Source organism: Sciurus carolinensis, chromosome 1 (assembly GCF_902686445.1).
Source record: "Sciurus carolinensis chromosome 1, mSciCar1.2, whole genome shotgun sequence".
Classification (NCBI taxonomy): Eukaryota; Metazoa; Chordata; class Mammalia; order Rodentia; family Sciuridae; genus Sciurus; species Sciurus carolinensis.
In genome coordinates this window covers 75545397-75689575 of record NC_062213.1, presented here as the reverse complement: position 1 = coordinate 75689575, position 144179 = coordinate 75545397, and the positions used below count along the sequence as shown (strand labels likewise).

The 144179-nt window shown below is 39.3% G+C and overlaps 2 protein-coding genes and 1 non-coding gene across 6 annotated transcripts; 1 reads left to right on the top strand and 2 right to left on the bottom strand.

Moving 5' to 3' along the window:
- Window positions 1–28443: 28443 nt before the first annotated feature.
- LOC124968979 (U6 spliceosomal RNA) lies at window positions 28444–28550 on the bottom strand. The gene has a single exon (XR_007105903.1). It is a non-coding gene; the product is annotated as a U6 spliceosomal RNA (small nuclear RNA).
- Window positions 28551–51069: 22519 nt separating this feature from the next.
- Sdcbp (syndecan binding protein) lies at window positions 51070–83999 on the top strand. Of its 2 annotated transcripts, none has more exons than XM_047561284.1 (9): window positions 51070–51164; window positions 68021–68086; window positions 72509–72587; window positions 74439–74548; window positions 76581–76739; window positions 78979–79154; window positions 80608–80779; window positions 81541–81632; window positions 82823–83999. In XM_047561284.1, the coding sequence occupies exons 2-9, from the start codon at window positions 68036–68038 to the stop codon at window positions 82875–82877; spliced, it is 894 nt and encodes a 297-aa protein (XP_047417240.1). In that variant the 5' UTR covers window positions 51070–51164; window positions 68021–68035; the 3' UTR covers window positions 82878–83999. The 2 variants fall into 2 exon arrangements, with proteins under 2 accessions (XP_047417240.1, XP_047417230.1); XM_047561274.1 differs by having other exon boundaries at window positions 76578–76739.
- Window positions 84000–84665: 666 nt separating this feature from the next.
- Window positions 84666–136945, bottom strand: Nsmaf (neutral sphingomyelinase activation associated factor). 3 transcript variants are annotated; one of them, XM_047516260.1, is made up of 31 exons: window positions 136620–136945; window positions 122754–122843; window positions 119131–119209; window positions 118969–119036; window positions 118851–118887; window positions 114734–114784; window positions 112699–112770; window positions 112342–112389; window positions 112191–112243; window positions 109439–109568; window positions 107695–107766; window positions 106081–106189; window positions 103955–104131; window positions 102848–102927; window positions 102249–102339; window positions 102093–102156; window positions 101158–101209; window positions 100945–101065; window positions 100418–100549; window positions 99326–99368; window positions 98861–99024; window positions 97368–97467; window positions 95740–95798; window positions 90788–90855; window positions 89944–90011; window positions 89421–89544; window positions 88210–88293; window positions 87081–87231; window positions 86565–86667; window positions 86335–86444; window positions 84666–85349 (listed from the first exon to the last, which is right to left on the bottom strand). In XM_047516260.1, the coding sequence occupies exons 1-31, from the start codon at window positions 136676–136678 to the stop codon at window positions 85255–85257; spliced, it is 2754 nt and encodes a 917-aa protein (XP_047372216.1). In that variant the 5' UTR covers window positions 136679–136945; the 3' UTR covers window positions 84666–85254. The 3 variants fall into 3 exon arrangements, with proteins under 3 accessions (XP_047372216.1, XP_047372206.1, XP_047372224.1); XM_047516250.1 differs by having other exon boundaries at window positions 97368–97476; window positions 136620–136944; XM_047516268.1 differs by lacking the exons at window positions 119131–119209; window positions 122754–122843; window positions 136620–136945 and adding an exon at window positions 117168–117261 and having other exon boundaries at window positions 97368–97476; window positions 118969–119031.
- Window positions 136946–144179: the final 7234 nt, after the last annotated feature.

Below are 144179 nucleotides of genomic sequence, written 5' to 3'. Positions count from 1 at the left end.
GATTTTCCCACCTTGGTCTATAAATAGAATCACTTGGCTGTTGTGGTACTTGCCTGGACCTTTTTCCTGCGTTGCCGATCCACTTTTGATCCTCTTTGAATCGTGGATCCTTCATCAGCCTCGTGGATAGTAGTTTCTGCGTGCACTCAAAAGAACGCAACAGAAGGCAGCGGGGTGTGTCTTCTCCCAAGACGAGGGTACCATGACCCCTAGTTGGTGCATGGAGCCCCAAGTTAGTTGGGTGCCAAAATTGTTAGAAAAACCAAGATGCTGCAAGAAATCAAAGACGTGCTTGAAAGCGGGTGGGCAAGGCAACCTTTACTTCTGCACAAGGGCTGCTGGGAAACGTGGCCAGCAAGAGCTTGCTGCCAGTCCACTGGTTTCTGTATCTCTAACCTAAAGCAGCTCCGCTCTTCACTCTGATTGGAGGAGTTCCGGGTGGCCCTCTACGCGATTGGCTAATTTTCGAATTAAGGCAGGGAAAAAGGAAGGGCTACGATTGGATTCAATTAAGGCTAAATACTAGATTTTCAAAAAGAACCACCAGATTTTCTATTTTGCACACTCAGGCCATCTTTCCTGGGAACACCGTGCCACATCCTCCTGGGGCTGGGGCTAGAGGCTGCCAGGATCCCTGTCACAGAAGATTTAGAGTCTTCAATGTGGTCCCACACAGTGACTCTGGGGAGATGAAAGGCAAAGCTCTGACAGTGGCTGGCAGGGCAGGGGTAGCTGGGTTTTTCCTGCTCCCTGTGGATTGGATAATGTGAACAACTTTGGTGGACAAAGGGGCATAGGACTGTCCCAGTCAGTTGTCCTTCACCAGAACCTGAGGCTACTAGGGTGGGAGTGTAGTGCCTGGAGAGGGAGCAGGAGGAGGGAAGTGGTTGGGGGCTGAACTTAACTGGCTGCTCAAGGAGGGCACTGGCCAGCTCCAGCTGGGGCCTCAAGATTAGACTGAGATGACACACAAACAATAATAAAAACCAAGGCCTGTCTCCCCACTCAGGCCAGGGCACAGAGTGCATGGTGAGGGTTGAGGCGACTGATACACAGATGCTGCTGCAGCCAGTGGGGCAGGAGTCTGAGCTTGGAATGTTCTGCAGTCCCTCAGGCACCCAGTGTCCCCACCCCATGTTCCAGGCTCCCTGCAGTGCCTGCCCTGCAGCCACATTGACCTTTAGGCTGTGTGCCCCTTTGTTGGGAGTACCCTGTGCTGAAAGAATTGAGGCATGTGCTCAAGTTATTCCACAAAGCAAACATTATTTCTGCAGAAGGATGTGCTGTGAACAGTCTAGAGAGCAAGCACCCTTTCAGGGGGCAGGCTGCCCCTTTTATGCCCCAGACAGCACTGCCCCTTGGTCTGATAGGAAGTTCTGGGAAGGGGGGAGGGGACTACAGTCTAAACAATTGGCCAAATTTTAAACAGGGGCAGATAAAGGGAAGGGCTGTAGTCTAAATGACTGCAATTGGCTCTGACACTAGGCTAGCTAAGCAATATGTTCTGAAAATGGACCTCCATACTTTGTTTCTCACACCTTCACACTCCTCCTACCTGCCCATCAACCCCTGAACAGTCTCACTCTCCCTCTGGAGGGTGGTACAACTTAGGGACCACTGGCTAGGTGGCTGTCCTCTTAGGCATTGCACCACACTTTCTAAGTTTCTGAACCTCCACATGGGCAAAGGTGTCCCTCATTAGGCCGCTTGCTGGGGTCACTGCCAATGATTCCCTAGCAACGCCAGCGCCACCTGGCGGTACAGTCCCTGTTCACATTCCACGCTAGTGGGGGCTTCCTAGTCAGGCAGTGGGGACAGACCAATCTCAAACCCCATTGAAGGCGAGTTTTCTGTCTGCTGTAGGGGAGCAGGTTCCCGGATGGAAATGGACGGATCAGGTGTGTCCTGAGGCCTGGAGAGCACCTCCCTACAGGGGCGCTCTACCACTGAGCGGCAGCCCCAGTCTCCATAAGTTGCTGGGGCTGGCCTGAACTTGCGATCCTCCTGCCTCAGCCTCCAGGGTGGCTGGGATCAGAGGCGTGGCCTGAAGGAAGTCCTCAGCCCTCCGGGAGCCTCAAGCTATCCTGTGTTCATCCCTTGCTGGTGTAACCCGACTCTTTGCACCCTCGCTTATTTGTGAAACCGCCCGCGAACCCTCAGTCACCCCTCGGCTGCCTATCGGGTGGAAACGGGTCCCCGCGCTGTGCGGAAGGTGCCTGCGCGCGCGCAACCAACGGTTCAGGAAGGAAACCTAGCTGGCCAGCGAGGCATCGCCAAGGCAGGTTGGGGGTTTAAGTTACTAATATGTAGTATATTGCAGTGGGAAATAAGAGAATTTTAAGAGACCCTTGTTTTGGAGAACCCTTGAGCTGTAAGTCTCTTTGAGAACCCTTGAGCTCTAAATCAGTACAAGATTCTGAGAATTCTTTAAAAAGCCATCAGGGGGCCTGTGGCACCTAGGGAGGCTGAGGCAGGAGGATGGTAAGTGTGAGGACAGCCTCCGCAACTTCAACCCTGTCGCAAAATAAAATAGGAATAGGGCTATAGGGCTGTAACTCGGTGGTAAAGTGGCCCTGGGTTCAATTCTCAGTATGTATGTATAAATAGATAGATAGATAGATAGATAGATAGATAGATAGATAGATAGATAAAAAGGGAAAGAACTTCTGGAGCTGAGTTGGTGGCACTGCTGCCATAACAAAGAGGATTGTGAGCCCCACAGGTGGCTGCAGGGATCCTGTGGACCCAGAAGGTCCTCAGGGGCACCTCTGACACCCAGGCCTTTGGGCAGATCGGGTAGAAGCAGGCCCCACTTCAGATGCCTCGCCAGAGCCTGGCAACACGAATCGGTCCTTTGGGCTGCAGACCAGATGCTGGCTGCACCCCTGTTTCAGGGTTTTGAGTGAAAGCAGCAGCAGCAGGTAGCAGTCCCTGGGGAGCGAGAGGGACAGGCACAGAACAGCAGAGCTGGCCCACAGGACTAGAGAGAGATAGGGCTGGAGAGGCATGACGTGGGGCTAGCCTTAGGAATCTGCAGATGTAAAGAGCAAGCTGCCTTAAACAAGGCTCTCGGGTGTAGTGCAGGAAGATTTGGATAAAGGAAACAGAACTGCAGGCGGTTTTAGTTTCTGTGACAGGCAGAGAGCAGGGGGTGGGCATTCAGGACGGACCATTCAGCACTTTCTCAGTCCATCAAAAAGGCATCCTCCCCCACACCTCCCAGTGCTCCTCCAGGAAGGGAAGGGGGTGTGTTTCTCTGTGGCTGCTGGAGGTTCACAGGAACCATGCTGTGGTTTGGGTGTGGTAGGAGTGCCCCCCACAAGGGTCCACTGTCAGAGAAGGTTTGGTCTGCATGGTGGCACTGTGTGGAGGTGGGGAAATCTTTGAACTTGACCTGGGGGTCAGTCCCTGGGTCAGTGCAGTGAAGCCCAGAAGGTGGTTCTCTGGGGACTCCGGGGTGGTTCTCAGGGAGGGTCGTTAGAGAGGCCAGAGCCTTTCCTCCACCCCAGAGGTGATGCTTGCTCCATCACACCCCTGCTCTGTCGGTTCACATCACCAGGTGATGAGGCCCTCACCAGAACTGGGCTGAGGCAGGTGCCATGGCTTTGAATTGCCAAAACTGAGCTAAATCAGCCTCTTCTCTTTATGAAGTTAGCTGCCTTGGGCATTTCCTTGCAGTGATGCAAGACTGACCAACACACAGCCGGCATGCATGCTCAGTTCTGCAGGCTCATAGTCCAGATCACGACACTGGTATCTGAAGAGTGCCACGGTTTGGTTCATGGACATCACCTCTGTTATGCTTGCACACTGCAGAACCTGTGCTCCTTGGGCCCCTTCTATGACAGCACTGATGCCACCCATAGGGGCTCTGCCCTTCTGACCTAATCCATCTCCAGTGCTGCCTGGGTTTGGACATTAAACTTCGGGGAAGTGGTCACCAAGCATTAAGGCCATGTTGTTCCTCCCAAAATATACATCTGAATACACATGTCAAATACCTTCATTCCCTTCCAGTAGCCCCCAAAGTCCAACATGGTATGTCTAAGTCCAGAGTCTCGGGTGAACATGTCCATCACAGCAGGTGAGACTCAGGCACGATTCATCCTGAGTCTAACTGCTCTTCCTGCATGGCTGGAGGGTCCCAAGAGTTATGTGCTTCCAAAGCCAATGGGGGAGAGGCATAGGCAGTAACTCCCATTCCACATGGAGAAGCAAGAAAACAGGGAAGTGTAATGTCACAAGCAAACCCAGAGCCCAATGAGATACTGAAGCTTAAGGCTCCAGAACAAATTTTTGCTGGGCCTGGTGGTGCTCACCTGCAATTCCAGAGACTTTGGAGGCTGAGGTAGGAGGATTGCAAGTTTGAGACTAACCTCAGCCATTTAGTGAAACCCTGTCTCAAATTAAAAACAAAAAGGATTGGGGATGTAGCTTAGTGGGAAAGCATCTTTGGGTTTAATCCCCATTAACAACAAAAACGACAAGAGCAAACCAACAAAACCCCTGCAACTGTTTGACTTAATGCTCAGAAGCAGAGGTGGCAGCCCTGGCCCTATTGCTGTGTGGCAGAGCAATGCCCTGGGTGTCGTGCAGTGCCTCAGTGCCTGAGTCATGCGCTGTCCCACCCCAGGCTGGAATTGTATGCCAGTGTCCACACTGGCGTGAGGAGTTGGGGACGGCTCTACCTCTGTGACTCAGGCCCCTGTGCATTGCCTCTGTGAGCCTCTGCGGTGTCCTTGACCATGGTGGTTCTATGACTGGACCACACAAATTGCAGTCCAGGTGGGGTGGCCGTGTGCACAGAGCGCTGAGAAAGGAGTGTGGCGTGGAGCTACCATGTGTCAGGCACCAGGAAGCAGCCCCTCGTTGGGCTCACTGTCCTCAAGGCGTGTGATGGAGGGGCAGCCCACATCGCTCCAGTGCCCTGGGGGCCACTGTTGTATTGTCTCAGGGTGAATCTGTCCTCATCTCCTTCAGTAGGCGTGGACCACACTCTCCTCCTTTCCTAAACTCACTCCTAACCCTCTGATGAGTAGACTAGAACTTTACAGATTTTTAAGTCATGCTTCTTTGTTGACTAAAATTCTCGCCTTTGACTCTCTCTTCTCCTGTTTTATGAGAAGCATTCAAAAGCACACCAAGCTCCATCTTCAGCACAGAGCTGAGAAATGTGTTCAGTCAACATGTCTCTCTTTGCTCCCAGGTCCTCTGTGCCATGAAACACTGGGGCAGAGCAGTTAGGTCAGTTCTTGGCTGTCCTGTAGCAAGGCTGGCCCCTCCTCCTGTGTCCAGTCATGCTCCTCACTCCTGTCTGACACTGACCAGAGTGGCCTCACTGCCCATATTTCATAGGCAGCCTGCAACAGCCTGAGGCTTTCTGCAAGTTTTTCCTTCCTGAGCATGTGCAGAGTCACCCTTGAAGGTGACAAAGGTGCTTTGATGGCCCCCACTGCAGTCCGGTACCAGGAACCCCTCTTGTGCCCTGCTGTGTGCTTCCTTTGGAGTCTGGTTTTAGCAATGGCTCTGCCAAGTCAGTTAAGAAGACCCCACCCTCAATATCTGATCACCCTGGTTATTTGATGAAGTCTGTTCTCTCCCAGTACCCCCAGGTGACTTGTGGTCACCCTGGCCTGCCTTTGTCAGACTCCTATTGGTTCAGTTTAGCCAGAGTTCCCCTCATTTCTGCTGTTTCAGGTCATTGTGCTAGTCAACTTCTTGTTGCTGTGACCAAAATATCTGTCATGAACAATGTAGAGGAAGAAATGGTTTTTGTCTCACTGTTTTGGAGATTCAGTCTGTACTTGGCCAACTCAATGCTGTGGACTCAAGGTGAGAAGGTTGTAGCAGGAGCATATGGCCAAGGAAAGCTGCTCTGTTAATGGCAGTCAGGAAGGAGGGAGAGTAGGTGGAGGGCAGGCCAAGGGGCCAAGGTGTAGTCCCCACAGGTGCACCTCCAGTGACCCTCTTCCTCCAGCCACCCCCTCTGCCTGCATTGACTGCCTAGTAGCCCATTTAAGTAATTAATCCAGCAATGGATGATGACACTGATTAGGTCACACCCACAGCTCCCATGATCTGACCACTCCACCTTTGAAGGTCCCTGCACTGTCTCACATGTGAGCTTTGGTGGACATCTCATGTCCACACCATTCATCCATTTTGCATTCATGGATTCTACCTGCCCCTTGGCTGCAAAGCCCCCTGTCCTTGCAGTATTAAGGGCTGAGCCCAATCTTTTTTGCCACTGCAAAACCTAGTGACTGTGGTCCCTGTACCTGTCATGTCCTGAGTAGTTCACCTTGTGATACTTTAGTATGTATCATTGATTCCTTTATCTTCTTTCCCTTTCCCCACTTTCTTTTGCTACTGGAGTCAGAATCCAAGGGTGCTCATCCACTAAGCCACATCCCCGATCCTGTTTATTTTTCATTTTGAGAGAGGGCCTTGCTACGTTGCTAGGGATGGCCTGGAATTTGTGATCCTCTTGCCTCAGCCTGCAGAGTTACTGTACCTTTGCACCTGCTTTTTTCTTTAGCAAAGGTCTGTGTGTGGCAATGTGGGCTTTCTCCAGCACGCACCTCTCAACTCCTTGGGTCTCTAACCTTCACTCATCTCCAAAACACACTTTACATGTTTTTTACAGTCAGTCCACTCCCACTACTACTTGTCTTGGTGCATTCGGGTTTCTGCAACAAAACCCACACGGGGCAGCTCTTAGACAACAGAAATTCACATCCAGGCTTCTGGTGCTGGTAATCTAAGATCAAGACACTGCAGATTTGGAGTCTGGTCTCCCCATTGTTCCTCACCTGGTGGATGGGGCAGGGAGCCCTCTGGGCCTGCGTGTATGGCATTTCTGAAGCGTCCATTCTCCTGACCTAGGATCTCCCAAAGGTGCTTTGATGGCCCGCACTGCAGTAAGGTACCAGGAACCCCTCTTGTGCCCTGCTGTGTGCTTCCTTTGGAGTCTGGTTTTAGCAATGGCTCTGCCAAGTCTGTTAAGAAGAACCCCACCCTCAATATCTGATTACCCTGGTTATTTGATGAAGTCTATTCTGTCCCAGTACCCCCAGGTGACTTGTGGTCACCCTGGCCTGCCTTTGTCAGACTCCTATTGGTTCAGTTTAGCCAGAGTTTCCCTCATTTGATAACATGGCATTGGGGTTGAGGAGTCAACATGAATTTGGGGCAGGCAAACATTCAGACTATAAAAAGGTGGGAGATCGTTCATTTGGGGTGGCGCCACTCCGAGGCCAGTGTCTGCTGGAGTTGTGCTGGGAAATCTCTCAGGACAGGGATAGCTGACCCTATGATCCAGGTCAGAGACCAGTGCCTGCCCAGCACACGCGTTGACCATGACTGAGCCCTGCACTTGCACACCCTCCTTCTGCAGGCTGCCTGTGCCCTGCTGTGGTATAGATGAGTGTCCACCCAGAGGCCCATGTATTGAAGTTGGTCCCCAGTTGGTGATGCTATTGGGAGGCAGGCCTGGAGGGAAGAGGTGAGGGCTTTGGGGACCTGGCCCTTCCTGTCTCTTTTCATCCCAGCTGCCATGAGGTGCTCAGGCCTCCTCTGCCACACACTTCCACCATGATGTGCTGTGTGCCACAGGCCAGAGCTTCATGGTCAGATAACCATGGACTGAAACCTCTGAAACCTTTCCTCCTTTTGAGCTGTTAATCTCAGGTATTTTGTCACAGAAATGGAAAGCTGACTTTTATGCATTTCTTGCACAGTACGCTGAGCTCTAATAAGTGTGTTTTTCAATTGTTTTTTATAAAACACTGTAAGGAATATATTTTGCATCATTACTGGTGCATATAAATCCTGCCTGTATGTGCTATGCTCTATATTTCTATCCAGTTCAGTGTTACCTTATTTTGTCTTTTTTCTCATTTTAAAAGTCTAATTGAAAGTCACTACACTTTTCCAATCTAGTTAGGAAAACAATGCAGAAGGCTCAGGGACTGATAAGACTTTCTGCAAAGTCCCCACTGCACCTGCTCCTGGAAGGTTAGGTGAGGTTCTGCATGGGGCTTTATAAGGAAATGCAAATCAAAACCAAGAAAAAGCTTGAATCCTCCCTGAGTATAGAAGGAAAGAGGAGGCCTACCTCCTGTGAGCCCAGCCTCCCCTCTTTGAGGTCTGGAGCCTGCAAAAGCTCAGGGCTTCCTGATGTGTTCACAGCCCAGACCAGTTTGCTGGGCCCTGGAGCCTCAGAGGAAGTGCAGGCACAGAGTGGGGAGGCCTGGATCCCAGGGGCTGAGGCCTGACTTCCTCAGGGACAGGGAGCAAACCTACCTTGTTGGTAAGAGTGTTGGTGGCACACAGAGGTCACAGCAGCCACTCAGGATGCTGAGGCAGGAGGATCACAAGCTTGAGTCAGCCTGGGCAAATTAGTGAGACCTTGTCTTAAAAGAAAAATAGAACAAAGAGAAGAACTGGGTGTGGGGCTCTGTAGGTGGAGCACCCAGGTTGGTAACCAGCACCTGAAAACAACGACTGCACAAGGGAGGCTGCTTTTCCCTTTGAAGGAGGGCACTCAACAAACACAGTGGCCCAACTGCCAGGACAATTCGGGAACTGACAGTGAGGCCTTAGAGGCCTCCTGCCCCAGGTGTTGCTGCAGTACCTCCACAAAGTGTGTGCCCTGGGTGGAGGTGCTGGGGCAGGGGACGGTGAGTGGGAGTCTCCTGTGCAGCCTCCTGGCAGATGGCTGTGAGGTACGTCTTGTCCTGGTTCAGTGCTTATTTGAGGCTAAACTGTCTTCTTCGCCTTCTTTTGTGAAGAATGTTTCTGGGTTGGCAGGAGATTTTGTTTTAACTCTTCTTTCCCAGCAGAGATGTTTCTGTCAGCTTTGTGTAGGATTAGGAAGGGGCCTAGCTGCCTCCCTGCCACTCACTCCCTCAGACTCCCCCACTCCTGCCTGGACACCAGGTCCCCACAGCCCAGATGTGCTTTCTCTTCCCCTGTGGCCCCCTTCAACTTTCCTGGAGTCCCTGCTGCAGGGGATTTCCCCCTGTCTGAGGCTCCTCTCTCATCTCCCCACCTCCATCCTCCTAGAATGCTCAGAGGACCTGGGGCTGTGATTCACTGCAAAGGGAAGAGGCAGTCCCAAAATGGTGTGGCAAACGCCCAGGCGCCCCTCCAGCCTAACTAAGCTAGATATTGTTTTCTAGAAAACTCTTTCCCTTCCCACAGAGATTGCCTCTCCTTTTCCTCTTCTGAGTGCTGTTTGAAAACCCCACTTTGGTGAAGTGTACAACAGGTTCAGTGTGGAGAGCTCAAGTGCTGTGAGCTCTCTCCATTCTCCTTAGGCCACAGCAGCTCAGCCTGGACTCCCAGCACCTGGATCAAGAGGTTTACCACACTTCTCCAGGGAGTCCTGCTGCCATGTCAACCAAGACTCCCCTGGTGCACGAATCACAGAGGAATCAGACATCTGGGGATCACATGGGATCCCCATAGATGGCTGCCATCTTCCAGGGAGTGTAGGTGGGTCTGGCAGGTCCTGGAACCCTGGGGAGGATGGCATTCCTCGATCATCAGCTGAGAGCAGGCAGTGGGTCCATCAGTCTGCACGTCACAGTGGCCCTGGGTCCCCAGTGTCTGCCTCCACACAGGACCAGTGCTCTGGCCACCCTGGATCCCTGGACAGGTTCCTTCCCCCAAGGCATATCAGGGCACCCAAGGGGAGGGGAACCCAAGACTTTGGGAGGATGTTTGGGAGGATTTTGGATTTCTGAATGCCAGAGGAAGAGGAGTACTGCTGGCCAGGGCTAGACCAGAGTCCTGAACCTGGGATCCCCAGGGACTCGACTTGGTGGTCAGAATGCATCAGGGACGAGAGAAAATCAACATGAAAAGGAACACCAAATTGAAGTCAGCTTGATCTTCTTGGGAACACAGCAAATCTGCCCCCCAACTCCTAGGAGGGGCCTTTCAGGTGGAGGCTTGTCTGGGGCTAAGCAGAACAGAGCTGGGGTTGCAGTCCCCTGAGTTCTGTTGCACCTCTTGGCCTCAGAGCCAGTGCTCCCCTCCTCAGCATGAGGGCATTGCCTCTCCCAAGACCTAGCAGAGACAAGAAGGAACAGGTCAGTGAGACCCTGGTTAGGGCTAGGAAAAAGAAATTTGAGGCTTCTTAAGAAATCCTAGTTTTAAGGAATCCAGTTACAAGAGGAGCCTAGACCAATTGGTCAAGGCAGAATCTTGTCAGATGTGACCTGAAAAAACAGGAATCTGTGGACAAGGATCCCAGGTGCTCGGGCCTCCCTGTGACCTGACAGGGTCAAAAGCAGGAGTACTCTGAACAGTGCAGGCACCTGGCACCACAGCCTTTCCAGGAGAACCCTGGCCTTTGCCAGGAGAGCTGTGTTGAGTTCTTCAGTGTCAGAACTGCAATAAGACCTCTGTGTCTCTCCTAGTTGCAGGAGGTCACATGGGCTGGGAGAGCCTCTGAGTTTTAAGTTTCCAGACTCCTGAAGGTAAGTCACCCTGGGGGCTGGCTCTGGAAGGGAAAGAACCAGGCCAGGGTTGTGTCCCCATCGGCTACTAGCTCCGTCCTCTTCTGAAGTGGGAGGTAAGGTCCCCTGCTCAGGGTTCCCAAGGACAACAGGAAATCCATCAAGTGGTCAGAGTCCTTAGGAGTGGAGATGGCAGCCCCCCTGGGAGCCTCCAGCTGTGGTCCCTCATGCCAAAAGCCTAGTTAGTGATGCATGTTAAGACAGAGAGAAAAGTGATGGTCTGAGAACCCAGACAGGAAAGCATTTCTTATCTATCAAAGTTCTCCAGCTGCAGATAAGGACCTTCAGTGGGAGATGTTGTGGGGAGCCCACACCAGGGGACCCCTCACTGGGACGTGGTGGGCCTGCCTCCTTTCTGGGGCCCAGAGACCACTGCTGGGAATTTTGTGAGACCAGCCCTATGAGGTGGCCCCAGCCTGGAGCTCCCTCAGGTGGGGGCTGGAAGGTGGGGTGGTAGTCACAGGAGACCCTGGAGCCCTGTGCTTCGCCCTACTCAAAGTGGGGACGAGCAAGCTTCAGCCTGACATGCACGTGTGAGCACTAGTATGTGTCTGTGACTTTAGACCTACTGTGCTTCCTGGCTGGCATCAGTGTGGATCTGACTCTTCCACCTTGCCCGACATTAGGCCATTATGAAGGAAGGTCTCCTGTTTAACAAGAGAGCTGAAGGTGGGCTCAGGGTCCCACACCTATAATTCCTATAATACTCAGGAGGCTGAGGTAAGAGGGTCAAATCTGAAGCCACCTTGGGCAACTTAGAGGGACCTGGTCTCAAAATAAAAAACAGAGAAGGCTGGGGTTTAGCTCAAGAGTAGCACAACCCCAAGTCCAAGCCCCAGGACCCCTCCCCGCCATGACCACAGAGATGCACTGAAGGAGAGAGGGACTCACGGCAGGGTCCAGGCTCTGAACTGCCCCTGTGAAGTGAGCACATCATCAGTTTGATCTTTTCAGGGCTTTGGGGATTGAGAACACTGCCCTCTGAATCATCGCCAGGCTCCTTGCAGTTCTTGGTAAATCCCACAAACTCTGAGGGAGGAGGAAGAGGGAAGTGAGGAGGAGAGAGAACCTGGGCCCCCCTGCACCCAAGGCAACACCCGTAGGTGGTGCTGCTATCCTGCAACCACACCAGGATCCCTTCCCATCCCCAGGGGCCCCAGACAGCTCAGCCTCCTCTAACACCACAGCTCCCTGGGAAAGTTGGTCGGGGAAGGCATGTGGGTACCAAGGACACACCCCTGCTCTGTAGCCCTGGGGACACTGTGTGGGCCACTGGCCGTGGGTCTAAAACAGATCATGGCCCTGTGGTGGGACTTATTTCTCACCGTTCGATGAGAGCCACACAGGAGTCTGTGGGAAACCTGCTGTCGGGGTCAGAAGACCCATTCAGCCCGTCTGGATGGGGTTCCCAGCAGTGCCAGGCACCAAGCAGTAGGCATGGGACAGGTAATGGCTGAAGAAGTGGAGGGAAGAGGAGGGGAGACCCAGGGGTCTCAGAACTGAGTACAGAGGAAACAAGTTTTACAGACCATGCCTGGGGGTCCTATTGAAAGCGGGGGCAAAGAGACGTCTCAATTCAGCAGAAGCTAGAAGGGAAACTGAGGCTCTCATACCCAATCTCCACAGTCACATTTTGAGCCCCAAACCCTGATCCCCAGGACACCACCAACAAAATCATTCACAGAAATCAAGTCACAACAGTGTCAAACAATTTGACTAAGACTCTAAGGCCTCTGAGTACAACCAGTAGAGGGAGAGGGCATAAGGTCCAAGGAAGGTTAGACTGGGGGACACAGTCAGTCGTGAGGACCCCCACCACACACTCTCCAAGACCACAGTGGCATCAGCAACAGAGCCTGCCCCTCCCCCGAGGACATAATGACATCACAAACATAATGACTAGAAAGGAGAGCGGGTGGACACAGCCTAACACGCTTCCTGGAGACTGTTTCTAAAGCACCAAAGGAGAAGACACTGTGAGGCAGACATTCAGAGAGATTCCCAGGAGATCTACACAGTAGTACCAACCTCACTTCAGAAGATGGGTGAGTCTTCTCTGAGCCCTGTCCTTCATCTCCTCTCCTCCGACATTCCTCAGGTTCCTCTGAGACCTGTGATTGAGGGCCACTCTCCCAGCAGCACTCAGGCTACTGTGGCTCCTGTGGAGGGCTGCCCCTCACATAACAGGGCTCAGTCTTCTGTGCTCCTTTCCTGAAATCTCCCTTCACCCAACCTTGGTGTGGGTCCTCTGAGTCCTGTGTCTGAGCGACACTCCCCCACCAGTGCTCAGCCTCACCTGTATCTTAGGGTAGAGTGCCCCTTACCCTCCAGTCCTCTGTGTCTGGGTCCTGCACCTGAGCACCCCTTCCCCACAGCGCCCGATATCCTCTGGGTCCTCTGGGTGAGCATCCCTTGCCCAGCAGTGCTCAGACATCTCTGATTCCTGTGGGCCACTGCCCCACTTCCCGCACTGCTCCGTCTTCTCATGGTACTTTTGGTTAAAGAAGCTCGCAAAACACACTTCATTCTCCTCCCTGTCTTTGCTCTCTTCCCTGCCTTCGCCACTCACTGCTTAGTCATCACTTGGTCCTCTGGGTTAGCACCCCTAATCCAGCAGTGCTGACTGTCTCCAGGGTCCTGTGGGTGAGCACCCTTCACCTTACAGAGCTCAGCCATTTCTGTGTCCTGGGCTACATGGCCCTAGCACAAGCTTTCCTCAATCTCCTTTGACCACTTGGTGAGCGCCCCTTGCCCAGCAGTGCTCAGTCTTTTCTGGCTCCTTGGGTGAGTGTCCAGGGCCTGTCTTCAGTCTTCTCCATTTTATGTGCTCGGTTCCCCAAGGCAAATATTACTCCTCGGTCTCCTCTGGGCCCTCTGGTTGCGGGACCCAAGCCTAAGAAGGCTGAGTCTTTTCCTGGTCCTGTCCTGAATGTCCCATCCCTGACCACTGTCCTATGGGTGGGCAGCCCTCGCCCTGGAGCAGATCTCAGTCTCCTCAGGGTATTGGGGCTGGGCCCACTTCACCCAGCAGTGAGCTGTCTGCTCTGAGCCCTATGCCACCTATTGTATTCCTGAACTCTGTGGGTCAGACACCGTCTCCATATGGTTTCTACAACAATCCTGGACTTCTGTGAGTGACAAAGTCAACACTAGGGTGGAATCCTGGAGAAAGGTGGACGCTTCCTCTTTGTAACTGACCTTGTCCTTGGCTGCTGCCATGGCCAAGCGCCTATGACCTATGACTGACTCCAGGAGACACCTCTCACTGGATCACAATCCGACTGACCTCAGGTTCTGCTTCACTCATAATTTGGCCACTATTTGCGCACGTTTACTCAAATACCTATGTTCTCAGGGATGATTTGACCTTGCCTGGATTTCTGAGGTCCCTCGGACCAGTGGATGAACATCGAATCACCAACCGCAGTTGGATCTTCCCTGACATACCAATGGATGCCCTCTTTTACCAGAGGAACAACCTTCTGGGTCCTGTGGATCAAGTGCACCAGACACCTTGATGCACAATGCGAAGCTGGCTTAGGACACTCTCCCAGCACCCTGGAGAAGTTCCTCTGCCTGTGCAAAAGCCCCACTGTCCCACCATCTCTGAGGTAAGTGAGATTGTGCTCAGGGATACTCTGGAAAGGTTTCATGGGTGCTGAGAGCTGTGGATGAGCGTCCCTCACCCACCAGAACTCAGTGTCTTGTGATCCTGTGGAAGAATGTCCCCAGGGAACCGTGGGGGAGACTTCTGTGAGTCCTATCCTTCATCTCCCTAACCCCACCATTCCCAGGGTCCTCTGAGTGCTGTGGGTGAGCGCCCCTCGCCCAGCAGTGCTCAGTCTCCACACACTCCTGTGACGGAGTGCCACGTCACGTGACATTGCTCAGTCTCCTGTGCTCCTTTTCTAAAATCTCCCCTCACCCATCCTTGGTGCGGGTCCTCTGAGTCCCGTGAGTGTGCACCCCTCACCCAACAGTTCTCAATGTCTCCTGCATCATCGGAGGGGGTGCCCCTTAACCTCCGGTCCTCTGTCTCTGTTTCTTCCATTCACCAACATTTCTGTACCAGTGGTTTGTGTCCTCTGGTTCTTCTGGGTGAGTGGCCCTGGCCCAGGTGTGCTTAGCGCTCTCTGGTTCCTCTGGGGAACTGCCATTATTCTGGCACTGCTCATTGTCCTCCGGGTGCTCTGGGTTAAAGAACCTCACCAAACAGTCTTCCTTCTCCTCCCGTCATTTGCTCTGTTCCCCTTCCTTAGCCACTCCCGGCTCAGCCACCACTGGGACTCTGGCTTAGCGCCCCTAACTCAGCAATGCCCAGTGTGCTCAGGGTCTTATGGGTGAGCTGCCCTCCCAGGACACAGCTTAGTCTTTTCTGTGCCCTGTGCTATGTTCCTCTAGCAGCGTCCTTGCTCAGTCTCCTCTGGGACATCTGCCTAAGCACCCCTCACCCAGCAGTGCTCTGTCTTTTCTGTCTTCCCTGAGTGATTGCACTGGACCCAACTCTCCTCAACTTCTCTGTCTTTTGTGCTGCGTTTCCCAAGTCAATGATGTCTGCCCAGGCATTTCTGGGTCCTCTGGGTGAGTACCCTCAGCCTAAGAGGACTTAGTCTTCTCTGGGTCCTGCCCTCAATCTCCTCTCGCCCACCATTGCTCAAGGTCTTCTGAGCCCTGGGGGTGAGCGCCTCTCTTCCAGCATTTCTCAGGCTCCTCTGGGTGTGTGACTGGGCCCACTTCACCCAGCAGTGACTTGGCTGTTCTGAGCCCTAGGCCACCTGTTTCATTCCTGAATTCTTTGCCTTGAGACCCTGTCTCCATATTGTTTCTTCAACACTCCTGGACTTCTCTGAGTGACAAGGTCAACACTAGAGTGAATTTCTGAAGAAATGGGGATGCTTCTTTCCTCCAACAACTGAACTTGGCCTTTGCTTGTGCCAAGCCCTCGGGCCTAGCATTCATGGTTGAAGGCAGGAGATACCTGTCAGTGGATGTCAATCCAACTGTACACAGGACCAGGTTCAGAAACTCTTTATACACTATTTACACACCTTTCCTCAAATGGCTGTGTTCTCATGGATGATTTAAGAAGCCCTAGATTTCTGCGGTCCCTTGGACCAGTGGATTAACACCACATCGCCCACCGCAGTGTGGATCTTCCCTAAATTGCCAATGGATGCCCTCCATTACCTGAGAAACATACTTCTAGTACCGGGGATCAATTGTATCAGACACCTTGACAGAGATTGTAAACTCTGACTGAGGACAATCTACCATCAATCTGATGGAGTTCCTCTGACCTGTTCAAAAGCCCCACTCTCACACCATCTCTGAGGAAACTGAGATTTGGCTTCACAGATACTCTGTAAAGGTTGCAGGGATGCTGAGAGCTGTGGATGAGCGCCCCTCACCCACCAGAACTCAGTGTCTTCTGATCCTGTGGGAGAGTGTTCCTGAGGTAGCTTTGCTGAGTCTTCTCTGAGTCCTGTCCTTCTTCCTCCCTCTGCCATCATTCCTCAGGTTCCTATGAGAACTGTGGTTGAGCACAGCTCAGTCTCCTGTGGTTCCTCTTCCCTCCCTGACACGGCTCAGTCTTTTGTGTTCCTTTCCTGAAATCTCCCTTCACCCAACCTTGGTGCGGGTCCTCTGAGTCCTGTTTCTGAGCAACCCTCACCCACCAGTGCTCAATCTGCCCTGCATCTTAGCATGAAGTGCCCCTTGCCCAGCAGTCCTCTGTGTCTGGGTGCCCCTTCTCCATCAGTGTCCTCTCTCCTCTGTGTCCTCTGGTGAGTTTCCCAGTCCCAGCACCCCTTCCCCAGTATTTCTCAGGCTTCTGTGACCTGGGCTAGCCAATTTGTCTTCATTGCCATTGGTCCTTTTTCACCTGCTCGTGTGTACCACATTTCTCTAGTGCCATTTCTTTATGAAAATATGTTCAGTGTTGTTCCTTCAGTTTCCTGTGCAGCCTTGATCTTTGTTGAGGGAGTCTTTCCCGTTCTTCCTGTTCGTCATACAGCTTGTGGTTTCGGTTCTGGGCTCCTGTTTGAATATCTTGGCTTCCTTGTTCATGTGTAATTCCTGAGTGCTTCTAAATCCATGGTGACCCTTAATCACATTTGGGGAAATGTGATGATTCTGGAGACATTAGCTGTCCTACCTGGGTTGTCTGGACTCTCACTGTGTGTAGGTCTGGGGCTGCTGAGACTTCTGCTGGGCACCTTTCTGCCATGTGCTAGAGCTGGCTGTGCTGAAAGAAGCCCTGAGGCTGAGATTTTCTGCATCCATCCCTGAGCCTCCTACTGCATACACTGGTTTCCACCAGTGCCTCCCTGGGACAGACTGGGAGCAGGGGCTCCTTCCTGGTCCTCCTCTTTTCCCTCCTGGGCTCTCATTCACACTGATGAGAGTCACTGTCAGCCTCATGGCCTGCCTCTTCACCTGGACTCTTTCCAGCTTGGTGAGCTACTCCCTGGAGAAAGTGCTGGGGATTCAAGTTCTTTTGGGGTCATACCTGTCATGTTCTGCTCTGTATCCTGTGGGAGGAACAGCACTGAGGAGAGGAAGAAAAGCTCCAGTCCTAGTGGTGTATGGGGAAAGGATGTGAGTGGGATGGGCCAGGGCCCTGCTTGAGTCCTGGGCCTTCCCCAGCAGGACACCATGCCCCATAGCTCTCCTGGTTCTTCAGAGGTCCACAGTGGCCCTCACCGTGCACTCTACCTGGGGTGCCACTGGATGTCTGACTCAGGCTCTTTAAAGAACTTATTAACTTCACTGGAACAAAGGATTGGGACTCGAGCTTTAGAAATAATCTTAAAGCACACCTCTTTCAATTGTGGATTCCACAGATCAAGCGCTATTCACTGAATGCTTCCATGTTGCCTGGACTCTTCTGTATGTACCAAATGAAGGTTGCCTTGGAACTACCAGAGATAAGATCAGGCTCATAGTAAGTGCTTCACTGTTATCTGTTTCAACAGAGAGTTCACTCACAGCATTCACTGGCTTATACTTGAGTACAGTTATATATATATTACTTGTGGGTGGACACAAGAACTTTATTTTATTTTTATGTGATTCTCAGGATCAAACCCAGGCCCCACGCTTGCTAGGCGAGAGTGAGACCCCTGAGCCACAACCCCAGCCTTGAGTACAGTTTGGACAAAAATATTGCTTGATAATTTTATTTATAAATCAGACAAAAGCAAAGCAAGGAGAACATTTGTGGGCACTCAGCTTCTTTGAGGAGGACAAACAGGTGATCTGGGTGCAATGGACACTAGTTTCAAGTACTAGAAGGTACTTCCACACATTTTTGTAGTTATTCACAATGGAACAGCTGTATACACAAACATTCCTGTATCCTGCATTCCTTTTCCCCATTGCTTCATTAAATGGAGACAATGCACAAAAAAACCAGCAAGCCCACAACTGGCAGTGGTTGTTTGTTGTAGATGCCTCATGCAAACATAGTGTGCATGGCCAGGAAGGGATCTGAAGTAGAACAGCACCATGTTTGCAACTAAACATGACTCAGGGGAGTCCTGAGCAGGGGTGTTAGCAAGACACTGTAGAGAGATCCTCACGTTTCAGGGTGTGAGAGCAGAGGCACAGGGAAGCCTCAGTCCCTGGCTCCAGGTGACTCAGGGTGGGCTCACCGGTTCAACAGCCAAGCCATGCCCATGGCCATGCCTGGCTACTACCCACATTCCCATGCACATAGACACAAGTACACAGCACCAAGGGAGAGTTCAGCAGATTGGCAGGGTTTTGGGCACAGGGCCTACTCTTTCCCGAATCCCATCTGTGGAGGTTCATCCAGCTAACTGCCTCCCTTGCTCCCGTCCAGTATCCAGCTGCTCTCCTCCTGTGGCCTCCCTCTCGCATCCCTTTTGAGGAGTCCAAACCCATGGTCAATTCTGGGCTTGGCTCTACAAGGCTCCTCTGAACCTGAAGTCAGACCTTAAGAAAATCACACTTACCTTCATTCAGAGCAATCCGCAGGAGAAAAAGAATCCACTAAAGCTAAGAGGCTGGGCAAACACATCCACCCTTGTGAGGCTTTGGATACGGCACTTGGAAACTTAAATAAAAGTCAAACCTGGAGATCAGATCTCACCATCCTAATTAGAAAAGATCTTTCTTAAAATGAAATATCAAGAGCCAGTGAAGATGAGTTAGAAAGGGCATTTCCAAATACACCACAAACCCAAAAGCCAGTAGGAAGAACTTGGAAAGCATGTTGGTAATGGGACAAGCACATGACCTAGCCTCATGCTCCGTTCCTTGGGCTCACTAACACAGACACAGCAATCAGGAAGCTCTGCCCACTTGACCCTTTCTAGAAATTGCAAAGCACTTGAAAGGGGGAGGAGAAGGGTGTTTATCCAGCTAGGCAGGATGTGCCCCTAAACATGTGGTGCAATGTGATACAGAAATTTCTTTTCAGACCAAGGGAGGTAAAGTTTGTGTGATGAAGACTGAAGAGGAAGAAGCAGGGAAGTTGGACAAACTGTGCAGGGCCACAGTGCAGCTGCAGAGAACACTACAGGGAGCAGGAACAGACCACCCGTGGGATGGACTCAGGCCGAGGCACCTCTGGCTCTGCAGATTTCTGGTTCTGCAGCTTTCCCCGTAGAGTTGTGTGCCTTTGTCAATAGGTAGGTGTTCGTGGAAGATTCATTAGCTGGATGAACCTCGCCCACATGGGTGGGGTCTCTTCTCTGGCCCTTTGCCCTCTACTTCAAGAGGCCTGAACTGCTGCCTGCCAGTCCCTGGCCACTCTCCCAGCAGCCCCTTAGCATTCTTCTGCAAGGTTCCATCCCTAAGCACTGCCCTGGTCAGACCTGCATGCCAATATCAAGCAGGGAATGGCCAAAGGACGGACACCATCACCCTCCTGACCAGGCTGGGCTCTCCCTGAGCTGCAGGACTGTCCTCCACCCTACAACCAGCCAAAGGAGTGGGACCGAGTCTCCTTTTGGGTATTCTACAAGGTAGAGGAAGCCAGGGAGTTAAAGTTGGAGGGGGAGAGGGAGATTATATGAACAAAGAGCAAGTGAGGAGTGTGTGGGCAGGAACTGCAGGGAGCTGGGAGGGGAGGAACCCAATGTGGGAAGCAACTCTAGGGATTGAGGGCAGGAGGAGCTCCCAGTTCCCTCCAGCATGTAAGACTGGGGAAGGCAGAGCTTTCGCTGGTTGAGAGCACCATTTCTGCCCTGACACTGGCGTGATGCTCCACATACCTGATGTCATGGTCCATCGGCCTCAAGTGTATAAGGGAGCAGTGAGATCCTTGGTCTCCAAATGGCAAAGGATGCTCAGGGGGTTGATGGGACTTCAACCCTGGTAACCAAGCAATGAGGGGCAGAGCAGTACCAGAACCCAGACGCATCTGGCTCCAGGGCCATATGTGGTACTACCAGCCACCTACAGGGGTAGATGCAGACAGGAGTCGGTCAAGAAGGGAGCGGGTCCTGTCCTGTTACCTGCAAGGCTGTTCTTCCTGGGTGTTCCAGTGAGATGACAGGCACAGCCTGCCAAGCAGTTGTCCCTGAAGGAGCTCCATACGTTGGTGGGCTTATTCAGAGTCCTGGACTTTCCTGGCTATACGTGAAATTCAGGAGCACCTGTACACCCATGTGTACAGAGCAGGATAAGGCACAAGGCTGGGGTCAGCTCCCGACCATGTTCAGAGCTGAGCTGAGACAGGTGAAGACAAGGCTGAAAGCCAAGATAAAGACCGTCCTAGACACACCTAGACAAGCCCAGCAGACATCTGTGACAGGCAGGAGAGCCAAGCGCGTTGTAGCAGGGCAAGGCATGGTGCTGCTGGGAACTCACTTCCTCCACAGGCAGATCTGGGATCATCTTTGGTCCTGGTGCTGGCTCTTGCCACATTAGTCTATGGATGTTTAAGATGCATACATGTATTTGTTGAATTGTGATACTGGGTATGAAACCCAGGAGCACTTTCTAGATTGTTTTTTACTTTATTTCAACATGTTCTCACTAAGTCATAAGGCTGGCCTCAAATGTGTGATCCTCCTGCCTCAGCCTCCCAGTAGCTGCCATCACAGGCATGGTCACTGCACCAGGCTCTACAGATGTTTTAACCCAGGTACCAAACTCAGTGGAAGTCTCATGCACACTGCAGGGAGCTCTGAGGTCTCTTCTAGCAAGTTCTGGGAGTCTCCTGAGTCTTTAGAGGACACTGGGGCCTGCAGTAGTTTTTGTCTTTAGCTGGGAATGTAGCTGCAGATTGTGCTCCTGACCAGGGCTGCGAGTGGGTCCAGTCCACAGATGAAAGGGACAGAGTGATGGAGACCTAGCTGAAAAAAGGATCTGACCCCTGTGGTTTGAGGAATGACAGTGACCTGAGGGCACTTGTGCCTCTGCAGGGAAGAAGTGGTTGTAGTGAAAGGTAAATCAAATATATGCCGTCCTCCAGATGCAAAGGCAAAGTTTCAAAGGCCTCCAGACCTCGGATGTTCCCTCCCTCCATGATGATGACCCCTGGAGCCCTGCCAAGTGGAGAGGAGGCGAGGGGAACGTCCAGCCCTGTTCAGAGTTGAAGTGGTGATGTCCGCCAAGTGTGTTCCTGGTCATCTTGGGCAGCAGAATGTGCAAGGCTTGGCTGCTTCTACTGGCCTCCATCTCCCTGCTCACAGACCACAGAGATGCCCACATGGCTTGGGCAAAGGTCTCATGTGCACTTCCTTGCAGGCCATTGGTTCCACCTGCTCTGACCTCCTACACCTTCCACAAGGTTTCCACAGCAATCTGTGCTGTTTCTGTAACACAATAAAAAATAATAATTTAATTGGAGGTAGAATGCAATTAAAGACCTAGAGTCTGAGTTGGGAGGCAGAGTCACTGGTCACTTTGCTGACATCACATTGACCCCAGAACTGGGACCACAGGAGCCTGCCACCATCATACATGGACTCCCAGCTACGACTGCAGGATCCACACTTTTGAAGAGAGAGGATGAGGAAAAGCAGATGTGGGAAGTCTTAGCTCTAGCAGTAGAGAAATGGTCTGGGTTTGGGGACTGCATGTACCCCAAGGGTGAATGAGGAGAGGGTCCACAGCTCAGTTAGCACATGGGATTGAGAGGATGGGGAGTGAGATGGGAGGTAGATCTGAGCACCTGCTGGGTGCTCCGCAACCTCACAGTTGTCCCCTGTGCCCTTCATGGTGGACACCCACAAAGCCCTGGAGAGAAATGTAGCCATGAGGTGAAAGAGAGTCCTGGGAACTTGGACAGGGCAGTGACTGCAGAGAGGGAACCTGGAGTGTGGGCTGGGCAGGAGATACAGTGCCAATCCTCCACTGCAAGCCCACTGCTGCTGCACCTGTAATACCCCAGGGCAGGTGCATCAGGAATCCAGTTAGAAGATTAGCCTACGAACCACTCTTCATAAGTCTGTGTTGTTGCTCAAATTTGGCTAAAATGGATCTTTTGACACTGACTCCTTCAGTCTTTCACTTCCCCTCTGTTGAGGGCCAGATCAGACCAAAGGATGGGACAAGTCCATCCCAGCAATATGAGCCCAGACCACTCAGTGGACAACCAGTAATGTCTTCAGGAAAACTCATGGGGTGGGGGTATTGTCAGAGTGAAGCTGGCCACATGCCACCTACCCTACCCACTCCAGGTGCTGCACAAGCGTCGGAGCAGGGTTCCAAAGTCTCCACTAGGTGGAGCTGCAGGGCATCTTTGCATGTGGACTCCTTTCACTCAAAAGCTCTGGGCACCCTTCAGTGATGTCTGCACCAACCCTGTAATAAAGGGTCAGATGACATGCAGCTCCACATCCCTCAAGACTGTGGGATGAACAAAAATGAGGGGACTGTGCCGGAGCCCAGTTAAAACAAAAAAATTTTCAAAGAAGCTCCAAATTGAATTTTTCTAAGTTCCTGTCATTTCCTGCCAAAGTCCCATGCCTAGGCAGGCCAAAGCCCTGGCCCAGGAAGGAAAGGAGGGCTACAGGGAACTGACCTGCTCCCTAGCAGGGACCATCAGGTCTACACATGTGTGTTTCCTGGCTTCGTTCCTGTGGATCACAGTGGAACACTGGAGACAGATCACTTTCTTCCTTGCTTTCTCCAAAGTGTGGTTAAATTCATTTTTCCTTTTTATTTTGTCTTCTCATTTCTGACACTGGCAAATGCCCCAATGCAATCCACAGTGACTCCAGATTCTTGGGTCACTGAAATAGAAAGTCTTACCCCATGCCTGCTTTTCTGCTGGGACTCCCAAGAGTCCCCAGCCTTCAGATCCTGGAACCCTCACTGAGGTGATGTCCATGTCCTCTGCACAGTCAGTGACCATAGGCAGCTTGGGCCTATGGTGTCCCAGCTTCCAGGGTCTCCTCATCCCCTCCTGAACTTCCCACCATTCTTTCCTTCTCCCCCTGTGCCAAGCCCCCACTGAAAGTACTCCTAAGGGCATGGAAGCCCCACCTGCCTAGACCACCGAGAACTGCTCCTGGGTTTTGGGCAGGGTCCCTGGAGGCACAGTCAGAGCTGAAGGGGAGAGTTCAGACAGGAGGCCTCTGAACCCCACCCTGTCGGCCCACCCCATGGTTACTCTCCCCCTGCCCAATTCTGCATTCTGGGAGGCAGCAGCTGGAGTCCAACCCACTGGAGAAATTTGAAGGACATGGGGCAGAGTCCTTGGTAGGAAGCCACTGGCATCTGGGTCAGCAAATGCAAAGGGTGAGGGGTGCAGCGAGCCCACAGCTCTAGGGCATGGGAATGCTGAGTTGTGTGGTGTGATTGCTGTCCTGTGGATACCGAGGTGTGGCCAGGGCTCAGGGGCATCACGAGGGCTGAACCCTGATCCCTCAGCATATTGCCAGAGGCAACTGTGGCAGGGGAGGAGGGCAAACCTCAAGGGAAAGTGAGCCCCTCCAGCAGGACCCAATGTCTCCCACAAATATCCCACATATGGCTGATCGTATGTGGCTTCTCTTGGAAGCATCAAGGACATTTCCATCTCCAATGACCCTGTCCCCTTTGCAAAATGTGCACTGATTAGCTTCCTGTGGGGTCTTCTTGATCTCCCTGATCAACAGATTGGTAACCCCCAAGTGTTGCCAGGACCAGAGAGGGGTCCGTCATTCTCTCATCCTGGCTGACTTTTGAGAGCAAGGGCCAAAATGATGGCTGCTTTGTCCTTGGCGCCTTTACTTCCTTGACTTTGGTCTCCAAGTTTTTGGTTTTAAATATCCAGCAAGTTAGTTTCACTAGTCTTAAAGAGGGAATAATAGGTTATAAGTTCAATATCTCTAATTTTACAGATACTCCTTTCATTTAACTGGGGTTAATATTAGTACTGGAAGTCAGCATGTAGTTAATGCTGTAGTAAATGGCTTATTTTCTCAAATTCACCCAGGTTGGTTTTTGTATGTTTGTATTGTTTTGTTTTTTGAAGCAGTTCCTATGCAAAACACTAACAGGCAACTGTTACAAAGCTTACAAGGAAAATACAAAATACAATTAAAAGAGCAAACACATATTCAGTTTGTGTAATAACTACAAACCATGAAAAATGACTTCTATAATCTTGAACTTTTACTTATACATTGTACCCTCTGTTTGAGATCACAGTTACCTTTACAACAAATAACGGTCTTTTGAATACAACTTTATATGAGCTGAAGTCTAGCCTATTTAGGAGCCATTTTAACATGGAGTTAAGGTGGGCGGTAAACCCTTATCTCAGATAACATGGGGCTCTTCACAATAACACAATGCAACAATACATCTGAAACATGAATTAAAGAAAGGCTAAGAGAACTTTTAACTTTTCTTTATGTGGAAAAAGTGGCAAAATGTCTCCATGTTTTACAATGTCATCTTTCAACACATCAGGCTCTCATTATCTTCTTAAAAATTCATTTAAATTCCAATTCCAGTGTGAACAGTAACACAAAATTGTATATAGAACTTATTGAAAACAGGTTACTTTATTCAGCTATAAAACAACAAAAAAAGAATAAATACCAACCAAATTTATTATTTCCATACAAATCCAAGACTTTTGCTACAGATAATTTGGATAACCAACTTGGCAAAGTGCTCTCCTAAGCTTTACACTTAAGTAAATTTATGTTTTTAAGTACAATTTAGAATCCAAGATATGATAACTATAAATAAAGGTCTGCAACAATAAAGGTCTGCATGGGTTAACAAAAATCAAAGGATAGAGTTAAATCTCTTATACATTTAGGAAAGTGTTAATGATCAGATATTGACTTAGTTGAAGACAGGTCTTCAAATAATAGTGTGGCCCTTCTATGTCAGACACAATGTATAAAAGAGAGCACTTATGGGTTATCTTGCCTGTAAACTTACATAAGCTTTCAATTTATAAGTTTTTATATAAAACTTAGACAACACTTAGATGTAGTTTTCAGATGCATACATATACCTAGTCTCATATATTTAGGGTGTCAACAATACTGCTTTATCCTAACAGGTGGTTGTTTCACCAGTTACAAAGAAATCATTTAAGACTTTAAGACAGGTACAAACCCTATTGTCTTTAAGAAATAGTTTCCCCAAGTAATAAAACTCAACAAACACAAAATGATCAACAGATAAGAGCAGATCAATGTTTCAGACATTGCTTCATATCAGTACATTAAAGTTTAAATAATTTTACTGAGTGCTAATAACAGCCAATTTAATTGCAAACACAAACTTTTTTTCAGATTTTTCTTCCACCAACCTTCTGTGACTCACTTAGACATTCACAACTTTACATGCAATTTTTGTCCTCTTTCATCTTGGACTTTACACAAGAATATTACTTTACCAGACAAAATACTTTCTCATCCAGAAACATTTCTTTTACCTTCCAATTTTCCATACCAATACCTTTTATCTTTTCTAATTTTGGACCCTTGCTTAAATTCATATTCTGAAACAGAACTTATGAGTGTTTTCTGTGCATTTAATGTACACAACAAATTTCATCCCAGGAGAGGATTGGACAATCTAGCATATACAAAACAAAACAGAACCCCCACCCAAAAAGAAAAAAAAAAACCTGATGATGGATATATATATATAGATTGCTATTTTAACAAGGTCAACCCTTTAAAGCTTTAAAAAAAAATCTATGTCTTTTGTATACTGTTTACATAAAGCTATCTCATCTCAAGTCTATTCTTCTGTACTTTGTTCTAGAAGTTTTAGCATTTGGAGTAGTGATTTTTATCTGTTTTAGTTACTGATAAAAGTGTATCTCAAATGCCTAGAATAGTTTTGGCATTTAACAGTAAATAACCGATGAGAGGTTGAAAGGAGGGAGATGCTCAGGGGCAAAATAAGGTGAAAATAGAAAATAGAAATGGCTAGGGGTACTTGGATGAGTTCTTTTATTTGTGTAATGTGGAGCATTGCAACGAAGGCAAACAGCGTTAAGAACTTCATTGTCCTTAAGAGGCTTTTAAGATCTTAAGAAATAGAGTAGACAAGAAACATTGCTTACCTGGACATTTAGAAGGAGATCTGTGGAATTTTATCTAGTAAGTTAGGTGGCATGTAAAGGAGAAGTTTTAAGTTCATTTAGTTAGTGTATATTAAGAAATTTACCAGTTAATGTTTGAACCACATTAATAGATTTTTAAATTTTAACGCATGCCTGGGGTAAACAATTCTTGAAATAGTATTGGATTTTATTTGCTAAAATAAACTTTCAGGACTTTTGCATTTTATGATATTTGTTACCATAATGTTTTGCTATGATTTTCTTAGTGGCATCCAGCCTGGAACCACTATCTGGATTGTTAACCATATAGAACAAGTCAGGAAGTTTTTTGGGAAATTTTAATATAGAATTATCTCTTAAATATTTATAAAGCTTACACACAAAATACTATCACTTTTTTTCTTTTTTAGGGATAAATCTTTGACTCTCTTTTCAACTTAGTCTTTTTGGTTTTCAAGTTTTGAATCAATTTTGGTTTATTTGTGTAAGGAAAGAAGTGAATGAAGGAAATAAAGAGTAGAGGTGGCTCAATAGTAACACAGGTTTATTTTGGACACACCTGAGTAGGGGGCTCAGTGGAGACTAGCACTGTCTTCCCCTTATAGCCTGGGGTAGATGTAGGGGAAATGAGGGAGGGGGTTATTAGACCTTTGTTAGGGAGTAGTCAGGGAAGTGTCCTTACATGTTACCTTCATGAGGAACCAGGTGTTTTCAGAATTTCAGTCCAAGATGACAATTTCCTTTCATATGATGATGGAGGGTTTGGGGGTTTCTTTCTATGTATTGTCTGGGGTTTAAGGTCAGGCTGAGTCAGAATGACCTTGAGGGGACTCTGGTTCTAAAATGGAGGATGGAGGATTATGTTTCAAAATGGTGTTGCCTAGATCAAGTTCTGCCTAATAATTTGTATGTAAGAATATCTAAATGACACTTTTCCTATTGTCTCAGATTTCCTGCAGAGAAATTTAGGACCAAGAAACACAGGTACCAGACCTTCTGTGCCAAACATTCCAAGAGATTGTGAAACCTCAGCTCATTGGGGTACTGTGGGTTTGTAAGCAGAAGTGAGGAAATTCTTCCTGAAAGGTCAGCAGTGAGGCTATTCCTGATGATGACACTTATAGCAGAAGGGTGAGAAGCTTTCTACCCTCAGCTCAGACCAAATGAAGGGTTTTCAAATATCTCTAGGTATTAGATATGAAAAATGACAAACCCCAAATAGTGCATCTTGGGGAAAGGGAGTGAAAAAGAAAGCCATATGTTGATAGGTTGCTCCTTTCCCAATGCATTCTTTCCCAGGGACAAAACAAGCCCTGGGGAGAAGGTGTCCATCAAACTTAGAATGACGGTCTCTGGGAAGAGACTTAAGCATTGATCTCTCCCAGAATAAATACTTTCCAGATGCTGGTACTGACCCCTGACCCTCCACCTTGCCCAGTAAAAACAAATCCCAAAAACTGACCTCTAACCTCAGACCCTCCATTGCTCACTAAATTCCAGAGTGCTCAAACTGACATGCTCATTAATTAGTAAACAGACCCCAAAATCTTGAATGCCCAAATTGACATGCTCCATTAAGTCACCTCTCAGTATAATCTATATAAGCCCAGACTCCTCATTTGACCTCATTTTCCACCAGGAAAGGGGAGTCCATCAGAGGCATCACTCTGTTCCTGAATAAAGACTTTTGATGATCCATGAAGTTTGCCTCTGGCCGGTCCTTTTGTGCTAACACTAGGAGTTATGTGCCCTCTTGGCATTTGGATGGTACAGCTAAGAGGCTTGCTGGAGTCACTGGGGTGACAAAGGAGAGAAAGGCTTCATATGATGCAGCCAGTAACTCTGAATTTGGTCAGATACCAGGGCATCCGTAGAGAAAATCTTTGGTATTGAGTCAGCTTGGAAAGATTTGAATATTGTGGTCATCATTATATAATGTATATGTATATGAAATTAGTATGTTGAATACTTTGGATATATTTAATCTTTTATTTAAATTTTTATTTTTACAGACAGCATTTTGATTCATATACAAATGGGGTACAATTTTTCATTTCTATGGTTGTGCACAATATAGATTCACCCCATTCATGTAATCATACATATACATAGGGTAATACTGTCTGTCTCATTCTACTATCTTTCCTTCCCCCATGCCGTCCTGCCCCATTTTCCTCTACACCATCCAAAGTTCCTTCATTCTTCTCTTCCTCCCCTTCAGCACCCCTCCACACCATTATGTATGATCATCCACTTATCAGAGAAAATATTCAGTCTTTGATTTTTTGGACTTGGCCTATTTCACTTAGCATGATATTCTCCAACTCCATCCATTTACCAGCAAATGCCATAATTTTATTTTTCTTTATGACTGAGTAATATTCCATTGTGTATATATACCACAGTTTCTTTATCCATAAAAATATGGAATGCTTCACAAATTTGCATGTCATCCTTGTGCAGGGGCCATGCTAATCTTCTCTGTATCGTTCCAATTTTAATGTAGGTGCTGCCAAAGCGAGCACTATATTTAATCTTTATTTGACAAATATTTGAAAATAAAAAGAAGAGTTCAGAATAGGGTTAAGATAAAAATGAACTATGATATTATAATAGTAGTCCATTTTATGCTTTGAATATAGCCCTTGCTGCTCTGTCACTGCAACTCGTTTTTAAAACAGACATGTTTCTTTCTCTTCCTCTCTCCCTGCTTCTCCCTAATCTCTCCCTCTCCCTAATCTCAGGGGGAACAGGATTACCTTTCTTCCCCATCCTAGGCAGATTTCTCTGTCTTTGAGTACACATCCACCATAGGAACAAAGTAATTCAGACTTTGAGGATGGCACCAGAAGATCTCAGAAATGACTATCTCCCAAATTATCAAGTGAATTACAACTCCAGCAGAGAAGGTGTGGAATGTAGCATTTGAATCACCTCTTTAAAAACCCCCTGTTCCTGCTCATGGGCAGAATCACAGCCTTCAGGACAGGAGTCCCCTGTGTTTCCTTTGCTAGCAAGGCAATAAACCTTCTTTTTCCTTTTTCTCAAAACCATGTACTTATTATTGGATTGGCATTAAGGTTTTCTATTATTGTCTAGCCCATGTTGGCTTATTAACAGTATTGATAATGATAGTATTTGGTTTCATTAAACCAACATTCATTGTTCTTTGAATCCATGTAAGAATTGCACAATATTTTCCCCACTAGTAGTGGTGTGCTTCCACTATCCCCTACGCTTAGAGCAAAAACAGATATTTTTCAGTTCTCATGACACAATTCTAGAGTTTCCAAAATGAGATGATAAAAATCTCCTAAAGGATCATCAGAATAGAAAGGTAGGAAATGAATCACCAGGAGAAGATAAAAATTGAGAATTTGGTTGGAAGAAAAACAGAGAATTGATACCTGTATAGGTGTGAGAACTGCCTAGGACTCTCTAGAATTGAGGCACATTTTTGATCTCTTATTAACTACACTGTTTTTATCAATTTTGCCTGCTGGGTGACATACATATATAGTGTACCATGATTTAGGGCTAGTGGTTTTCAATTTTTTTGAAGTTGTTTTGTTTTCCACCAGTTGTCTATACTGAGCCAACAATGTTTGCTGATTGAATAGAGGGCTTTTTTAGGTTTCCCCCAGGAACATAAAGACTCCATCTCTTGGAATGCTGTTAATAAACACTTATTAAAACATTTGCCTTGCTGGTAAAAATATATATATTTGAATATTAATGGACATTTTCTGAGATACTTTCTCCCTTGGTCCACACAGCAATAATCGAGACATTATTTTAAAGTCTCATGTATGGGCACATATGATATGAGATAGCCCAGTGTTAGAGCATCCCTGGGTTCAATCTCCAGTAGTGGAAAAAAAAAAATCAAGCCCACTGATTGGATTAGAAATGGTTAGAAACTCCTGATATTTTTTATATATTTGGTTTTTAAATGTAATATAAAATTAACTCTCTAAGACAGTTCATTTAGAACTTTGTTTCTATTTTATCTTTAACAAAAAGCTATTTTAAAGAATGATTATAAACTTCCAAGTGGAAGGTATTTGTTTTGTTTTGATTTTTTTATTATTTTATTGTGAATTTCCACAATTAAAATATTGTGATCAGAGAATGAGGCTTCATGTGAATTCTGCTTTTTTTGACAACTGTTATTTTTCAATATGACCCAATACACCATCAAGTTTGGTGAATGTTCCATTTAGATTTTAAAATGAAGTCTACATTTCTGCCTGTATAGAATTCTACATCTTTTTGTTATATTGGTTATTACTTATGTTTAAGTTTTTGATATTTTTAGTATTCTTAGATTAATATTTGGATTTCTGAGCTATAATAAACTTCTCTAATTTTGTTGGGGATTTGTCAATTTCTCCTAGTCATGTGATCAGTTTTGATCTCTTTTTATTTGAAGTTGTGTGGATAGGTGCATATAGGTTCTTGATTAGGGAATTACCATCTTTATCAATAATACTTCTTGCCATAGAGTTGAATTAGCTTTACTTTTGTTTTGCTACACTTATGTCTTTTTATTAGTGTTTGCCTTAAATATCTTTTATATTATCTCTTTTTTTTTATTTTAAAAGTGTGTAGGTTTTTGTACGTGTGTACCAGAGATTGAACTCAGGGGCATCTGACCACTGAGTCACAACCCCAGCCCTATTTTGTATTTTATTTAGAGACAGGGTCTCACTGAGTTGTTTAGTGCCTCACTTTTGCTGAGCCTGGCTTTGAACTCGAAATCCTCCTGAGTCAGCCTCCTAAACCCTGGGATTACAGGCGTGTGCCACCATGCCTGGTTTAACGTGTATAGTTTTTAAATGGTAAAAAGGTGTAATCTGCCCATCCAATTTAAAAATATATATATATTTTATTTGTAATTAGTTGTACATGACAGTAGAATGCACTTATACATTTTGATAGATCATACATAAATGGAGGTCAATCTCTCATTTTTCTGATTATACATAATGTAGGATCAAATCAATCATGAAGTCTGCCCATCCAATTTTTGTTTTCCAATAATCATTCTTATTCCTGCTTTTGTTAAATTGAGAATTCTCCACCCTCATATTTCATTTTCATTCTCTCTCTTGTGACATAGAAGTTATATATACCTTAGTTACATGCATTTAACTATATTCTTCCAGCAGCAACCAGAAATATTCAATGTCCTTTTGTTTTCTCTAACATGAGAAAAATTGAGCAGGATTTTATTTTTCTTATTCTTCATTCCAAGTCATTATGGAGAGAAAATTTACAATTTAAGTTCTAGGTTATTATTTTAAAGTTTTGTGTCTTTTCATATCATATACAATTAGACTTAACTACATTGTTTTTCTCATTATTACTCCCAACTATGCGTTGTATTCCACATATACCCCCCTTTCTTAGAGATACAGTTTAATTTGCTAGCACATATCCTCAAGTAATCCTTTCATAAAGGAATGTGTGGCTAAACCTTTAAGTTGCTTGTCTTTTAGTTCTCTTCAGTTTTGTCAGAAATCAGTCACCTGATGGAATTGTCTGGCTTATCTGGCTCCGGTTTCCTCACTGGGTGTTTTATCTGTTAAGTGGTTGCTATTGCCCCTTGTCCACATGGGAGGGAGGAAGAGGAAAGGGTGAGTAGGTGTACCTACTCTGCATCTAGTTCCTCATGAATGATTATGCTGAATACTCTGATGACTCTCTTACTTCTTGCATTTACTGATTTGATCTTAGAGTTGCTATAAAATATATTTCATCAAATTAGAGCTCTTCTGCATATGTTTAGGGTAAAAATTTCCTTCATCTCAGCACCTCTTTCAGTTACCTGAGTGCTTCTGAGTGTTTCAGGGGAGTCTGTTTAACAGGTACCTATCTCAGTGTGCTCACAGCAGCAGTGGGGCTGCCAGTGGAGTAGAATGTAGTTTGGGTAGATTGTGTCCAAAGCAGAGGCTCAGCAGTCTTATTGTTTTCATAACGGACAATACATGGTAGGGTGGTGTGGTAGACAAAATAATGGTTTTCCAAAGATATCCTTATACTAATCTCCCAAGTTTTAAAATATATTAATTTACATGGCAAAAGAGACTTTGGCCAATGTGAATAAGTGAAGGATTATGAGATAGGGAGATTATTCTGGATTATCAAATTTGGCTCACTGTAATCTCAAGGCTCCTTAGAAAGAAAAAGGCAAGGGAAGTCGTTGTGGTCACAAAAGCACAGCTTGGAGTGGTATAGTTTGAAGATAAGGGGTCAGGAGCCAAGGAATGCAGGAAGCTTCTAGAAGTGGAAAAAAATAAAGAAACAAATTCTCCCCTAGAGTCCTCAGAAGAGAGACAGCTCTCTAACACCTTGGTTTTAGATTTCTGACATCCAGAACTATTGTTTTAAGTCATTAAATCTGTGGCAAGTTGTGACAACAACAATAGGAATTTAATACAGGTGGCATCTTTCTTCAGCAATAGTGACTCTTCAGGTGTGGGTTATCTTATCAATCATGTCATCTTCAATGAAGCACACTCCCAGCAAAACAGCCATAGTGCTCCAGATATTTATCCCTGACAGAGCCAAAAGAATGGACAGGTATTATGCTGGGCACTGCACATACAAGGAGCCATGACAGTTCACACATTAGTGAGATGTTGGGTCTCCTTGGCTGTTGGAATGGCAAATGACTCAGAAAAGCAATTGGGATTAGACAAGGATGAAATATTGTTCAGAAAGGTTGGGGGAGAAAGAGGCAAGCAAAAGAAGAGCTACGAGCCCTAATGAAACTATTCCTGTACTCCAAAGCATGAGTCTACTGACTAAGTTCTTGACTCAGGTTACTCAAGAGACTCGGCTCCAGTTCTATTAGGGAAGGAAATCTGCCTTTATAGTTCTCAACTCCAGTTTTTACATTTGGAAGCAAGCAGCTGTTTGAGATGGGTAAGTACTCCCGAAGCACAAGTTGACTTCAGGAACCTGGGTGGAGTCCAGTGTCAGTATGCACCCTCCCAGGACTCAGATACCGCATTCCTCACTTCCTCTTTTCTGACTCAACATCAGAGCCAGCTCCACTTCCAATGCTACAGTAACTCTATTTGAGGGACCCATTTGCCGTGTGTACACTGAAAATGTATCTAGGTCATCCGGGTTGATTCTTGTTCATCTCCATTACTTCAAATCGTAGTGAACACACACTAGGGTATATGCTCCTTTCCTCCAAGCAGCGCCTAGCTTTTTGTTCAAATTGTTCTTGTTCCTCCCACATAAAAAAAAATCTGCTTCAAGGTAACTGTGCTCTCCCTGGCTGTAAGTGGAAGCCAGCCACAGTCAGTTAAGCAAATATAATTTGGGATGATGTATTCTTTGAGTAAGGCACTCTGCCAAGATTGAATCCTTATCCTGTGACTTCCTGTGAATTCATATGACAAAATTTGTACATTATATTGAAGTGTATCTTTAATAAAAGTCAAACTTTACATAACTTTGAATTTCCCAACACTTAACACATTTTTTGGTATCTAACGAATGTTCAATTTATATTCAACACATTGAATAACATAGTGGAGCAGAGAATGCTGATTGCCTCACAATAGCCATTCTCCTTTCTTTCTTAATAATGAAAAGTTGGGAAATGTACATGGCTAAAAAGTGACGTGTCTTAGAACCTTTGTAATGAGATGCAATTTAAGTGTTTTGAAACTTCAGTTTCATAAAAGCAGGAGGGACTTTGTCCTTTGGACCACCCGCTTTGGCTCCTTCCTGCTATCTGAAATATGGGTGAGGTGACTGGAGCAAAGCAGGAATTTTTGCATCAAGAGGTGATTTCAAGTTGAGATTTCTTTTATGTGAGAAAAATTAATATTTTAATTTAAAATGTTTAAGTCTCACTTTATTTTGGGTTTCTGTGTGCGAGGATTGCAGGAAAAAAAATGTGTTTTAAAGGCAATCCAAAATGCTTTTAGGTACTTTAGGATTCCAGGGATAGTGTAGTCTCTAAAGTATTTCAAAGAACAAAACAGTGTGTTCTGCTGCCACATGTGTTTAAGTAATGTGAATTAACTCGTACAAAATTGATAAATGGGGGAATGAGAGCCATGAAATAATGTCAAAATTGCTTTAGTCTTATGCAAGTGATTTCCCAGTATGTGATTTCCATGAAATCAGGGATAGACAGTCTCCATAATTAAAGAGAAAGCCTTAGCAATATACAGACACCTTAAGAAAAAAATCCTACAGTAGTACCTCCAGTTAGCAAAGGCAAAGCCTGAGTTAGCAGATTCAGGAACTACTGTGTGTTTCAGGATGTGAAGCTATCAGCTAAAGTATGAAGACAGACAAGTGGCCAAATCAAGAAGGCAGGAAGGAAACTAGGAAGAAAGCAAATTAGGAAGGCAAGAGCAGAAAAAAAAAAAAAGAAAATCTCTTTGATCTCTTCATTAAAAAAAAAAGATGATGAAGGCCCTTAAATAAGATTTATTTTTATATTTATTTTTTATTTTTTGGTACTGGGGATTGAACTCAGAGGCACTCAATCACCAAGACACACTCCCAGTCCTATTTTGTATTTCATTTAGAGACAGGGTCTCACTGAATTACTTAGCGCCTCGCTTTTGCTGAGGCTGACTTTGAATTTGAGATCCTCCTGACTCAGCCTCTTGAGTTGCTGGGATTACAGGCATGCGCCACCTCACCCAGCTCTTAAATAGGATTTTTAATTTTGATAAAAATGGACTCTTGAAACAAATGCCCCTACATCTGCAGAGAGAATGTGCAAACCCCTGAGTTCATAAGCTGCTAAGGATGGGTTGCCAACGAATATTGACTGACTGAGCCAGTACTTTGTATGTGTGTGTGGTGCTGGGATTTAACCCAGGGCCTTGTGCATGTGAGTCAAGCACTCTACCAATTGAGCTATACCCCCAATCCCAGAGCCAGTACTTTTTAAATAGTTTTTTTATTTGTTTTGGCTGGTGCTTCTGTTATAAAATTGGAGGTGTGTCTGTTTTTAACCTATTTATGCCATATGTCATATGTTATGACCATATGTAAGAAAATAAGAACAGCTTCCAAGCAAACTACAACTGATAAAATGCTCCCTTTTCACATCTTAACAGTCATTCTTCACTCCAGCTTGGCTTTCTAACCTGCTTCATTCTAAAATTTTGCTTTGTTTGACATCTGGAATCAAATCTTTGAAAACTGCAAAGCATTTGAAAACTGCAAAACATTTTACCTTTCATGCTCCCTTTCTAAGGAACCTCTTGGAGGATGTGCTTTTCCAAAACGGGAGTGTGAATGAAGGGCTGCAGGAATCTGGAACTCAGCAAAAGAGAAGAGGGAGTTTCCAGGGGAACTAGAACCAAGGGACTACATCAGCTCCCCCTTATCCACAGGATATATTCTAAGACGGATGTCTGAAACCATGGATAGTATGGGCACCTATGTGTGTATATATATGTGTGTGTGTATGTATGTGTACTGAATAAAAAAAGAAATTAACAGCAATAACTAATAATTAAGTAGAACAATTATAACAAGTTACTGTAATAAAAGTTATGGGAATATGGTCTTTCTTCTACCTGTCTCAAAATATCTCGTTGTGTTGTATTCACCCTTCTTGAGATGATGTTAGATGGATGCAATGTTTGTGTGATGACATGCAATGAAATGAGTGATGTAAGCAGTGTGATACAGCATTAGGTTGCTCTGAAAGGGTTACATGAATGCAAACACTACAATACTTGGACAGGGAATCTGATAATCCAGATGACTATTAAGTGACTAGTGGATAGATAATATGCTCTGGACAAAGGAATGATTTGTGTCTTCAGCAAGATAGAATGGTATGGCACAGATGGCATGAGACTTTATCTTGTGCGCAGAAGAGTAATTTAAAACATGACTAGTTTATTTCTGAAATTATCTATTAATATTTTTGGACTGCAATTGACCATAGCTAATATAGGAAGCAAAGTCACAAAAAAATGGAAGACTATCTGATAGGTTTGAGCATATTGAAAAGTACGGTGTAAGGTGTTTCACAGATCTTCTGGGGATACTGAGAAAAATTATATGAGACTATGAAGATCCAACTCTAAATTGATTTGTGAAAAAGACATATGACAGTACCTATAAAACCCCACTACATATAATAGTCTTCAGTTGGCTCTCAGGATTTAAATAATAAACGTGGATGTCATCTCAAGTCTTGATAGTCCCAGTAACAGTTTTATATTTTTAATAGATTTACTTATGCTACACACATGGAATGGTATCCCACTTCTGTGCTGGTGGCCTAACTTGGAAGGTTAATCTACTTCCCAAAACCATGGTCAGGACCCCATCTCTGTACCTCCTTCACAGGCCCAACACAGAACCAACTATATGATTGTTCATGTTGCTACTCCTAAGTATCTTTATGTAGACATGTTGCCTTAAATAATGATGGAACATTCTTCCTCTCAGTTCTTTATGTCCAGTCAGATCTGCCACTGAAAGATTTGCCTGCTCATTTTCTATGCCTCTTACACAGACATCAGGTTTATTGGGATGGAGAATTTGCATATCCCAATGTCAAGGTTGGAGCTTCATAGGGTCAATTGTTGGAGAAGAGTTTAATCCTCAGAAAGGAAACTAGGACTCCTTAAATATGTGCAGGATGACATAGTGAAATTCCATCTCCTTCTGGCTTTAGTTTTATGCCTATAATTGCATGGGCCATCTTTTTAGCTAGTAATCTTGAGTTACCTCATTGAATGATCTTTTAGAAGGCCTTTTCAGTGACAACAAGGGACCCTTACTATGTTAGTCAGCTTTTCACTGCTGTGACTAAAATACCTGACAAGAACAATTTAGAGGAGGGAAAGTTATTTTGGCTCATGATTCTAGAGCTTTAGTCCGTGGTCTGCTGAATTCATTGCAGCATGATGCAGCACATCAAGGAGGAAGCTTCATGACAGGGGAGTGCTATTTCATTTATGGCAGCCAGGAAGGGGGCATGGCGCAGGGCAGATGAACCCTTCCAGGGCACTGCCCCAGTGACCCACCTCCTCCAGTCACATCCACCTACATAAGAGTTACCACCCAGTCACAGTCCCTTTAAACTAGGATGGTCTAATTAGGTCACAGCTCTCACAATCCAATCATTTCACCTCAGAACATTCCTGCATTAACACAGAAGCTTTTGGGGGACACCTCATATCCAAACCATAACACCCACTTTGAGTTTAAAATTTACCTATGCTATGAATGTGAGTAATGCAAATGACGTGATGGTCTGTTGTAGAGATACCTTTGGAGCATGGCTAAAGGTCATACATGAGCAGGGAAAGAAAACAGTTTTCAACTTACTTTTCAGCCTGACACATGGAATATTCTTTTAATGTCAATGATTTCAGAAACCTTAAATTATGAACTGTTAAAATGTGAAGAAATAATGTGGCTCTTAGAAATGAGAAGATACGGTAATTCTAGAATCAAATAGTTTTAGTTCCTCAGGCATTGTGCCAGATCAAAGACCACTTAAAGTATAGCCAGCCCCAGTCCTCGGGAAATTCCCATCAGATGAAGGAATGATTAATACTCGAGAAACAAGAGGAAAGAAAAGTCAAGTAAGACCACTTCTGATCACATGTAACATTATACAGTAGGGATTATAACAAGAGCTGAAAGAAAAGGGTGAGATCCAAAGGTCGAATTCATGCAAATTGGTTGATTATCCATATACAGGAAACAAAATAAATGAAAGAAACTGTAGTGATTTTCCATATGAATACAGTTCAGAAATCATGCATTCTCCTGACTATGTAAATATAACTAGTGTGGTTGATGTTGAACATCTGGAACACTTTTGGCTACACATAACTTGGAACTAAGCATTTAGCATCCCCTTTACGGGTGTGTATTTTCACAACTGAGGGAGGAATCCCATAGCAAATTCCACAGTTATAAGCAAAAACAACTTTTACACATTGAACAGTACTGCTCAGTGTAGTAGTGAAATACCAGGCAATATGTAATGGCGCCCAGGGCAATTCAAATGTTAAGATGGTACATCAGCTGCAGAGTGTGGATGCACTCAAAGACATTAATGATTTTAACTCCTTAACAGAATGCAGAAATCCTGAAATATTCCAGATATTTTAAAATCTCAACTGAATATGAAGAGCCACAATATATTATAAGTTGGTAATTCTATAAAAATTATCTTGAACACTGATGTAGAAAGAGCTGCATCCTTTTTACCAACATGGCTACTTCAAACCTACTGTAATACATTCTTGCACATCATTGATCACCTCTTTATATATTCATTATAGGAATCTGGTATCAACTGGGCTAATAGAGTTTTGAATTTCTCTCCACATAAATATTATTCATGACAGCCAGTTTGAGAAGGTAAAAAATAGGATCTTGGAACAAAACAAAAAAGCAAAGCAAGTGAAACATCTTTGGGAGAAAAAAAGAAGTTACAGGTTACTAACTGCTTTAAAATATAAAAAGACTTAAATATGTCTATTTTGCAAAGGACAAGTAATCCTAAATACAGTTAAATTTATTTTAAATCTTTAGGAAAGCAGAATTCAACATACATCTTTGAAGAGGGATCCAAATGTCCTAAAAGTACTTATACTTACAAATTGTGTTTAACTTATTGATATGTCAATTAATAGTATTTTTACTATCTGTTAAAGGTCTGAAGATTCAGCTGTTATATAAGTTGATTTAACTTACAATACAAATTATGTTCAATCTATTCTCATGTCAGTCAACAATGTTTTTACCACTTATAAAACACATACATCATAGCCCGGGTGCAGTGGTGCACTCCTGTAATTCCAGTGACTTGGGAGGCTGAGGCAGGAGGATTGAGAGTTCAAAGCCAGCCTCAGCAAAAGCGAGATGCTAAGCAACTCAGTGAAACCCAATCTCTAAATAAAATACAAAATCGGGGGTGTAGCTCAATGATCAAGTGACACTGAGTTCAGTCCCTGGTACTCCTTTCCCCCCCAAAAAAAAAGTATAGGTCATGACTGTAATTGAGTATGGAGTCTCTAGAATAGATAATATTTTCACTGTGTCAAATAACCTATGAGGGAAGAATTTTAAAAATGACCTTAAAACAACAGTACCTGGAAAAGTGTTTAATTTACCAAAGAGATTATTATAATTTACCCAGGAATATTCTCTACTAAATCCAAACTTAAAAATCATATTAACTGAGCTGGGTGTGGTGGTGCACACCTGTAATCCCAGTAGATTGGAAGGGTGAGGCAGGAGGATCGCCAAGTTCAAAACCAGGTTCAGCAACTTAGTGACACCCTGTCTCAAAATAAAAAATGAAAAGAACTGGGGGTGTGACCTGGGGGTTGAGTGCTCCTGGGTTCAATTCCCAGGTCCAAACAAATTTTAAAAATCATATTAACTTAAGGAATAATTATGCACCCTTCACAATGTCTGGGTTCTATCCAATGATTTGTTTCAATGTTCTTTTAAAATAGGGAACATTTAGAAGGTGATTGAATAGACAATATGACTTAAATACTTCTTTTCAGGAACATATTCTTTCTCAAGTGGGATTCTCTAGGATGTACATAAATAAATTTGTTCCAAGAACATCAGCTGAGGAGTGTTTTAAGTGGTGGTTTCACTGTTAAACAAAACACTGTTTGTAGTCCTGCTGATATTACATAAAACCCTCATGGGGAAATGTGTTCTGGAACAAAGGCTTATACAAGGAGTTTGGGGCCAGTTGGTTGGTCATGTGGCTGAGATTTTTCAAATGAAGAGGAAGTTACATAATTCAACAGAGTAAATGACCTCAGATGATTGACTCTCTTTTGAGGTTTATGGAGAAATAAAAGCTTTTAGAAAGAGCAATAAACAGTTCTGATTTGATAGTACTATACTAATATTTTAGGGATCTTAAGAAGACCATATTCCCAGTTCTGAGAATTGAATAAAAATTTATGGTAATTATTTCTATCTTTTCTCCTTCCCTTGAGCACCATTATGAACCAGGAAGAAACTAGAGGCATTCTTTTGAATTAAGAGTGCTATACCTTATGCACAGCATGGAAAATTAAAGAGATTTTATATGCAGTAATATCATTTATTAGTCATACTCTACCATGGTAATTACTAGAGTATATTCATGTTTGTGTATTTATTTTTGTATCACACTACTGAAAATCCTGAATAAAGAAACATGTTCTGGATAATAGCTTAAATTAGTATCTGTAGTTAACTTACAATCATGGTTTGGACCTAAACTAATAACATGGTGATCTCTTTATGCTTACATAAATATTATATAAAAATATTATAGAGTGGTATGATTACCTTTCTTGGTTTATTTGCCTCATTAACTTTTTTACTGTTTTGAATTCTAAGTTCTCACAATTAATTTATCGTCCTACTTTATACTAGAAAAAGGAATCCCCCAGTATGTTCAAATATATTACTTTTTTTTGGAGACAGTCTGCCTGGAGCCTTCTATCATCCAAATCCAACTAGGATTTCTGCTTTCCATGCCTCCAGTATAATAGTCACCCAGGCTCTCCCTTCAACAATACCTTTTGCCTCTCTCTTGAGCCCCAGTGTTGTAGAAACTGTCTCATCCTCTTTTCCTTTTTCTTATCGTAGTTTAATTTTGTACAGCAGATGCTCGGTTAACTTCCTGACAAAGGGAGTGTGAGACTGAAACTTTCTAATTCCTCATATGGATTATGTATCTTCAGTCTATTGTTCTTGATTAATGTAGATTGTCTTAGTATAGACCTGTAGATTAGAAATCATGTTCCAATATAATTATGAATGTGTTACACCATCGTCCTCTATCGTCAAACACTCTGTGGAGAAGTCCAATGTCATTCTGATTCCCATTCATGTAACTTGTCCTCCTATCTGGAAACTTTCAGAATCTTTTTTTTTTCCTCTAATGTTCTAAAATACCATAATGATGTGTTACAGTATAGTCTTTCTTTAATTATTCTGGGCAATCAAGCCATTCTATCAAACTGGCGATACCTATTCTCCAGTGCTGATACTATTCTTGCAATAGTTTGATATTTAGTCTAATATTTATTCCTCCTCTTCATTTCCCCTTTCTGATACCTAGTATTTGGATGCTGTACATCCTGGATGAATTCTATGATTTTATTTTTTCTCTACTACTTATCATCTTAAATTTAGGTCTCATTTGTGGAAAATTGAATTGACTTTATATTTCAAGCTGTCTACGATTTTTTTTATATTTTGAAATAGTACTTTTTAATTTCAAAGATTTCTTGTTTTTGTAAGGAAATCCCACGAAACCATGCCGGACACGAGAAATCACATAAGGGAATTTATTAAGCAAACAGTGTCTCCCGCAGGGTAAGAGAGAAAATAAGAGGAAAAGAGAAAGGAAAGAGAAAGGGCGCGCACTAGAGAGAGTGGAAAGCGAGGAGGAGGAAAAGCAAGTGAGTAGGAGAGAGAAGCCAAAGAGGAAAGATGGTGGTTGAATTCCACCGGGCTAACAGGGCACCAATATCGGAGAAGGATACTTGCAAGCTGAATTATGAAACAATAGCTAGCTAGGATGTTCACAGATTGACAAGTGGTTGGGAGGTGGGGAAAATGGCTGCACCAGAAAGGGTGGGGGAGCAGCTTTATACATTACAGGTTTTTTTTTTTGGGGGGGAGGGGGCGGCACTGGGGATCAAACCCAGGGCCTTGTGCTTGCAAGGCAAGCACCCTACCGACTGAGTTATCTCCCCAGTCCCTATACCTTACAGTTTTAAGCATAGCATTTTGTGTGAATGTACCTTCGAAATTTCTTCCTGTTCTTCTTTTATGAATTCACTATCTTCTTTATCTTGTTGGAAAAGATTAATGGCACATTTTTAATAATTTCTTAACTTTATCCCACTTTTTTCTGTTTCTTTTGACTTCTGTCTTTAATGCTCCTGTCTTTAAGCTTACCACTACTGGTAAGTTATACACAACTTCAAATGTAATAAATCCCAAAACAATCTTCTAATCTTCTATATCTTAGTGTACGTTACCTCAATACATGTACCAAAATCCACCTGTTTATTGTTGTTTTGTATTGTGTTTTTGGCAGGGCTGGGGTTTGAACCCAGCACTTTAGGCATGCCAGGCAAATACTCTACCAATGAGCCACATGCACAGCCTTCTACCTCCTTGTTCATGTCAGAAAACTGATATGCATTTTAGATAACTTCCTATAAATCAATCCATATCTGAACAACTTCCAAGTCTTCCTGATTCTTTATCCTAATATTTTAAATTTTTTTGTTTTTCTTCATCTCTACTATAATGGACACATCAGGACTATGCAGTAGTTTCCTAATATGTAGCTTCAAATCCCAGACTATGTTAGTACATTTTCTGTTTCTATAACAAAATATCTGAGGATGGATACTTTATAACATAAAGAGCTTAATTTAGCTCACAATGTTGGAGACTGAAAGTCCAAGATCAGAAGGCCCTACGGGCTAAGCCTCTGGTGAGTCTTCCCTTGCCTGGGATATAAAATAGCATAAAAATGGAATGGGAACCAGTAGGGAAGTGGGGAGATCACAGGTCAGACAGAAAGTCAGATAGGGAATGAGAGGCTTGCTCCTTAATATCACCTTGCTCTTGCCAGAACCCATGAATTCTATAAGACCAACATGAATATCTTCTGAAGGCCACCAATTACCTAACTACCTTCCCCTTCCCAGGGGTGAAGATTAAGCATTGGAGAAGCACGGAGGCAAGCGTAGAAAGCAAGTTTTATTTAAAAATTAGTGACACAGACTTCTCTCAGGAGGGAGAAGGGGCCATAGCTGGTATCGTGGTGTCCCAAAAAGTGGGAGCATCCTCCCCCTTTTATACATTTTAAATTTTCTTGGCTCTCCTGCCCTGAAACCCTTATTTCGTCCCATCCTGCACACGTGACTAGGCCCAAGAGAGGCCTGTGTGAAGGCCAAAAGGTGAGAAGCAGATGAACTGAAAGGGCCAAAGGTAGAGTGACCCGGGGCAGGAAGGGAACAGCAGCCCAGGGGGCATTAATGAACAACTTTTTACAACTCCCTGCAGGGAGGAACAATTCCTGGGACCAGTTACTTTAGCAACAGATTGGAGCAGGAGCAGGGGGAAGGGATTGGGAAGGAGGAGGTGAAAGGGCAGCATTTGATTTTCTTTCCAACAAGCTCCCACCTTCCTGATCAGACCCCATTATTTATTATCTATATTGACTGTCCTTTTGTACCCCAGATTCACTACTGTTAGAACAAAAGGACCGGACAAGATGCAAATTTCACAGATCATCTCAGCTTTTTATTCAGGAACAGGATTACACCTCCAATGGACCCACTTTCCTGTTGGAAAATAAGCACTTGCCTAAGGAGGAGTTTGGGCTTATATAGGTTATACTGAGAGAAAATTTAGTGAGCATGTTAGTTTGGGCACTTAGGAATTTGGGTTTTTGGGTTGGGGGTTTGTGGCCAGCACCTGGAGAGGATTTATCTTGGAAAAGATTAGTGTATCCTAGAGACTATTATTCTAGGTTTGATGAAACACTTTCTCCCCACCAGTGGTCAGCATCTGAAAAGAATTTATCTTGAAAGAGAGGAAAGCTAACAATGTATGGCTTTCTTTTTCATTCCCCTTTCCCAGGTCACACTATCTTGGTTTTTTTTTTTTTTTTTTTTTCCCCATATCTAAACACTACCATCTCTTCATACCAACATTCTAGGGACCAACACATCCAAACCATAACATAGACTTCTCTTCATGTCCAATCCATCCTCTAGGCAGCAATAGTTATAAATGTAAATCTAATCATGTTACTCTTTTTCAGTAGCTTCAGTACAGGACTCCCTGAGGGATATGTAGAAGGGCCTAAGCAGCCAGGGCAAGATGGCAAGTGAGGAGGTCAGGGGCAGGGCCAGAACAAAGGAGCATGGAGAGGGTCTTCTGATGAGGTCAGCTTCCTGGATGACAAAAGTGCTTGTGGACACAAGCAGGGGACCCAATCAGACACTCAGTACTTGTGTTCCTTGTAAGGAATTTCCATGGAACCCCGCCGGACACGGGAAATCACATAAGGGAATTTATTAAACAAACAGTGTCTCCCTGCAGGTTAAGAGAGAAAATGAGAGGAAAAGAGAAAGGAAAAAAAAAGGGCGCGCACTAGAGTGGAAAGCCAGGAGGATAGAGAAAAGTGTGTAGGACAGACAGAAGAAAAATAGAAAAAGATGGCGGGGAAACTAGAGTAAAACAGTTGAATTCTGCCGGGTTAACAGGGGACCAACATCGGAGAAGAATACTTGCAAGCTAGTATTCTTGCAAGCTAGACTAGCCAGGATGTTCACAGATTGACAAGTGGTTGGGAGGCGGGCAAAATGGCTGTGCCTGGTGGGCGGGGGAGCAGCTTTATACATTACATTCCTAAGTGGGGAATCCAATAGAAAAACTAAAAGACACATGGACAGAGGGGGCACCAATTAATAATAGTGATACCGCTGTTTACTGGAGACGAGTTGTGCTCCCTCTAATGTTGAAGATTGAACACTAGAGAAGCATGCCAAGGCAAGCATATTAAGCAGGTTTTATTTAAAGGTAATAATACAGACTTCTCCCAGCAGGAAGAAGGGGGCCATGGCTGATGTTCTAAAGTCCCAAGAAGTGAGCGCACCCTACATCTTTTATAGGTTAAAGTCTCTTTTGTTCTCTAGTTCTCTCCCTGCTATCTCTCCTTCCTGCCTATGTGACTAGGCCTGGTTTTGCATTAAGTGAGAAGCCATGGGCAGGGGGAGGGCCAAGGTGATTCAGGCAGGTAAGGGCCCAGGGGGCATTAATTAGCAGCTCCATGCTTGCAGTCCTTGATAAAGGCAGGTAAATTTGGTAATCAATGGGCCCTGGAGATCCTTGACATTCCATTCTCCCAGGGCAGTCTCCAACTTCCAGAGGCAGATGTCTTTCATGGCCTTCGTTTCCTCGATTTGACCCGATCACCTATTTCTACACTAACTGCCTATCCTTAATTCTGGTTTCAATAGTGAGGTGAGTGTGAACAGGGGAGGCGATAAGAAAAGGAGGAAATTCCAGACACCATGAAAAGAACAAGCCAAAACTCCCCTACCAGATTCCTAGCTCTGGGGCCCTTTCTCTTTCTGTCTATCACTTTTGCAATAAACCTGCTGCTTGCTTGCTATCTCTGTGTCCATTTCTTCAATTCTTTGCCAAATGAACCCAGCACTCAAAGATGGTAATGTTATGGGAAACAGACTGGTTGAGAAGCAGTAAGCAGCACTCAGAGCACAGGAGAATTCCCAACTTTATTTTACACCCAAAACTCCAAATTCTGAGCCCTGAGCCATAGCTTCTCACAACAATTACAGGTTATTTGGTGTGTCTTAGACCCATCCTATCATTGGGGCTTTTATCCTCTTTTTTTAAAAATTTTTTTTTAAAAAATTCCTAACCTAAGCAACTGAAGGCCTTGTGCAGGCCAGATCTTTAACATAAAGCATGCTTACAGAAACCGTAAGAAGAAACTCTTTTCACATTCAAAAAGGGAGTTGTCAGACTCCTAGGGCAGTTTTTTACAATCCCAAAGATAGGGACCCCTGGTTAATTAGGCTTCCTGGAGAAGGACTGAAAGAGGGGAGGAGAACTGACCCTTTCCTCAGGTATTGGTTTCTTACCATAATGTTTTCACAATTTCCTTTCACAACCAGGTCTGGTTTCTCCATCACGGTTTACTTCCCCAGCTTCAACTTAAGCCATTCCTTCTCCTCCCAGGTCTTCTATCCACAATGGCCTTTCAGCTCTGGGAAGGCATCAAGGGTCAATTCAACTCCAATGCTTTTGCATTTGCTGTTCTCTTTGCCTGGAGTCCTTTTCCACCATCACTTGGCTAATTGTACTCTTCAACTTAAAAGCTACATCTTCAAGGAAGCATTCTTTGATCTGCTAGAATAATTTGATTCCATTATAATGTCTTTTCATAGTTCCCCGATGTAGCTTTTAAGCTGAAGAGTAGAATTAGGTAAGTGATGGATGGAGAAAAAGGACTCCAGGCAAAGAGAACAGCAAATGCAAAAGCACTGGAGTTGAATTGACCCTTGATGCCTTCCAGGAGCTGAAAGGCCATTGTGGATAGAAGATGGGGGGTGGGGTGGTGGAAAGGCTTAAGTTGAAGCTGGGGCAGTAGTGGGGATTGAAAAAGAGTAACATGATTATATTTGAATTTGAATTGCTCTGGTTACTGCCTAGAGAATGGATTGGATATGAAGAGAAGTCTATGTCATGGTTTGGATGTGTTGGTCCCTAGTGTGTTAAGTTGGTAGAACTCTCAAAAGGAGGTAGCTAGGGGAAGGTGGCTAGGTCACGGTGGCACTGCTGTCAGAAGATATTAATGTTGGTCTTGTAGAATTCATGAGTTCTGGCAAGAGCAAGTTGATATAAAAGAGCAAGCCTCTCATTCCCTATCTGACTTTCTGTCTCACCTGTGATCTCCCCACTTCCCTACTGGTTCTCCTTCCATATTTATGCTATTCTTATAGCCCAGGCAAGGGAAGACTCACCAGAGGCTTAGCAGGTGGGGCCTTCTGCTTTTGGACTTTAACCTTTAATTCATATATCCACTACTTTGTGTAATTACTTCATCCCCCCACCCCCACCTTTTTTCTTTTATCTTATGGTACTGAGAGGACTGTACCAGGGTGCTTTACCATTGAGCTCCATCCCCAACCCTTTTCATGTTTTATTTTGAGATAGGGTCTCAATAAGTTGCCTGCAGTCTTGCTAAATTTCTGCGGCTGGCCTGGGATTTGGGATCTGCTTGCCTCAGCCTCTGGAGTCACTGGAATTACAGCCATTCCCCTACTACACCCCTCCTAAATACTTCTTTCAAATGTTTATTATCTTTATTCTTTAGAATAGTTTTAGGTTGAAGTAGGGGTTTGGGAACCTTCAAATTTATAGCTGAGTTGAACCACAGTGTGGGCAGCATGAGGATGTCACTTGCAGCTGGAAGTGAGGGCAGTTTTGTTGGGGATGTAGTTTTAGATTCACAGAAAAATAGACCGTGTAGTACAATGAGATTCCATACACTCCTCGTACTCAACACATGATTTCGCCTATTATAATTATATATATGAGTTACGTTTGTTATAATTGATGAACCAATATTTATATAATATTTACTAAAGCTCATAGTTTACATCAGTTTACAGTGTGTTCTGTTCTGTAAACAACTCTCTGATACCAAGTGTTCTAGAATTCAATTCAATATTCAATCCTGACACTGATGACCCAGAGTTCACATCAGATCCCACAAAGTAAAGGATAAGTTCTCCCACAAAACTGCCCTCATGAGGTCTCCATTGCGATCCAATTTGACTACAAATTTGAAGGCTCCACAACCCCCATTTTCAAGTTCAACAATTAGCTTGAATGACTCACTGAACCCGTTGAAAGCATATACTTAGGATTACAGTTTTATTGTAAAGGAAACAAACAGATGATGAGGTACCTAGGGAACGGTCTGAAAAGTTTCACCGTTCTCTGTGGTATATTGTTACATCCACCAACTAGAAAGCTCCCCTGAACCTTAGCATTCAGAATTTTTATGTGGGCTTTCCTTACAGGGGCAGGCTGATTGAATCATTTTTGAAGTATATAAATTCAAACTCAGAGCTCCCTCTCCAGAGGTCAGGGGATGGTGCTAAGAGTTTTAGCTCTAACACATACTTGTTTCTGGTGACTGGCTTCCACCTTGATACTTTCTAAAGCCCCTTTATCTCACTTGCCTGACGTGAACAAGCTCATTTACATAGTGTCTTATAACTCAGGAAACTCCAATGGTTTTTGAGGATCTGTGCTAGAAATTTGGGACAAAGACCATATAACTTTATCTAATACCCTTTGGTTTTCACAAATGCATAATGTCATATGTCCACCATTATAGTATCATACAGAATAGTCAAAAGTCTCTTGTGTGTCACCTACTTATCCCTCTCCACCTCCCGCAAGCTCCTGGCAACTGCTGACCTTTTTACCGTGTCTATAATTTTGTGCTTTCTGGAATTCATATTGTTGAAATCATACAGCATGTAACCAGACTGGCTTCTTTCACTTGGCAAAATGCATTTAGTATTCTCCTACATCTTTTTGTGTCTCAAAGACATTTTTATAGCTGAATCCATTGCATGGATGAACTACAGTTTGTTATTCCATCACCTACTGAAGGACATCTTGATTGTTTCCAATTTTTTTTGCAATTATGAATAAAGCTACTATAAATATTCATGTATAGTCTTTGTAGATATAACTTTTCAACTAATTTGAATAAATGCTCAGGAACATGATTAATAATTCATATGACAAAATTATGGTTAGCTTTGTAAGAAACTTTTAAATCGTCTTCCAAAGTGGCTAGATCATTTTGCATTCCAAACAGCAATGAATGAGTTTCTGTTGCTCCAAACCCTAGTTGGCATTTGGTGTTGTCATTGTTTTGGATTTTAACCATTCTAATAACTGTGTAGTGTGCTCTCATTATTTTAATTGGCAATTATGTAATGTTATATGATATTGAACATTTTTTCATAAACTTTTTTTTGCCATCCATATCTTCTTTGGTGAGATATTTGTTCAAGTCTTTTGTCCAATTTTTAACTGACTTGTTTTCTTATTGTTGAGTTTTACTGTGATATGTATATTTTGAATATAAATCCTTTATCAAATGTTTTTTGCAAATTTTTTTTAATTTTTAAATTTAATTAGTTATACATGACAGTAGAATGCATTTTGATGCATCTATATAATGGAGTATAATTTCTCATTCTTCTGATTATACATGATGTTGAATATCACTGGTCGTATAGTTGTATATGTACACAGGGTAATAATGTCTGATTCATTCTATCCTTCCTATCCCCATACCCCAGCCCCGCCCTTCAATCCCCTCTACCTAAAGTAACTATATTTCCCTAGCCACCCCCTATTGTGAATTAGCTTTTGCATATCAGAGAAAACATTTACTTTTGGTTTTTGGCTTATTTAGTTTAGCATTATATTCTCTAGTTCCATCCATTTACCGGCAAATGGCATAATTTCATTCTTCTTTAAGGCTGAGTAATATTCTATCATATATATACATACCACATTTTTTATCTATTAATCTGTTGAAGGGCACCTAGGTTGGTTACAAAATTTACCTATTTTGAATTGAACTGCTATAAACATTGATGTGGCTGCATCACTGCAAATATTTTCTTTTGCTTTGTAGCTTATCTTCTCTTAACAATGTTTTTCACAGAGCAAAATTTTTCATTTGAATGAAGTCCAACTTTGATCACATTTTCTTCCACGGATTGTGCTTTTGCCAAACTGAGGTCATTTTCTCCTTTGTTATCTTCTAGATAGTTTTACATTTTAAATTTAGACCTAAGATACATTTCAAGGTAATTTTATAAAGGGTCTTGTCTAAATTCACTTTTACATGCAGAAGTCCAATTATTCCAGCACCGTTTGTTGAGGAGATTTTTCCTTTTCTTTCCCTCCCTGCCTTCCTGGGGCGCCCATGCCTGCTAAACGTGTTCTCTACCTCTGAGCTACATCCCCAGCAAGAAGAATTTTTTTCCTTTAAGTGCTTTTGCTCCTTTGTCAAAGACCCATTGAAAGTATCGGTCGGGTCTATTTCAGGGCTTTGTATTGTGTTCTATTGATGCATTTGTATTTTTCTTTTGCCAAAATCACTTTCTCTTGATTACTACAGCTTTATAGTAAGTTTTGAAGCTGAGTACTGCTATGAACAGAATGTTTATATCCCTCTACCTAAATTCATATGTTGAAGTGATGATATTTGGAGAGAGGACCTTTGGGAGATAATTATGTCAAGAGGTGGAGCCCTCATGGCAGTGTTGGTGCCTTTATAAGAATAGACAGTAGAGAACATACTATCTCTTTCCCTGTTCTCCACTATGTGAGGATACAATGTAAGGTGGCTATCTTCCCACCAGGAAGTGGACCCTAACAGACCCCAAGTTGCTGAGGCTGGCCTCCAACTGGCAAACCTCCTGCCTTAGTTTCCACGGTTACTGGGATTACAGGCATGCACCACTATGCCTGGCTATTGTGTAATTGTTTTTAAATGTTTACTTCATCAGTTAAGGCATGATTTCCCTGGGGGCAGAGTTTTCATTTTATTTGCCACGTCTTTTATGCTTAGATTTTTACTAATCTTACCACAGATTAAGTTATTATGACACTAAGCAATTTAGCTAGAAATAAACTGCTTGTATGTTAATGCTGTTTTGTCAAGGACACTTCAGTATTCCATCATAAGTATGAATATGCTCAGGTAATATTCATTTTCTTTGTAATAGTATGTTGTATCTCTTATAGATTAACGTAAAGACTAGCTCTTATAACAATTCCTGGCACATAATTAACACTCAAGAAATCACAGTTCTTATGTTTTTATGTTAGGATTCACCTATTATTTTTGCACAATACCACGCATAACCCTCAACAGTCAATGACCATTAGCTCAGGTGAACAAAAGAGTAGCAAAAGTCAAAGAAAAAACTGTAGGAGAAAAATAGGACAAGAACGGAGAAAGGATAGTAGGATGAATGTTTCTTGAGTCCCAGGTGAAGAAGTCAAGCAAGAGGACAGTGATAGGACAGCAGTGGTGGAAGGCAAAGGCTGTGTGAGGAAACCTCCAAAGAGGAAGCACGGGTTGTTGGGACCTCTTTGTGTTGAAGGTGACGGGAACTGTCATCACAAGCGGAAACAGAACAGGGAGCCAGCGACATGCCATCCTAGGGCACGAACCATCGTGGGGCAGAGAAGGTCCTGAGCAAACCGCAAAGCAGCGCGGCGTCGGGGGCAACACGCAGAGGACGCTAGAGGTCCAGACTCCAGAGCCGCCGCCAGGACCCCGCTCCCCGCCCCTTCCTCGCCGCCCGTTACCATGGGGACGGGAGCGCCCCGGCGCCGCGCGCCTGCGCGGGCGGAAGGCGGGGGCGGCGCGGTGACGCTCCTCGCGGGCGGTCTCGGGCGCGCGCCGAGCTCCTTCCCCCGGGTCTCGGAAGTCGGTGCCAGTGACCGGAGGCGGCGGCGGCCAACGGGTGCTTGTGTCCTAGGTGAGCTGCTCTGACCGAAAGAAGGTACCTCCGTTGCACGTCCCGGGCGTAGGGACAAGGCACGGAGGCCTGAGGACCCGGGGACCCTGAGCTACTTAACGGAGAAGGTCTGGGTCACAGCGGTGTTTGGATGGCCACGGCGGCGGCCGCGACGCCCCTCCTGGGGCGGGGGCGGGGGTGTTCCGCGCCTCTCCCTGCGCCCTGCCGGATCTGGGGGGAAGTTTTACCCAGCGGAAGCTCTGCCTGCCAGTGAGCCCCCTGCCTTGGGGTCCCGCTCGGCCTGGGGTTGCGGGGTGGGTGGGTGAGCAGCCTCGAGGCCCGGCCTGGGGCGAAGCCAGCAGCCCCTGCCCTAGTCCCGCGACTTCTCTGGGACGGGTCTCTCTCTGCCCTCCTTGCCCCTGCTGGATAAGATCTTCAGAGGTTGGTAGAAAAAGAGCTGCTGACCACGGTGTACCCCTGAGATCCGCATTCCTCGGGCTGTCCTTAATCACCTTCCTTGGCGCCGTAGGCGGAATGTCCGGGATTTGGAAGGAGGAAGGAGGTGTTTGTTCAGTGGGCGAAGCCTCGACTTTTGAAGGGGGTGGGGGAGAGGCAGTTTGCTGTGCGCTTATTTATGGAGAAGTTGGAGCCAAGGGAGAAACGTTGTTCCAGTAGGGTGTGTTCAGAAGGAAATATCCCTCGAGATCTGGTGACTCAGAGCTTTCACGTCAGGATTTCCTTTTAATAATGGGAAAGTGAAGGCATAGGCATATGGAAAGATTTCAGTTTCATCAAAACAAAATTATCGAATCGTGTAATATTCTAATATGTCAATTTTCGAAAGGCATTTCAAGGATTTTTATTCTATATAGATTATCTGCATATACATGTGCTGTTTTAATCCCCCCAATGTGTTCATTATTTGGAAAGTACACTTGCCTTACCAAATTTTTGTCCACTTGTTTAAGAGAGAACAATTGTTTAAAAACGAAACTTACTTTAACAACAGCTGCAGGCCTTGTAAATTACCTTGAATTTTAAATGTAAACGTGATCGGTTAAAACTTCAATTTGTTCCTTGTTTTCATTTTCCTATTTGTGGTTGAGGGCAACTGTAAAAGATGTTTTTTCAACTTTTCAGTTACCAACTAAGGTCTGTAAATTTTTGTGCCTTTCATCGTAGATGAATTGGTTTCTGCCACAGAAATAAAAATAAGGAAGTGGAATGATTTAAAAGGTTTGGTAAATAGTCACTCTATTTTAAAGTAGTAAATGCAAAGAGATTTCTAAAAAGAAAAACTCCCCTAAACAACTTTAAAATACTTCCTATGTCTAGTAATAGTTATATTGGCATTTATTAATTTCTTTCCAAGTGTTGCCAGTGCTTTTTGGAATTGTATTTAGTTTTTGAGGAGGTAAACTCAAAATTTAAGCAATAATGCCTACAATATATAATCTTCCATCTGCTAGATACATTATAAAACCTTTCTTTGTGTCTTCTAGCCAACCGTATTCCTTTTGGTAAGCAGCCAACTGTTTTAAGCTTCCTAGGTGCCCATTGAGGGATATTTTATGTCTGTACAGTCAGATGTATGAATATATTTCCATCCTTTTAACACAAATGTAGTCATGCTTTTTATGTTGCTCTACAGTGCTTTTATTTTTTTCAGTTAGTGACAATATTTTGGAGCTTTTAAAATATCTATATGTAGAACTTGTAAATATTTGCTGTTAGTTAATGGAGCAGTAAAATTTTCATGTTTCTTCCTCTGCAAATTATATTTGTAATGCTGATATTAAAAGCATATTTGTAGATTTAAAGATCTGAAGTAACGTTGCTGAGTCAGAGAGTATCATACTTTATAATCTTGGTAGATGCTGCGAACTCACCCACCTAAATTGTGTTGGTTTACACTCCTACTAGTAATGTGTAGCTGTTTCTCAAACCCTTGCCTTAAGAGTATTGTCAGACTTTTGATTTTTTTTTTTTTTTGCTGGCTCAGTAAGAGAAATGTAATCCCATTGGTAAGAAAAAATTAATCTACTTGGAGTAGACTTTATATTGCTACATTTTTCAATGACCGATCTTCAAACTAAAGAACAGTTTCAAAGATGTTTCATGAAATCTGTGTCAGTCTGGGGAACTATTTTTAATTAGTGCCCCAGGTAATTTTGATTTAATGATTAGTTGAGTTTGAGAAACATTGCTCTGGGAGACTGCTTAAAGGACTTTCTCAAAGTGTGTTCCTTGACATCATGTATGAACAACCCGTAATACTTACTAATCCTCAATTTACTAGAAAACTTGGTTGTCATTATTTTACCATGCGAGTCCAGCAGACACTTTCCATTTACATTTTTAGATCATCTTATGAATAAATTACAAAATGAAAATTAAGAGATAAACAACTTTACTAGAAATTTTAAGAACAATTTCAATAAAATCCACATCGTTAGAAATTTTCCTGGTTTTTTTTAAATTTATTTTTATTTTATTTTTTTAATTTTCCTGGTTTTGAAGATACATATTGCTAAAATAGCAACTTTTTAAATTGAACTAATTGCACATAGTTAATGAATTTCTATTGTTATGATTAATGAATGTGTATTAAGATTATATCAGATTTCAAATTTATCTCCAATATGTTCTAGCATATCATTTCTTCTGGTTCTTCTTGCACTTATGTACACTTATGACACTTTGTGCACATTGTGTCAAAATATAATATGGATTCCAGTTTTGAAATATATCTCTAATAAGAGTTCATTTGGTAATTTTTGGTAATTTTTGCACTTTTTTCATGATAAAATGCAGTACTTTTGAAAACATTAATGGATCATGATTTTGTAGAGAAGTTGACCATGTTTGCTCTGTACTTAAAGAATTTTTACATATACATTTATAAACACCAGTGAGAATAATCGTGCCATATTTTTTGAATTTCTACATTACTGTTTCTACCTATTCACCTTTGTTTATATACCTATCTTCACTTGACCCTCTTAGAAATCATCAAGTAAATTTTGATGTACAGATTCAAAAGATGAAAGATTATAAGATCCTTTCAGTAAAACAGGATAGTTCAGTCCTTACCTCAGAGGTATTACATGATAATATCCTTCCTGCTGAATAACTGAAAGAAAAGTGTTTCTTTTACTAATTAGAGATATATTGTTTGCTTATTGATTCTTAAGTTTGAGGAATTTCAATTAGAATATCGTCATCTAAAATTGGTAATCTGAGATTTTGTTTATATGGTCGGTTTTCTTATTAAGAGTCTAAAAGGTAGCTATTTCTTTTTGCATTCATTTTCTCATTTGTTCAGTAAATGTCTTCATCTTTCTCTTTTAGCTTTTTTCTGACATTGAATGAAAAAGAAAAAACTTTTAATTTTCTACTATGTTCACTGAAGACTAACACAAAAAGACACTACAGAAGTGCTATTTCTAGACTTTATCCCTTCTTGCAAAGGTTACTTTCTCTGGGCAACACAAACTGATAGATGTGTAATGTGATAATTTATTTTACTGTTGCATCATCGTGCAACAATTGTCACTTTAGTCTTTTATAGCATAGTTTGGAATAACTAATGAATAATGATAAATTTTTAGATTAATAATATGTTTCAAGATGTAGGAAAAAATAAGTTCACAGATTTCATCATGTATAGATTCAGCAAAACTGGATGGTATTTGTAAGATAATGATTTTATTTTATCGAAAAATTTTTCCCATTTTTCTTTGAAAAAGTTTCTAAGGAAAAATAAAAGTCATGGGAAAAAGGTTAAAATTGGGTCCATTAGACCCTGATTGTATACAAAGAATTAAAGTGCAAATTCCTGGATCCCACCTGGGGCTTCCTATTTCAGTTTCTGCTGTATGGAGTTAGAAATCTGTTATTAACAAGATTTCCAGATTATTCTTTTTCACTCTGAAGTTGAAGAACTGCTGTTTCAGGACCTTAAGTTCTGTTTTATTTTGATACCATATGATAGTACTTGAGGCTACTGCTTTGTGTGTTGTAGTTGTTTTCTGTGCCAATGTAAATGATTTTGTATTATTTTTCATTTCACAATAATTAAAGCTAATGGTTACTTGTTTAATTAAGGAAATAGTTTGATATGTTGCATCCATATAAAAATGATTTATGGGACTAGAATGTTCAAACCTTTTGTTGTTATAGTTAGGGGAATAGAGCTTGCAGTAGTAGATATTTAAAGACTTTCTGCCTCAGAGAAAGTATTTTTTGTTGTTGATTAAATGTATCAAACTTTAAGATCCTGGAAAGCAGCTTAAGTTGATGGCAGACCTGGGACTAGAACTCAGATCTTTTGAGTCTTGCCATTGTATTTTTTCTTTTTTTAAAGTTAGTGATTCTGCAGTCCTGAATTTGCATCATCACAAGTATTTTAAAATAGCCTCAGATTAAAACAAACAGGCAAACAAATATTATTATAACTCGGTCACATAGTTTTTATAGGAAGCCAGTTGTAGTAGGTGGTTTGAGAAGGGGTGAAGTCAGTGAGTATTGCCATTACAGGTATATCATTACAGGTATACCAATGTGTTTGCAGATAAAAAGGAAATTAACTAGGTATTCCAAAATACCTTATACTTTGTTTGAATTATGGAGGCCTTTGTTCTGTGTTTTGGCATCAGGCCTCCATTATTCTCCCTCTCCACACCCTTTTACATTGTTAGCCTTCAAACCTCCTTGCTGCCATTGGTCCATTGTTATTTGCCCATGAAATTCCACTACTTAAGAATAGCTCCCCCACCATTCTCTCTCTCTCTCTTCGCTTTCACTGCCTCTCTCCCTTGCTCTCTCTCTTGCACGTGCTCTCTCTCTCATTTTCTCTCTTTCTCACACCCTGCATGCATACACTCTGCCTGTCCACTTAGTAAAATCTCTTGCATGAGTTCCCGAATCTGGAGTGGTTTCTGGGTGCTTTCACTGTGTACAAATTTAAAGACTCCACACTACCCTGAGGGGGTTGAGGGACAAATCAGAAACTTCATATTGGGACAAAAAAGGTACTTTGCAGATACCTTGAAAAAGCCTTGGTACTAACCCAATCCCTGAGAAATACCTCAGAAGAAACTAATTTGGGGATTATTTTCCAAGGCCCAGGGATACAAGGGGTTCAGTGGCCTTTCATAAGGCATGAAGAGTGTCAAGAAGGTTGCATAGTGTAGAGTGGGCCAAACCTGGCTTAAGAATAGGATGAGAGGAGAGCACCAGTTCTTTCCAGGGAATTAGGCCACTAAAAAACAGCTTTTTTGATTGGGCAAAGTTGTGAGCAAACCTTGGTAGAGTAGATGGCCTCTGTGACTTGCCTGATAATTTCAGGTGCAGTGGGAGCTATATTGTATTGGCCAGCTGAAAGAAAGGCCTAGAAACAAAATTCTGTAGTTTAGGCAGTGCAGTAATGGTGCTTGATAGAGTTGTGAGGTAAAATGAGAATCTTCCTTGTTGTAATAGTTATTTTCAGAATCTTCTTAAATCTCATTGATCATCGTGACATTCCAGTCATAATTGAAAGGATTTCCCAAGAATAGCTTTGTGGTTCTTCAAGAAGGCCTAAGTATTTCTGACACTTTGATTTAGATCAAAGATTTAAATGTAATTTACAGGCTCTGCTCCAGTCTCTGTAATATACAAGTACTGTAGGAAGCTGGGAAATGGCTTGACAGGGGACAACTCTGTTCTCTATCCTGTTTTCTGAACTTAAGAGTTTACTTCTAATTCCCATGGGGTGATACAAGATTCACATGTGATCAGTTGTTTAATAAACTATTTGTTATCATGAAAATATTAATTAAATGATGTTTATTGTTTGAATGGGATAGACACTTTTGCTTTTCCAGTCAAGGTATTGCCTTACAGTAAATGCCTTAAACAATTTTCTTCCTAGAAACATAAATACTTAATTTGCGTGGTTTTTCAGAACACTAATTTCTCATTTAAAACTAAGTGAATAACATTGGTAGGCAGAGTTGCAGAGCCTTGTGACTCAAGACCTATTTTGAGTTTGCAAAAGGAGGTTGTTGATGGTTTGGTTAGTTCTTCCTGGCTAGCCTCCCCAGCAAGTTAAGTATTCTAGCCTTCTCACTCTGGCCATGGAAGGAGTTTTTACAAGGAGAGATTACAGAGTTTTGGAAAGGTGAGTATGCACAGGTAGATGTGGCTGGAATTGTAATGGAAGGAAAAAGTGCTGCCCTTTCTGGGATGGTAATTGTTCTTGTCCTGGGCTATTTTAGACTGTCAAAACAAATTCAGATTTAGGTAAAAAGTGGATTTATTGTAAAGGATGGGGGGAGCACCAAGTCAAAGATCTGCAAGCATCTGGGCAGAAAAGGACTGCCTTTCATAGGAAGGAGCAAAAATTAGAAAAGAAGTATGGGGGAAGGGCAGGTTGGAGAGTGGCAAAGTCCGATGAAGGTCAGATAAAGTTTCACCCCTACCGACAGCCCTAATCTTAGGAGGCATCTTAGGGACTATATATTGGCTTAGACTGAGGGTAGATCAAAGTTAAGGATCCTGAAGGAAAGAGAAATACAAGCAAAGTTTAGATAATGAGTATTTTTTGAACACTGAGGAGAAAACTATTCAACTAATTGAGGCAAAAAAATGGGAATTTGTGAATTCATTGTCTGACTTCCTCATAGGTAAAAAAGGGGACATTAAGTCTCAATCAGGGAAGTTCTTCAAGCTAAACTAGGAAAACACAGAGTATGAGGGTGAGGGGGAGGATTTCTTTAAATCATAGTTGTTTGTCAGGATTATTTATTTACCTATCCCATCATCCCCTGCCCCTTCCTTTGATTACATTTGTTCCATTTGTTCTTGATTTATATCCTTTTTAATAAACTGCTAAATATAAGTTTTATTGAACTCTGTGAGTAGTTTTGTGAAAGTATTGAATTTGAGGGGATTATAGAATCCTTTAGTTTGTAGGCAGGGCTTGTGATTGGCACCTGTGAAGTGGGGGCATTGTTGTGGAACTGAGCCCTGAACTTGTGGAGTCTGTACTAATTGTGGCTGGTATTAGAGTTGAATTGTTAAATATTAGTTCTTGTTGGATTATTGGTTGGTGTTCAGCAGACTCCACACATTAGGTGTTAAAAGTGGTTTCACAAAAAAGACATCATAGGTCAGTAATCTAAAACCGACTCCGGATGAATCTTTGATGATGAGAATTGAGACCCTGGAGGAGAGAGCATTTCCACACTGAAAGGGAGGGGGCAGTGGGGGGCTTATAAAAGCTTCCAAAATTAAATTTCCCAGCCGCCTAGGTTTTTCTCACTGTCTTCCTGGCAGTAAGCCACCCTGGGCTACATCTACACAGTGAGAGTGGTCTCCAGGCTTGGTGAATGTGTTTAACCTATTGAGAGAAGATTCCTTGTGAACTGTGTAGGTAAACAGACTGCCTTTCTGAGCTATTTCCCTTCTATTTCCTTTTAAAATCTTGCTGCCATGTGATTCCAGCTTGCCCAAGTATTTTAAGAACTGTATTACATGATTTAAGTGTATGATTTTTATTTTCTTAGATGAAAATCTGAGCGGATTAAGTGATACGGTGTGAAGAAGCTATTTTTTAAAATTGTTTTATGCTAAATTTAAATAATAAGAATCTAAATGCCCCTCCGAATGAAGGAATAGGCACTGGGCAATTCAGGTGTGTCTTCCTGACCTCATCTGCCTTATGCACTCAGAGTGACCATAGTCCTGGAACTTTTTCTTATTCTTTATAGATTTACCATCTATTTCTCACCAAGCAGATTTTGCTTGCTTTTGCTTTTTTTTTTTTTTTGGTTTTCAGTAACTTAATGTTACAATTAATATGCCATGAATATTATGCTGAAAAGTTTGATTTTTGTGGTTTTTATACCTCTGTCTGTCCTACACTTGCTCTGTTCTCTGAGTTTGTGGGTCACCCAGTTTACTCTCAAATTCCACTCCTTATGGGACTTCAGTTGTTTTAAATTTATTTTGTGAAGTTGAAAATGTTCTTGTTTTTGTCCCTGAGTGCTGACCCTTCAGCAATTTCTACACATTGGGGGGGAATATTGCAGGATTAGAGATTATAAGTAAAATTCAAATTTTCTGTGAAATGCCAGTGTAGTATATTAATTAACCATCTGACCATTCATGTGTATGTGTGCTTATTCTTTTTGTCTTTATTTTCATGTAATTATATATTGCTTTTTACTGGTTACCATGTTATTGAGCATGTTTTCTATGTGATCATTTTATGTGAAATAGTTTTCATATGTTTAATTCATGTGAATGTTTATTTTTAAAACCTCTTCCCTTTTTTCTAACATATTCTGCCCACTAACCCCTTTTCATTTGTCAGAACCGAAAATAATTTCCCCCAGGTTGTGTTTTTTCTTTATTACTCCATTTCTACAGTTTGATGAGCACTATTTAATTTTAATATAAGTTGAATTTATCAATATTTTAAGAATATCTAAATACAGTATACACGTGAGTTAATGGAACTCTTCAGAAAAATAATACAAGCATTAATTATTCCCTTGCAAGGTTTTTTACAGTTAGCTTCAAAATTACAGACTTGCTTTAACAGTATTTTGACCTTTTCAATAATTATTTAAAGATATATTATTTGCTGATAATAGTAAACAAACATTTGATGTCTTTGAGAATAAAGCATTTATGCTACATAAATAAGAAATTGTGGCTCTGCCCTCAAATTTCAGAGGTAAATGTGTACTAGCTGTAACATAAGGAAAGTTAAATTGCTGGATTGAGAGGAACAAATAATGTCAGATTGATGTCATCAAAGACTAATAAAGTGGCACTTGAGCTAAGCCTTAAAGCTGACTGGGATTTCGATTTGGAAAAGTCTTGGAAGGACATTTCAGGAAGAGAAAATACTTTGTCCAAAAATATGAAGGCACAGAAACATAACCTGGCTGGCAAATCCCAAGTAGGTTGTGGCTAGAACATTTTAATGATTGGAAAGAAATTGGGTGAAAAGAGACCAAGAAAGTAAAATTGTGGAGGAATGCTTTAGGTCTTAAAAGAATGGTCAAAATCAGTTAAGATCAACACATTTAAAGAAAACCTGAAACTAAATTTTTACAGAAGTAAAAGTTATGGTCATAGCTCACAAAAATTCTGAAAGCCCATTTCTTTTCTAGACTTCAGTTGGTGGGTATTAGTAACTGGAGACTTGTTCATAATACTTCAATTAATATTTGTCTGAAGAGACACTTCTTTGGAGGAAAAAAGTTAGAAAACTAGTAATTAAGTTGGTCCAGTTTATTTTTCATGAAGAGAGTGGGATCTTGTACTTAGCCTGTGGTGGAACCAAAAATAGAAATAGTTGTAGACAGATAACATTCTTTTCAGTGCATTTTGGTTGTCGATATTAGAACTTGCTTTATATTTTGTTTATATCATGTACTTTTATTGATAAAGTGACTGAAAGTTTGAAGTAAAAAGTTTGTGTTTAAGAGTCTGGGGGTTGGGGTCGTGGCTAGCATCTGCGAGGCACTGGGTTCGATTCTCAGGACCTCATATAGATAAATAAATAAATAAATAAATAAATAAGAGAAAGTCTGCATGGCTGGGGTTGTGGCTCACTGGTAGAGTACTTGCCTAGCAGGTGTGAGGCACCGAGTGTGATTCTCAGCACCACATATAAATAAATAAATTTTGAAAAGATCCATCAACAACTAAAAAAAAAAAAAAAAAAAAGTCTGCTAAGAGAACTTATGTTTGAACACAAAGAAAGTATTTAATTTCTCCTGTATTAATATGATTAAATAGTATTTTATTAGTAAACCTAAGTCTTACTTTTTCCTTAAGAATTGTACCATATTCTTCTCAGCATTTTACTGGGGGTTATAGCCAGGGAAATTACACAGAAAAATGAAGATGGATGCTAGGCCTAACTGCTCCTCACAGAGATACTGAATCAACAATTCATATATAAGTTCTCTTTGTGAGAAATTCAGAAAATAATTGAGAGGCTACTAGACCCAGAGCAATCACTGAAGTAGCTGCATTGACAGTGGAAAGAAAACTCATGACATTTGCTCATCATAGACCATCCCTTAGCTCGGCATGGAACAAGGAGAAAACCCCAGCTCTTGGTTTCTTCCTGGGGAGGGAAAGAAGACATATGTAACTTTTAGGATTTGCAGGGGTTTGCCCAAAGGACTGGTATCTATTTTAACAGAATATTGGCACTTATAGTAAAGGGTACCAGGTTAGGGACACGAACCATTTAGACTAGTACACACCATAATCTCTTCATCTTGCTCTGCATGGAACGAGTAGGGAAAAAAACCACCAATTTCCAGCTTCCCCATAGAGAAATCCAAGTTGGGAGTATATCCAGTGTTTTGATTTTCACCTGGCTACCCACAGGTTTGGTTTCTTTTCTCTATCTTAGAATGCTGACAGGAGCCAGAATACTGTCCAGTATTTTAGCCTTTCAGTGCAATGTCCAAGGGGCTGGTTTCTGTCTTCCTTTTTTCAGAGCTGTAATGGTAGTCAGCATACTCTAGATGCTTGGGAACCACTGAGAGCAAAGGAGAGCTGAATGACTTGCTTCTGTTCTAGAGGGCCTGTGGTTGAGCAGACAGTAACTGATACAGTTTGACTTCCTCTCTGTAGTGTCAGAGGCAAGAAGGAGAGACTAGAATGATTTCAGCTCCTCAGAGAGCTGCTCAAAAGATTTTCTGCCTGGTGCTTCTAGAGCTGGGTAGCTTGCAGCAGCTTGAGAGAACCTGAGGTACCACAGACAGCTATCAAAAAGAGGAAAGGATTATAAGATTTATAAAAATGGAAATCCACAAATTCTTTTAAAAATTTGTACACAAAAGTCCAGAGAAGATGCAGCTGCAGAAAAGATTCAGTAAGTACCCAGAATCTAACCAGGATAATTAGTGGAGTTTTTTCTCTGTATGGAGTCATTTCATAAAGCCTTGTAGAAGTGACTCTTTTTCTGAGTGCCATGTTTTGATCCCAACATGAATTTACAAGGCATATAAGGAATCAGGGAAACATGGCAAAATCAAAGGAACAGACTATTCAGGAACCAATGTTAAAAAAGTAGAGTTATACAAATTACTTCACAAAGAATTCAAACATACCACCATAGAGATACTCAGAGACCTTAGGAAAAATGGTATTTTTGAACAAAATGATAATATCAATAAAGAAAAAAGTAAAGAGCCAAACATTTTGGAGCTAAGAATGTAGTAACAATCAAATGATATGGTAGGGGGTGTTCAGCAGCTGAACAAGGAGGAGTCAGCAAAAAGACAAGTGATTTGAAATTACCAGTTAGAAAGGCAACAATGAAAAGAGAATCAAAGAATAAAGATAGCCTAGGGAATTAATGGGACAGCAACAACATACATAATATGATAGTTATTATGGGACAGGACCAACATACATAATATGGTAGTTCCAGGACAGGAAAGAGAGAGAAAGAAGTAGAAAACTTATTTGAAGAAATATGACCCACACTCTCCAAATCTGGGAAACAAAATGGACATCAGATTCAAGAAACCCAATGAACAACAAATAGGAGCAATCCAAAGATGTCCACCCTGACGTCCACTGTGATCAAATTGGCAAAAAGACAAAGAATTTTGAGGGCAACAAGAGAAAAGCAACTTGTCATGTACAGTAGTACTATAAGCAGAATTCTCAACAGAAATCTTGCAGGGCCAAATGAAGTAGAACTATATACTTAAAGTGCTGAAAGAATAGATGAGGTAAAGAGGGACACTTCCAGTAAAGTATTATATAAGACAAAACAGTTCTTCACAAATGACAAATGACACATGTCAAGGTTAAGAGACTTCATTGCTGCTTTATCTGCTTTACAATAAGTGCTAAAGGAAATCCTTCAAGTTGAAGATAAAGGATGTTTTTTGACAACACAAAGGCACATGAAAGCATAAAACTTATTGATAAAGGTGAATATATAGACAAGTAGAGAATAGTACAATGCTGTAAAGGTGGTACGTAAATCACTTTTATTTCTGGTCTCTAAGTCAAAGACAACAATCTAAGGTATACCCATATCTATAAAAGTATGTTAATGGATACTCAATACAAAAGGTAACAAAGTCTGGAGGATGGGAGACAAGAAAAAGGGTTTTTATATGCATTTGGAGTTATTGGGGAGGCTGAGGCAGTAGGAATGCAAGTTCAAGACCAGCCTCAGCACTTAGTGAGGCCCTGAGAAACTTAGGGATACCCTGTTTCAAAATAAAAAGGGCTGGGACTATGGCTCAGTGGGTTCCCTTTCCAGAACCAAATACAGACACATACACACACAGTTATCACTCTTTTATTTAAGCTCCCTGGCAACCACAAAGGAAAATATCTGTAGAACATAAAATAAAATGGAACAGAATCCAAGCCTATTACTACCAAAAAAATAAAATAAAAATAAAAAATTAATTATATAAAAAGGGTGATAGCAAGAAAGGAAAGAAAAAAAGTTATAAGGTTATAAAATAGAAAACAATTAACAATATCAGACCTTTTCTATCAGTAATTACTTATAAGTACAAATGGATAGTGAACTCCTGAATCAAAAGACAGAATGAATGGATGAAGAAAATTAAGGTTCAATTTTATGCTCTGTACAAGAGATTCACTTTAAAAACACAAAGTGGAAGGATAGAAAAAGATACTCCATGCACTTGGTAACCAAAAGAGGGGAGGAGTGGTCATTCTATTTCTTATAAAATAAACTGTCAAAAACTGTCACAGAAAAATGAAGAAGGACGTTACGTAAATATATAAAAGTGTCAGTTTACCAGGAATGAAGAACAGTTACACATGCACCCAATCTCAGATCACGGAAATACATGAAGCAAATATTAACAGAATCAGTAGGAAAAATAACAAGGTAATAGTAGATTTCAGTATCACATTTTCAATAATGAATAAGCCATCCAGACAGAACATTAATAAGGAAACAGCCAGGTTCAGTGGTGCATGCCTGTAATCCCAGCAACTTGGGAAGTTTGGGAGACTGAGGTAGGAGGATCACAAGTGCAAGGCCAGCCTCAGCTATTTTTTTTTTTGAGGTGCTGGGTATCGAACCCAGGGCCTTGTACTTGCAGGCAAACACTCCACCGACTGAGCTATCTCCCCAGCCCCAGCCTCAACTATTTAACAAGGCTTTAAGCAATTTAGTGAGACCCTGCCTCACAATAAAAATATAAAGTGCTGGGGATGTGACTTGGTAGTTAAGCAACTCTGGGTGCAATCCCTGATACGTTAAAAAACAAAAGGGAAACCTAGGACTTGAACAATACTGTAGTTCATATAAATGGACCTAAAGATGACAGAAAATTGCATCCAGCACAGCAGAATACACTTTTCTTCTCAAGGGCGCATAAAACACTTTCCTGAGTAGATAAATTATTAGAATTATTATATAAATTATCAGATTTTAGTGTATTGAAGTACCAAGCATCTTTTCTGATCACAGTGAAATAAAATGAGAAATCAGTAGCAGAGGGAAACTGGAAAATTCACAAATGTGTGAAGATTAAGCACACTCCTGAACAAATTTTTTTGGTCAAAAAAAGCACCACAGGATGGGGACAGAGAGAGTAACCAGAAAAAGAAAAGCAAATTAAGTTCAAAGTTGACTGAAGGAATGAATTTATAAAATAAAAGCATCAATTCACTAGAATAGAGCAGAAACAAAATACAAATTGGAAGAAAAGTTCACAAAACAGTTTTTTTTTTTTCTTCTAGAAATGAACAATGAACAAACTTTTAGCTAGACTAAGAACAACAGAGAGACTCCTTAATCAGAAATGAAAGAAGAGACATTCCAAATGATGCTACAGAATCAACAGGGCTCTGAATGTTGGACATTGACTCACTGAATAACCTAGAAGTAGATAAGTTGCTTAGAACATACCACTTGCCAAGACTGAATCATGAAGAAATATAAAATCTGAAGAACCTTGCAGTAGTTTGGATAGGATCTGTCCTAAATGATTTAGGTTTTGAAGACTTGGGTCTCAGTGTATTGGTGTTAAGTAGGTGTTGGGACCTTTCAGAGGTGGGGCCCAGTCATTACTGGCCCTTCCTTGTTGCTGGCTTCCCATCTTGCCATACGAGCTCCTTGCTCTTACATGCCTTCCTACCATGATGCCACGTACTGTGAGGTGAGCCTCACCCGAGGTGAATCTGTGCTTGCCATCCCCCCATCGTGGACTTTGAGCTTGAGACTGTGAGCTAATTCTCTCTTCTTTATTTAGCCTCATTTTCTTATAATAGAAAACAGACTAATAAAGAGCAAAATGAATAAGAAAATTGAATCTGTATTCAAAATCCTCTTGACAAGTGAAAGTCCGGAACCAAAAAGCTTCAATAGAGAAAAATACCAGCTATTTAAAGTGATACCAGTTCTGACAACTCTTCAAAAAATTGAAGAGGAGGGAATCTTCTGTATTCATTTTATAAGACCAGCATTACCTGACAACAAACCCAAATAACCACATCACAGGAAAAGAAAACTGCAGGCCATATAACTGACAATCATAGATGCAGAAATCCCCACCAAAATACTAGCTAACCAAGTTCAACTAGCCTGAAGGATCTATACCATGATGAAATGGTATTTCTTCAAAATAATTGAAAGCATAAGTCAGTCAGAGGTGGACAAATACTGCATAATTCTATTCACATGACATTTTAAAAATAGTCAATAGAAACAGGAAGTAGAATGGTGTTTGTTATAGACGGGGAGGGGAAATAGAGAGTTGTTCAGTATCTGTAGTCATGGAAAATGAAATTATAGAAAACCACACATTGTGCATATAATTATCAATGCTAAACACTTAAAAACTGTTAAAAGGGTGGACATTTTATGTATATTTTGCTACTACTTTAAAAGAACAAGAAAGAAGTCATCTGGGTGGGAAAGGAATAAAAGGAAAAGTGATCTCATTTCAAACTATTTGATCTTATAAATAGAACATCCTAATAAATCCACCTGCCAAAAAAGATTACTAGAGCTGATATTGAGTTCAGCACAGTTGTGTACAATATCAGTGTACAAAATTGGATTTATTTCTTGGACTAGTAATGAACAGTCTAAAAATGAAATTAGGACTGGAAGTGTAGCTCATTGGTAGAGTGCATATCTAGCATGCATGAGGCTCTAGGTTCAATCCCTAACACCACAAAAAAAAATCACATTCATTAATAAGTATATATAGGAGGAAGCAGTTTAACACAGGAAATATAAGATTCATAAGCAAAAGTACATAATTGGAAGAGTATAAAGAAGATTTAAATAAATAGGAAAACCCATTCATGGACATAAGACTTCTACAAAGTCATTGAAATCTCTATGAAATTTTCTTTTTCCTTGTAAAAGGAGACACATAGATCCTAATATTCATAATGAATTGAAAGGATCTAAAATAACCAGAATAGTCTTGAAAAATAAGAATAAAGTAGTAGGAGCCATATTTCCTAACTTAACTACAACTTAACTACAACTGTACAGTAATCAAGACTGTGGTATTGTTAAAAGGAAAGACATAGCCCAATGGGATAGAATTTAGAGTCCAGAAATAATAATATATTTATAAGCAATTGATTTTCAACAAGGGGGCCAAAATAGCTAAATAGAAAAAAAAGTTTTCAAAAAATGGTGCTGGGACATTTGACTTCCCACCTAGAAAAGAAGTTGGATACTTATTTATCCAAATTAGTTAAAATAGCCAGGCGTGATGGCGCATGCTTGTAATTCCAGAGGCTGAGGAGGCTGAGACAGGAGGATCTAGAGTTCAAAGCCAGCCTCAGCACTGGCACAACACTAAGTAATTCAATGAGAACCTATCTCTAAATAAAATATAAAATAGGGCTGGGGATGTGGCTCAGTGACCGAGTTCCCCTGAGTTCAATCCCAGGAACCCCCACCTCCACCAAAATAAAAAAAAAAAAAGTTAAACTAGATCAAAGACCTAATTGTAAGAGTTAAAACTATAATATTTTTAAACAAAGACAAATGTATGTCTTAGTGACTTTGAGTTAGTTTCTTAAATAATTCATTTGAAGCCTAAGCAACCAAGAAGAAACACAGATATGACTTTTATCCAAATTTAAAACTTTGGTGCTGTAAAGGACACTGTCAAGAATGTTACAAAGCAGTTCATAGGAAGAAAGTATATACAAATCATCTGATAGGGTTCTCTGATATGGTCTGAATGTTTGTCTTTCCTCCGCCACCCCCAGTTCATATGTTGCATCCCATAGTGACCAAGGTGAAGGTGGAACCTTTGGGAGTGATTAGCTTGTGTGGGCTCTGCTTTCATGAATAGGATTAGTGCTTTTATAAAAAAGACCTCATAGAGCTGCCTTGTCCCTCTCACCATGTGCAAGTTGAAGGCACCATCTATATCATAGGAAATGGAGCCTCACCAGCCACTAGATCTTTGGGCATCTTGTCCTTGGACTTCATTGTTCATAGCTGTGAGAAATAGATTTGTGTTTATAAGCCACCTAGTCCATGATTGGTTGTTTTTGTAGCCTGAATGAATTAAGAGTAATGACTGGAATATATGCAGAACTGTTTACTACTCAAAAAAAGATAATCTGGTTTTTAAAAAACAGGCAGTGGATAGGAATAGACATTTCTGTATAGATAGAAGATGCAGAGATAGATAATAGGAATGCAGATGGTCAAGCACATGAAAAGTTGCTCAACATTATTAGTCATTAGGGAAATACAAAAAATTCAGATGTTTTTATTGCATTAAATAGTTGTACATGATCACAGGTCTGTTGCTGGCTGTGCATACTGTGTATTCTATGACACTTGAATAATACAACTTTTTTTTCTTTAGAAAAATCCTACAAAAATGTCTCTCTATCCATCTCTTGAAGATTTGAAGGTAGACAAAGTAATTCAGGTATGTTTAAATACTTCTTTTTTTTTTACTAAATGTACCATACATTACTAAATGTAACATACATTCTATTTGTGAAGCAAAGCAAGAAACAGCTTGCAGATGTATTTGTTCATTATAATTCATAAAACTTTTTGTTCAGTTCTGTTAATGGTAAATGAAAGTATTACAGAGAAACTAGTATTTCTTTTTCATTTCACTGTGAATAGGTATGGGATGTTATTTCTTCAAAATTTGCCTTAAACTTAAAAGACAGTTTCTTTTTCAGACTAAAATTTAAACTACAACAAATTTAAGTTAATAAAATGTACTCCAGCCTTTACATACTTTACATACTTAAAATTTTGTGTATAATTGGTACATTTTTCTTTTGGATCTTTAGGTGACCAATCTTTATAATAATTCTTAGCCTCTTATTTGAAGTTTAAAAATTCAGAAATTCAGAAATAGTGGAGCTCATGTTCCTTTTAAAAGGACAGTATTGTAAAAGTGCAAAGGTGTAGTGATTTTTTTTTCCTTTTAGAGGTAAGCAACAGGCATTTCACTTGTTCCTGCTTTTAAATGTCTGTTGGACATCACACTGTTTCTAATAACATTAAGTTGAAATTTTTATAGTCCTTTATGTATTAGCTTCTACTTCTAAAGAAAATGTGTCGTTGGGTTTGGTTTTTCCTTTGGAAAATGTTCAGTAATCTTTTTAACTGGTGACAGTTTTGAACCCATCTGATTATAGTTTGCTTTCCACTTGATCTCTTATAAACTCAGAATCAATTAGGCTATGGTTTATTCTTTAAATTTCACAAAATAAACTGAACTCTTTATACTTACTAATTCTCCAAATAATGTGTTTAATATGATTAATAAGAGGAGTTTCTTTTTGAATTGCTCACTATTTGAAAACTTCTTATCCTAAACTCATTTTACTTGAGTCCTGACCTCATTTTATTTTAAAATGAGATTATTTCTTAATGATTGACTAATGAACAGAATAAGTTTATTATGAAGATGTGAAAAGTTTTAAGCAACCTGAATAATGTAAGCATATTTTAGGCAAAATATTGGCCTTACTGGGGTAAAAGAAAAGACAAATAGAGCAGTAGCAGTAACGTGTGACTAGGATTATTAACTTTGTGGTAGTGGGTGAGCAAATTTCTACTTGAACGGAGTCATGGACAATTATTTTCCATTGTAGATCCAGGGTGGGTACTAAAATGTGGTTTGTAAAATCTCTGAAATCTATAGTTGAGCTGCCAAAACTTTGATACTTCTGAGTTTTAAGTTGCTTGTTCAGTCATCTTAAATGTTGTATCACTTCTTTAGTATTTTGGCAATGTTTTTTTAATGTGGTTTTTATTTCCATAAAGTTCATCTGAACAAGTGCTCTTTCTTTTTAGAAAGCTTTTATATTAAATACTTAACTTTCCAGAACGAGCCATTAAGCCATTAATATGACATCAGTACATTATCTGATAAGGATGTGTAGGCAGATTTGAGAGTGACTAAACTTTGTTTTCACTTTTTTTGGTTAGCATTTTGTGGAATTGAACTTAACTACAGTTGGCTCTGAACAGAGGCTTTTGATTTTGAAAACAGAAAAAGCCATCGATATTGACAAATGTTGGATTGAAAAATAAAGAGGTTACCATCTACATCAGGCTGATTTCTTTAAGGCGACACATTGCATGAATAATTCTGTTACAGGACCTTTTTTGTTAGATCAGAAAAATAGTTGCTAAGTGATTGAGCAGTGAGTAAGGAGGGCTACATAGTTCTTTTAACCATGTTAAAAAATATCACTAATTTAGCCATTAAAATCTTGGACTATGTTTTGGGTGTTTTTGCTTCATTTTTCTAATATGGATGATGCATTTGTTTTATTCTCGATGTTCCTGAAAAGGTACAATATAGAGCAGTGTAGTATTCATTTTCTCATTTCCTGGCCTTTTATATCACAGCAAAGCTAAGTTGTAGCAGTGAACTGGCAGTTCATATTTTGTGACCTATTTTACAATAGCCATTAGGCTGTGGCTTTCAGCATCATATAATCCTAACAGGAGCCTGTGGTTCCTCATCCTATAAAAAAATCAAGCTTTTAAGAAACAGTGATGCAGAGAACCAATGCTTTCAGTTTCCTCTTAATGGTGAGCAGAGTTTGACAGCATAAGTGACTCTACAAGCATGGATTCTCCACCTGCTTTCTTTAAATGACAGAAAGAGCATGCCCTAGCAGTAATTGCCTGCTTTTTGGGGCAGTCTCCCTTATGCCCCAACCATCTGTTTAAAAACAGGTTCAGTTTTCAAAGTAACTTTGAAATAATTTGCTACAATTAATAGTTTTCTGTCTTTAGGCCCTGTTGCATGTTTCATTTTATTTTTACTACAAATTACATGATTAAGTTTATATAATATTACTTTCAGAGAACTTTCTGTATAAGTTCTCAAGTGTTGTAATTATAATAATGAAAGAATAAAAAATAGTTTAAGGAAAAGCAGTATTTTTAAAATTCATAAGCTATATTTTAGAGCAATTTTAGGTTCACAACAAAGTGGAAAAAAAGGCACAGTACACCCCTTACTCCCACATGTGTGCAACCTTTGCCACACATGGACATTTGCACTTGAGTGGTACATTTTTTAACAGTTGATTAATCTCTATCATTGTCATCCAAACTCCATAGTTTACTATGGGTTCACTAATTTATGTGTCATTTTCTATGGGCTTTGACAAATATATGAAGACATTGTCATATTATACAGAATAGTTTCACTGCCCTGAAAATCTGTGTTCTGCCTATTCATCCCTCTCTCATCTTAACCCCTGGCAACCACTAATCCTTTTACTGTCTGCATAGTTTTGCCTTTTCCAGAATGTCATATAGTTGAAATCATACAATACCTAGCCTTTTCACATTGTCTTCTTTCACTTAGTAATATGTATTTAAGTTTCTGCCCTGTCTTTTCATGGCTTGATAACTTGTTTATTTTTGGCAATGAGCAGTATTTTTTATTTCCTTAGAGATGGTTCAAGAAAATCCAACTAGCTACTTGACTACTTTTAGTTGAAAGTTGGTAAAAGAACTTTCAGAATTCACTTTGGATTTGTTGATTATTACAATTAAAGTATTTTCATGCTCCATTTTGTTTCAATTTTGAATGTGTAATAAATTCTAAAACATTATAGGATGACTCAATTATAAGTAAATATATGAGAACATTCACAATTCAAATGAGTTTAGTACCATTTAGAGCTTTCATAGACTGTATTTATTTAAAGTTCTCTCTCTCTTAGCATCTTTGAGACTATTTTTGACATTGATTGCACAGCTAGGTTGAGATATAAGTATCCATTTCATTTCTTAATTTGACACATGTCCAGCTAGGTAATAAGTGATAATTAGAGATTGGTCATACAACTTATTGCCAAGCTTGTTTCTAAATGACATGACTATTGCAGAGAGAGTTCTTTATTCAAAGGACAAAGTACTTCCATCAGTGGAATGTACTTTGTAATTAATATGACGTAGGCTATGAAGCCCCATGAAAAGCATACTTGAGCATGAGTAGCATGGATAAATGTCTATTTAGTGAAAATACTGCAAGTGTTTTAATACCATTCTTTTACATTAGTGATAAAGTATGTTTTAGGCGTAGTTTATAATTAATCCCTTCCTATACTTGCTAAGTATACCATATATTATTTTAGTGAGACATGCTAAAATGGTAGAATAAAAATTAACAAAATAATATGAAAATTTAGGTGTTTTCTGATATGTGACTTACATGAATATGACTGAGCTTTTTTCCTTATGCAAATAATTTAAATGCTTTTATTTGGACTAATTAAAGAATAATGAAAATGTAAATGTTTTGCCATCCATTTTGGATTACCCTTTGAAAATAGTAATTTATTAATTTGCAGAAGCACTGTTAAATACTGGTTACCAAGATGTGTAGAATGGTTAGGGGTGATGGTGTACCGCTATGATTCCAGATACTTAGGAGGCTGAGACAAAAGGATCTTACAAATTCAAGGCCAGTCTGGGCAACTTAGTGAGACCCTTTTTAAAAAAATAAAAAGTGCTTAAAAAAAAAAAAATGCTCAACAGGTACTTCAGTGGTATACTTGCCTAGCATATGTGAGGCCCTGGATTCAATCCCCAGTGCTGGGGGCGGAGGGATGAAATAGAAGTAAAATGATGTTTATTCAATTTTTATGATAACTTTAAAATATTCAGAGTATGCATTATATTTTTGATTTACAGATTTCCTTTGAAAAAATTTGTTGCTGAAGTGTTTGAAATGAAACTTACTAGAAAACTTAAGGTTTTAGTTTCTTTTTGGAAATACTAGGTTAAACTTGTAAATTAAGAATGTTAAGTAAGAATTTATGATGTGGTGTGAGAATTTTCTTCTCCTCTTTTTCAGGCTCAAACTGCCTTTTCTGCAAACCCTGCCAACCCAGCAATATTGTCAGAAGCTTCTGCTCCCATCTCTCAAGATGGAAGTAGGTTTATACTTTGGGTTTATTCTCTCAGCACAGAAATACCTGTTAAGTGTCCAATATTTATTTATTTTTTCCTTTTTGATATACTGTATAAAATTGGTTAAAGCTCTTATAGAAATAAGAAAAATATTTATCAAAAAATATAGTCCTTTACCTAATTAAGAAAATAACTGAATATGAAGATTTGTTTCTAACTTAAGGAAAACTGATTTTATTCTGACTCTTAAGACTCTCACACATGGTGGACTCATTTATTTAAAAACCTTACATGGGAACTATGAAAATGTAAAATGTTTTGCCATTCATTTTGGATTACTCTTTGAAAATAGTAATTTATTAGCTAATTTGCAGAAGCACTGGTTTATCTATTGCTCTTGAACTTCCTCAACCATCTTTTGTCTTTGCTAGGGGAACTTCTAAAATTTCCAGCCACCTACTTTTGGAATATTTCTCAAATCCAAGAGTGTTTTAAATCTCCATATCCTGTCTTTTCTTACTTTTCCTTTAAATTTCAGAGGGAAATTCAGGACAGAGTCTTTAAATAAGAGGACTTAAGATGCAAATCAAATGTTAACTGTAAGGTCTTTGTGACTTGTCATCTTGTTTTATAGCTATTTATAACATTGTTCCTTTAGAAAATCCATTTTAATTTACAAATAGATCATTTTAAAAAGAGCTTTTTAGAAATAATACACAACTACTAAAAAGTCAAAGTATTATTAATCTTTAAAAATACTGTTTTTTAGAATTTCGTTGGAATTTGATTAACATTCTTAAAATGATATGGCACTAAATAATATTATGAGCTTTGAATTTTATTTATTATTGTTGTTAGTTGAGAAGATTCATTCCATAGCTGTGTTTTGTGAATGAGTCATTAGTAGCTGACTTGAAAATAGACATTTTGGTCAGTTCTGAATTGGAGAAATCAGCAGTATTCGTATATAACTCCTAATGAAATAAGTTTAAGAAACAAAAAGGGCAATATAATTTATTTGGAAAAATTGTTTTTACTCTTGAATAGTCAGTCCTCTGTTTCCTTGGGTTCTTTATCCACAGATTGATTCAACCACACACTGAAAATAGAATTGCTGGGTGTGGTTGTGCATGCCTATAATCCCAACAACTCTGGAGGCTGAGACAGGAGGATTATAAGTATTCAAGGCCAAACTGAGCAACTTAGCAAGACCCTGTCTCAAATAAAAAATAAAAAGGACTGGGAACATAGCCCAGTGTCAAAGTACCCCTGGATTCAATCTCCAGTACCAAAAATAAGTAAACAAAAAATAAAAACAGAAAAACAATCTGTACTGACCATGTACAAAATTGTTTTCTTGTCATTTATTCCCTAAATAATATAATCAATAACCATTTATATAACATTTGTATTAATATTATGCAAATTATAACATTTGCATTATATTAATACAAGTAATCTAGTGGTGATTTAAAGTATATAAGAGGATATGCATAGGTTATATGTAAATACTACACCATTTTATATAAAGAACTTGAGGATCCGCAGATTTGGTTATCTGTGGTGGGACCTGAAACCAATCCCCCATCCACTAAGGAATACCTGTTTTAGAAATTGAAGATTTTTTTCAGTTCAGATGTATTCATATTTTATGACTTTTATCTTAAACATTTTCTGTATTTTTCATTTATAATCACATAGATAGGGAAGTCCTCTTCCAAATTGCTACTTTATATTCATCCTAAGTTTTCTAACTTAAATGTCATTTTTAAAACACAGGTAGAAGCCCTGTGTGAACAGTAGTTTTCCTTTTGAGTATTCTTTCAATGCCTTTTTTTCATTCATTCATTCATTCTTCCATTTATTTATGTTAGATCTCTATCCTAAACTGTATCCGGAGCTCTCCCAGTACATGGGCCTAAGTTTAAATGATGAAGAAATACGTGCAAATATGGCCGTGGTCCCTGGAGCACCAGTTCAGGGGGTATGTATAGTATAATTAATTTTGAATTATATGTCATAATTTTATACATAGATATAAGCTCTCCTTTTTGTAACTAACTCTCAAATTTATAACTTAAGCATTGACATCTCTTCTCAAATTTTTGATTTCTTTGTGGATATTCTTGCATCATCTGCTTCCTTTTGTGCTATTATCACTGTTTGGATTTATTTGGACTTAAAATTCAGATGCTTTTTACTGGTTCTTTGTCTTCTGCATTTAGCCAGTTACTGAGGCCTAGTGATTCTGTCATTACCATATTTCTTGTGCTCATTTTATCCATTCCGGTTCTACTATAACTGTATACAGGGTTTCTGGACTTGTAAACTAGACTATTACAGTAATCTGGTACATTTCCCATAGTAACTTCTTATTTCAAACAGTATTAAGATGCTGTTGGGTTAATTAATCTGAAGTACAGATCTGTCATTATCATTTCTTTACTCGTATCTCTTAACATTCCTATAAAATCCAAAACTCCTTATAATTAGGCCGCAGATTCTGGGTAACATATCTATTATAACTTTTTATTAAAGCCATTCCTATAAGACCATAGCACTGTATAGCACTTAGTTATAATTACAGTAAAATACATCATGACAGAATCCATGTCTGTCTTGTTGCCATAACCCCAGTGCTTAATACAGTATTTTGTGTTTATTTACCAAATATTTATTGAAAACTTGGCTTGTAATTAGTCAGGGTTCAGTTGTCAAATTAAATTGTAGTAAGTTTTCAACAGAGATAATTTAAGAAATGAAGAATTGAAAAAGCAAAAGTGGACCAGAGGTGTAACTGCAGAAAGTTAGCTCCTTCTCTCAGGACTCCAAGAAGTTGAAGTTAATAGAAGCTTGAAGCTAAGGCAAAGATCCCAAGAGCTAGCACTCAGACCTTAGAGGAGAGGATCCTGCTGGAAGTATCAGGCCCTCAAAGGTTGAAATGAGGCTGGTTCTAAGTGTCAGTAAAAGCTGGAGACTGGAAATAGGTGCTGTTGTGTAAATTAAGGGCCATACTCAGGCAGTGCTGATAAGAACAAGCAGCAAACAGGAAAGAATAGGCTCTTGTCCCTCCAGTCTGTCTAGGGCCTCATGTGATGGAAGGGAACCCAAAAGATTCTGATAAAGGAAAATGTAACAGTTCAAGCCCCAACGTCACCAAGTTAAGAATAGAAAGGTGGATCTGGAGCTTATAGACAGTAGCTTAGTACCAGAGACTACGTACTTCTTTGATTCTGTGTATATCCACATACTTCTAGAAATCTTTGAACTTTATATGACAGTAACAGCTTTGTATTTTATTTGTAAAAGATGCAAATTCACCTTCATAAAACTGAGATTCAACAGTTTTTTTTCCATAAAGATTCCCATAATTATTTTAGGTTTTAATAATCACTTTTGATCTGTCATGTATTCTTGTTTGTTTACAACTTTTAAAAACATAAAAATCATTCTTAACTCAGGAGTATGTAAAAATCAAGCCAAGTACCTCTGATAAAAATGAAGTGGCGTCAGCATAAAAGATCCTTCTGGAAAGTGTGTCTCAAAAGTATAGCATGAGCTTTAAGTTCAAGGAAAATATATTTGAAATAAGACAAATCAAAGTAGAGTTGCTCTATGAGAGGAATATGTTCTACAAAATGATTTTAATTGATTTCATCATTGTGCAAATATAGAGTGTATTTGCACAAACTAAGGTGGCTGTGAAATCAATAGGTCATTATGTACTAGACCACTGTCATTGGTGGTCTGTGGTTGAGTTCTATGTCTTTATGCAGCAAAAGATGGTATGCATGAAACAAATCGCAGTGAATTTGAGAAGGCACACAACAGGGAATTACCTGAGGAATTAGTAAATAAATATGAGTGCCATTTTTGCAGATTAGACTTTATCTGAAGGAAATTATTTATGGATTAATTTTTGGAAAAGCACAACTGAATTACTTTCCAGGTATTTTAAATTTTTTCAGGACAGTGTTACTAAATATTGATACATTCTATATGTTTTTTGTCAGCAGTTGGTAGCAAGGCCTTCCAGTATGAATTATATGGTGGCTCCTGTAACTGGTAATGATGTTGGAATTCGTAGAGCAGAGATTAAGCAAGGGATTCGTGAAGTCATTTTGTGTAAGGATCAAGATGGAAAAATTGGGCTTAGACTTAAATCAATAGATAATGTAAGTATTTTAATATCTATTTTCATTTATCTAAATAGCTTTATATTAAGTGATTAATGTTAGAATAATTAATAATGTTAGAATAATTTGAAATGGAAATGCTTTAGTTGTAATGATGCATCTATAACTGAGGATATTATAAATTTACTACCTTAAATTTGTTCAATTGTAGATGCCCTATTTTGAGAAAGCAGAGTGAGAACTTGCAAGCATATTACTTTGATCAATTTTTTCTTTTTTCTTAGTACTCTAACAAAGTTTACTAGTCTTATTATTATAAACTATGTTAGTGTCTATAACATAATAGAGCATTCTGGGATTGAAATAGGGCAACATATATGAAAGCTAAAAACTGATCAGTAAGGATCAACATGCATGCATTTTTAAACTCGATGATTATTTAGCTTGTGAGATGATTTTGAAGGTTATTTGTGTCCTTAAAATTCAGTTTAATAGGTCATTTTCTGAGCCTGTTTCTTCTAATTAGGGCAATTACTACTTTATTTTAATAAAGTAAATAACTGGGCTGGGGAGATAGCTCAGTCGGTAGAGTGCTTGCCTTGCAAGCACAAGGCCCTGGGTTCGATCCCCAGCACCACAAAAAAAAAAAAAAAAAAAAAAAAAAAAAAAAATAAAGTAAATAACTTCAGTAAATCATTTAATCATTTTAATAAAGTAGTAGTAAAGCAATTATTTCTCACCATACTAAAGACATGAAACAGGGTTACTCTCTGAGGAACATTTTAGAATTTGTTAAGAACATGTTGGGGGCTGGGGAGATAGCTCAGCCCTGAGTTCGATCCCTAGTACAAAAAAAAAAAAAAGAACATATAGGTCTTTTTTTTTTTTTTTTTTTGGGTGCTGGGGATCGAACCCAGGGCCTTGTGCTTACAAGGCAAGCACTCTATGACTGAGCTATCTCCCCAGCCCCCATATTGGGTCTTTATCCTGATTTGTGGTTTTAGCCATTACCTTATTGGATTTAGTGTCAGTATTAAGTCTCATCAGCTCACTAAGTCTAGCTTTTCCACACGCAATAAGGCTAACCTTGGCAGGAAGCTCCATGCCTGCCTGACAATCTAGAGGGCTGAGGGTATTTGATATCTGCACACTCATAGCTCATTGAAGACACATCAGTGTGCTTGATTGGGACTCCTGACTTAGCTGCTCTTTCTCACTTCCTTTTCCGTGAGTAGAATTTGCAGTTGACTCATCAGCCAGGATATCTTTCCTGCTTCTTTTCTGTGCCATAAAGAAAAAAGGTAGTCTTTGTAGGCCCCTTTGCCTCACTGTAGTTATCCTAGTAGTGGATTTGCCCACTTGGCCAAAGCATATTGGTCCATTTTATGGGGAGCTGCCTTAAAGTATAATAGACCCATGACAGAAATCATGTCTGACCTACCTTTGTAGAAAAAGGTCTAGCCTTGTAGATGTGTTGGTATTTTCCCAGGTTTACTCTTAATTATATTTGGTTCAGTATCTGAGAGCTTACATAAATAAGACTATCCATGTGGGTTTAATTCTTAGTTAGTGATGCTTGAGTTTTCTTTATTTCATAGTGGATTTTTTGTAAGAGCTCACATCATATTTAATATGTTCATTATTTTAGGCATTAACCTCTAATCTTACTTGATATGCATAATTTAGCAAACAAGCAAAGGATTTTTTTAGCTTAAAAGCAAAAATTATTGCCTTACCTTTTTTTAAAGCCATAAAAGACTCACCAGACTTCTAACACTTGACTTGCTTTCCCCCCAGATAAGAACACCCATCTAGTATTCTGTCAGATTTCTAGAGGGTTATCTCGATGAAAACTGTCCTACTTCATTCTCCTTAGTGTTTTCACTCTAAGGCGATGAAGGGACTGATTGAGGTTGGTCAGGTACTCATGATTTGCAGTAGAAATTACCACTGAGATCTTAATCTGTCTGCCTCGTTCTTCTTTTTTTTTAAAATGGTTTTTAGTTGTAATCTATTTATTTATCTTTATGTGGTGCTGAGGATCGAACCCAGTGCCTCACATGTGCTAGTTAAGCACTCTACCACTGAGCTACAACACAAGCCCTTGCCTTGTTTGTTGAGGTGATTGCCTGGATAAAGGTTTCATATTCTTTTAAGGGGTTAATTTGCCATGTTATATAGTTTTCCTTTTTTTTTTTTCTGGTTTTGAGGGGAGATTTCTAAACAGTACTTTCAAATACCTAACAGGAAATGACCAATTATTTTCCTTATTGTTTAGGGTATATTTGTTCAGCTAGTCCAGGCTAATTCTCCAGCCTCATTAGTTGGTCTGAGATTTGGGGACCAGGTGCTGCAGATCAACGGTGAAAACTGTGCAGGCTGGAGCTCTGATAAAGCACACAAGGTGCTCAAACAGGCTTTTGGAGAGAAGATTACTATGACCATTCGTGACAGGTAAACTATTAGTAAACAGTTAAAATGAAAATTCAGGGGGTTATTTTCTTGGGCTTTCAGGATTTTGTGAATATAGTGTTGCAGAAAATAATCAAATGTTGATAAGCCTTATAGTCTTGTAGTTTTATGATGCAGATTTTTCTTATATAGTTTGATTTTTTAAAAATAGAATTCTGATTTTGCATATATACCTTATTTCAGAATTTATAAGCATCGTGAGGGTTAGAGTCCAGGAAGTTTATGATTTTTTGAAAACCAAATCTGGCCTTTTGGGTGGTTATGCACCTGTTGTTGTCAAGAGGATAAAATGTTGTCTGGTAGCAGTTAGTTCAGTTATAACTCTTAACTATTAAGCTCATCATACTGAGCCCTCCTTTATTTTCTTTTCCAGTTCCTATAAGTGTGAAGGGTGGAGCTGTATCACATTGTTACAATAAACTTGTGAATTTTTTTCTCTTCTCAGTTAAACTTCTGTTTTCTCTATAATTGTTTCTAATTTCTCATATATTTTAGATATTTACTAAACATTCTTATAGATGAATGTCATTTTTTTTGTATAAGCACAATTTCACCAACAGAAGATAAGACTCTTCTGAATTTTATAATATAAGCATAGGTTGATTATAAAACCCTTATAACATGATAGCAGAGTTTTGTTTTTGTTTTTTGGTGTTGGTGCTGGGGATTGTGGTAGTGCTGGTCTGAGCTACTTCCCCAGCCCCCAGATAGCAGAGTTTTAAAGATGTGAGGAAGTATAACTGGTATGATACCTTCTAAGAGCACACACACTGACTCTTTATAATAGCTGTGTACCCTCTGGAGGAAATCTTCCTGCTTCTGCAGTTCTTCTAAAATAGAGCAAAATAAAGCAACAACAAAAAAACATTTTCTATAAAATTTTCAAACTTATGATGTGAGAAATATTATAAAGGTTTTAAAATTTTAAAAATGTTTCTTAAGAGTTAGGCTTCAAGAAATGCTTAAAGTTAATGAAAAGTAAATGTTCAATTTTAACTCTTGATTCAGTTCAAAGCCCATTGCTAATGCAAAAGTATGAATTTTAAAGGAAAAAGCTGTTGATGAACTGCATGAAGCATTATGTTTACTTGTCTCTGATACTAATCAAGATTTCCTTCTTCAGATAAGCCAAATCATAATGAAGAGAATTTTTTTTTTTTTTTTTTTTTGCGGTACTGGGGATCGAACCCAGAGCCTCGTGCTTGCAAGGCAAGCACTCTACCGACTGAGCTATCTCCCCAGCCCATGAAGCGATTTTTAAAAACATTTTACACAAAGTTTGGTGCATGTACATCAGAGCTATAATAAGTTGTTACTGGAAACACTTAGAATTTAACAAACTATCCAATGGGATGGAATTTATGGCATAGCAATTTCATTGAAATGTTTACCTTGATATTAAAATTTTAATTAGAATTGTCCATTTTGTTTTCAGACCCTTTGAACGCACAGTTACCATGCACAAGGATAGTACTGGACATGTTGGTTTTATCTTTAAAAATGGGAAAATAACATCCATAGTGAAAGATAGTTCTGCAGCCAGAAATGGTCTTCTCACCGAACATAACATCTGTGAAATCAACGGGCAGAATGTCATTGGTTTGAAGGTGAGGAATAGTCCTTCTGCCTGGTTCTGCTGCAGTTTTATTCTATCAGATGTCTTTTTCCTTTGACCATTTAGGTGGTGCTGTTTTATACTGACCTCCAAAATACAGAAACTTGGGAGGTGGGAGGCATAGGACCTTGGGCTGTGGTCTGGCCTGGGCTCAGCTAGCTTTGTTCTTGGGGCAGTCACAAAAATTCTCTGGAATGTTTTCTAGAATCATCTTTCCTGTGTACAGAAGGGGCTGGACTAAACGATCCCTGAAGTTACTTGAGTTAAAATTCTGTGGAGACTTGGGCAGTGAAAATTTTGACAACATTTAATGAGTGATTGGTTTGGCTATCTTTTCAATCCAGGAATTTAGGAAATGAGTAATAATTTTGGTCCATTTTAGACTTTAAAAAGTTTTTTTCTTTCCACAAGTTGTTTTCAGTCATAAAGGTTTAATTAAGACCCCATTTCTTGAACTGTAGAATGTAGTTAACTGACATGATACTGTATTATGTATGGAAAAATTACTCATTTGTAAATAATGAAAAGATGATTTGTCTAGTATATTTAGCTCAGTTTACTTTAGTGATTTTGTTACCAGCTGTAAAATAGTGTAGAATTAAACTTGGCAAGGAAAGCTTAAAAAGTTTAGAAATACCAAGGGTCAGGATTTTGGATATACTAATAAAATACAACAGGATGTATATTAAATATTTATCAAGAATATTAAATAAAGTTCCAGTGAAATTAACTTTCATTATGTGTTTTCTTCAGGACTCTCAAATTGCAGACATACTGTCAACATCAGGGACTGTAGTTACCATCACAATCATGCCTGCTTTTATCTTTGAGCACATTATTAAACGGTAAGTACATAAATTCTTCAACTTAACATGTATAGATGTGGGACTTCATATAAGCACCATTTCTAATTTCCAATCCTTTGGTTCTTTTACCTTAAAGATGACATTGGTGTTTTTATCTAGAAATTTGAAATAAATTATTTGCATCAGAGGAATTGTTTGGTAAGGATGGTTCCTTGCTATTTCCCAAGTATGAAATAAAATTCACTATACTCTTGATAAATTTTAACAGTGCCTAGTAAAAGGTTTTCAAGAAGAGGTAACTTGCTTTCAACTTGCAATACAAATGACTGCAGTAGCACTCTGCCTACAATTCCTCTACTCGGTAGAAATCTAGTCATGCTGGTTTGTGGTGGTGAATTCTTACTTACTGAATGTTAAGAATAATAGTTTCAGCTAGGCACAGTTGTGCATGCCTATAATCCCAGCTACTTGGGAGGCTGAAGCAGTAGGATCAAAAGTTAGAGGAGCAACCTAGTGAGACCCTCTCTCAAAACTAAAAAAGGAGTGGGCAGTGTAGCTCAGAGGTCAAGTACTTGCCAGCATGTGCAAGGTCCTGGGTTCAGTCCCAGTGCTGCATACAAAAATAATAGAGAACTTCTCTTGAGCATCTCAGGTAGAGGTGTGTAGTGCTGCTGTCAGTCTGCAGGATAGGATTGGGAAGCTCAATGGAAAAAACTGAATAGGGCTACTTTCACTAGTGCTTTTTAAATCTGAGCTTCTGTCATAACTGTTTTTGCCAAGCCTACTTAGAATCCTCCTTTCAGAATTTCTGTCATGCATGTGGATATGAGATTTTACAAATTCATAAATATGACCTTTGTAATGAAATTTTTATGTTGGCTTCTGGGTAGAAGCTTCTGGTAACTACCTATTGTAGAGAAGAGTTACTTTCAAGACTAATTTTTGTAGAGTTTTTCCTTAAACCACTTCTTCCCTATTTCCTCTCCAATTCATTATGACTGTATGTTTTTTAGAACTTATATCTTAATTTGTCTAGCCTTTCACACTGTTTTCCTTCAACAAAATTACCAGAGACTTAGATCTGAGCTCATCTGAAAGAACTTTTCCATCTTCCCCATCTCACTGATAATTGATGCTCAAATGTAATTGGGGTTTTCTTGAACTTAACATAGCATTTTTAAAAAAAACAAACAAAAGCTCCAAGGGTAATGAAAGTGACTCTCTTATAGGATGGCACCGAGCATTATGAAAAGCCTGATGGATCACACCATTCCTGAGGTTTAAGTCATAGCACCGTGTAAACACAGCTGAACTTCTCCAATTTCCTTCTTCGGCAACTTCTGCGTTATGCACTCGAAGCTTTCCTGGAGCCAGGGAACATATGCTGCATGAGGACCTTTCTGTACATCATGGCTGGGAACCTTACTGTTGCATCTGATACTTTCTTCAGATTTCAAGATAGTTGTAGCCTTATCCTGATTTTACAGACGTGAAACTTTCAAAAGATTTACTGACTTTCCTAGAATAGTTTCTCTACTGGGAACCTGATGCTTTTATAAGCCATTGTGATTAGGATGACTGATACAGGTTTAGTTTTGTGTGAGAAGCAGTCACTTGTCTCCTGAGTAATGAATAGTGTGTTCATGTTACTTTAGTTGTATGGTGTATTTACATTTTTAACATGTTACCATAGTACATTTAGGATGATTGCCTTTGATAGTTTAAGTTCTGTGTGTGTGTGTGTGTGTGTGTGTGTGTATGACACCAATTAAGTAACACTGATTTCATTCCATGTAAGCATTACAGTGTGTGTAGGTTGCCAGAGATTGTAATGATTGCCATTAAATTTTAACTACCTTCACTTAATAATGCTTGAACTGTCGCCTTAACTGTGTTAAGCATCTAGAATAAAAGCCAAAATATAATTATTGCTGCCTTTCTAAAACCCAAAATGTAGTTGTATATTAAACTGAAATGTACACTAGCCCATAACAGTTTAATGGTACTTACTGAGCTATGGCATAGCTGCTTAGTTGTAGTTGAGATTTTCTAGTCATTGCATAATAGAAATTTCTTTCTTCTAATATTTGCCAGTATCACTTTCTGAAAAACAAATTGCTATTATATTTAATGTAAAAATTTCTTATACTAAACAGGATAACCTTTGGACTCCTTTTTTTCATTTGTGGATTAAGTGAGATAATACTTAATTTTGGCATTTGAATCTTAATTATGTGTAACTTACCTACTTCAGAATGCTCTTAGAATGTTTTCCTGATAATTTGTTGTCTCTGACTGACTCTTCCTTGAAAACAAAATGGCAGTGACATTTTATCCTGTTTTCTTTTTGATTTATGCCTATCCTATTTTAATTAAATATGTATAAAGTTAAATTTTAGTCTGTTATTGCATCATTTGGAACTTTGTCAGTCGTCATACTTGTTTATAGTCTCGATGGGCATGTGAAATTTGTTTCCAGCTGTGGAAGGCAGCAGGGCTCTGCTTTCTGTGAGCAGCTGACATCCATGGCTGTTGAGAATTTCTCTTACACCTCAGAGGCTGTGAGTGTCAAAGCTCCTCCTTCCAGCCAGGAGCCCCAGTTTGCAAATCTGAGGGATTATTCACCCTGTGCACTCAGGCTGCGCAGCAAGAACTCGGCTATGGATTCTCTCTACCAACATCACAGACCATGTGATACTTACTGACATTTAAAACTGACCTTGATATTTGTTATCTTGGTTGATTCAGAATTTTTCTCTTTATGCTACACTCCTCAAGATAACAATGCTTTCTAAAGAGTGTGGAAAATTTAAAATCACATAATTATTGTTGTTCAGAAGTTGAACATGAAAGAAAATCGGTGTTATTGCTATATAGGTTACCTTGTTTGAAATTTAGTACATTTCCCAGTTTCATTATCTGTCTGGCTAGTTGGATTTTAGTGTGAAGATAGTGATGAATATAGTTCCATTACTTCTTAAACTGTGGTTTTCTAAGAAGGATCAACACTTGTGATTTATAAAAGCTACTAGTGTTTATAATAAATTTAAGAAAATGAAACTTCTCTCATTACAGAAAAATATTTTTAATGTAGAAAAGATGAGCATTTAATAGCTTAATGAAATACAAACCATTCCTATACACAGTAAATTTACTGTTATAAGAACTGCTAATCCTTTCCCAGGTTCTTAGAAGCTGGGTACAGCATTATAGAAAGTAACCACGCCATGAAAAAACACATTCTTAAAAACCCAGTGTCAGCAATTGTGATAGATCAGGAAGACAAAATAGAGTGACTCAGAAGTAGCAGAGGATAACTGCACATTTTCTTGGGGAATACTAAGCTGTTGTGCTTCCTGATGTTTCCCCAACCCAGTTAGTATCTCTTAGCTTTTCTCTGCCACTTAACCCAGTCTTCTACCCATCATCACACTGGGATGTAATGTTTTCTCCTTAACCCTGCCATAATTCTATCTGCCTTAGAGAATGGCAACGAATGGCTTTCAAAAACAAAATCACCATGATTTAGAAAGTTTAAAACCACAAATTTTCCATGTGGTAAAACTTCTAATTACTACCATTGCACATTCACCAGTTCTTTTAAAAGTTTGGTTTAAAAATACTTTAAATAGAATTTTATGTTCAAGAGAGGAAAAGGCACTTAATACTGCAATTTCCAGAACATAATTTGTCTGTCTTCCCCTCCCGTGATGATGCTGCTACACTGTTCATTCATCCATATGCAAGTCACAGCACCTGAGAGAAAGAAACGTTTTGGTTAAATAGAAAAGGTGACCAGGAGGTAGCCAAAGATACACTCTTGGCTTGCTATTCATTTATGAAGTAGAAAAGTAAGTGCTACTTGTCTCTTTCTCTAATACAATCTTTGTAGTACATTAAAAATTAACTGCTTGGTACAAAGAACTTGTGAGGAATGAAAAGAAATGATTTAAATGTACATCTAAAGCCAAAAGAACTGGGATTATGTCAGGAAACAGATTGGGAGAGAAAAGGTGGCCAAATAGGCCAAGTTTGCTGATTTGTGTCCTTTTCCATTGGAAGGAATCAAATATCAATTAGAGCTATTGAAGGAAAAAATGCATAATTTTAAGGTATAAATTTAATAAGAAATAATCATGAAACGGACATAGGAGAGGATAAAAATGGGAAGTTAAATTCACAGCAGGAAGTCAATAGATACTAGAATTAAAAACTCAGTTCTTCAGTTGAATGATCAGGAGGAAAGCATGCAAGAATATGCAAACATGACAGTGAAACCTCCAAAAGATACCACTAGATGGAGAAAAAAAGCAGAACAGTTTTATATTACTCTTCACGTATCCTACAGTTTTAGCCACATACACCCTCTCATTAAAGAGGATGCACACAAGAGCATATACTGGTGAATGTCCTCTCAGGAGGACTGGGATACCAGAGTCAGTGTGATAGCAGTAGGAGGAAGCCTTAGTTTTTAATTGTAATTCATTACAATTACATTGAAATATTTCTGGCTTTAAAAAAAACTTTCACTACATATTATATTTAAAAACTTATTATATAACTTTACTATGGCTTTTAATTCTTGTGAAAGTTAATATTAAGACTTCCTTTTTGGAGTCAAATATCTGTCAGCATAAAACAAAATCCATACCTAAGAGATGAGGATCTGCCCAAGATGTGTTCCCTGATGGAAGAGGTAGGCTTGAGTATCTTAGAAAGGACAGCTGCAGTAACTGCTTACCTGTGTGGCCCTGTATTCTCTCACTGACTTTTGCTCCAAGGAGGTCCCAAACGAACAGCTCGCCAGACTGACTTCCAGATAAAACGGAATTTCCATCCCAGATAAAGCACCTGCAAGAATGAAGCACCTTCTGTCATCGTGAAAGAAGGGTAGGTTACACTGGCCAAATAAACCCAAATGAAATGGTTGTGTGTGCGCAAAGGTCTTCAAGGCCTGCTCAGGAACTGTACCTTTGGGGCTCGTCTGATGTCAGGGAGGAGATGAGCATCCCTGTCTGCACATCTACTACATTCAGACAGCCATCTGCTCCTGTGCTGAGGATGTGGCGACTATCTGCAACACAAAGGGAAGTACAGATAGACTGATGGCTTCAGACTGTTGGTTAGTTTATTCTGAGATCTTATTTCTGAACCCAGTGGCCTACTGTCCACATTTTTTCCCCTTCAACTTATGTTTAAGAAATAACTATACTGTCCTGTTCTATCTAAGACACAGGGATGAGGTGATAACTCTTTTCTGTGAGTTCATTTTTATCTTACACATTAATTTCCCTGATGAGTTGAGGAATTAAGAAAAACATACAATCCTTTTCTACTGTGTGGCAGTGACACAGGTATACTGTATACTGTACGCTGGCCTTAGCTGTAGGCACTTACCAGCAAAGTGTTTTTCATTTAACATTTTATCATTCATTTCAGAATTTTGATACACATGGTATAATCTGTATTAAAAAGGATAGTACCTACCTGGGCTAAAAGCAGCATCACAAACAGTCCCTGAATGGCATGGAATCTGGTGCAACAGGGTGGCCGTAGTGAGGTCCCAAATAGTTACCATGCCTTCCTTGGTGCCTGAAACCAACAGTGTGCTTGCAGCATTTAAACTGATTGTATCTACCTACAGAAGAAAACACAGGAATACATATTCCACTAAGAAGAATGATCATTAGCTACATTTCCCCAGGTTGATTAAAATATGTGGTCATATGATATAAACTTTCACGCAGTATGCTGGTGTAGCTAATATAGGCGTATTTCAACAGCATCCTATTGAATGATAATTTATTTTAAAATGAAGTAGAATTCTTAATGTGCTGCCAAATACAAGTAGAGATGAAAATGAAGTATTGAGAGGGCAACTGTCATGCTATTTTCAAAAGCCTAAAACTCTCAGTCTCAGACAATTCCATGACCTATAAATTGTGTGGTACCAAACTGCCTGAAGTAGGGCTGATCCACGACTATTTGAGGGATTTATAAGGATTGAGAATCGATTACACTTGCATATCATCTTGAATTACATACTCAATATTTTTCAACCTCAGCTAATCTGAAGACCATGAATATTAGACATCAATTCATAGCCGTAAGGGAAAGACAGTGCCATAAGTTATAGCCTAAGATGCAGCAGTGTGACCAATGAAAACAGAATGTGCAAGAACTAAGATCCCTTTTGTTTCTGCCACCAGGCTGTGCACAACTGGCCATCTTAGATGGCAGTAACTGTTCTTAACTGTGAGATGTGTGTCTCCTGAACAGACAGGTCCCATCTACCTTCCAGGTCAGAAGACGTGGTCCCAAGATGGTTCTATCTTGTTGCCCCAAAGAATTTGAGGCTCAGAAATTGATATTTTGAGTCTAGAGGGATAGAAGTTAATTCTCAGGGAAATGTGGAAAGATGCATATTGGAGGAAAAAGAAAAGAAAGCAGACTCAGAAAGTTAGAGTCAACTTGATAAACAGTTATCCTGTTTCCAATAAGAAAAATACAACACCACCAATGAATTAATACACACAAATAAAAACAGGAACCTCTTCCCCACCCACCCTCTGGACTTTTGAGCTCAGCTTTCTGCAGTTCTGTTGATGGTACTCACACTGACTTCATGTTCCAGCTCAGCCAGCAAGTCAAACTGGTGTTTTTTGGTGCCTGGCATCTCTGCAGGAACACCAGACCACACCTAGGAGGGAACATATTATAGAAGGTATTTTCAAACTTTACATATAAAATAATTTCCAACCTGTTTAGGGAAAACTGTCTTGACCTACCTCCATTTAATATACTTGCTAATGAAGTTAAGCTGATAACAGTCCAGCTCCTCCTTCCTGGGGCCCATACTCCCTCCACCGCCCCTGCCGGCAAGTGCTTGTTTACAGGTGACTGTGCCTGTGTCTGTCCCTGTCATTTGCTGCTATAATTATGTGCTTTAAGTATTTTGTGAACAATGAAATATGAGTGTAGCAGTATAATGTCATTAATATTTGAAAATTTTACTAAAATTAGGTATAGGCAAGTAAACATATCAAATAAAGAAAAAAGTCCTGAAAAACTCCTGAGGAAATTGAAAGGGTTTTAAGGGTCTTGCTTTCTTTTACATAAATATAAATTGAAAATCTAAGATGAACAGCTGGGCATGGTGGTACATGCCTGTAATCCCAGCAGCTGAGGCAGGAGGATTGCAAGTTCAAAATCAGCCTCAGCAAAAGCGAGGCACTAAGCAACTCAATGAGATCCTGTCTCTAAATAAAATACAAATTAGAGCTGGGGATTTGGGTCAGTGGTTGAATGCGCCTGAGTTCAATCCCTGGTACCCCCGCTCACTCCCCTCCCAAAAAAATCTAAGATGAACATGGTGTGGTTTATGTGGGAAAGTTGTGTAGGATTCCAAAGAAAAGGGCTTGCCTAGTCTTACATAAAAGAATGGTAAATGAAAATGAAGCATCTATATGTTTTAGATTTTAAACATATCTTTTAATTATTGTTCACTTTAACTTGAAATTTTCTGATTAACTGATCTCTACTAGTTCTAGGCAGGTCAGATAAGAGGGGCTACTCCTGTACTTTTTTGTCTACAACTTTTAATGAATATTAGAACATTCAACCACCAGTTGAATACACAGTACAGAAATCAGTATAAACTTATTATATTAGGTGCATAAATTTTCAGAAAAAGGCAATAATATTCAGTATCCTTATTTATACACTTTGTTAAAGAGTGAAGTGATTGATGATACTAAAATCAGGTAGTTGGTCAACAATCTATAATTTTTTATGCTCAAACATTTCAAGTAAAAGTTAGATATAAACCTTCACTGTTGAGTCCCATGATGCAGAATATAGCCTGTCGTTATGCCAACAGATCTTACTAACAGCATCATCATGTCCCATCAGCGTGTCCTGGCGTCTTCCAAATGCTATGGAATAAAAATAGCTAAAAGATAATGAGAGGTATTAAAATGGTATTCCAGCTTAATTTTAAGACTCAAACACATATTTAAGAAAACACAATATTATTTAATGCTATACTTCCTAAGGCTTACTAAAATTACAAATTGCTTATTCTGATGTTATTAAAGCAAAATATTCAAAATTTGAATTTAAAACTAAAAATTTCTCAGTCTGGCTCATTTGTATTTTCACCCATTTAAAACTTAGAAGAAAACAGGTTCCAGTGGAGAAATTTTTAGATTCAAATAATGATATTTGAATATAATTTATATTGTCCTCATCTCTAATATTTGTTCTCTCTAGAAAACATAAGTGTCCAGGCAGTGGAAGGTTCTGCTATTTTGCATGCAGAATTACAAAGGAGTGTGCATAAAATACATACACGTTATTATCCCAAGAAGAACTTATGACGGTGGCATCTCCTGGTAAAAGTAAACAAGACGATAAAGCCTGGAATATAAATGACTTGACATTAACAATCTGAAGTTATTAGTAAATCCTTAACATGGTCAACTGTATTATAAGTTCCTCTCAAGATGAATGTTCAAATTCTCTTTATGGTGGCTCTCCTCATGACCAGGTTTTCTAAACTGGCCAATTTCAGATGTAAGGATCCCTCCCAATGTCCAAATGTGTCAAGTGTATTATGACCTAAGACTCTCATGCTCTGGTGGCCCTCACTGCCCTGGACTAGAGGAGGTCCTGTTAACACTCTGGCACAAATAAAGGGTGGACTGCAGGCTGGGGATAATTCTCAACAACAAAAATGCCCTCTCCAGATTACACATTTATATAAATGAGGAAAACTTCAAAAATTCCTCAGGGAATTCCAAAATGTTTTGGATGATTTACATGAAAAATGTGTTCTAAGTTTAGAGGAATTGTTTTTGTTGCAGTGGGTATCCTACCAATTTGGAAGTTAAGTAGCACATACACATTTAGTCTGGCAGTTAGAAAAAAAATAAAGGAAAGATTTATTAAGGAGAAGTCTACTGGGTGGTTCTTCGAAATTTTTAGGCTGAAAAGGAAATAACAATAGTATGAGAAAGAGATAACCTAAAAAAAATTAAATTGAATTTAGAAGTAATTTAACTTCTAAATTAAGGTATTCTACAGATGCCACACAGGAATAAACTAAGTTGTTCTGGCAGAAATTAAATATCATTATATGTGTGTATAAAACAAACTTATGAATTTCCATAATGATACTGATGAAATGAACTCACCATATTTGAAAATGATATACTTCTTTGAAGCATTTTGGATTCTTTAGAAAACATCTTCAAGGTAGAATCTAGGGTAGTAATGAGAAAGCAGACATATAAGAAAGAGTTCCTACCCACTACAGATGGTAAAGGAGGGCTGCTCTTCTTATTCTTGGAGGCCAACGGGGAATGTTAATTCCAAGGGACTGGGTGTAGATGGGGTTGGATGATCTAAGGCCTCATTCACATGAATATTCTACAGTCTAGAACTCCATGATGAGGAAAGCAACTTAAATCCCAGAAACTAGTATAAACATGGTACACTGTTGATGTTTCAGCATGACTGCAGACAATAAAGCCTGGTAACTGAGGTGAGCTGAAGTTAAAGTGAAGGCAAATAGCTTTAGCATTAACTTGAAAACCAAAACAAAAGAACAAACATGCTATTTTTCCTTGGGAGGTAGGATCATACTGATAAATCTTCCCAACCATGCTTTTGATCCTATTAGGCAACTGTGAATGTTCACTACAAAATACTGAACAAAATCCTACAGAACACTCTAAGCCAGTCGGGAATGTCAAGATGTTTTGCTTGAAATCAGATTTGCTCCCTATACCAGAGATGATCAGGTGAGAGACTGTGTTAAGAGTTGATCTCAGGTAGTAGGTACTGTGAATATCCACATACCTAAACTACACGGCATAGATGAGGAAGGAATGTAACCTTGGGCTGACCATCAGAATACATACAAATCAGTACCACATATCATGAAAGTTTAAACATGACAAGAAACAAACAGAAAAAAAAAAAAAAAAAAAAAAAACCTAGGGCTTTATTTGGCAAATCCACAAAGAAGTGGTATAATGCTTAATAAGCCTGAGGTCTGAAGATTGATACTCATAAAAATTGAGGTTCAGAGGGTCATGCAAGTATTTAGTGAGCTGAAGAATTTAATAAACCACGCCAGAAAGATCCAGCTAATAGCATAGGCTTCATTAAAGGAGCATTCTCTCTCTTCGCATTGCTGATAGTTTCCTTTGCTGAGAGAAAGCTTTTTAGTTTGAATCTATCCCAGTTATTGATTCTTGCTTTTATTTCTTGTGCTATGGGAGTCCTGTTAAGGAAGTCTGATCCTAAGCCAACAAGGTGAAGATTTGGACCTACGTTTTGTTCTATAAGATGAAGGGTCTCTGGTCTGATTCCAAGGTCCTTGATCCATTGTGAGTTGATTTTTGTGCAGGGTGAGAGATAGGGGTTTAGTTTCATTCTGCTGCATATGGATTTCCAGTTTTCCCAGCACCATTTGTTGAAGAGGCTATCTTTTCTCCATTGCATATTTTTGGCACCTTTGTCTAGTGTGAGAAAATTGTATTTATTTGGGTGTGTGTCCATGTCCTCTATTCTGTACCATTGATCTACCTGTCTATTTTGGTGCCAATACCATGCCATTTTTGTTACTATTGCTTTGTAGTATAGTTGAAGTTCTGGTATTGCAACACCCCTTGTTTCATTCTTCCTGCTAAGGACTGCTTTAGCTATTCTGAGTTTCTTATTCTTCCAGATGAATTTCATGATTGCTTGCTCTATTTCTGTAAGGTACATCATTGGGATTTTTTTTTTTTTTTCGGTACTGGGGATCAAACTCAGGGGCATGTGTTTGCGAGGCAAGCATGCTACTAGCTGAGCTATCTCCCCAGCCACATCATTGGGATTTTAATTGGAATTGCATTGAATCTGTATAGCACTTTTGGTAGTATGGCCATTTTGACAATATTAATTCTGCCTATCCAAGAACATGGGAGATCTTTCCATCTTCTAAGGTCTTCCTCAATTTCTTTCTTCAATGTTTTGTAGTTTTCATTGTACAGATCTTTTACCTCTTTGGCTAGATTGATTCCCAAGTATTTTATTTTATTTTTTTGAGGCTATTGCAAATGGAGTTGTTTTCCTCATTTCCCTTTCAGATGTTTCATCGCTTGCGTATAAAAATGCTTTAGATTTATGCATGTTGATTCTATAGCCTGCTATTTTGCTGAATTCATTGATGAGGTCTAGAAGTTTTCTGGAGGAGTTTTTTGGATCCTCTTATACAGAATCATGTCATTAGCAAATAGTGACAGCTTAAGTTCCTCTTTTCCTATTCGAATGCCTTTAATTTCTTTAGTCTGTCTAATTGCTCTGGCTAGAGTTTTGAGGATAATGTTGAACAGAAGTGGTGAAAGAAGGCATCCCTGTCTTGTTCCTGTTTTTAAAGGAAATGGCTTCAGTTTTTCTCCATTAAGAATGATGTTGGCCATGGGCTTAGCATAAATAGCCTTTACAATGTTCAGGTATGTTCCTCCTATCCCTATTTTTTCTAGTGTTTTGAGCATGAAAGGGTGTTGTATTTTGTCAAATGCTTTTTCTGTATCAATTGAAATAACCATATGATTCTTATCCTTAAGTCTATTGACATGATGGATTACGTTTATTGATTTACGGATATTAAACCATCCTTGCATTCCAGGGATGAACCAGCAGCAATGCAAAGAGAGAGCCTACAGAGTGGGAGAAAATCTTTGCCATTCATACTTCAGATAGAGCACTAATTTCCAAAATATATAAAGAACTCAAAAAACTCTACACCAAGAATAAAATAACCCAATCAACAAATGGGCTAAGGATATGAACAGACACTTCACAGAAGAAGATCTATAAGCAATCAACAAACATATGAAAAAATGTTCACCATCTTTAGTAATAAAAGAAATTCAAATCAAAACTACATTAAGATTCCATCTCGCCCCAATTAGAATGGTGATTATCAAGAATACAAGCAACAGTAGGTGTTGGCGAGGATGTGGGGAATAAGGTACACTCATACATTGCTGGTGGGGCTGCAAATTAGTGCAGCCACTCTGGAAAGCAGTGTGGAGATTCCTCAGAAAACTTGGAATGGAACCACCATTTGACCCAGCTATCCCACTCCTCGGCCTATACCTAAAGGACTGAAATCAGCATACTACAGAGATACAGCCACAACAATGTTCATAGCTGCTCAATTCACAATAGCCAGATTGGGGAAGCAACCAAGATGCCCTTCAATTGATGAATGGATAAAGAAACTGTGGTATATATATATACAATGGAATATTACTCAGCTATAAAGAATGATAAAATTATGGCATTTGCAGGTAAATGGATGAAACTGGAGAATATCATGCTAAGTGAGATAAGCCAATCTCAAAAAAACCAAAGGACGAATGATCTCACTGATAAGCAGATGATGACACATAACGGGGTGGGGTCGAAGTGGGGCAAGACTGGAAAAAGGAGGGACTGTATAGAGGGAAAAGAGTGGTAAAAGGGTGGGAAAAGAGGGAAAAGGGTGGGAAGGGTCGGGGGGGAGGAAAAAACAACAGAATGAATCAAACATCATTACCCTATGTAAATGTATGATTACGCAAATGGTATGCTGTTACTCCATATACAAACAGAAACAACATGTATCCTATTTGTTTACAATAAAAATAACTTAAAATAAAAAAAATAAAATAAAAAAAATATTTTTAGGGCCTAAAAAAAAAAAGAATTAAAAAAAAAAAATAAAGGAGCATTCTCATTGGGGCACGGTGGCACATGCCTGTAATTCCAGGGGCTCAGAAGGCTGAGACAGGAGGATCGTGAGTTCATAAGTCAGCCTCAGCAATAGCAAGGCGCTAAGCAACTCAGTGAGACCCTGTCTATAAATAAAATACAAAATGGGGCTGGGAATGTGGCACATTGGTTGAGTGCCCCTGAGATTAATCCCTGGTACCAAAAAAAAAAAAAAAAAAAAAAAAACAAACATTATCTCTGGCACTGTAATGTTGGCAAACTCAGCAAGTGGAAATCCTGGCAAAACATGGACTGCTTCGCTCTACCACAGCACCATCTCAGGACCCTGATCTGGCTGGTGTGGGTCTTGCATGTGATGTTCCTTAGGGTCTACAGTACCAACATTTTCTATGTTTTGTAGAAAATTCTGTTTTATAAAATCTGAGAATATATTTGGAGAAGGTAATGAAATGCTACAGATGATAAACCATGGAAACAGAACCTGAGTACTGATGCACCTGCAAGTGTTTAGTCGGATATGATTACTTAATGGATGAAAAACATAATCCTATTATAAGTAAGGACTAAAGAACAAGTAGCCTCATTAAAAACAGTTGCTCAGTTTTTCAGACTGGTTTTCTTATCACTGAAGCAGGACAGCTGAAGTATTACCCTTTTTACCTTCATATCTTCTAGGGTGCCAACTGAGGCTCTGAACATAAAAGGGACAGGACACACTGATAAATTATATAATTACACAGACTACCAGGGAAACAAAGAAATGCACAGCAAGAAATCCATTTTGTTATTTAAGATCAAGATGGCCAAACTGTAATGTATCATTGAAAAACAGTTGTAAGTTTTATCAATAAGTCATGTCAGGGGTTTTTAGAATTTTGACATGGTATAGCCACATTAGCAATATTTGAATTCAATTTCAAGTTAAATCCTACAAAAAAAACCCCATCCCAAACAGATATATGCTGCATGACAATACTAAGAAATGTAACAGCAAATCTGTACCTCCACATGCTAATGCACACACCTATGTCTGGTACAGCACATGACACTCTACCATCCCTTTCTAGGCTGATGCACAGCCAGCAAGCAGACCTGGCATGTCTCCATGGCAGGTGGTAAAGATCCCCACCAAACATGAACATGGGTAAAAGACTCTGTCCTATATCTTCATTCTGGAAAAACTTATCAACAACAGAAAGGTATTTCATTTTGTGTTTGACTACAATGAAATTTTCCATAATATATTACAAACAAATTGTTCCAAATCTATTTTATATGGAGGCAGCATATGCAAGTAGAGTGTTCAACCAGTAGATAAAGAAATGTGGATGCTTTATGAATCTATTTAAACCTCTTTTTGGGTAGGAAAACATACCTTGTGATGTTGTAAAAACTGAAGATCCATTGCAAGAGACTGCTATCCCTGTGACTGCCCTGTTTAAAAATAACGTTTTATAAATTACTATCAGCCATGTACTTAGACATCTGCTATGTTCCAAGTCCTTAATTTACTTTCACTAAGTTACTTAATTTTTTCTTTGAACCTTGTTTGCTGGATCTGTCCAGCATATACCTGCCATTACCAGATCACTGTTTGGCAATATCTGTCTTTGATCTGATGATACCTTGTGGCCAGGAAACATTCCCATTCTTAGCTTTCCAAGCTGACAGGATCACTGTTGAACGTGTTTCTGACAATTTTTGACAAATGGAAAATGCTTCTCCTTCAATCCTACCATATTTGACCATCACCAAAATAACTGAACCTCCTCTTTATTATATATCACCTCGCTTGTGTCATTTCCAAATCCAATTTCTCTGGCATCTGGTCTGTCAAGAATGACACAATTATCTGGTTCTAGCATGTCCTCCTAGATGACATTCAAGAGTCATTAAACATCACATGAATGAACACTAGAGGTTTATTCATGTCCTGCATTACAAGGTCCCTTTCTACATGCTATTTGGATAAGCTGAGAAAAGAAATGCCATCGTTAAAATAATGAACAGGATAGAACTAGTTATTTCTTTTCAGAATGCTTCTGGGTTTGAGCCATGCACCTGAAGCCAGGCATACAGCATGTACAGGTCCACCCATGAACAATGGCATATGCAGTCACCAAACTGTCAGGCTGTTGATGGCCATGGAGCAGGACCCTGGGCTCCAGGCCTGAGTTTTCTTCCTGCAGCAAGGTGGGCCAGGCTAGGTTAGTGCTTCTCAAACCTTCCTACAGGAGTACAGGGAACACACACATCCCCTCTGCGTCCAAGCAAACCCGATTTCTTTGAAGTACAGATATTATTTTAAAATTCATATGATCTTTGCCATGTTCTTTGTGTATACACTAATATTTGTTATAATATTTTTAAAAGAGGCATTTCTCCCTATATTACCAGTAAATTCAACATTTGAGGAAGACAGATCATGCTTCTCCTGGTATTTCATCACATAATCATGGCCACCACATTAACACATATTAGAATGAGTATTCTACACATCCTAATCCTGTACCAAAGACAGTTTAGTAACAAATGATTTTTAAGGACTACCAGCATAATAATAGTAATAAAAAGCTTCACATAATGGGTGGCATCCCACTGTTTTTGCAAAAAAATTTGGCATAAAATCTGCAATGACCATGTAGTGAAATCCAGTTAACTTCAGATCAGCAACAATTCTAGGGGTAGTGTGTTCAGTTTGAGAAGTACAAAACCATTTCTTGTCTTCAGACCTCAACTCATGTTACAGATCGACAGATGGCAGGAATAGCAGCATGAGCTGAGGGGGGCCAGCACACATCATTTTGTGCCAAAAGTTTTCACTTGCTACGTCAACTTTAGGTGGCAGATCACTGTAGACATTAGGGTGGGGGGAGGATAAAAAGCAATCAAGACAACATTGAAAGCAAACTTTCCCCCCACAACTCAGTTTAAAACATTCAATCCCATGTCAGGACTTTTACAAAAACTATAGGCTGCAGAGAAGCATGGAGATATCCTTACTCTTTGTGGATTTTATACTGCTCATGTAACTGCAGTTTGGTGATGTTATTCCAGGCCAGTGTTTTGCTTTCTTCGGTCAGATCTTCAAAAGACTCTTCACCTGGGGAGACTACATTAAATCATTGCTGAGTCAACTAAATCAGACAATTGCATCCTATTCATGTTATTATCTATGAAAATTAAACCACCAGGAAAACAAAACACCTCATAAAATCATAATTGCTTTCAAATGTACTTGTTAAGATATAGTCCCATGTTAGATAAGGAAAGAAATCGTGTAGAGAAAGATGAAAAGGTACCTTTGAATACTATAGTCTTCCAAAATTTGCAAAGCTTTTACTTGCCTACTGACTTATGAATTTCTGGAAATATAAGAATGAGTAACCATTTCCTTATCAGCAATTTTTGCAAAAAACTGGCCTCTGCCTAAGAATGCTGAAGTTTTGTTTTGTTTTTGAGGTGGAGGAGGAGAGAAGAAATCAACACAAGGGTTTCAGAATAGAAGAAATGCTTTCACTTCCGCTTTAAGAAATGCTGGAGCAATCATGCTTCAAAGCAATCACATGACACGGTTACAACTGGTGACTAAGCAGAGCACAGGGTGAAACAGTATCACAAGATAATCCTATGGTCTTATGATTTAACCCAGTGAAACACACAGAACATCTTAAAGAAGTGCACTGAGCTACCCCTGGGTCAAGTAACTCCTGTAAGCTGTTCCTCTAGTCTGTGAGCCTGAGAAGCCTGGATGTGCTTGGGGATAGACCGAATTGGAGATAAAATGAGATGTAGTGAATTTGCTGCCAAGGTGCCATATGGTGCCACACAGGTCCTCCTCCGGGGCTGTATGCTGAGGATCTCTCATGTCAGATATAAAACACACATAACTGGCTGAAGGTACGGTGATGGTTCCTTCCTTTCCAAATATCAAGTAGGAGAAATGGGTCAAGTTCATTTCAGCACCTAGCATATGCCTGAACAGAAAACTCTGTACCTGTCTATCAAAAGTTACATAACAAAAAATAAATAAAGAAACAGAGCAGTTTGAATTTGATATTTGTATGTGGGTTTGGTAAGGAATTAGGGGTGGAGGAAGCCATGGTGGAGACTTTAAGTAAAAATATGTGAACTGCTCAGCAATGAACACCAAATTGTAAAACAGAAAAGAAAGGGACTAACAGCACAAAATACATCCAAGTCTTACTCAAATTACCAGAAAATAAAATTGTTTATCTTAAAGTTAACAGTTAAAAAAAAAAAAAACAAAAAAAAAACCAGGATAGAAGAAAAACAAACATCTCCCTCTCCCTCTCAGTGCTGGGGATTGAACCAAGGTCTTCCACATGCTAGGCAAGTTATCTACCATTGAGCTGCCCTCCAGCCCCTGAGAAACAAACATCTCTAAGCAGTTCGTCTCCTCTTCAGAATCTTCAGAAACATCTTAAACACAAAGGAGAAACAGAAGGTGCTCACAGTCTTTTTATGAAACTTACCTGGGGAATCTACTATGGAAGCATTATAACTGGAAGTCTGGGACAAACTTTTAAATTTGGGGGTGATCCTTCGAGGATGCGGTGTCACAAACAGTTGTTTTGGTGTCTGCCCAAATTCTAAGATTTGAGTTAGCATGGCTACTTTCTCATCAGGATCCTCAATGCTTTAGAACAGAACACAAATAATGCAGTGAACCACCAGGTTCAAGATCCCTGAAAGCACATATTTTAAATAATGCAGATCAACAGGAGAGATTAATCCTCAAATAATAATAGCAACTATGGGCCAGGACTATTTAAGCCTCATCACAGACCTTTAAATTATTTTATAACTAACGTAATGGTGAAGGCAAGACAGAAATTATTTTAAAATTTCCATACGTTAACACTCTCAAATAACTACATTAATAATTTAGGTAGAGATATTTTATAACTTATAGAAATGCCTTATAGACATTTAAGTACCTGTTCAAGTCTACGCCTCCTTCATAGGTCAGGGGATGAAATACTGAAAGAGAGATGTAAACACTATTTAAAGATGTACTATTTAGGTATACTATTCACACCCTGTTCAGAATTTAAACAAGCAATCTAACAACTTAAAACTGTATTCAAAGACACTGATTTGCACTTGGCAAAACATACTACTATAAACTGAGTAAATATTAACTTGAACTATTATCTGTTGATGAACAAAAATCTAATTGGCTGATTAGTTGACTTGTTATCTTAGTGTATCTCAGTCAGCATTATTTTCTCCTTAAGGGGAGTCTGCGTCAGTGTTTAGTCTGAGACTCTGCGCTTCCATATGAGAAATGAGGTCTGAATTTCCAGCTTCAGTTTCTTGTTATTGACACAGAAACGTGGAGGCAGATAAGCACAGAAGCTGAAGAGGAGGTATACTGTGGCTACTTTCTTTCTGTTTAATTAAAAAGAAACTCTGGGGCCCTTCATAAGAATTGAGGTCGCTGTTCTATCCAATTTTACTAAGTTTTAATTGACATTATTAAATGGGATGTAAAGTACAGTAAGCCCTCTGTATCTGTGGATTTCGCATCTGTGGATTCAACCAACTGCATATATTTGAAAGAAAGAACTGCATCTATACTAAACAGGTACAGGATTTTTTCTTTTATTATTCTCTAAACAATATAACAGTTATTGACACAGAATTTACATTGTATTCGGTGTTATAAGTAATCTAGAGATGATTTAAATATGCAGGATGACGTATGTAAGGTTATTTGCAAACACAACACCATTTTACATAAGGAACTCTTAACCATCCACAGGTTTTGGTAACCACAGGGGGTCCTGGAACCAATTACCATAGATACCAAGGGATCACTGAGACCATGGTGCAGCAGTTGTTGTTTAGGCAAAAGCCCTACCCTCCTTGGTTACTCTGTATCTAACCCAGTCATGGAGCCAGTGACCACTATTTTTTGATATAAGATGCTTCTGCTAAAGAAATGTTTGATTGCTCTAACCTTATTTTTCTTTGTTTGCTTTCCTCCTCAATAAAACCTAATTGAAATTTTAATGAATATAACATACCATTATGGGCCCCAACAGCATCATTCCCTTTTTGCTTGTAGCCAAATATCAGATCAATCCATTCATGGAGATGCTCTGATACATAATTGCTTTCCAGTGCATCCTTGCTCTTCTGGAGAAAGTCCTCAGGACCTATCAGATTAGACTCGATCAAAACCTGATGCAGACTCCATCACATTTACTCTCTTTTGTCTGTCTCTATGCAAATCAAACTTCTAGGATAGGCAAGAGGTGCATATTTCTTAATGAGATTTTCCCTCCCACATGAAATGTACATTTTGTGGGGAGAGGGAAGAGGGAAGTGGTAAGAATCATTTTTCCAACCTTTAGTTCTCTCAAATACATATGAATGTTTTTACATCATAGACTCAGAATACTTCTGGTTGGAACAGACTAAAGATATTGACTTATTTATAAAATAATACTGTTACTTTTAAAAACTTAAGCAAGAAAATAATGACACTGAAATTGCTAATATTACTCGGTAAAGAATGTACATAACACAATCCCTACAAGAAGGTACTCACTTGAGGCCCACAGGGGAAGTTCTACATCATCAACCATCTGTCCTCCTTGTCTCTTCCCCAAATCCAACTTCAGACTATTGATTAAAAAGCTGACATCATCACCATAGAATTCTGGAATCAACTGAAAGTTCCAGGGAAAAAAAGAAAACAGTAACATTTTTTAATGCAGTTAGAAACCGCAAGCCCTGTGAATCATCAGTATGTATTGCTTACCTCTTTAAAATCTGTTGCACCATCCAAACAGTTTTTCCAGGTTTCTGCAATACTGAATATGGAAAAAAATCTCATGTTAAATCTAAGCTACAGAAACAGCAACAGCAGTGCTCCCTATGCACCCACCTATGCAACAACTACTGTTCTACTCTTATATGAACTCATTTTTCTCATTCACTCACAGTTCTCAACATCCACATGAGTGAGTATCCCCCTTCAATGGAAGAGAAAATTAGGGCTCAGGGAGCTGATGTAACTTCTTTTGGGGTCACAGAGGGATGAGTGTGGAGTTCGAGTCCATACCATTAGACAACACACACACACACATACTGGACCCATTCAGATTAAAAGATTAGCACAACTGTTTTAATAGCTCATTTAAAAGTATGTGTATAGACATAAACCAAAAGATTAACAATGACTACCATATCAGCATGGTGAGATTCCAAGTAAACTTTACTTCTTTATGTTTTTATTTTTTAAAGGAAATATTACTGTAAATAATATTTCCCACCCTCATTTCCTGCCCTCAGAAAGTTATAATCAATTTAAGGCAGAATTAAGAATGATAAAATGCTGGAAACAATCTAAATGTCCAACAACAGAGAAAGATAGTTGAAATAATTTATGACATGTTAGAATGTGATATAATAATTTTTAAAATCACTATTTTGGAGAATAGCTAATAATATGGGGGAAATGTCAAGATCTAATAGGCTATAAAAAAACCAGGAGAAAAACCTATATTTAAAATATGTTCTCTCATTTATATACACGTTAATGCACACATATGTTTTGAAAAACCCTGAAAGGAAAAGCTATAAGAAGTAGTGATTTTTAATATTTATGTTTTTGTTTATGTCTAGTATTCTAAAACAAACTTGTTGTGCATACGTAATCAAAATGTTAAAAATGGGGAGGCATTGATATCAAACCTGTTGAACATTCTATCTGCATTATCAAATCTTCCGTTCTGTAGGCACAGCATATATTCTGGTGCTAGAGGGAAAAAAATCAGGTTACGTCGGATCATAGAGTCATTTCAGGAAGAAACATAAAATGTAACTGAGGGTAATGCTGAAGAATCTTACCAATTCTAACAAGATAAAAGAGCACATAACCTGGGGAAGAGTAGTGACTTCCATACATGAACTTTGGTTCAGGCATTTCTTCGTAGCGTGTCTATAATATAGGAAGAAAAACAGGGCTAAGTGTTGGCTATAAAGTAGTAACTGACTCAGGTAAAAGCCTAAGAGATCATGGCACAGATATATTACATTCTTTAATTTCCCTCTTAGATAGGAAAAACAGAAGTTTCTAAGAGGGAAGGAACAACTGTGACTAACAGCATTCCTGTCACAAAAATTTTGGTTTCCTTCACTTTGTGGTAAAGGTGTTGGGGCTGGATGAAATAGACCTGATTTCATGCATCCCTTCTGCCATTTACCATTGAACGCCTTCATGAAAATAATTCAGTAAGTCTTAAACAGGTTACCCTCCTACTTCCTGAATTGTAGATCAAAAATGCAATTGGGGAACACTCATGGTGGAAAAGGGGTGAGAAACCACTTAATGTAGGATCTAGTGAGTCACTCCTGGTGCACCTCCCCAAAGTCTGGGAGAAATGAATTTCAGTGACTGTGGAAACACAGGCTGTGGCTCACAAAACCAAGAATCCCCCCTCCAGTACCAGCAGTCTCTCCAGACGTTCCTTATTCAAGGCTCCCACTGGCTTACTAAGGTCACGAAAGGTTCCTGGATTTGACAAATCTGTAGACATGAACAAATAACTTCAGCTTATGCCATTATCCTATTAAATTGATTCAAATTCACACTTTTATTTTTACAATAGTTTTTTAAAACAATCGATATAAATTCATAAGAAGTACAGCATTTGTTATTTATAAAGCTATCATAAAAAGGTTAGCCATATCCATATAAGAGTAACAGCGTTGACAAAAATCAATAAAATTGATTTTTTAAAAAAAGGTTTCTAAAACCAAAAACCTGTACTCTAAGTAAAAGAAGAAGAAATTAAAGAAACATAAAAAGTAATTTTACCAAGACGTCTTTCCTATGTTTGGATGACAGTGAATATTATTATTCTGTGATATTAGCATAATTTGAAAACTAGGGACCTGAATATTATGAGATATAGATTTTCATATTCCTAGAAAATTTTTTATCTCTTTCCATGACAAAGGTTCAATTTAGTGAACTGTCAAAAGGAACTCATTGTTCACAATATATAATTATAAATATTACATAATAAAATTACAATGTGATCACATTTTTAATAATTTGAGGGAGGAAAAGAAAAGTACATAGACCACAAAGTTAAAATGGTTATCTCTCAGTTATACAATTATGGATGATTTCTATTTCCTTCTTTGATTAAATATTACATAATGAAGAGTTAAATTTCTTTTGGTAATCACCATTTTCAAAAGGAATTTTAAAATAATATGATGAACTGTGTCAAGATTTTCAATGAAAAGCTTAAATATTTCAAAACTTGGTATTTATAGAAAACAATATTAACACCAGATAAAAATTACGCACATATTTTCTGTGTCTCCTTCAAGAGATATGGTGGAAAAAAACATTTATATGACTTATGGAACATTTATCTAGTATCTTGGAATAGAAATTGGTGATGTTAAGTAATAAAACTGTAATGAGTTCTAATTTGCTCATGTATGACATCACAATTCTAAAGTAGAATTGTTTCCTTTAAAAACAATAAAGAACGACCGCTGCCAACTAAGTTCCATCAAAACCCATGCATAGCATTTACCTAGTTCTGAGCTGTAATAATCACTGATTACCCATGGAAATACGGGATACTGGGAGAGGTCATTGCAGCTGCGGTCAGCCAGGTTGTTGAGGTGGAGGAGGTACTGATAGTTGGAAAGGTGCCCCCGCTGCCACTGCAGCATGTAGCTCTCAGCAGTGTGCTCTGCCACGTGGTGCTCTGAAGGAAGAAAGGTCTGTCACTTCACTCTGCAAATGGCTGGCTGGTATTCACTTAGTATGTAAAAACTACAGGCTTAAAATGTAGACCCTCCCACATATTTCTGAAACATGTTTTAAGAAAAAGAAAAGTAGGCTGTTGATCAATTTTCACAAAGCAGTAGCGGAGCTGAACATGAGTATCTCTACGATCTAGGAGGGTAAATTATTAAATATATTGAGCTACTAGTATCTAACCACAAAAATATAATATAACCTAAACAAATATAAAATTACAGAGCAAATATATAAATATTACAAGGCAACCAGATATTTATACAATAAATAATAAACCATCATTCCAAATGTGCTGAGTTCTAGTGCCTTTTTAAAACCAGTGGTCATTTGTGAAGGTTTATTATCTTCACTTTTTATGGAATCAGAAAAAAAACTATCCTTTGGTTTTCTTTTAGATCTGAAAGAGGTGTACTAATACTAATCAGTCAACAATTACATATTATGTACATGAGGACTAAGAAAAAGAAAAGAAACTGTTAAAGAAAAAAAAAATTTTGGCAGGAGGACCAATTCTCAAACTGGAAGAACCAGAGAGGCCCCTGACTGCAAAAATGGAATCACAGATAACATGTACCAATGAGAACTTTACTCGCACCGTGTGAAACAAACCAACTGTCCTCCTACAAGTGGGGTTTTCATTTTGTTCAGAAAATTCTGCTATCAGTTTTTTACTGGATGCATCAAGCAATTGAATTCATGTTAATTCGATATTCATATTTACTTTTAACAAGTATCTTTTCTAATCAGATACTAAGAAAGGTCTTCAAAAATCAAAATTCTCCCCCTCCCCTTTGCCACTCCTGAAAAAGTACAATCTTAGGAAAAAATTCAAAGGGAACTGAAGGCTTGAGAGAAGACAGATGTTTTAGATCATGGAAAGGTTTTTGACTTGATATTTTAGGATTCACCATGGAAGCTGAGTTTTTTGCTGTAATCTTATTATAATTAGAAAAAATAAAATAAAATAATTCAGGAACCAAAAAATAAAAGCAAACTTTGTAGCAAAGCTATAGATATGTATTAAGTTCACTTAAATAGTTCAATGAATGAAAAAAAAATGTAATTATAAACCTAATGTAAAATAATATATATTCCTTTTTGCAAGCAAACTATCCTTCTTTGAGGGTAAATTCAATTGGTAAGGGAAAATGTACTTCACTATGTATCTCATAAATGGATACACTGTATGCTAGAAGAACAAACAAAATTAAGATAGTATTAGTAAAACCCCAACATTCATTTTTAAAAATCATTCTAGTAATCTAGCAACTTTGTAAATAATGTTTATTTTAGTCATGCAGCTTATTAAAAAAAAAGCATATGCTCGATAAGAAAAATACAGGTGTCTCTCAAATAGAGGCAAGGAAATTCAATAAAGGTTAAGCAATCATCATTAATGAAAAGTGATTTTTAGTCTGATGGTGCTATAATCAGAAGGTTTATGTGATCTTTCTGTGTGGTTCTGCAGCTTTGTGATTAAGACTAAAATCAGTGATCACAATCATATCACTGGATAAATCACTGTCTCACATTAAGAAATTCAGTCCTGGTTTTCATAAACTACCATAAGACATGACAGTATAAAAAATACTTGGGAAGATTCATTATAATCTATTCAAGCTGGAGGTCATTAAAATAGTAAAAACATTTAAACACATTTATCAAGATTTTTAAAAATACTCAAGTGGAATGAACTATTACCAAAATGAATGCATATATCCCTCAGTTTTTAAGATATTATTTTGACAACTATAGTTACTGATGAGAAGTAAGCAGCACCAATGGGGAGGTGGTTCTAGATAGAGCATCTTTCTCCTCCTTGGTGCTATCCCAGCTCCTCAGGAGTTAAACCACCTTCACATGAAAAGACAAGATGAAGGGTGAACAGCAAACCTAGGTATGTGGCAATGTAAAAATAGAGGTCATCTCGATCTTGAGGCTCATAGAATTTCAGGTAGATGTCAGAACACAGATTGTCTTCTGTGCAAAACACTTCCAGGCCCTGTAATTCAGAAAGAAAAGAGTAGAACAAATGGCACCAGGCTTATCTTGCAATCCCAGAGTAAGTGCCTAATTACAAAAACTTTTCAGTCACATATCTGTATTCTTGATTTTTACAACTTGTTTTCCACCTATAATTTGACTCAAGGATACAGATATGTCTCTCTATATTTATGTATGTTGTATTTATAAACTTCCTGAGAATAGCACATGCATTTCAAGTAAACTATAAAATTCTCTTTGGTGTTGAATGCTTGCATTGTAATACCTTTCATGAACTTATTACTTTGAAATTCAAAATTAGCTTATCCATGCCTTCAAGATCTTTTTCAGACACATATGTTTAGCTTTCTCTACACATAATTATGTATATTTAACAAAGTGGTAATTGAGTAACCCATTCAATTAATAAAGTATAATTATTTTTCAGAAAACTATGAGCTTTATAAATATTGTGCAGACAAGGGTGATTTAGGGCAGGAACGGACTAAGGATGAATGTCCAGACATGTTCTAGGTTCAAACTCAGGTTTTCTTCATTTACTAGCTAGGGAACTTAGGAAGTTAACTCTTTAAGTCTCAATTTGTTTATTAGTAAAATATAAGATCATTCACCTCACAGAGATTATCATGGCAAATGACAAGGCACTTAATCAATATTTATTTCTTCTCTATCTGACTGATCTCTGTACTCAGAGAAGGAGATTTTTAACAGTATCTGTTTACCTGATTCTCTATTACCACTGGAAATGCAGTGTAAAGTAGTATCAGTATTTACATAGGCAGCAAAAGTTATATTTCACAATTTGAAAACACAAAAAATGAGAGTTAAAATTCCACAATACTTTTGTAATGAAGTCATTGGTTGATCTTCCAAGGAGAAAATAAAATAACTATATATTGATGTAACATTGAAATACCTTCAGTAAGGAATGGTTTCTAAAGTAAGTAAGATAAACAGAAATTCAGACATATGCTTACTCAGGGGAATGGTGGGAAGAACAGCCCATATGATTTAAATGGTTATATTATCTATTTCTGTCACCAAGACCAAAGGTTGAGCTGATATAAGTTAACTATGACTATACCACAGTTCTACTGAAGAGTTACCTTCATAATATCTTCCAAATTCTACTTTGAGAATGAGCTGCAGTGAACAGGTGGCAAGGAAGAGTGCTGGATTAGATCTGCATTCATAATTTTAGCCTAAGCCTAGAAACTCTGAGAACTCAGGGGTGAGAGACTTAAGGGCACTCTAGACCTCTAGATCTTGGAACAAAAGAAACATTGCCACAAGGGAACCTCTTATTTACAGAAAGGAGTTATTCTTTTGTTGATTTCAAGTTTATCCAAAAGAAAGAGTAACAAGAATTAGAGTCCATGTGCTTACAACGTAACATATCTGTACTTATCAAGCATTCCTAAGGAACTGTAAGTCAATAAGCCACCAGCTAAACTGAAGGTCTGACAACCATTCACCAAGAAATAGAACTGCACTCAAACTCACCAACGGCATGAGGCCATGCCTCCTTTTGTAAATGCGGCGGACGTCTTGGAGTGTTATCTGGACCACAGGTTTCTTTAAAAAGTAGAAAGATTATCTCAAACATCAACATTTTAACACAATTAGAAGCTGTTCTTTAATACCAGGAAAGAGCAGGGCGGAAAAAAAGGCCAAATACTTCTTCCCCAATGTGTTGTTGCAAGTGAACTTGGAACAAGGCATATCTGATTTTACATTCTGTTCTGCTATTTTTCACTATCTTCATGACCTTGGCCATGTCAGTAACCCCCTAGTAACAATGCAGTCAGCTACCTTTAAGGTTATTGCAAGATTGTTGGATGATATGGGATATTAAAGGACTAGTATAGATAACAACTCAGGAATTTTGTTATCTTTTTGCAGATACACTGACATACTTTTTTTTTTTTTTATTTTAGAATCCTGTTTTATAGCTCCTTAACAATTATAGTGTATTAAATTACTCCAGAATATGGCAGGGCCTCTGAACTGTTTCTTAACAAAGAAAAAAATGTTCTTGTTACTCCAGAACTTAAAGCACTAATGAGAGAGAAATGAGATGAATCAAGAGGTACTACAATTGGCAATGCTTCCACATTCCTGCTTCCAGGTGAGAGGGAGGAAGAGCCTGCAGAGGTCAGGTAATGCAATAGTTAAATGCCTCAAAGATCCCAAGTCAGGTAAAGGATCCTGGCCCTCAGATCTGGAAGGGGTAAGAGCTAAGCAACAGTAATGGTAGTAGCCAAGTCAATTCACTTCACTATTAGAAAACGCCACTCCAGTCATGTGCACCATCTACTGGAGAACTTAGCAAGTATGCTTCACCACCTAGTGGAGGGAGTTGGTATAGCACCATCCTTGACTAAAACAGCACACAGCACAAGCTGCTTTAGTGTTCTTTCATGATCAGGAGAATTTTCATGATGTTGCTTTCTATGGCAGAAAACATTCTCAATTTTCTAAGTTGCACTGCCAGAGGGTGTTAGGATTTCTTGTTTTTGTTTTTTTTTTTTTTTAAATGAACCATCCCAAAAAGAAGCCTATTCTCTGGAAATAACAACTCTTATTTATTTATTTGCAACAACTCTTTACAGATTTTAGTGAAGAAATCTGAGTATACTTTCTGGCCTAGTGAGTCTAATGTCCTTGTGAAAGAGAAGATTGTTTCAAAGATCATAGAAGGAGCCCCCAAAGTGGCATCTCTACATGCTCCTCCATGCTAACCAAGAGGGCAGGTTCATAGTATTTCTTCAAGAAAAAGATAAAAAGATAAAAGAAAAGAAATCCTTATTCAGATCTGCTGTGTTTGTGATTAAGGAGAAATAAGAAATACCCTCCTATGTATACACATAAGTGAATATACAGGAAACATCCATTTCTTATTAATGGTAGTGTATTTCCTTGGTCTCTTCCAGCAGTGCTTTCTAATAAAAAGGTAGAAATCTCCATTGACACTTAAAATCAGGAACAGCAGGGTTTCTTTCTACAATACTAAAATCAAGAGACTCTAGAATGACCTAAAATAGACTGAAGGAACTTAAACTTTGGTGATTGTGCTCCAGGATTACATAGGGAACCTGCAAAATACACAGGTGCTGGTAAGGGTAGTGGGCAGGTGATTTTGACCCTCAGCAAAATGTGAGGACACTGTAATTGTGAAGTCAAGATCCCAGAAAAATCAAGTTCAAAGATGGAGGCAGCTCTGTACCCGACCCTGGGGTCTACATACCGGGTACCCATTGAGAGGCTGAAAATACAGGTTTGTGTCTGTGATGCAAACGTGTCCAGGATTCGTCACCAGAGGTGTCACCATTTCTGCTTTGCATTCCATATGCAGCTTTTCAGAAACACTTTGGAATCTGAAAATGTGACAGCAAAAGTAAAAAAAAAGAAAAAAAAGAGGAAGAAATTGATCTACGTTCTAGGTTTATCTATATAGTGTGACTTTGTATGACATTTGTCTAATCACATTTAACATAAGAAAGTGGTAATATAAATTGGCTACTAAGATAGAGTTGATATTATTTTATGATATAATGAAAATTTGTTTTTTAAAAACAAAAGAGATTATGTATCAGGGGCAAGGCAAATACATAAAACCACCCTTAGATGAACTCTTAGTCCTCCCAAAATAAACTGACCTTGAAACTATTCTTACCTTCATACAATTTTCTATTTTTTGTGTCATTCAGACCTATTTTAATAGTCATAGAAACAGTTTTGACATAAATGACGTTTATTCACACTACAACTACGTAATTACAATTACTTAAATGTCATTTCAAAGTATATTTGTTGTTCGGATCTATTTTAATAAAGAATGCAAAAAATGACCTATTAGCCACTACTAAAATATATAATCAAAAAAGTCTAATACACTCTACTGTCATATATATCTAAAAAGAACTAATATTAAGAAAAATCTACTCTGCTTTATGAATTTAAAATTATTATGAAAACAACCAAATCTGTCATATTTTAGGGCAATACTTTAAAAATCTGGGTTGAAAATAAATCTTGTGGGGCTGGGGGTATAGCTTAGTGGTAGAGCATATGCTTAGCATGCATAAGTTCAATGCTGGGTTCAAATCCCCAGCATCAAAATAAGTAAATTTCTTTATAAGTAACAGAATATAATATAGAGGGGCAGAATTGAAGTATAAATCACTACTTAGAAAAATGACAGGGAAAGGTGATTCTTATTATTTATTCTTTTCCTTTCTAAAATGAAAACTATTCTTCCTTTGGCAATCCAATTACCTAATATATCCTGCCACTACAAAAGTGGAAAGAAAATTAATACTGTAGAGCATAAAGGAAAAGGAAGCAAACATAAACACAAAAATAGGACTACTGCCCAGATAGCTTTGCAGGCAAGTTCTTTAACACATTAAAATATAGGGGCAAAGGTCAGGATGATTCTGATTCCCAAATTTCACAAAGTCAGCAATCTAATAGAATATTACAAACAAATCTCATTTATAAACATAGGCTTTTAGCAAAAGCCTAGAACATAATAATCCATAAATCAATCTGTTCCACTATACTTTCTCCTGTCTGAAGAATGAATGCTTACAAATGCAAAAGTCTAAAATAAAAATGCTAATGGAGACTACAAGTAATTCATAGATAACATTTTATACATATAAAGAATCTAAAGTTAATGAAATTGATTGTGGAGTTTAGCAGGGATGATGAAGATGAATACGCAACCATCTATTGCATCCCATATATCAACACCAACAGAAAATGAAAATTTTAATAACATCATTTGTAATGCCATCAAAAACCTGAAGTATCTGAAATAAATCTAACATCAGATAGGAAAGATTATAGAGAAGATTTTAAAGAAGATCTAACAGAAGACTACAGATTTTCTGCAGTCACAAGCAGAAGTTCCAAACTTTCTTTTATGGAAAATGACAAATTGATTCTAAATTTATACAAAAGTGAATAAGACCAAGATTAGTGAAGATATAATTTAAACTAGGAAAACAGGATGTGGGGCCTTATACCAACCACCAGGTGTCAATAGGCACCATGAGTCAAGAGTAATTGACACAATGGTATCAGAGAGGAAGATAGAGATATACAGCTCAAATTTACTTAATATAAGGCAAGAAACAAGAGAATAGGATAATACAAAAATACCATTACTTACAGAAAATACACTATTTACTTAATAAAGTCTAGAAAATCAATGAAAAGAACAACAGAACTGTAAGAGTGTATGTACTCTCTCTAGGTCCCTATGGGGCACCACAGAAAAGTACTTAAAGCAACTTGAGGGGTCAAGAAAGACTTTCTAGAAAAACTGATATCTAAACTGAAATCAGAAAAGCGAGAAAGCTATGTGCAAAAGAGGAATGTGTATGTTCTAAGCAAGAGGGAACAAGAGCAAGGACGACAGGAACTTTACATAATGCAAACAGCTAGAGCCCAGAGCTCAAAAGCAATTAGCTACTAGGAACAGAAAAATGAACTGGCCCCTAAGAGTTGGGCCCACAGTGAGGTGTTTAGACTCATCCTGAAGGCCTGGAGAGTCTTGAAGAACTATAAGCAGGCAAGCGATATGATTAATTAAGTCCTTCAGAAATAGCATCATTTAAAATGACATTAGGTCCAGGTTAGAGGACAAATAAAGAGGGAAGACTTGAGTCAGGCAAATGGACTAAGAGCTGTGAAGGTACTCTGGGTGGAGGTCAAGGTGGCCTAAACAGGGGCAACCATAGGGTGAAGACACAGTGGACATACTGAAGAGATCAGGGAGCATAATGAACACGGCTCACTGACATGTTAAGTGTGAAGAGTGGAGGAAGTCCCCAAATTCCTCCTCAACTGGGACTGGTGCATCCCCTAGGGTGGGCAGGTTTGGGGTGAGATGACAATGACATTATCAATCTTGGACATGCTCAGTGAGGTCTATAGATGACAATGTCCACTGCTTTTCTAACCAGGAAACAAAATTATTAAAAACATACCTGTTTTTGTCAAATGATGTCCTAGCCAGACGTGACTGCAAGATAGCTGTTATCTATGAGAAGAGAACCATTAAAAATCATCAACGTTAAGTACTTATGAGTAACATATCAACACAAGGTAATTCACACAGACGCTAATGGGAACACTCACCATGGCAGTTTGGTCGCCCAGTTTGTCAAGGCAGGATGCTCTGTGAAGCTACAATATCATAAATACACACGATCAGTTTTTTTTTTTTTTCAGGTGGCATGGAGTATTTCTTTAGAAGCAACAAAATACACTAATTATTCTATTACTTGGTGATAGCCCAGATTATTTTGTATATATTCATGGCTACTTCCTAATAGACAGTTTGCACATTCTACATATTCAAATAAATCTGCCAGGTATATAGAAAAGAGATTGCTGTTTGGATAATAGGGAAATACGTAATTTTAATAAAAAATAGTTTCTGCCTCAGTTTGCTTTGAGTTCTCCTTCCAGGGAGTGGCTAAGTCATTGGCTTACCTGAAGCAGTGTCTCCACCACATCTTCCACTTTTCCTGAAACATCCAATTCAAAGACATATTCCATTTTGCCCTAACATAAAGGGGAAGATATCAAAACATCAGAGGAGGAGGAGCATGTCAACCCTGTGACATTAAGGTCATTTGTACAACACCTGCTAAATTCTGCCTATTTCTGCCTCACCCTGGATTTGCTGCTATTTTATTACTTCCTGCCTTCTGCTAACTTTGGGTTTACTCTTCCCTTCTTGTTCTAATTCCTTGATGTGTAGTTAGGATTTTTATTCTGAGATCTGTCTTCTTTTTTAACGTAGGTATTTATCTTATGAACTTCCCTCAATACTGTTTTGCTCCCATCCGTTGTTGTGTATGTTGTTTTGTTCTTACTTGTCTTAAAATACTTCGTAATTTCTCTTTTGATTTCTTATTTGATTCACTGGTTGGCTGACAGCATGTTGTTTAATTGCCATATATCTGTGAACTTCCCAGCTTTCTGCTATTATTTCTAGTTTCATTCCATTGTGGGTGGAAAGGATAAGTGATATTTCAATCATCTTAAATTCTTAAGACTTGTTTTGTGACCTAACATATGATCTGTCCTGGGAATGTCCCACGAGCTTGAGAAGAATGTGTGTTCTGCTGCTGTTGGGTAGAATGTTCTGTGTGTGTCTGCCAGGTCCATTTGGTCTACAGTGCTTCTCGTCTTCTGTTTCCTCACTGATGTTCTATCTAGATGTTCTACTCGGTGTTCTACCCATACTGAAATCTGTTATTAATCTGTTGATCAATTCATATGATTAGGTACTCTGAGATTGGGTGTTTATATATTGTGATAGGTAATTTTATTTGCCAATGAGATTAGGCCATAGAATGCCAAAATATTTTATTAAACATTGTCTCTGGATGTCTCTCTGAAGAATTTTTGAATGAGATAAACATTTGAATTAGTAAACTTAGTAAAGCAGATTAACCTCCCCAATGTGGGTGAGCCTCCTCCAATCTGCTGAGGACCTGAATAAAATAAAAGGCTAAGTAGAAAAAAAATTTTTTCCTCTGTCTTCAAGCTAGGATATTGGTGATGTCCTGTCTTCAGACTAGGACTCAAACTCAAAGTAGAACTTACATGGATGGCTCTCCTGGGTCTGTGCCTTTCAACCTCTACAACCATATGAGTCAATTCCTTATAATAATCTCAATCTCCTCACACACACACACACACACACACACACTATGCATTCATGTATGTACTAATGCACATACATACATATACATACATCCTATTGGTTCTGTTTCTCTAGAGAACCCTAATACATATATGTATAACTGTGCAGCTTGCACTTGAGGTGGGTCTCGGGAGAGCCTTTAAGAGAGACAGCACCGCAGGGAGGGGTTCTCTATTTGGGGTTTGGGTGTTCCACTTCTCTGGAGGTTTTTGTCAATGTGTTGAGGTGCTATCCACTGGCCCTGTTCCTAACTCCTGTAAACACTCTCTTTTAGCCAGTTATCTCTTTAACATATATTAAGCTGAAGTATAAAGAATTAAAATACAGAAGAGTTCAATGAAATACCTAAGCTCACTTGAAAATTCCTGAGGAAACAGATGTTGTATTCAAGTCTACTCATAGCTTCAACCCAATTAAGAGTATTTGTAAGTTATAACTGAGTTTTCAAAGAAGGGTATTTTATAACTTGTAAATAAACATTTCTCATATTTAAAAATATTTTTAGTAATGTATTAGCAAATAAATTCTCAGTGAAGTCCAGTAAATACTTTTATAAATGATCCATATTTTGATTTAATTTCTAATCTAATCATTTAAGCTCTCCCTCTTATAGGCATATTTATTTTTTGATGTCAAATGAATTCTCTTGGATTAAAGTCTGTGCCTCCCTTGGGTAATTTTGTTATAACTGGTAATAAACTTTTAAGTATCCAATATTGTTATATTTGATTAAAGATGCTAATCAAGTCACAAAATCTTAGTACTGAAAATCACTACATAAATTGTTGGGAATACATGAAAAATTTTACTTACCCTTTCTATTTTATATGGTGCAACAATATTATGTTCTTTAATAAAATACACCTGAGGAAGACAAGTCAATACTTTTGAAATAATAACCAAAATTTTTTACGATAAAGATTAACTATAAATTACAAAATTATGAATAGAATACTTTAAATCATCATTACATAATCTCTATTTATGAAAGCACTGCATTAATACTTGTATGGTTTTAAAGTTCAGATATTAAAATAACAAATATTAAATTAAAAAGAGAATCATCAAGATAACAAGGAAATAACAATTACTGAATAGATGAATATCTAAGATTCTTTATGAATGTTGTTATTTGTACCAATTAACAAAGCAGACAGAAGGAAGCTAATATAAGCACTGAGTTTTCTAAGAAGTGGGTAAAACAAAGTCACTGTGGTATGAAATACATTAACAAAAATTAATAGTGTTTTCAGCAGGCCACCAGTTCTCACACAATGCATTGATAATTATGTAGAACAAGCAATACCATTCATCAGAGCACTGACTCCTTGCACCTGTACCCTGTCCCAGCCTGTCCTCCCAGAGACAGTGGAGGGACTGCCTGGGCTCTCAAATGTCAGCTGCTCTCCTGGGGCACAGAATGCTGACCCCACCCCTCTACCTGTGAGTCATTCTGCAAGTGTGTGATTATACACTGCACCCTTTCCCATTTTACACAAATCACAGGTAACCAACCCTGCTTGGTCTCACATCCTCCTCTGGCTATTTCTGTTCCTTTTTATAGCAAAACTTTGCAAGAGCTTCCTGTACCTTTCCTTGGGTCCATGACAGGTTTTCACCCAGCCACACTACCATGGTAGAAACCACTTCTTCAGTGGTCACAAAAGGTGAACAAAATCTCCATGCACCAAATCCAACAGTGGGTTTGCCAGTCTACCTTAGCTCTCCTCAGAGCACATGACAGAGCTGATGGCATTTCCACTAGGCTTGCAGGACACTGCCTCCTGTTGCACCCCTCTCCCTGCCCCTTCCCCACACCACCTTCCCAACCTCTAATGCTAGAGAGCAGCAGGGCCCTAGTCCTTGGACCTCTCTGTCCATTCTCTATTCCCAGGCAAATCTCTATTCCCAGGGTTTAATGACTATCTGGATACAGACACAGTGCCCACCCATAATCCCAGTAGCTCAGGAGGCTGAGGAAGGAGGATCGCAAGTTCAAGGCCATCATCAGAATATTGGTGAGGTCCTGAGCTACTCAGAGAGACCCTGTCTCAAAATCAAATATAAAAAAAAGGAAAGGACTGGGGATGTGGTTCAGTGGTTAAGTGACCCTGAGTTCAATCCCTGGTACCAAAGAAAAGAAAAGAAAAAAAAAAAAAAAAAAAAAGAAGCAGCAGTACTATCTGGAAATTTTCAACTCCTTCACTTATCTTTCTAACCTCAGTTTCCTCTCCAAAACCCAGACAAATGTATCCTAAAACCTACTGGACTTCTCTTGAAGGTCTGTTAGGCATCTCAAAACTCACATTCTAAACCATGCCTGTTTTTCCCCAGACTTCTTTATCTCAATAAAAGGTACCACTATGCACCTACTGGAGTTCTTCCTGATTGTTCTGCTATATACTCTGCCACTAATCTATTGGCACATCTGTTAGGTTTTTCTTCAGAATATATTCAAAGACCAACAGTCACCATCTTGACCCAAAAGACTGAGTTTCTGAACACCTCCAAGGGTCCCCCAACTTGCCCTTGTATAGCTTGTTCTCCGCCCAGTCTCTAAAGAGACTTAGTTTATGTACAAATCAGATTTTGACTCTTCTCTTTTAGTTCTCCAGTAGGTTTTCTTCTTTTCCCTTTATTCTAAAACCTTAAAGCATTACCATGGCTCCAGCCCCAGCTCCATTCTCCCTCTGAGCGTGCTTCTCAACTCCTGCCACCCAGCACACACACCCTCCTGCTCCATGGACACCTCATGGTTCCTCACCACCACTCTCTACACCTGGAACGCTCTGCTCAAGATAGTCCCATAGCTCCCTCCTTCCTGCCTTTGGGAGTCTAGTCAAGTGGTACCTTCTCAGGGAGGCATTGCTGACCACTCACAGTAATATTCTCCCACACCTTCTATTCTTTGGTCCTGCTTTCATTTTCTTCATAATATTTATCCCTACCTGACACTGGAGGAAATACTTGCTTAGTATTAGTCTCTCCCATTGAAAAGAATAATTCATGGAGAGAGAGAGAGAGAGGCTTTGGATATCTTGTTCTATCTTCTATCTGGGGCCCTGCATATTTACTGAATGCATCAGTTAAAACTAATACTTACATAACATACACCCTTTGTTATTTTAACAGCACCAAAAACATCTGGAAGCAAAACTCTAAATCTAAAGCACCATAGCATATTTATGAGAGCCTATGACCCAGGAAGTAATCAGAAAACAGAAAAGTTGCCTGGTTGTGTACTTACCATGGCAAGTTTAATACTCAAAAGAGTAGCTTTGTGTCCAGGTGCCCCTTGATGTTAGACTGATTTCAGGTTGGTTTGAGATCGCTTCTAAAAACTATTAAAAATGTGTAACAGATTTGGGGACTTTATTATAAGTCCAAAGTTAGTAAAATTTTGCTAAAGTAACTAAAATCAAAGTTTTATAATGGAAATCCTACTTTCAAGTGATAAAATAACTCTTCCAAATTTAGATGTTAAAAAATAGGGTCATAAAGTAGTAAGATAAATAGATATGAGAACACAGGGGTGGACCAGAATTAACAGCAGCTTCTCAAAACAGTAGAAAAACTGTATTCACTTAGGCCAGTAAAATAACATGAAGTTTCCAGCGTGGTAGTGTAGGTCTATAATTCCAGCCACTCAGGAGGCTCAGGTGTGAGGATTTCAAGTTCCCCGTTTGAGACTATATCTCAAAATAAAAATAAAAATGAAAAGGACTGGGGAAGTAGCTCAGAGGTAGAGTGTCCCAGATTCAATCCCTAGTACTACAAAATAAATAAATAAAAGAAGTAGTCAAGGAGCTCACAAAAGGACTGGGGATGTAGCTCAGTTGGTAGAGTGCTTGCCTCACATGCACAAGGCCCTGGGTTCAATCCCCAGCACCAAAAAAAAAAAAAAAAAAAAAAAAAAAAAAAAAAAAAGGAGCTCACAAAATATTTTCTTCCTTAAAATTAATAGCCTCATGGAAGACAGACACAGAAAATCATCTAATCTGAAATCTCTTAGATTTCATAAAATAAATTTCAACACACAATAAACAGTGTCCCATGAACCAAAGGGTTCAGTGATCCAAGGACTGGTAGGGTCACTCTCTCTCCTCAGTCGCCTCCCCAAGACTCCCCACACTGTCTTAGGTGAGCCTTTGAGTGGGGTCCTGAAACAAATCTGTCTTTGTTTAGCTTTTCTGAAACTTACTTGATCACAGAATGATCTTTCTCTGAACACTTCCACACCTCAAAGAACTAGAGCCCTGCAGAATTGAGGCAGCACAGCTAATGTTTCATTTTAAGGTGAAGAAGAAATCCAGAACCCAAAGAAAGTGGTAGATCTCTACTCCCTTTTCATTTACAACTTTAAAGAAAATCTACTCGCTAATCATATGACATCAATACAAAACATATACAGGTTTTAATCTCTTGTAATACCAGTACTGTACTGAGCACCTATATTGAGCACAATAATGGGTACATAAAGAATTCAGAATAAATTCAGAATCAACAAAAGACCATGACCCCAACAGTCATGATGATACAAGATGACACCTCCTGAGTCATGCCTGGGCTGTCCTGAGTCAGCCTGAGCTATTCATGTGACCAACTCTTACTGGCCTTCCGCCTTCTCAAAGGCTACAAGGTTAAGGAGGAACTCTTCTTTCAATCTACCCACATTGACTAAGCACCTGAGGACAAAACCCTAAGCCTACAGATATTACACACCTAGAAAACATCAAGGATCCTGTTGGAGAACACATCCTTAAAAAGTTTTCTTCAATGACTAAATTTTAGAAGTATTTACACATATATCCTAATGGTAACATTTCTACAAAAAAATAATTTCATAATGTGAAAAGAAACCACACAAATATATATATATATATAAGTGTTCATAAAAGTTAGAAAAAAATATTTACTAGGTGCTTCTTACCTGACTGAAAATGAGTGAAATACCCCCAGATTTTGTCCTAAAATACAGATAAAAGTTATCAGATATATAAAACTCTTTGATTAAACTAAAAGATAAACAGTTAATGAAGAGGACATACTTGGCAAAGTGTCTATTGGCTCCATTTTCTCCATGTTTTCCTATCTTTATACAATCTCTCAAAGGAATCTAGATAAAATTGAGAAAAAATATTATAAAAATAAGCAAAGGTAAAATACACAAAACCCAGGAATGTTTCTGTTCACACTTAGAATATGTTTACCTTAATTATAGGTTGGGATATTGCATCTGGTTCAAAAATCACTGATTTTGAACATATTTTTAAGGAGCCTCTGATTTTCCTGGAAATTAAAATAGAAGATATTACTTAATGAATATAACAAGAGTCCCAAAATAATCATGATACATTTTAAGTAGAAAACAGGTTTCTAAGTCATCAGCCAATAAAGGTTCAATAACACAATTAGAGAAGATATGGCAGGGTATAAAAAATATCTCTACCCCCTTAGATGTTAGATAAATCTGTACACTTTTAAATTATGGTTTCATCTGTTGAGCACTGTATCATACCTGCTATTTTTATTACCTTATTTGGTCCTCACAGCTATTCTACAAGAGAAACTAAGGACCAGAAAGGTTAATAAATACTGACTCTATCATATCTTCAGTAAATTCTCTATAGTCAAAAGACCAATTCAGAAGGTAATATTAAATATCTAAAATTGATTAGGAAAAGGTATTTTTAATTTAAAGTCATACAAAAATATAGAGTTTAAATTCAGCACATAAAATGCCTATTGCAGAGATTTTGGGGTATGGAAGAATTGAGGGAAAAAAAATCTGTTCCATGATAATAAATGCTTTTAAATCTATCCATCTACTACTATGATATCAAGTAAATCAGTTATGGACTTTACCATTTTCATATTTTCTTGACATTTATGTGTTTTCAATAAGTTCTAGAAAGAAACATGCTCACACATTTTAGAGGCAGTTGTTAGTTTTGGCTAACAAGTATCACTTGCCAGAAGATAATAAAAAACTATAAATTTTATTTTCATTTATTGTTTGGATGACTTATCAATGATCAAACCAAGACAATGGCTTATTATGTAGTCAGAATGTGAATGAGAAGATACTGGAAAACTAATATATAGAAATCACCTTAAGATCAGTTTCCAATAGTACATTTTGTCTACAAGTAGAATTTTAAAAATCTCAGGTTCTTTAAAATAACTTCCATTACATTTGGAATTTTTCTCTGGCTATTTCTTGGTGTCCTGGTCAACCCTCTTGCTTTGCCCATCCCAGGGCTCTCTCATCTCCCTAACTTAACAGAAGCCCTCCATATCTGAGGTTCTGAATCTACATATCCAATCCATCTTAGAGGAAAAAAATTCTTTTAATAATTCCAGCAAGTTCCAAAAGGCGAAACTTGAATTTGCCATGTACCTAGTACTACACTGAATCCATGAGAATGAAGTGATGTGTCAGCTCTATACTTAGGTTATTATAAGTAATCTAGAGATGATTTAAAGTACGTAGGAGGACATCTAAAGATTCCGGCATCTGTGGGAGTCCAGGAATTAATCCCTTGTAGATTCTGGGGAACAACTGTATATCCAAATTTCTATATAAGGACCTGTTGATATGCAAAGAAGATAATCACAAAGGGAAACAAGGCTTATGGTCTGATAATGCTGCTTCCTCAGATCTCCCACCAGCACCACCAGAGTAAAACTCCCTGTTCTTCTGTGGGAAGGAAGTATTTATTTAGCTTTCTCTCTTCAGTGTTCAATACATATGCATTGAATGGATGAGAAGGCCCATCACACTGATGGTTGTGATTCTTTATAATCCTTTTCCTCAAAGGGTTTTGAAATTTTATATAATTTTTTCATATTGTTACATGCATTTACTTTTTATGCCCAAACTTGCCCAATAGTAACTTAAAAAAAAAAAAAAAAAGCTTGTGAAATTTCTAACATGAATAGACAGGACTGCCACGTTTGGATAACTGTCCTTCAGAAGACCATGTGCTTGGTCCCCCTAGGCACTACTGGGAGGTGGAAGGAGCTTAGAGGTGGGGCTTAGTGAGAGGTCTTCAGGTCACTGGGACATGCCCTTTAAAGGGATAATGGCACCCCAGCTCCTTTTCCGCCACATGTTCCTGCCCTGATGTGCCACCACAGGCTCAAAAAAACAGGGCAAGCTGGTCATGAACTGAAACCTTTAAAATTGTGAACCAAAAAAAATCTTGTCTCTTTGTAAGTTGATATCTCAAGTGTTTGTTAAATAAATGGAAAGCTGACTGAACACATGGACTACTGAGAAAATTCTTGACGTCATTCACTTCATTCATAAATACTTTAGTATGAATCACACAGGAAACACTCTTAATAAATGGCCTTTCATTATCACACCTAAAAATTAGGACTGAGAACATAGCTCAGTGGTAGAGTACATGCTAAGCATGTGTACAAAGCCCATTCCCAAGCACTAATAACAATTCCTTAATTTCATCAAGTACGTAGTCAGTGTTCATATTTTTGTATTTTATAATAGAAAGCAGATTTTTCTATTGTATGAATGTCTTCACAGTTTGCTGAAATAAAATCCCAAATAAGTTCATATCACATCTCTTAATCTAAGCTAATTTTCTCATACTATAAATTTTGCTGAATGCATCTCTATGGTTTTCCTATACCCACGCACTCCCTTGAAATTATTGGTAAGACTAAATGACTTGATCAGACTGTGGTCTGATCTTCTGATAAGAATATTTCAGAGGAGGGGCACAGGTATTGCCTTTGCTTCAGCAGATACTGGAGGCCTCAGGTGATGTACATCTGGATAATATCCATTATAAGATTTCTCAGAAACTTCTTACTAATGGTTTCAGCAGCCATTGAAGATTACTGTCTAGATCAGAGGTTGGCAAACTTCTGTGACGAGCCAGATAGTATCTCTGGCTTTGGAGACTAGAACATCTCCATTATAACTATTCACCTCTAACGTTGAAGAGGTCAGACGCATGCAATACAAACAAATGGATGGGCCCTGTGTTCCAGTAAAATTTTATTTAGAAGTAGTGGATCAGATTTGGCCAATAGGCCATAGTTTGCTGATCTCCTAGTGTGATCCATTATTTCATTAGGGATCGAAATGTTATCATTCCTTCTGTATTTATTAGATAGAATGTGTTAGCAGGGGCTGGGGAGATAGCTCAGTCGGTAGAGTGCTTGCCTTGGTAGCACAAGGCCCTGGGTTCGTATCTCCAGAACCCCAAAAAAAAAAAAAAAAAAAAAATTAAACCTTAGAATGTGTTAGCAAAGAACTCATTGGCAATTTGGTGACACTGAAGTACAACTTGTACAAGGAAAATAAACAAAAAAAACTTCACTATGCACTTTTATAGAAAGCTTTCTAAAGATAAGATCAAATAAGAAGAATCTTTTAAAAGTCATAACCACAGTTACTAAAACATGGAGAAATTAAGATTTTGCTTCTAGTTAAAACTACATTATTACTTATTCATTTTGAAAGAGTTGATTTTATATCAGTCTTACTGTTTATGATCATTCCTTTATAACACCATAACCACAATGATTAAGAACAGAGTACACTGTATTAAGTATAAGAAAAAAATAATGGGTAACTTCAGAGTCCTGTTTAGCAAGTTTGGAAAAATTAGAAGGAACCACTTTTGGCTTTGAAAAATATTTAAAGTTATGACAGTAACTTATAAATCTATTTCCTTGTTAATTTCTACCTAAGAAGAAGAGAGAAAAATCCTATGTGATCCTACATTTAAAAAAAAAAAACAAAAACAAAAACAGACATCAGAAAGGTATGTTAGTGCACAAACCTCCAGAGCTCTCCTACCTTTCTTCCTGGCTACCACTGTGCTGAACATGATTAGCTGTATGCTGTTCAAAGTAGTATTCCTCCAAGTTAAGCAGCAACAAGGAAAACCTAAATTGGGGAGAGAAAAAAAAATTCTTTTATATTTAGTTTTTAGGAAGTATAAGCAGGTCAAGTGCTTTCCCATTTCTTAATTTAAAAGTACTTTTGAAGCATTTCTTGCATGCCAGGCACTCTTCTCTAGCTACCCAGTAGGGGAGGAAGCATACAGACCAGCCCACCTGGTGGGTCAAATGATCACTATGCCAAAAATGAAGTCACTCATCAAGCAGATGAGGGATTCGTTTATAGAAATCCCAAGTTTTCATGAAATTAAACTTTTTCTGGCCTGAAGAAGCTTGGTTCTCTCCCACCTATGGAATTTTTAGTTTCTACTGAGGGAACATGCCAGGCTTCCCCACTTCTTCCCTGCCAACATCACATCTCATAGTGATTTGAGTTCATGTTACTCCCACAAGACTGTGTGCCTGTAGGACAGTCTTGATAGTGCCTGTCATTACCAACCTACCAACATTGTGCTTTGTGCACAATGGTATTTAATAAGTAAGTAAACTGAATGCAATGGGTTAAATTATAATTCTTTAAGTTTTAAGTGTTTTAAACTTATAAAAATAAGTAAGGAAGATGAAAAAAAAATTGAGTTGCATGGCCACAGAAAATATCTATGGCAAAGAAGTGAAAACAAGCATAGTTTGTTTTGTGGTAAGGACCAGGGAACATAATAGCATCTAGAGTTACAGGGAAAAGTGTTCATCAGAAGTGTGGAACTTGAGATGCATCTTGGAGTTGTGGTGTGTTGGATAAAGATATGCAGATTAAGGGTGACAGGTTACACATACACGCTTCTTTTGTTTCCTTCTGAAATACAACTAAAATTTAAATAAAAATATTTTAAAATGGCAAAATCCAAATATTAACACAAATTAGAAAGACATCAAAGCAAGAAAGAGTTGTCAGCAAATCTGTGGGAGATGGAAAGCAGAATGGAGGAGTAAGCAGAGCCATAAAGAATATCAGATGCCTCCGAGGAGGCACCACTCAGGAGAAAACCAAGCAGGCTGCAGGATTTCCAAAAAGTCCAGAAATGGCAGGTATCAAGTTCCAAGAGAGTACATAAATACAAATGGATATCCCAGGATCACCAACCCCTAGTGTGAAAGAACAAGATCTATGCAAGCAGGAAGAAAGCAACTTGAGGGACTAGAGGCAATGCAGAGAACAGAAGGTCAAGAAACCATAATTAATATCCTCACAAACAGAAAATTATACTCATGACCCAAAAAAACATTGTTCATTTAAAAAAATGATCTGAACCAAAATGAGTGACTCATGAAATTAATGATCGAAGAAACCAGTTTTATTATCCTAATAGGTAACTTTTATTGACCTGTAATTCATTTTATATCCATGAACAAAAATCAGTCATAAGTTGGGTTCGATACCCAGTATGTATGTATGTATGTACATATGTGTATGTGTATGTCATAGGCAATATAAATATGTCATAGGTGTGTGTATGTGTTGGGAGGTGGGTGGGGGGAGACAGAAAGAGGCTAAACTACCAGAGCAAAATGTGAAATGCTCAATACTTAATTTGAATTTCAACATAATCACAAGATTTAGGATAGCTAGAAACAGTCCTTTGATGTGTCAGATGATTTCCAGGAAGGTATAAACCAGGGAGATATTAATTACTTTGTCCCTTGTTTTTACCTTACATCTCAATGTCTGGAAACCCTTTGCTTAGGCTGGAGTTGAGCACTTCTTTCTTCTCTCTCCTGATCTTCCTACTCTAATGGAGAGGGAAAAACAAATATTCTCCAGGAAGACAATGTCATCATTTTATAGCTATGAAGCACAAGTCACCTTCAGAGACAACTAGTTCTTCCACATAATTATTAAAATATGTTCATATCAGCCAGGCATGGTGGTGCATGCCTATAATTCCAGCAACTCAGGAGGCTGAGGCAGGAGGATCACAGATCTAGGCCAGTCTCAGAAACTTCCTAAGACCTTATCTCAAAAATTTTAAAAAACTAAAAAGGTTGGGGATGTAGCTCACTGGTAAAGCATCCCTAAGTTCAATCTCTAGTACTACCCACAAAAAGGTTTATGTTAATTATTTTAGAACTAAAGTCATCATTTTAGCAAACAGATTAATATAGCTTCCTCAATTTAACTGTATGCATATTTTGCATTAAATGTAAAACACATGGAGAAGGTATAAAAATCATACTTGTTTAAACTTAGTAAGAAACTTTCATGTGTGTTTTTTCCTGTTTACTAAAGTATATAGTTATATCTTCTTTAATATTTTTCTACTTAAAATTTTAACAATTAAGTTTCATGGTTTTTACAATGATTTTCAAGCTATATTCTAATTTTGTTAAAAGATCCCATGCTTTAAACAAAATTAAAATCATTGTTTTGTAGTTGTATGGTCTCAACCATTAGTATTACATCAGGCTGTATAAGTTATTTCTTGAGGAGATTCTTGACTGTGGCCCTGAATATTCCTGGTTTAACCCACATTTACAGAGTATGGAGTCATTCTCTTTAGATAAATTTCCTCATGGAGCAAGTCAACTTTACTAAAAAGATGTTGTCCTATCCTTGTGTCACCTGAATCTTTGTCGTTTCTTCGACCGGGGATTGAACCCAGAAGTGCTCTACCACTGAGCTACAGTCCCAGATCTTTTTGTTTTATTTTGAGACAGGGTCTTACTAAGTTGCTGAGGCTGGTCTCAAACCTGTGATCCTCCTGCCTCAACCTCTCTAGTCACTGGGATTACGGGTTGCATGCTGCTGTGCCTAGCAATGTCACTGAATTTTAAAGCATACTTACATGCTTAACACTTAGCCAAGAACATCAAATAGCTCCACTCCAGTCTTTTGGGATAGCCTGGCATTTGTAGTCACTTGAGAATTATTCAACATTCTGTTGATGAACAGTACTGACAGTTTTACCAGTCAATCCTGTATCCAAATGATAGAAGCAAGAGAGGCTTCACTGTGACAGGTGTGATGCAAGCTCAATGGGAGAAAGTGCTGTGATATCCACAGGGGCCTGGAGAGCCACGGGTGCCATATATTTGCCATCTATACTCTGAACACCCCAACAACCATCCTTGCATTGGTCTGACAATAGTGAGCTTAACAAGTGAGTTGGTTTATCCAAACTGGACTTTTTAAATAGTTTCTGAAATAAAGAAAAAATTAAGAAAACTGATAGGGTAAGATTGCAATCCTGTGACTGACCTCACTGGAAATGCCCCCAATAATACACTTGACAGCAATATTTGAAGAGCACTGTAGGGGCAGAAGATGTGACACCTTTCCTCACCCATCATCAGGATCAGAGCTGATACTTCAGTAACAAGACAGGTTAATAAAAGAAAAGCAAGACCAAAAAACGTGTTTAATCAAAGTTTAACATGATGTAGAAATCTTCAATAATAAAAACCCTAAGACACAGGAAAACTGCCCATTTTTGGCCTTAGGTTCAATGAAAAATGGATAGCCATGAAGAAAATGACTGGACACAAGGGAAACAAGCCAAGGGAAAACTCAACAAGGCCTGTCTGTCCAGATTCTTCTTGCCCCTCTGGGAAGTCTTCCTTCCTCCAGAGTATGGGAAGGACCCCTCTGAAATGAAGGTCCTCAGAAAAGAGGGGAGAAAGTAAATGACCTTCCTAGGTTTTATGGTTTACTTTGGGGGAGAAGGGTTCTAGTTTCTATGACCCACTTTGAGGAAGGGGAATTCTGGTTTCTGTGACTCATTCACAGGGAGGAAGAGACTGGAGGAGGGAAGGCAAGAGGCGGGGACTTTGCTTCTGAGGCCACTGGTAAGGCTTTCCAAGCTCTAATGTAATGTACTTAACATGCTGAAGTGCCATACTTTGGGGTATCATTTTCTGAGCCCTAACACAGTCATTCAGACAATACTATTTCAACTAACTATACTAATCTTAGTTTCCACTTTCTTAATTCTGTTACTAAGATATCACAAAAAAAAAAAAAAAAAACAAATCTTATTCCCTGCCAAAGTTCAGATGATCTAAATCTACTGCATTTTCTGAACCTACAAGTTAGAAGAACTCTACTAAAGGAGATTAGAATAACATGACTTGACTTTGTAGTGAATTCATGCTGGAGATTGGTGACAACTTCCTCTTCTAGTGGTTTAGGAACCATCTGTCTCATCTCAAATTAGCACTAAACCTATATGTACATGTTCTTTGCACTCAAAGTTCCTAGATCACTGAAACAGTTTTGTTTTTACTCTCAAACTCTCCCAGGATGATAAGCCAGGAGCCAGGAACACATGTGTATTCTCTGTATCTTCATGCATCTTATGAAAGTTCATCCTGACGATCAGTGTCATGCACAGAGTACAGAATAAGGACCACTTTCTCCATCATAAATCAATGTTAGATGACCAGACTGGGTCCTAGGCCACAGTCAGTACTTCTTCATTTCAAATGCAACTTTAGAATATTTGCTTTGTTTTTGTTATTTTAATCTATAGCATTTTTTAAAGCCTCTACTCAAGTGGGGAGTTAACATTTTGAATGTAGCAGTGTTTAACCTTCTTGCTTCATATTTTAAAAAATATTATAAGGCTGGTGGAACACTACCTGTGCAATTACTCTATCTTATTGCCTGATCCATAACTCTGTAGGAAAGATGATTTCAGTTGGAAGTTCAGAATAATAATTTTGAAGACTCCAGAACTGTCAATACTTCTCATTTTATTTCTTGAACCTTTCAATATCTGCTTTCTTAAAAATATAGTTTCAGTTAATAAGTAACATGATATGACTGTTTTTTCTGGCAGCTTCTTCATTGCTACCTATTAATTTTTTAATGTTAAGAATTAAGTAAAGTTCCCAAGCTCTCTGCATTAGGATTAATTAAAACTTCAACAAGGAAGTCAAAGAACTGTAATTAGATCTAAGCCTTCAGCAGGTATCAGAATGGCCACTTCCTGTTTTCTGATCTACACCAGGTACACATCTGCCATTTCTTCCACCCACTATCTTGGCCTATAACAATTATGAATACAATTATGTTCTTTGTTCCTCTTTCCATTATGTTCTCTGGGTTTTTTCCTTCTGGTCATGAGTGTTGGTACAAACGTTTTACATCTTACTGATATTCAAAGCCAGTGGGCTCTCCACGAGCACAACTTTCCTTTTGTATAAATATATCGCTTTTCAGCACTAGTTTCTTTTCTGATCTTGAGTCTGGTCCTACCAAGTTTCAGTGACATCTAACACATACACTAATCCTCCTTTGTAATACAATCTGGCTCATTTTATTAACCATGTTCTACATATTTATATAGAGATATCTGAGTGACTAAATAGTATTTCTAGTTACTGCACCATTGTTTTTTCATGCAAATTACCAGCCACTCCTCCCCCACAGAAGCACTTCATTTTAGTGGTAGTGTCCTCCAACATAATCAAATTCGCTGTTTCACCTGGCCTTTTTAGACCTCCTTCAGTAGTAAGTTTAAGCTCTATCACCCAGTCAGACTCCAGGAAATTATATTCCCCTCTGACTTCCGTGAGATGCCAAGACAGTTCTTATATCAAAATCCCTTTCACTGATGCCTCGTAAAGCCAGTTCTTTCTTTCTAATCCCAAGTCTCAACAATCTCAAGAGAAAGGTAAAAGTAATAATCTTCAATTTTCAATTTTCTTTCAATTTTCTCAAGGGTCATAGCCCAGGTCAGGATGCTTTCACAAGCCTTATCTACACAATGAAGATAAAGAAGGAAGTATGGTTGAAGGGACTAACCAGCAAACCAAAAACCCAGGATGAATGCACACTTGGTGTTATCTAGAACGGTGCTTCTCATACTTTAATGCGAACACAATCCTCTAGGCATCTTGTTAAATGCAGATTCTGATGCAGATCTGGAATGGGGCCTGAGATTTTGCATGTCTAACAAATCCTAGGTTTGTTTCTGCTGCTGGCCAGGGTACCACACTTTTAGAGCACCAAGAAGTATCAAGGTTCCAATACCCACATAAACCAGGCTTCAACCATTCCAGAATCATTCTAAACTGGAAAACCATGAAGATAAGCACAGGCCAGTAGCCCATAGACCTCATATTTAGAACAGAAGCAGTATGTTACACTGGAAAAGGGGCTGAACTTGGATAAGAGAATTGTAGTGCTGGCCTTAGTTCAGCCAGGCCTTAGTTTTTTGACCTTGGTCAAATCACTTATGTAGGCCTTATATTCTTCAACATAAAACTGAGGGAGATAAAGACTAGATTCTCTTCTTAACCAGTGAAACTATAAATAAACCTGAGCTTAAAGAAGTCAGTTGGGATTTTATTTCAGGCATAATAGCAGTTCCAATGTCTAAAGAAACAACCTCACTATAGATGTTCTGAAATTGCTAGAAAAGTCACCATAAAAATCTTTTTGAGTCCTTGGCTGAGAGGATGAACAAGTAAGGGAGAGTCTTGGAAGTATAAAATAAACACAAGCAGACATCCTGTGGAGTCAGTAGACATTGGAACAGTCTTTTTTCCCCTGGGGGCTTTTTCCTAATCAAGAAATATCCTGAACTTATTAGGGGCAAATCCAAAGGATATAGTAAAATAAAACCCAAGAGAAATGAATGGGGTCCCTCTCCCTACTCAGACAGAAACAAATGAAAAGTTTCTGGAAAAAATACACTTTACACTTAGGCCTGAGAGATTTCTTGAGGAAGAATTTTCAAGGAACAAGAAGCCACAATCAAAAATTATTAAACACACTAGGAAGTACAATTACTGATTGTCAGGGAAACAACAAACCACTTAATTAAACCTGGAAAGGCCACAAATATTTCATATTCTACAGCTGGTTATTTTATAGTTATGTTTAATAAGATAAAATGACCCGGCAGTTATTTAAATGAACCAAAAAGAGCTAGAAATTTTAAAATAACTCAAATTAAAATTTTAAATAGTGGGTTAAACACCAAATTAGGCAATTTCAGAGAAAATTAGTAAGCTGTAAAATGGGTTTAAAGAACCCATAATGCGCCAAAGGAAAATAAAGATGATAAGTATTAAAGAGACATTTTGGAACCATAAAAGAATAAGGGAGAAACAATACTTCAAGAGGCCTACCCCAAAAGTTTCCAAAACTATTTCTGCATTAGGAACCCCAAGCAGTTATAAATGAAGAAATCTATATCTAGACAAACAGCAAAACACTACAAAGATGAAATCTTAAAAGCCGCTGGAGAAAAGACAGATTACATAGAAAGAGCAGACTTGAGCAGTACTGCTTTGTTGCAGGCTGCTGTCCCAGAAGAGAAGGTGGTCTCTTGAAAAGATCCACAGAATCCTGCTCCTGCTTTGGCTGTGTTTAAGGCAATCAGTCACAAGGCTTGGACCCCAGGGTCCTAATCATGCCAGGCAAAGTGCTGGTTCTTCCCCATCAAACCATGAAAGTGATGCAACATATCCTACTCCTACCCTGTAACATCATACCGACTTAGCCCCCAAAATGAGCCGGAGAGGGGGCAAGGACAGCTCATAGTCACAAATGCAGAACTGGACAGATGAACCAAGGCTCGCCCACAGCAGAGCCCTACTGCCTCCTGGCCCTTGGTCTCTCCTTGAGTCTCTTAGAGCCTGAGGTTGGCCCAGTCAGGTAGCTGTGCACTGCCCCAGGAGGACACAGAACAAGCTGCTACTGGTTTTTTTTGTTTTTTTTTTTTTCCTTTTCTTTTCTGATCCTCCCTTCTTTTTAACACTGTTCCTGCAAATCTGGGGCAATATTCTCTGGTCATTTACCTATGTACAATTTTCAAAATGCTGAGATAGATCTAGTAAAACTGATTTTGTAAAGAAGGGCAAAGTAAGAGTATGTTCAGATAGACCTGAAGCAGTTTATATCATAAGACCCTGGTTTCAGGAACTTCTGAAGGACAGTCTTCAGGTAAGAAAAAATAATTCCATAAGAAAGATAAGACATATAAAAAGGAATGCTGAACAAAGAAAACGGTAAATAAGCAGCCAGAACTACAGAAGCATTAACTGGACAATCATAATGCCTAATGTATAGATTTTAAATAGTGATAAAAATACCAAATAGCCAGGAAACGTGCCACATGCCTTTAATCCCAGAGGCTCAGAGGTTAAGGCAGGAGGATCACGAGATCAAAGACAGCCTCAGCAAAAGTGAGGTGCTAAGCAACTCAGTGATACCCTGTCTCTAAACAAACTACAAAATAGGGCTGGGAATGTGGTTCAGTGGTTGAGTGCCCCTGAGTTCAATCCCCAGTACCCAATAAATAAATAAATAAATAAATAAATAAATTAATAAAAATACCAAACAACATTAGAGTATAATTTGGAACGGGAAAACAGGAGTTAGGTATTACAAGATCCTTACACTGGGCTGGGGAGATAGCTCAGCTGGTAGGGTGTTTGCCTCATAAACACAAGCCCTGAGTTCGAACTCCAGTACCGCAAAAAAAAAAAAAAAAAAAAAAAAAAAAAAAGATCTTTACACTGTTAGGAGGGTAAAATATCAGGTACACCCTAGAAAAACAGAAATAGAATATATACCTTCCATATTCTTCAGGGAAAAATGAAAGACAGCCAGTGTACTTTATTTAGTTCAAAGAAGAAAAGGGGGAAAAGAAGATACAAGAGTAAAATAAAAAAGCAAAAATGAATCAATATATGTTTGTAATTATAAATACAACTGAACTAATTTAAGATAAAAATTATCAAAATTAGAAAAAAGTTTATTTTCAAAATGTATTTTTTAAATAAAGTATTTTTATAATAAAAGGATCACTGCAGAAAATTCAGGTAATACAGAAAAGCATAAAAATGCCAAACTGCATTCTGCAATTTCTTTTTCAATTTCCACTGCCATCAGCAGTGAATGAGTATCTTTCTCATCACACTGTTATTGACATTACACTCTCACTTTGAACAATCTTTTCTGATTTGCTTGATGACAAATCCTATTTTATGATATTAAATAGCATCTCTCTGATTAGTAGTGAGGTTGAAAAATAAGTTTTTACATCTTTACTGGCAATAAATGATAGTTTCTTTCCATTTTTTATTTGTTCTCTGCCATTTTTCTGTTGGTGCATTCATCTTTTTTAAGTGACTTAGAAGAGTTCTTCATATATTGAATGTCATAACATCCCGGTATATTTGCTACATGCCTTTAAATCATCTTTACCTGAGTTGCATTATATGTAAAGTATATTAACAATTTTAAAAGCTTTTAAAAAGAGTTAAAGTCTAAGCTATCTATAAAAAATGCCTAATTAAGGACACAGAAATATTAAAATGGTAAATTCAATATAATGCTAATAACCCGCAAAAAAGCTGACAGATATATTAAGAGAAAATAAAAAAAATCATTACTTTATGTAAAGAGGTCATTATATGTTCATAAAAGATTCACTTTGCCAAGAAAATAACATTTCTAAGCTATTCATGAGATACAGGTTAAAAAAACAAAAAGGGCTAGGTGTGTAGCTCAGTGGTAGAGCAAGTCTGCCTAGCATGCTAGGATTCCAGGTTTCTATCTCCTTTGTCACAATAAATAAACAAATAATACATAAGTAATAACAAAAAAGTATTTTTTGAAATCTATGAGTTGGAAATTTTAAGATGCATTTCGAAATATCTAACAGGTAAAAGATGAAATCACAATGGTATTTAGGAGAAACCAAGCACTGAATCCTTACATGGCTATTGCTATTTTATATCACATTTTAAAAGACATTTTCAAATTGAAATCATACAGCAAACACACTCAAAATCTATTTATGGGTCAATTCTTGTGCCTTCTCAAAAACAGCCATTTTGGAAGAAGTTAAAGTGGTAGAATAAAAGAATAAGGGTATAAGCTAGTGTGCATTTGGGGTGAGGCCAATGGAAATTGTAAGTTAAAATATTTGCAACATTTACATCCTTTCCTGTTATTCTTCTTTTTATGTGAGAAAATAAATGAACCCTATTTCTTTAAGTTAGGCAGATTTCTTGCAACTGATCAGCATTCCTGAGTGCTGATTCTGCAATTTTTCCTTTTCAATACCTGTTATATCCCAGGAAGAGAGATTAAAGGACTAGGATGATCCACCTTACAAATGAAAGATTAAACAGGAGTATAACAAATCATTTTGTCTTTACAAGTGTTTTCATTTATTTATTTTGCAGGACTGGAAATTGAACCCAGGGTCTCACACATACGAGGCAAGTGCTCTACCTCTGAGCTGCATTCAGTTTTTATTTGGATTGAGGGTCTAGTCAAATTGCTAAGGCTGAACTAGATCTCCGGGATCCACCTGCCTCTTCTATGCTCCCAGCACCTGGAATTATAGGCCTGTGTGGCCACAGCTGGTCAACAAGTGTTTTTAATATAATGAATACAGGTCCAATTGATTAAACAAATATGTTGAGTTAAGGAAATTTAATATCAACATAACCAAGATAATCGTATATCCATGCAATGTCTGAAGCAAAGTTGAGGTCTTAGAAATGCCTGTAAAACTGTGAATGTAATATGTAGGTATCCAACAGAGAATTAAGATCACTAATGTGTTATTCTAAAATGACTGCTTACAAATCACAACTAATTTATTCCATAACATTACAGAGATAAAACTATGACTGCGTCTCAGAGGAATATGCCTCATTACCTAAAATTCTGCATAACTCTATATGAAAATCAGTGTGGTCCCACCACCACAGCTAGACGTGAAGCCAAAAAATATTTAACAATTACTCTACTACTAAACTTAAAACAGAAATATCTTAAATAGCAGCAGTTTATGAAATATCCTTATCTGCTAACCCACTGACCACATCTGCCATTCCTAACAATTCCAAGGATTATATGTGAGTTGTCATTTAAATTTTTTTCATTTACCTTCATCAACACCTGCACAGGATATTTTGAACAACTAGTACATTAATATGGTTCCTGCTATCTAAATCTTAACCAGGATACTAGTGTACTTAATTTGAATGGCTAAGTGTCTGTTTCCTAATTCTGAAAATTACCCAAGAATTTCTTTACAAACATCATCAATAAATGGCACTATTGTGTACTTATTCCTTTCAAAAGTCTGAGGGTGGTATTACCATGTTTAGCAAATAAAATACATGATACCCAGTTAAATTTGAATTTCAAATAAACAACATGCTTATACAAAAATTTATACTAAAATATTATGCTGAAATATTTTACTGTATGTATATCCCAAACTTTCATGGGATATACTTATACTAAAAAAATTATTAATTACTTACCTGAAATTTGAATTTAACTGGGTATCCTGTATTTTATCTGACAATTCTAACTGGGATTCTTCCTCTGTCACCTTTTAGATGCAATATAACACAGTGGAACCTGTTCATTCTACCTCCTAAAAACATCCAGAATCAATTTAATGTTCTCCATTCCTTCTGTTGCCACCAATGCAAGAATCTCCAGGACAGTCTCTATGCTTCTACTTTTATTAAAAAAAAGAAAGAAAATCACTTCCTTCAAATTCAGCAGCATCAACATAAGAAATAAATGCTAACTTCAAATTTCTCTTTCTTTGGGGTCACAATTTGTTAGCTGTAGAAATCTAAAATCCCTAACTTAGCATAAGAGAAGCCAATGAGCTCATAAAGAATACATGAGGTCACTCATGGGTAACTTCAAGTTTTCCAGGGAAAGTAACAAGTATCTTGGGTATGCCCAAGCCAGTGGTCTATGTCAATCTTGCTAATATGTGTTTATTGTTGCCAAGGAATAAGCCAAGAAAAAACTTTGCAGAAATGGTAAACCTGGGGCTCCATAAAGGTTTAAAATACTCTTGTTTTTCAGATGAATTCAAGAACTTAAAAAGAGACTGCATGATTCCAGTCTATACTCCATTGTCAGATTCCTGTAATTCAAATCAATATTCTATGAATAACATCCTACTTTAGAGTATACCCATCAGCCCAAGGTTGCAAAGCCATGGAGCAAAGCTTTAAGAAATGTGGGTGGTAAGTAGAATCCAAATAAATATAAAACATGTTGCACCAAGTTTTCAAATTACTGACACTCAGGCATAGCTGATGCACCCTGATTGATAGATATTTTGGTTGTGAGAACTCTTAACTTCAAATGTTGACAGCTGTAATGTTTTCTGATCAATGGACATCAACAAAGCAGCCTATACATGGAAATAACAAGAGCAGAAGATTTCTGTGAAACTGCAGAGCTGTATAAGCTAACCAAAATAAACAAATTATTTCCATCAAAATACGAGGCAGACCTAAAGAAAACAAGTTTCCCTGTATATCAAAGAAGTCACAGAATTATTATATGTGACCCTCAGGACATAGAACATGACAGCAATTCAAGTGTTTCAAAGTTCTGAAAATGTTCATTTGGATTTTCATCTATTTAATACAGAGCACCAGTAAATCTGGATACTGCTGGTACCAAACAATCTTTATACAAGAAACAGGCCTTAGGAATAAAGAGTGTGAGTTATTTTAGTTGTGGCCCAAATGTTATTTAACAAACAAATCTTTCTGTGACTACAACCTCATCGTACTCCCAAAAACGCTTTTGGAAGCCAAATCCAGTGTTTTCTGTCATTTCTCTACAGGAGGGAAATGCAATTTCACACTGGGTAACCTGGAGAGGCCAGTGTTTGGATGGAAGTGTCTGAGCCAACACCTACAGAGGTACAGGTGCAGATGCTACAAAAATTACACATATTCAATTGCACTTGTACTTGCATGTATAATCTTCTTTCTTGGTATCCACTCTGAGACAACGCGACAGGCTGGTAGCATTAGGAGATAACTATAGCTCTCACAACCAAAACTATGTTTGCAAAATGATTTAACCAGAGTTTCTTTTGGCAGTTGGCTAAGACCACAAACCTGAGAAGTCGAAAGAATTGTTTTGGTCAAGAGCAAGCATTAGGAAGAGCCTAAGTGAACTTTCTTAAGAAAGAATTCTGGGGATGGGGTGAGACACTCCTAAACAGCACTGTTGTGAGACCCTAAATCCTTACCCGAACGCGGGTGAAAAGGACCCTTTGCCCCGCGCTTTTGAACGCAGCGCCTTCAGACACGCTTAGATCAAGACCACTGCTCGGGGAGATGTATGCGGGTGCAGGTGGTGGCGGGGAGAACCCTGGCTTTTCTCAGAATGAGGCCTTTCTGGCAACCCTCCTTTCAGCCCACTAGGACAGACAGCTGGCCTTGCATTTGTTTGATGTCGGGAAACAAGCGCGGTGCCTTAGATCAGCGTCACCCAAGTGCAGACGAGGACGGTCGCCGGGCTGCGCGACCCCGAGTGCTCGGACCCGATCCCGGATAAGGACCTTTCGGGGTGTGAGGAAGAGGGGACGTGCGCCCGGCCGGCTTACCCACGTTCCCTGGCGAACGCCGGGCTCCCGGACTCGGGGGGACCCGCGCCCGACTCGGCGCCGCCTTCCGGGTGAGACGGCCCGGGCTCCCGCGCGGCTTCGCCGCAGGACGGCTCCGGGCCCGGGCTCCGGTTCCTGCCCCTACACCCGGCGGGCGCCACCCAGACCAGGACTCAGGCCTAGGACACGCTCCTCGCCCGGCCTCTGCCCGGTCCCCACGCCGGCCCCGTCCCCCAAGGCTCTGGCCGGCGCTCCCTTCCTGCTCCGGCCTCTGGCCCCAGCGCCTGGCTCGGACAAAGTGCCGGCTTTCACTCCGGCTCCGACCCTCAGGTCTCCACTCCCTGCCCCGACCCGGCCGTCAGCCCCGGGCCCTCCCCGCCGCCGCCGGCCCGGCCCTCCCTCCGCAGGGTGCGCACCTCTCCTTGGAGTAGAGCTGCAGCTGCTGCTCCTGCTGCTTCTTCCGGATAAACGCCATGGAGAGCAGGCGCGGGCGGGCGCGGAGCGCACGGCAGGCCCCGCCGCCGCCCGCCGAGGAGGTCCGGAGCAGCCACAGGGAAGGCGGACGCGGCGGCCGTCCGGGAGCGCGCGGCTGCGGGCCTGGCTTCCCGAGCGGCGCCGCTGGGCGGCCGAGAGCCCGACTCTGCGCCCCAGGGGCCCCGCGGCGTCCGGCCGCGATCACCGCAGCATCCTCGCGTGGGGACTCCGGCGGCGCAGTGACTCAGGCCCGGAGGAGGGGCGCGCGGTGACCCGAGGCGCCCCACACCCGGGCCGCCCCAGGAGTCCACCAAAGGCCAGAGGCCAGATGAGGAGCGGTCTTTACACACGAAACATTGCGCCAGTCCTTACAGTAGGGCATTTTAATTTTACGAATGAAAATCGATGCTTGCCCATAAACCACCAATTTGTTGACTGTGGGGACTTGAAACAACAATATTTTGTAGCTTTAGATCGCAAATCTCAATTGTTGAAATAATCCCGTGACTTTTTGTCATTTTAATAACAACTTGATTGAGATATAATTGACATACCAAAGAATTCACCCGTTTAAAATGTAACCACTCTGGTTTTTAGTATACGTGCAATTATCCCCACAGTTTTAGAGCATTTTCATCACCTCAAAAATAAACCTATAGCATTTACTTATTACTACCCCAAACCTCCCCTCCCAAAGCCCCTGACATAGCAAACACTAATCAGCTTTGTCTCCGAAGTTGCCTAGTCTGAACATTTCAAATAATGCAGTCATACAATATGTGGTCTATGCTCTCAAGGTATATTGGTGCTATAGCACGAATCAGTACTTCATTTTTATTGCTGGAGTGTATTCCATTGTATGAATATACTACATTTAATTTATATATTCATCAATTGATGGACATATCAGTCCATTAATTGGAGATTAATGCTGGCGTAAACATTCATGCATCAGTTTTTCTGTGGACTTGGACTTTCATTTGTGTTGGGTGAAATTGAAATCCAGGAGTGGAATTGCTGGGTCAAATGGTAATTCCTTCTCTAAACTTTGAAAAACAGTTTTCCAAAGTGGCTACCCCTATTTATCACTCCCACCATTAGCAGTGTAGATGGGTTCTAATTTCTCCACATCTTCTCCAATACTTGTTATTATCTGACTTTTTAATTAGAGCTATCCTAGTGGGTATGCCTGGTGTTCCACAGTGATTTGACTTCCTAAAATACTCTGAGAATTTACTTGTGATTGTTTACCACTGAGGGATGCTTGAATAACATGCTTCTAAATTGTATGTATGCTCAAACACATTTAATATTAAATGTGAGTAAAAGGTGAATATCCATCTCATCTCTCTCTGATAAGTGGCAGGACTCTGGGGGGAAGGCAGGGAAACCAAGAATAAAATCTAGGATTGGACATTTTTAATTTAATTCCTCTCAACAACACTACAAAATGCAGCATATAGATGGACACACACTAACATTTTTTGGAAGGAATCAAAGTGCCCAAGCACCCTGTGCTTTGATTCCCTTCTATGTATCCAAGTACTACACAGAACCTATTACTGGTAGACAGATACCCAGAGACACTGGGTCATTACTTCTTAGGATATTGTGATCTTTTTGGGTAACCAAGATAAAAATACATGAATAGGTACACGATGAGATGAGATGATGAGATTTGCCAAGAGGTACCACACTACACATTTCTATATGAGAAGTACTGCAATAGATGCTATGAATTCCAAGAAGAGAAATTAATTCAGCTGGAAAAAAAGCAAGCAAGAAAGAAAATCCAGACTGTAAGTTCTCTTCTTTCAGTTAATTATTAAAGAAACTGGTAGGTGGAGAGACTAAGATTCTCTCTTTGATCAAAATCTAGCCAGTTTTCTCTAAGTCCGCCTAATTAGGCCCTGATCATGGCCTATAAAACCTAGATTCAACACAGATAATTTTGTCCTCTTCCTCCCCCACTTTAAAAGACTTAAACAAGCACTCTGATAGTTTTTAACAGTTCCCTAAGATGACCCTGAACCCTGAAAGTGCCTGCTCAAGCTGCCAAAAGAATTTACTATTTATTCTAGTCTACAATTGACATAGGTCCCTTATCACCCTTTCTCACATTTGCTAAAAAGGGCTTACATTTTTAATCACTCTTTTGTCCCTTTGAGATATATGTGCCTCCTGCAACTCAGAAGTATTTTTCTCAAGGACCCAAAAACCATTCCTTTGAAATAAAATCATCAGGAAGTATAGGGCCTCTGTCTTTCAGTCTCCCAGAAAAGATAGAATCCCTAATCAATAATTGTCAGCCAGGAGCTGAGGATGTAGTTCAATGGTAGGGTGCTTGCCCAGCATATACAAGGTCCTTGGTTCAATCACCAGCATTGCAAAATAATAATAATAATAATAATAACAATAATAATAATAATAATAAAAATTGACAGCTAGTAGATACAACTATCTAATCACATTTACAATGCCCTTTGTAGTTCCTCACTGCCCTAACTCTACTGTCACCCATTGCCCTACTCCTTCCTTCCCAATTCACCCTTCAAATTGTCTAGTTCACCTTTACACAAATAAAAGCTGAGTTCAGTTCATGCTGAGCCCCCTTCTCTATTGCAAAAGTATATTACTGTTTGAAAACTGTCTTTGTCACTTTAGCTTTTGGTTTTGTTTATCAGGAAGCAGGAAAGAAACATTTAAAAGGATTTTCTCGAACAATAACTCAAAATAGAGATGCTTCTGCTGTAACAGTTTGTGAAGAATTAGGACAGAATTGAGACAGGTATCCCCTCATCTTTCCACCACCAAGTCTCTACCTCACCAGCATCTGTTCCCTTATGTTTTGTCTCTGTTCCTCCTAATTTAAGGTGTATCTGTTTCTATCAAAGGCCAACTTCTCTATTCTTCCCAGCAACTTGGCTTTTGTAATTACTCTTTCTCTCTTGCTTTTTCTATTTCTCATTATTGAATCATCCCCATCTGAATATAAATAACAGTTTTCAAAAAACTTTCCCTTCATCCCACATCTCCCTCCAGCTCCTCCTAGCAGAACTTCCTGAAATGTCTTCCTACACATGCAGCCTCAATTTTTTCATGTTGCAACCTCTTCAGTCCATTCCGATTGAACTTCCATTTCCACAACTTCAGTGCAATGGTTCTTGTCAGATCACCACATTCATTGGTCACCTTTCTAACTTCATCTTATCTGAACTCTCAGTAGAACCCAGTGTGACTGAAACACAGCATTCAGTGTAGCTGCTTATTGGAATACTTTTCTGCCCCTTAATTTCAGAGTTTCCTTGTTTTTCTCCTACCCTTGTTTGGTTTTCCTCCTGCTAAACTTTTTTCTCCTTCTCCTCCTCCTCCTGATTATCCTCCTTCTTCTTCTTCCTTCTTTTTTTTTTCTATTCAGTCCCAGGGATCCAACCTAGGGCCTTGTGCATATTAGGCAAGCGCTCCATCCACCACTGAGCTATAGATTAAGTTTGGTGCTGTTTTGATTCCAGGAGTTGAACCCAGAGGTGTTTAACTACTCAGCACATCCCCAGTCCTTTATATTTTTATTTTGAGACAGAGTCTCACTAAGTTGCTTAGAGACTCGCTAAATTGCTAAGCCTGGCCTTGAACTTGTGATCCTTCTGCCTCACTACCCCAAGCCACTGGGATTGCAGGTGTGTACCATAGCACCCAGTGCTGCTTAAGTTCTTAATGTTGATTATCTCTACTCACTGACTTGGTAATTTCAACTACTTTCATGAAAGAGGGGCCAAAGGGCTGTGGAGGAAAGAAAGGTCTGATAGTTTTAAGTTGTTTGTATTTGACTCAGGGTAAACATCTCATCAACTTTATCATTGGTAAAGTCTCTTATTTAGGGGTTAGGAGTGTGTGTGTGTGTGTGTGTGTGTGTGTGTGTGTGTGAATGTGTATGTGATTGTGTGTGTACTAAACTGAGTAGTTTTACTTTCCAAAGTTCTATCATGTGGGTACCTACCAGGAAAGACAGGAAGAAAAATCTCAGGATTTAAAGCAAAGTAAAAGAATTCAGTAGAGGCTGAGTGAGAGATTAACTTTGAAATACAAATTTTGTAGACAATATTGGACTTTTAGTAAGGCTAAAGAGAGGCTTAAACCAATCTTACCTTAATCTTTAATGATTGACATCTCTAGGTTGAGGTACTATGACTTCAAATGATAGTGACTGCACATCTCAGGGGATGTGATGAGTTCTGGGAGAGGATTCATCCACTTTTCCTTTTTAATTTATTTTATTATTTTTTGGCACTAGAGATTGAACCTAGGGGCATTCTACTGCTGAGCTACACCCCCAGCCCTTTCTCTTTTTTTATTTTGAGACAAGGTCTTGCTAAGTTACCATGGTTGACCTTGAACTTGTGTCCTCCTGCCTCAGCCTCTGGAGTTGCTGGGATGACAGATGTGCATTACCACACACAGCTATCCCCTTATACTCACAGAACTCAAAGCTGTGTTCTCCTGAAACTATGCTTATCTGAGAGATTTACAATCATAAAACTCATCTTTGAGCTTTCTGTAATGTTCTAACTTCACAGACTAAGCTCTAAAATCTTTAAGAGCTTGGCACATATTATTCATTTTTAAAAATTGCCCTTGTAACTGGGTCTGGTGCAGTCCCAGCTACTCAGGAAGTTTGCTTAAGCTCAGGAGTTTGAGACTAGCCTGGGCAACATAGTGAGATGCATCTCAAAAAAAAAAAAAAAAAAAAAAAAAAAAAAAAAAAAAAAAAAAACCAAAAAAACAAAATTGCACTTGGTTGCAGATAAGGTCTGGAAATTTATATAGCTCCTGTTTGCAAAGTGTTAATCATCGGAATTAACACCAGTATCATCTTTACCTTTATTTGTTTATAAAACAACAACAAAAATCTTTTACCACTGAATATTTCTGAAGAATGCCTGCTGAAGTTATATTTAAAAATTTATGAAGGCACATTTAATTATCACCATTTTTGAAGTTTAGAAGTGGTAGTAGACATTTTTTACCTAAAGAAAATAGGTAATCAGCATTTCTTTATGTATGTTATGACTTCCTTCATGCCTTTAAACTTCCTTATCTTTCCCTAAAATGCCTTTCTACCTTTCTCCCACCATTTCTCCTACCTGCCCTTTAAGTTCTCAGTCTTCCCTGCCAAACCACAATGGAATTTATCTTATATTCTCTCACTCAGTACACATATATTTCACACTAATATATTTCAGGCATCGAGGTGTGCACTGGGTAGCTGCCTTCATGAAGTTCACGGTCAAAAGAAAATTTAAACAGTGGTTTCATCCTACCTTACATTAATCTACTTTTCTATTTAGGTTAGAAACTCCTCGGGGAGTGGAACAGTGACTTCGTTCCTTATATTCACATGGGCATTCAACACAATGTCTTGTTCTTAGTGGTTGCCCAAAAATATTTGTTGGATTGAATACTGCACTTTCTTTTGTCACCACTTGTGTCCTATATGGTTTATTATACTATAAGTAACAGAAAACTCAGCCAAATTGGAGCTCATTTTCTCATCATTGGCATTGGTTGAACAACTCAGTGGTATGAGTCTGGCATTTCTCTCAGCCTAATGTATATATGTATATATGTGCATATATACTAACATTATATAATCAAGTAAGGAAGGAGGGAAACCAGACTTACAATGCAGAAAACAATACTAAAGGCCTAACAGCTAGAGGAATACTGTTGACTTTGAGGGAATTATTCAGACACTGAATCAACAAACCCTGAAGAACATTTTAACTCTGATTTACAGGTACCTGAGCTAACAATTCCTGTAATGGTTAATTTTATGCGTTGACTTAACTGGGCCACAGGGTCACCCGATATTTGGTTAAACATTATTCTGTGTGTGTGTCTTTGAGGGTGTTCCTATTTGAGATTAACACTTAAGTTGGTAGACTTAGAAAAGCAGATTGTTGTTCCCATTGTGGGTAGGCCTCATCCAATCATTGGAGGCCTGCATAGAACAAAAGTGGAATAAGAGAAAATTCTCTCACTTTGCCTATCTCTGTTCTGAGTCACTGGCCTTCTCCTATCTTCTGGTTCAAATTGAAACTCCAGCTTGGTCAATCAGTCCTTGTTCTCAAGTGCTCAGATGCAGCCTGGAATAAATATGTGTGTGTGTGTGTGTGTGTGTGTGTGTGTGTACATATACACACATTTAGAATTCTGTTTCTAATGAAACAGAAATGATTAATATGTTTGTGAAAAATCATGAAGTTATATATTTTATGTTTTAAGATACTTGAAAAATATAGTAAGTGTTCATAGAAGTTATCTCAGAATAGAGAATATATGAATGATTTGTCTTCTCTATATTTCTATAGATGTTCTAAAGAATATACATTATTTCTAAAATTGGAAAGCAAACAGCATTTATTACTCATTTTCTTATGCAGAAAATAGCACATAAACAGAGAGAATCCAAAGTATTCTCCTTTTTCATTTTTCCCTAGGCAATTTCTAAAATAGGAAAATTATAAACTTGTGTTTCTTTAAGATTTTTACTCCTCTTCAAGAGGAGTGGTTTCCAAGTAAACCACTGTGGAAGATTCACTCTTGGCCTGGGATCCTTTCCCCAGCCCAGGCCTGCCCCCGGGTCTCTGATTTCTTTCTTTCTTTCTTTCTTTCTTTCTTTTTTTTTTTTTTTGCTATGGTCTTGACATTTCAGCTTGGATTCCTTTCTCTTGTGACATCCAGCATACACTGTAGCTCTTTGTTTTCCTTTATGTTTGACCTCACCAGAAAAACCAAGTTATTTTCCTTACCTACTTTCTTCCAAACACACTGACATGTGTGTTTTTTCTTTTAAGGGGCTGGAGGCTGGGAAGTCCAAGAGCGAGGTGCCAGCCCCTGGCAGGGCCTTCATGCTGTATCATAACGTGGTAGAGGGAAGGGCACATGCAAGACAAAGAGAATCAGGCAAAACCCATCTTTTCTATCAGGAATCCACTCCCATACAGCTAACACACCCTGCATTAATCCATCACTTCATAAAGGTCCCAGCTCTTAAGACTATTAAAATGGTAATTAAATTTCAATCTAAGTTCTGGAGGGGACAATCAGATCACAACAGGAAGTGAATTACATATATTGGAGAAATATGTTGATAAGTGCTCGAATAAAATGTGAGCCCCCACAGGTGTGTGTTTCAGTTGATACCCAAGTGAAGGGAAGGGCATGGAACTACTCTCTTTGAAGCTTGGAAAAGAATTTGTTATTCTAAAGTAGTATTTCTTTTTTCTTTTCTTTTCTTATGTATGTATGTATGTATGTATGTATGTGTGCGTGTGTGTGTGTTGCTGTAGATCTAAACTAGTGCCTTGTGCATACTGTGCAAGTATTTTACAACTGTACTACTTTCCCAGCCCCAAAGTAGTATTTCTTAAATGTAGTCTCAAGACCAGCATGGGCATTACCGGGTGCTTAATAGAAGTGCAGAACCCCTGGCCCTACCTCAG

Excerpts from the sequence above, each read along its gene's own strand:
- Sdcbp (XM_047561274.1), top strand. The coding sequence starts at position 68,036 with ATGTCTCTCTATCCATCTCTTGAAGATTTGAAGGTAGACAAAGTAATT. Across the intron at positions 68,087-72,508 it reads AGGTAGACAAAGTAATTCAG|GCTCAAACTGCCTTTTCTGC; the intron begins GTATGTTTAAAT and ends CCTCTTTTTCAG. Across the intron at positions 76,740-78,978 it reads GACTTAAATCAATAGATAAT|GGTATATTTGTTCAGCTAGT; the intron begins GTAAGTATTTTA and ends CTTATTGTTTAG.
- Nsmaf (XM_047516250.1), bottom strand. The coding sequence starts at position 136,678 with ATGGCGTTTATCCGGAAGAAGCAGCAGGAGCAGCAGCTGCAGCTCTAC. Across the intron at positions 101,210-102,092 it reads GCAGATAGAATGTTCAACAG|TATTGCAGAAACCTGGAAAA; the intron begins GTTTGATATCAA and ends TTCCATATTCAG. Across the intron at positions 99,025-99,325 it reads GGAGGCGTAGACTTGAACAG|CATTGAGGATCCTGATGAGA; the intron begins GTACTTAAATGT and ends TCTGTTCTAAAG.